This window comes from Lacerta agilis, chromosome 15 (assembly GCF_009819535.1).
Source record: "Lacerta agilis isolate rLacAgi1 chromosome 15, rLacAgi1.pri, whole genome shotgun sequence".
Lineage (NCBI taxonomy): Eukaryota > Metazoa > Chordata > Lepidosauria > Squamata > Lacertidae > Lacerta > Lacerta agilis.
In genome coordinates, this window is record NC_046326.1 from 26,306,869 (window position 1) to 26,427,503 (window position 120,635).

Genomic DNA, 120,635 nt, shown 5'->3' on the forward strand with positions numbered 1-120,635 from the left:
GCGAGAGGGGAATTGGCATCTCCTAGCCATTCTCAGCATGCTTAACAAACTACAATGCCCAAGATTTTTGGGGGGGGCGGGGGGATCATAGCTGTTGATAATGGTATGGTACCGCTTTAAACGGGATGCGGGTGGTGCTGTGGGTTAAACCACAGAGCCTAGGGCTTGCCGATCAGAAGGTTGGCGGTTTGAATCCCCATGACAGGGTGAGCTCCCGTTGCCCGGTCCCTGCTCCTGCCAACCTAGCAGTTTGAAAGCATGTCAAAGTGCAACTAGATAAATAGGTACTGCTCTAGTGGGAAGGTAAACTGCATTTCCATGCGCTGCTCTGGTTCGCCAGAAGTGGCTTAGTCATGCTGGCCACATGACCCAGAAGCTGTATGGCAGCTCCCTCGGCCAGTAAAGCGAGATGAGCGCCACAACCCCAGAGTCGGACACGACTGGACCTGATGGTCAGGGGTCCCTTTACCTTTACCTTTAGTGCTTTAAACATATGGTGGATCAGGCTCCCAGTGGCTCCCAACCACAATGGCTATGTTCTAAAGTGGTATAATAGATTTGTTTTGTTTTTAATATTTTTTTATTTGCTTCTCAAAAAGAAATAAAGAAAAAAGATGATATATAGATACATCCAAAACCATATCAAATCCCCCCAAAATGAGATTCTATGAATCTCACAACTTCCCCCCGTCTCGTCTCTGGGTCCTTCAAGTTTTCTTTTCAAGTGCATATCAACACTATTCCAGTTTTTCACAACCCATATTATCTATAAATCCTCCTTAAATTGCTAGTGTTCCTAAAATCCTACTAATGTTTTAACCTGTTTACAATAATTTTGTAAATGCATAATAAAAAAAAATATGTGAGGGATCCTATTCCCTCCCCTGTAGATACTTCCCCAACCGTGACTCTCCCTAAGTTTCACTGACAACTAGGATGAATCCTTCAGTGTTTATATGGGAGTGGTCTCTGGGGTACCTCAGTGCTTTACGTTTGAAAACCTCTTGCCACCTATGGGATCTCCCTCCCAGGGTTCCCACCTACTGCAGTTTGCCTTCACTTTAGGCAACTACGTGGCACACTTGGCTTCACTGTCCAGCCCTCTGTATGACAGGAGAATAAGCAAACGGTTTCCTCTTCCACAGGAAAGCTCTGTTTTCTCCTCTTAGTCAAACCTCTTAAGGTACTTGCCTTCAATAGAGACAATTTATGCTACCCGAGTTAGGAAGAGAGCAGACAGAATTGTAGCAGATCCTTTACATCCCGGTCATCATCTGCTTGATTTACTTCCATCTGGACGTCGCTACAGGACTTCATATACAAAATCGGCCAGGCACAAGAATAGTTTTTTCCCTTGTGCCATTAAATTGTTAAATTCATAGTTGCATAGCTTAAGGGGAGGTAAAATATGGGTGGGGTTTCTTTGCTTCTTTGTATTGTGAGAGGAACAGTGTCTGTATGTTTACATTGCAATGTAGCCGAAACAAATTCCAAGTATGTTGGAAAATGTACTTGGCCAATAATAAATTATTCCTATTCCTATAATTTTGTAAATGCATAATAAAAATTTCCCATTCTTTTTTGTATTTGTTGTCATCTTGATTTCTGAGCTTCCCAGTTAATTTTGCCTTTTCTGCATAGTCCATTAACTTGGTTTGCCATTCTTTTTTCGTCGGGACTGCTTCTTCTTCCATTTCTGGGCTAACACCAACCAGGCGGCTGTTATAGTATACATAAACAGCTTCCTTTGATCTTTTGGGGTCTCTGTACCTATAATTCCTAACAGAAAAGCTTCTGGTTTTTTAAATACATGTTACTTTAAGCATTTTTCTTTTCATTTCATTATAAATCATTTCCCAGAATGTTCTGACTATCTTACATTTCCACCACATGTGGTAAAAGGTACCTTTTGTCTCTTTACATTTCCAACATATATTCTATATATTTTTGCTAACTTAATGGGGGTCAAGTACCACCAGTACATCATTTTCATATAATTTTCTGTCAGTAGAGTACATGCTGTAAATTTCAGATCTGTCTTCCATAGCCTTTCCCAGTCTATCATTTGTATATCTAAAGTGGTATAATAGTGATGATTTACATCTATGGTGCGGATGTGGCCAGATCTGAGCTTTCTGGACGCATCCCATATCATAAACTCCCATTGATTTCCTGGTTGTTCTGGCCTTTTGCCCTTCTGGTATCTGTCACAGGAGTCTGAAAGATTTCTGTTCGCCTCGTTGATCATGCCTGGATTTTTGCTTTATTCTCTTTATCACTGGTTCCTTTGTGTGTTGCACAGGCCATGTGGGAAACCATGGCTTTGAGTCTTATCTGCTCTCTGCATTCACTTGTGTTTGCTGAGATAGTTGCCAGATGGATATGGGATGCCAGTGCCGAGATTCCTGCAGGCCACTTCCGGGAGGTGTTGGGCGCTCCCATACCATAACAGGCGAGCAGAGCCCCTCACGTGTGCACTGCAAACATGCAGTGAAAAGTTTCTCCATAGAGAAATCCATCTCTGTTAAGTGTCTGGAGCTGTATGTAAGCCAGCCTTCATAGCAAGGTGATATGAGGTCAATGCACTTTTACACGAATCAGATAGCATTGTATGACCTCCCTATTTCCTTCAGAGGCAGGTAGTTCCAGCTTTTCTACAATCCTTTCCCTCGCAATTCTTTTCGTATCAGACAGGCAACAGGCAAGCATCCAGAACAGGTTCAGAAAAGGGCAACCCAAATGATGAAAGGGATGGGGCAGCTCCCCAGGAGGAAAGGTTGCTGTTTCTGGGACTTGGGGGGTGGGGAGGCAAGTAAGAGGTCAACCAGGCCATCTGGTTGGCCACTGTGAGACTAGGATGCTGGACTGGATGGGCCACTGCCCTGATCCAGAAGGCTCTTCATATGTTCAGTCCATGCAGACAGTACTCGTCAAGGAAGACTCAGTAAAAGGTGGCTTCCTGTGGCTTTTTAAGGTTTGTGTCTAGGTTGCAATTAGGCCATCCCAACTGCAGAGCAGAGGGCTATTGTGTCAACTCGGTGGTGCAAAAGCAAGACTTTATCCTCTTCCTGTCTTTTTCTTTTCTAAACAAATGACAACGTGGGGGGGCTATTCCAGTGGCATTGGGGGGGGGCGCCCAGGTGCAAATTTATGAGGTGGAGCAACCAGGGGCTCCCATAACAAGCTCCCTCACTGTTATGTATTGGGTTTAACACATGTTATGATTCTAACCAATCGTAGAAGCATAGGTGGACGAAAGTTCTAATGGCAACCACTGTCAACTGTCAACCACAAGCGGCGGACATGCAGGTTTCGGGACGCCACATGTCACCGCTGTGGGAAGACTGGGCACATTGGTCGAGTCTGCCGCTCCAAGACCTCCGGAGCACAACCTAAGCAACGTGTCCATGAGGCCTACATAGAGGAGGAGTTACAGTCAGGGTACTGCAACTTCCGTCCCCGGGGCCCAATAAGCTTAGGGTGCAACTCAAGATAGAGGGATCCCCGTGTACTATGGAGTTGGATACTGGCTCATCCTACTCCATAATATCTGCTAAGACTCTGAAAGAGCTTTGTCCTGATGGCGGTCCTCCTCTCCGCCCAGCCCCCATAGTGCTGCAGGACTTCCAGAGGAAAAGAATACAGCTAAAGGGTATGGCCACCTTCAAGGTCCAGTTTAAGTACACCAAGAATTTGAACCTCATCATAACTGAAGGCCCATTCACTAGCCTTCTAGGCCTAGCATGGTCCGTACTGCCAAAGATGCACTTAGGCGCATAGTGCATGGTGACTGGACTCTCCAGTTAGCGGAGTTCTTATTGGCCCAACACACCACCCCAAGCACAGTGACCGGCCGGAGCCCAGCAGAGTTGCTTATGGGAAGGAGGCTCACTACCCTCCTTGATTGTATGCACCCCAACCGGGCTCTTGAGCAACGGCCATCGACTGTGGTGCGGGGGGCTCCTAGAGGGTTCTTTCCAGGGGACACTGTGTACGTCTGGAACTATGGGCCTGGACAGGGTTGGGTCCCAGGTACCATTGCCCGCTGTACAGGTCTGGTCTCCTACGAGGTAGGTTTGGAGGGAGGACTAGTTTGGAAGAGACACCTCGACCAGATCAGAACCAGGATACCTCCAAACAGGGAACTTCAAGCGGAACCAAAGGACAGAAAAATGGGTACTTTGGGAGACTCTGTGCCCAGGCCAGGATGGGAACCAGATGGGTTGCCGGTGACCGAGTTACCCCAGCAGGGTGACTTCAGGCCGGAGTCCTCAGTGGTGCCATCGGCCATGACCCCTTCGGAGCTGGCCTCACCACTTAGACCGCGAGTACCGGAGGAACCTCCTGGGTCACCCACTCGGGCACAGGAACCACGACGGTCCCAGCGGGAGCGGAAAGGCCAGCACACCTTGACGACTATGTTTGTTCCTTTGGTTAGGAAGTTGGGGGGAGGAGTGTTATGTATTGGGTTTAACACATGTTATGATTCTAACCAATCGTAGAAGTGTAGGTGGATGAAAGTTCTAATGGTAAGCACTGTCAACTGTCAACTGCCAACTGGCACTGCTTGCTGGGGCTTTCAGAGTGTGTTCTTGTTTAATATGGGAGTGAGCTGTTGAATAAACGAAGTTGCATTGGGCTTCTGACTTTTCCTGAATATTTAATACTCACTGAACCCAGGGAGGCAAGCTGCATCTGGGCCAGGCCTTTAGGGCTGGGGAGCTACCAGGGATGCCCACGTGTGCCCCTCCCCTGGGCAGGCCGAGAGGGAGGGAGGCTGAGGCCATTACCATTGCCCCCCCCCCGGACAGACGGTGGAAGAAGAAGGCAGGAAAGCACTGCTGGAGCCACATGCATTGCCAGAGCACCTTACTGCAAGGACAGGAAGCTGAGGCAACACCATGGTGCTCCTGGCTTCGTGTTCCCCTGTATTATTTCTGCTCCCAGGTTTGAGCTGTTTTGAAAGGAGAGACTCCCTTGATTAGATGCGGGTCCCAGTGAAAGGACTGACTACTCCCCAGTCTGCTTGCCCCGCCCTGGGCACAGGCAACCCACGCTACGCCACTGAGCTATTCAGAGCTGGCTGCTTGCTGGTGCAGATGCCCATCTACCATCAAAGACTCCAGGTCTCATTTATGCTCCAGGCCTTCCTGATTCTTTGTAGCCTTCTGTCTGGAACCTCTTGAGAGTGCTGAATTCATTTACACTCCCTCTCTTTCTCTCTTCCCCCTCCCAATATCAAACATTTCAAAAATAAATGGCTGAACCAAAATTAAATTACTCTCATGCCGCCTTTACATGCATTTAACAGCCTCGAGGGTTCGGCATCTCTCTGCTGAGGTCAGTGTTAATTAACACTAAATGGAAACCCCCAGCAACCACATAGCAATGGGGGCGTCCATCAAAAAGCCTACCACAGTCAGCCTTTACCACAACAGCAGGAAATTTACCTAGCTAAAAGAGTTATAATCTTTAACAGCTGCTTGCTTTTCTCCAGTCCTTTGATTCCCCCGATGTGTAGAGATTCAGACATAAACTTCGGAAGCATGTAATAATCTCTTAACATGTCAACAGTCACTTGTTGATTAAGTCCTGGTCATCAAACCAGGTAGTTTAGTAGTAGAGCACAGGTTTTGCATGTAGAGGGTAACCTTTCAACAGTTTGTCTTCAGCCCCAAAGGCACACTCCTCCATTGTCTCCCGAGACAGACAGATGGCAACAGTAGACCAACAGGATCACAGGATCATAGAACTGTAGAGTTGGAAGGTACCATGAGGATCATCTAGTCTAACTCCCTGCAATGCAGGAATCTTTTCACCCAACATGAGACTTGAACCCACAACCCTGAGATTAAGAGCCTCATGCTTTATCAGCTGAGCTATCCATAGACCACTTGATTGTAATAAAAACTTCAAAGAGGTTTACATAAAAAATAAAACAATAAAATTATTGTTAAAAACAGTTAAAACAACTACAGTGGACCCTCTAGTTACGTACCTCTCTGGATATGTAACGTTCGGGTTACAAACACGGCAAACCCGTTAGTGTATACTTCTGGGTTTCACCGCACACATGCAGAAGCGCTCAGTTGTGTCGTACATGTGTGCAGAAGCAGCACTTCTTCCTACGGATGTTTCGGGTTGTGGACGACATCATCAGGCTTAGGATAAATACATCAGCACAATATCATTTAAAACACACACATAAATATTCATATTACAAGACAAGGATGGAGCAAAGTCCCCAAGAGTGAGAAAGAAGATGTTAAACACCGGTCCTCAGCTTTTGCCGCTTCTAGCATTGTACAAAAGACCACGATCAAATTACTTAAACATTCCAGAGTGACCAGCCAAGGGGGGTGGTAATGAATGAGAATAGGAAATGAGAGTTGAGAGGGAGCTGGGGGCACTCAGCATCTTGGTGACTCCTATGAATTGGGCCCAGTTTGCTCCCCATTTCAACCTGAAGTGTTTTCTCCCCTTTACAGCTCAGCGGGGGTTACATTGGACGGATGGGTGGGATTCAGGCCAGATCCTGTTGTGACATTCCCCCTTCAAACACCACCACAACCGCCAACCATTAATAGCTTTCTTGGCTGCATCAAGGCCAAGTCTTGTACAGGCCAAGAAGAGGTCATCTTTCTTGCCCAACGTCAGGTTTTTCCAGGTCATGAACTAAGCTGCCTTGTACGTAGGGACATCCAACTCACTATTGTCTACTACATTGACCAACAGCATCTCTCCAGGGTTTCAGGAAGGGCAACTCTCACAGCCCTACCAGGAGATGCAGGAACCTGGGGCCTTCTGCATGCGGAACAGATGCTCCCCCACTGAGGAAATGCAAAACTCCCCCTGAGGATAGTAATGGGGTTGATTTTGGAACCCTTTTGGCTTCAGTTATTCCATATTTGTGTCAGTGAGTCACTTGATGGAAAAACCATTGACAACCTGAGACTTTATGGACTACCCACCCAAGAAATTTCACCAGGCAAGTGGAAACTCTTTCAACTGCCCTAAATAAATAAATAAATAAATCCAGTACATATACAATTGCAGTCTAAATTTTCACATTTGCTTTGAAATTTGCGTTAAGCGAACTTTCAGTGACAACTCTTTGATCTTTACAGGGAGGTTTCCTGTCATGGATGAGAACACAACTGGAAGGTATGAGGCAGTGCAAAGGGATAGATCTGAATATATTCTGTAGCATGGGGTTATTTGGGCCAGTGTTTTATTTTTGTGTGTGTGAAATTTAGAATAAGTGCGCAGAGATTCTCTGCATCTGGCTGTGCCATGTGGAAATCATGGCAAGGGGGAGACCAGCCTGGCTTCATCCATTGGCCAGAGCTGCTCCTCTGCTTGCTTTCCTCTTCCCTCCCCAGTCCCCTTTTCCTTTTGTGTCATGTCTAATCGATTGCAAGCCTGAATGTCAACAAGAAACTACTAAATTTGCACTTCCTGAAGCAATTGAGAACTAAAACACAGCTGCCCTTTGAAATTCTTATTTTTTTAAAAAATGCAATGCAGTTCTGCAACCAGTATGCACCAAAATAAATATATTAGGGGAAAGTGTACATAGAAATGCATGTATCAGTGAAAATAATGTACAGAGCTACATCATATTTGGGGAAAACCCTTGCAAAAATGTGTTTATTATTCAAAATTGCATTAAAAATGTGCTGGTTTGAGGAAATCAGCTCTAAAATGCTGGTGAGTTTTCATGGGGATTTTAAAACAAATGGCAAATTCCTGCAGAACTGTGGAGAAATGAATTTAAGATTTTTTTTAAAAAGGAAGAGAAAAGTGAAATTGATGGATCATTGCTCCCTAGTCTATCGACAGCCCATTTGACTTTCATGGCATCCATTCCCATTTTTTGAGACACCTGAAAGCAAAGTAATCGAATTATGGTGCTGTATATAGATTAATAATAATAATAATAATAATAATTTCTTTATGTCCCACCCATCTGGTTGGGTTTCCCCAGTCACTCCGGGCAGCTCCCAACTGAATATTAAAAACACAGTACAGCATTAAACTTTAAAAACTTCCCTAAACAGGGACATCATATTTTTTATTTAATAAATTGTTTAAATAGAAGGGTTTATGGCCTCTCCTTGCTGTGTTTTGCCTCCAGTTTGCTGGACTATTCAAGTGAAATAAATCAGCAGAATAAGAAAGCTGGCCAGACAAATATGGCCACTCGCGCTTGGCCTGGGTAACAGCAGCACAAAACTTTGGGGTTACTCTGACCTTGGAATGGAAGAGCAGTAGAGGAGGTCCTGCTTTTTATGATAAACAGATTGCATTTGCAAAATTTGCTCCACCCAGAGGAATTGCAGCAACAAGCTTGACTCTGGGAGAGAGAATGGGGCGGGATAAGGCTTTCCGAAGATATGCACGCACATAGAGAATTTTTGGAAGGGGCAGGGAAGTGAGAACCATGGCTGGCCCAAGGCCTTTTGATGCCTGAGGCAGAAGATCCCCCTGGCATCCCTTTCTAGTGGGCGCTGGACCTCCCCCAGACCAAATGGTGCGCACAAATAATGTGACAAAGCACACTATGAGAAGTAACTTGTTGTGCGGCTTTTCTGTTTGTTAACCCACCCCCAAGCTTGTTTAAACATCTTGATTCATTATATTTAGCAAGAATGGTCACACCAGCATCTATGGAAGATCTTAAAAGGAGTTGAAACAAAATAAAAAAATTCCTTCCAGTAGAACCTTAGAGACCAGCTAAGTTTGTTATTGGTATGAGCTTTCGTGTGCATGCACACTTCTTCATGCACACAAAAACTCATACCAATAACAAACTTAGTTGGTCCCTAAGGTGCTGCTGGAAGGAATTTTTAAATTTTGTTTTGACTACGGCAAACCAACATGGCTACCTACCTGTAACTTAAAAGGAGTGCTATTAATACAATAAACTAAAAGCCAGTTGAAGATCAGCCTCTATGCATGTTCCGAGACAAAGTGATCAGACAGGGGGTGGGAGGAAGCTGCACTCCTGACCCCATCACCAACACCATCTTTGTCACTTGTCATTCCCTCTGTTCATTCCTTATCCCAAGGCCCTTTTCCCCATCCTTCCTAACTAAGGCTGTGAGACCACCCCCATGGCTCACCTGAAGTCTCCAGGTTTCCTTGCCCCTCCCCTAGGTGGCAGGGGGAGTGTTTGAATCTGCAGGTGGGTGAGATTGGTGGTGAGGGTGATGATGTTGCCTGCAGCTTGCAAATTATTGCAAAGCCACTCTGGGGTCCCTGACTGTGGTTAATGCTTAATGTGTCGTGATTAATGACATCAATGGGACCTTCCCCTGTGACATCACCAAAGGCCACTTCTGGGTCTCAGGTTTAGGCACTGAAATCTTTGGGATGCTCCTGACCTGGGAACCCTATACCTAACCTCAGACCCCATCATCCTACGCCGTCTCCCATCCTGCAAACAGCCCCCCCCCCCAAATCTTCCATTAAAATAATCTTTCTCTTGCACCTCTCTCATTGCTCTCTCAGATACTTATACTGTTTCAGCCTCAATAAATAGAATAAAATACAAAACTCCAGCCTGTAATAACAGCCAAACTCTGCTGCTAAAGGCCCTTGCCTTATACTGCCTCTTGTTAGAGCCGGCCCCTGTACAAGAAAGCTCAAAAGGCACAATGCAAAAGCGGTGACGCAGTCTCCTGCTGATACATGATCACGGCCAAGTTGGCAATCAGCGAAACAGGGAAAATTCACAGTCGGAGGAAATGGCAGTTTGGGGACCACATCACCTGCTTCATCCATTGACAACAATGCCTACCGAAAATAGCCACTCTCACTTGAGCCATTCATAATCCCCATTGTTTCACAGGAACACTGAGCACACTGGCTTCCCATTACCATGGGCAGCTGAGTCACATGTGCCACACACAGGCAATCCGTTCTCCTTGCTCTTGCTGGTAAATTTCCTCATTGGCACCATCCTTTTCCTTGACCCACAACCTCTGTGGAGAGTCGGGCTTCCTGTACATGATTGTTTATTATCCTTGCAGCCCACCCTGCCTCTAAGGAGTTCTGCCTGGCACAAAACAATTTCTCCCTTTCCATTTCTGGATTGTTCCCCAGCTTGCTTTGCCCATTGTCTTCCAACACCACCCCTCTGGTTTAACTAGCAGAATTTTTCCAAATTCCAAATTCACTTTGAAAGTGTGGAGCATTTCACTCCTGCCAGTTCATTTGCAACTTTGCTTTTCCCTGCAATGAAGCACTGCAAAAGGAGGCATTCTTTGGTGACTTTACAGAAGAGTGCGCCAAGATTCTTTCATTGCAATGTTTTCTCAAATTGCAAATGCTCACCGCTCGCCTCCCTGTGTGTTGGTAAAACACCACACAAAAGGCATCTTATTTAGGATGCCCTTGCAAGGAAGCCGTGTTCAAACTATCTTCAAGGGCACCCCTTACAAAGCGCATTACAGTAATGAAACCTGTAATCAAGGCATATATCACTTGCAATCATAAGTACAATCACACCAGATGTTGCCTAGCAACCACTCAGATTGGCATGATCCTTGCAAGTAACTCAAGCGCTGATTGGCTGTGTGGTTCTGAGGGAGTTTCCCCTGTATGTTTAGTTGTTTAATATCTTCCTGCAATGAAGGAGGCATGAATCCTGTAAGGATGACAAAACCTCTTAATTTTTTTCTCCTCGTATTATGTTCTGTTTTTGTTCAGCCTATCCAGTATTATCATTTCCGCTCTGGACTCCACCTGCATTGTTGAAGTGAATACAAATGATCCCATAGGCTTGTGAAAGAGTAAGCTCATTGTTATTTGGAGGGAACCTCACAGAAAAAAGGTGGGAAACTATCCACTGATATTCTCGTGACACGAAGAAGTACAGAAACCACCGGAGATTGGGTGAGCCTCCCTGATGCCATGGAACAGAAGGCAGCAGTGTCTCTTGTGTTATTGGCTGAGCTACATAGGTCCCTTTGTGGGCTACCAAGCCTAGGAAAGATGGGGCAAACTAAGTCCAAGCACAAGAAGGTAGGGGGGGGAGAAACAAATTAGGAGACTTGGGATATTAGTATTGGGGATTCGAAAAGCGAAAACTCCAGGGGGAAAAGCTGGAAAGAAAGGTCTGGGAAAAGAAGGAATACAGAGAGGAGAGTTGTGCATGGCCAGGACAGCTGCTGAAGAACTGAGGAATGTTCAGGTTCCATACTGACATGGGGTGGGGTGGGAATCACACAGGGCCCCTGGTCATTCCACGGACTATTGACCCTGTGCCACCACTATACCGCTGCCACCAACCAGGTTCTCCCTGGTAAACACTGAGTCTCAGTCAGGATTTAAGTTAAACAAAGAATATAAAGAGTTTATTTTCATACACCAACAAGCTTTCAATATTAAATACACTGTTACACTTTATCCTCTCAGTCCTCTCAGTCCCGTTTCTGCCTTTAGCTCACTCTAACTCCTCTAACTCCTCCATAAAGAAGGCTGATCGCCGAAGAATTGATGCTTTTGAATTATGGTACTGGAGGAGACTCTTGAGAGTCCCATGGACTGCAAGAAGATCAAACCTATCCATTCTCAAAGAAATCAGCCCTGAGTGCTCACTAGAAGGACAGATCCTGAAGCTGAGGCTCCAGTACTTTGGCCACCTCATGAGAAGGGAAGACTCCCTGGAAAAGACCCTGATGTTGGGAAAGATGGAGGGCACAAGGAGAAGGGGACGACAGAGGACGAGGTGGTTGGACAGTGTTCTCGAAGCTACTAACATGAGTTTGGCCAAACTGCGAGAGGCAGTGAAGGATAGGCGTGCCTGGCGTGCTCTGCTCCATGGGGTCACAAAGAGTCGGACACGACTGAACGACTGAACAACAACAACAACTCCTCTACCTCCCGACCACAAAGTTCCACACACCAATCCTCACAACCACCAACTCCAACTGCTACTCTTAACTGAACCCCCAACTCAACTAACTGGCAAAACCCCTGTGCTGAGCCTTAAACACAGTTAGGCTCCGCCCCTGGGCCTTCCTATTGGTCAGCTTATTAACCCTTTTATCTCCGTCTGTACAAACATATTACCAAAGAGTGGGCAAACACCACAGGTGGTAGCCAACTATCACACCCCATCAGCACAAGGATTTCTGATCGTGCGACAGGACCGCCCCCCTGCACACTCCCCACACACTCCCCATATCTGCCCCAGAGGATTGGGGGAACCCCAGAACAGATAAAGGGGAGGAAAGGGGGAGGCAGTCCCACTGTGCAAGCAGAAAGGCATGCACTGGTGGAAGTCTAGTGTTCCTTTGGAGACAGACAACCCTCAAGAACCCAGCTAAATCTTTGACTGCAGGCCTCTGCTGATGAATTCCAGTGTCACATTTTTCCCACCACAGAGGAACACCCATGGAGGAATGCATGGGAAGAAACAATGTTGACAAATGCAGAGATCCATGTGTGCAACCACACACTCAACAGGGTGCAGACATCTAATCTCCTGCCCACAGATCTTTCCTGTCCCTGTCTTGATGTTGCATCTAAATGTAAGATTTCTCCATGAAGGGACAGGAAAATATCTCATTAGATCCAGCTTTGGAATAGTTAGAACCAAGCTTGCATTTTTCTTGCTAAACTTTACTCAGCAGAAAAATGAGGGCTGATTTTGAGATTCTCCTCATCCAAATTTCTCATCTCGCTGTCCTTTTTTGAATTACCTGGTCTTCTTTCCAAAATGGAACAGATGCATCAGCAGTCTCCATTGTTGTTTTTCCTGAACTCTGCTGACGTGCAATTTGCTTTCAGATTTTTTTCATCTTATAGAATCAGAGAATTGTAGAGTTGGAAGGATCCCAAGGGTCATCTAGTCCAACCCCTTGCAGTACAGCAACCACAGCTAAAGGATCCTGACAGATGGCCATCCAACCTCTGTTTAAAAGCCTCCAACAAAGTCCACCACCATCCGAGTTAGTCCATTCCACTGTTCAACAGTTCTTACCATCAACAAGTTGTTCCTAATGTTTCACCAGAATCTCCTTCCTTGTAACTTGAACACTTTGGCTCAGTTCCTATCCTCTGAAGCAGCAGAAAATACATTTGCTCCATTTCCCAATTGACAGCACTTCATATATTTCAAGATGGCTGACTATCATATCGCCTCTCAGTCTCCTCTTCTTCAGGCTAAATATTCCCAACTCCCTCAAATGTTCCTCATAAGGCTTGGTTTCCAGACCCTTGCTCATCTTGGTCTCTCTCCTCTGCACACGTTCCAGCTTGTCAATATCCTTCTTAAATTGTGGTGCCTAGAACTGGGCACAATATTCCAGGTGTGGGCTGACCAAGGCAAAACATAGTGGTACTGTTACGTCCCTTGACCTGGAACCTATTCTGTTGATATGGGCAACACCAGGGCCTTCTACATGCAAGGCACATGTCCTGTCACCATGCAGGGGCCTTCTGTCTAATGGTTTGCTAGAAGAGAAGGCCATATGTTCTTAATAAAGCTTGTTTGTCACAGCAAAATGGAACATATGCAAGACCTTTTTTGGCTGAAGACAAAATTATCAATCATTTTCCGTGAATGGTTTAAAGGGGATTTTGGTAGAGGGTGTTGCTATTGGAAAAGGATAGTGGTTTTCCCACCCCCATCTTTACGCAAATAAACCTTTCTGTCTCTGCCACAAAATCGAGAGGCCCTCTAAATTTGCCAAATTTTGCAATAAAAACAGAGAGAGTCACATTTATTTTGGAGCAGAGTACTTTTTTTTCTAAGAGACAGCAGGATGATGTGCCCTAGAACATACTCCCCCTCCCCTTGTTCTGTTTCGGATAAACCTCTCATCACAAACACGTTCTGAGGAGAAAGGTGGTGGGGCTGAAGCCCTTATCACAAGGCTGGAGCCAATTTTGTTTCCCAAGAATAGACTGTTTCATCCAGGATGTGCTGTGGGGAAAGGTGGCAAGAAGCTGGTTGAGTCATCTTCCATACCTTCCAAGTGTCATTATTTTCCAGAGACTATCCCAGAATTACAGAAGACATCCCGGTTTCTGATTTGATCTCGGAATGTCCTGGTTTTCCTTTTTCCTCCACTCCATGTTTTGGAGAACAATTAAAAGTGGTGTGTGTGTGTGTGTGTGAGAGAGAGAGCATGAGAGAGAGAGCGCAGGTGCAAAAATGGAGTCCTGTTTATACTGACAACAAAATACCTGCAGCAAACAAAGCCCTTCCTATAATTTTGAAGGCAAATGTCACCAATCCGCTTTAAATTCTTTAATTGCAAGGATTTTGCCTGCCTAGAATGTATCCTTGAAGCATGATGATGTCGCCTTGATTATCTGACAGGAAAAACGGGTGGGGCTGGCACCTTCAGTCTGCAGTTTCTGTCATTTTCTGAAGGTACATCAGTTTACATTGGCCTTTGACACTTGAGAGAGATTTTTAGGTAGGACCTACCTGTGGCAGTTCGCTCAACCTGCACAGGTCCCCCAGACGTTGAACGGTCCGTTGATACCTGCGTTTACCACTTTGTTAATTAACCGCTGCCACCAACCAGTCTGTCTGGTATTTACTTCACTCAGTTCAGTCAAGGAGAATATTGGAACAAAACTGTTTTATTTGAAGTGTAGTACATAAGCATGTGGTTTCTGAATAAACAGTTCTTTCTTGGTTGTGTTCTTGTTAACAACAGTGCCCCACGTTTTCTCCCACCCCTGTTCCTACTCCTTCCCTTGCCACCCTCCTTCCAACCTCTCAATACCCACAACAAGCCCACAAGACAAAGACAAAGACCAAGACCCTGACAAAAGACAAGCCCAAAAGACTCCCTTCCTTCCCTGGGAGGGGTTTATATAGCCCACATAACTCCGCCCCCCAAAGGTTCTTACCGGTTATTCCTTTTAACTCCTTCTATGCCATTCCTAAGTTTGGGTGATCGTCATACTACCTTATTCTTGTGACTAACTGGTTTGCTGCAACTGCTTTTAATATTGTATTTTAATCTGTTGTGGGCTGCCATGGGACCTTATGGCAGCAGAAGAATTTACGATGGCCTCCAATGACATTTCAAATGTTGGATCTCGGAGATGACATTCAAACCTCTGAATCTTGCATGGCTAGCAAGTCATCTGCAAAGTTAAGAGCAGCATCCATTGATCCAGCCAGTTTCCAGTGGCCCCCAGAATGTTATGCAGCAGGGAGTGAGGGAATCTTGCTCTTGCATGGAAAGAGGTTCCTTACCCCCCAGCATGTAAAAACCACAGGGCTAATGTTTATGGGGACAGAATTATGCCAGCATGTAACTCCAGTGCTTCAAAGACTGTACACACTGGGACAGATTCAAGGGTTTTGTATTGATTTGCAAGACTCTTAACAATTTGGGCTCAGTACACCTCAAGGGCCACCTAATCCCTTATAGTCCTTCCTGGTCACTGCAAGTGGTCCCACAGTAGGGACCCAGGTGGCACTGTGGTCTAAACCACGGAGACTCTTGGGCTTGCCAATCAGAAGGTCGGCGGTTCGAATCTGCGTGTTGGTGGTGAGCTCCAATTGCTCTGTCCCAGCTCCTAGTAGTTCGAAAGCATACCGGTGCAATTAGATAAAGAGGTACCACTGCGGCGGGAAGGTAAATGGTGTTTCCTTGCGCTCTGGTTTCCATCACAGTGTCCCATTGCGCCAGAAGCGGTTTAGTCCTGCTGGCCACATGACCCAGAAAAGCCTGTCTGTGGACAAACGCTTGTTCCCTCGGCCTTTGACTGGAATTAACCATCCAGGGGTTCTTTACCCATTTTTTTGGGTGGTCTCCCATGGCTCAGACACACAATCCATATGCACCGGAAGCCATGCACATTCAGTCTTGTGGGTCCAATTTATTGCAACTCCCAGCCAGCTCAAGCTGTTGAACTTCCAGTGCCCACTGAAGACATATTTTATTCCACCAAACATTTTAAATTGAAGTTACAGTGTTGGACTAGGATCTAGGTGAGACCAGCATTCAAATCCCTACCCTATAATTTTGTATTGAGAAATGTTTTTCTTCTTTCTGACTACCGGTCGAATAAAGGATTTGTATTGTAAATTCCCTACCCCCTTGGCCATGAAGGTCACTGGTTGACCCGGGGCCAATCCTTGCCTCCCAGTCTTAGCCTACCTCATAGGGTTGTTGTGGGGATTTAAAAAGGGGAGAGAGAACCATGTACTGCACCTTGAACTCCTTGAAAGAAAAGGTGGGATAGAAATGCAATGAATGAATGAATGAATGAATGAATAATTGGGTCTGGCTTTAGAGTTTTGACCGATTTTTACCTTTTCTGTAGTGCATTTCATGCAAACCGCTTGTAGGGAATCAGAATATAAACAATATAGATAAACAGAATACAAACTTTTTGAAATCTGAAAGTTCGTAATATAGATTATAGAAGATGCAATGTGCCCATCAGTGATTACATGTGCACCAGGACCCAAAAAACTGAGCAACAGCCAGATTGTTTAAATACTTAACAGTTTTATTTTAGGTTTGCTATCCACACACAAACAGCAGAGACCAACACATAGTATACATGGTATACACAAAGCAGCCAGTACAATAGGCATTTCCATCCTTTTGCTGTATATCTTGCAAAAGAACCATATTTTTAACAAAAATTAAAAGCCCCTCCCTTCCCAAACACACTGCAATGGGCAAGGATGTCAGTGCTGCATAGTTGATGGAAACCAACCGTTTTGATAAAGGGAAGCCTCTGAAGCCATCAAAGGCTGGTGAATGCATTACCGGGCATGGCAGAAGACAACAGTAAAAAAAAAACCAAAAAAAACCCCAACCCAACACAAATTAAAATGCATTTTCAGAGAAGTCAGAAAGTCAGTTTGAAGTCTGTACAAGTCACAGGTGTGATATCTGCATTACAGAATTAAGAGCAGATCCTTCTGTCTCCCCCAGAGAGCTGTAGTTTTGCAAAAGGATGGGATTTCTAACCGAGACTCCTCCACGCCAAACTACAATTCCCAGGATTCTTTGGAGTGTTCCCACCATACACCATTGCAAGTAAATTTGCAAGGTGCACTAACCCATCATACCACATGTAACTCTGTTAGCCCTTTGTGGTTCTTTTCCTTACTCTTCACTGGCAGACAGGCAAGCAGCTGCTTGCAAGCCTGGTAAAACTGGTATAAATGCAATGTACACCTGTGGTGAACAAAGACCTAAAGCCTAAGTTAAGGTACATGTGGCCTCTAGATATTATTGGCCCCTATCTATGATTATCCTTGGCCACTGGCTAAGTTGGCTGGGACTGATAGAGTCCATCAACATCTGGAGAACTACAGGTTCCCCATCTCTGTCATCTAGAGCTGCACTAATATGTTTTGACAGGTGTAACTGGTTGCCCAGAGGGACCGCCAGGTCTAGAATTTTGAGAGCATAGATCTATACCTTTGGCCATATGGTGCTTTTAGAGAAGAATGCCAACTGGGACCATTTTGCCCCACTCAGTGACTTTCCCAATGTCCTGTGTGTGTGTGTGTGTGTGTGTGTGTGTGTATCAACCTGATACCTTCACAATTTTTCTTCTTCTCACCATCTCTAGAAGAAAATAAATAAACCCAGATGTTCTGATCCCATTCTCAAGTTCTTTGAATATCGCTGCAGATCTCTTAGTTTCAATGGAACGCACCAAGGGTGTGTGGACAAGCAGAATATCAGGCCCAGCAACCTGAATTCACAACCTCTCTTAATATATAATTCCATTTTACAACCTTGTAAACAATCGGTTAAGGAAGAAGTGGGAATGCCACTGTTTTTAGTCAACAGAAACTCCCATCCCCAAATACCATAGAATCAGCACCATTTTGAAATCAAGAGTGCCTCTATTTGCTACATGTGGCAGAGAAACAAACAAACTAGAAGGGACTCTATCAAGATTATGAAGGACATGGAAACTAAGCCTTATGAGGAACACTCCCATGAAGGAGTTGGGCATGTTGAACCTGGAAGTGACTGAGAGGTGATATGATAGTCAGCCATCTTCAAATATCTAAATGGTTATCACAAAGGAGAGGGAGCCAGCTAATTTTCTGCTTCTCCAGAGAGGAGGACCTGAACCAATTGATTCAAATGATAAGAAAGGAAATTCCAACTAAACCTCTGGTGCGAAGAGCTGTTCAGCAGTGGAATGGGCCACCTGGGAACATGGTGGATTCTCCTTCATTGAAGGTTCTTAAACAGAGGGGGAGGTGGGGCTATCTGTCAGGGATCCTTTCACTGTGGTTGCTGCATTTCAGCAGGCTGGACTAGATGAACCTTGGGGGTCCCTTCCAACTCTACAATGCTATGAAAGCCATTGACCACCTTACATCCAATGAAAATAACTTGGGAGAGAAAGGCGGTGGTGGTGTTGATTCACCCATTTGCAGACACAGGAAAAGGCACTAGCAGAGTTGAACTGAAGGACATAGGGGCACTAAGACATGGGTGGGCAAAAGGCAGGTTGACTGGCAGATCTCTGGCTGATTTGCTGTTTAAAAGCAGCAACAAAATTTTAATTGGAAAAAAAACTGCTGTTCCCTAGAATTTCAAACAAGGGCTTCTCCCAGCCCAATTTGGAGTTGCCAGGGATTGAACATGGGACCTTCTGCGTGCCAAGCAGATGTTCTACCACTAAGCTATGGCCTCTCCTCTCATGGTGGGAACAAGCACGCTATTCTCACTATAAGGGAACAACCATAGCATTCCAGCCTGGAGAGTTAAAGACAAAAACCTTAAGTTGCAATATCACTCTAATAAGCTCCAGATATTAGAAGTGGAGTAGTGGGGACCACCTCTTCAGTATATCCTTAATATAATGGTTGACTTAGAACAAGGCATCAGAGCAGCTGTAAATATGCACCTGACCGTATGATTTCCCCCTTCCCTGCAAATTGTTCAAGTAGCACACAAGGATGGCTGCGGGAAACTCAATTTGGCCCTTAAAGATTTTTCATGCACAGTACGAAGTCAGCTTGGCAAATATCCAGAGCACTTCAGAGAAAGAGGCATTCAGATCCACAGGTATTTTGCAGAGGCTTAATTCAATCTCTGGAAATACTCATAATACAGCAATGAATTTGGAAGAGGGGTGTGGCTTATGAATAACTCAAGAGAAGAGAAGAATCTGGGTTTTCTAACTCCCGTGTGCATGTGTTGGGGAGATAAAATGCCCCCCTCAAACTGCTAAAGGGGTTGTTCCAAGGGAAATAGGTAACAAACAAATAGTTTACTTCAACCAAGAAAGACAAAAGAAGAAAAAAGAGGTCAAGCACCATTTAAACCTACACATGTTTGGCCAGTAAACATGAACAGAAGTAAAGCAACACCCATCATCAGCCCTGCACAGAAGCCTGAAAGCAACAAGGGGGTGGGAATTTCTAGATACCCACAATGCATCAGGGCTGGTTGGCCTTGGAGGTACCTTACTGTACCAGTTGGAAAGCCTTGCATTTTGCTGTGGGTGCAATGGTAATCCCTTATGGTCCTTTACAACAGGAGGTGTTGGGGTGATGGCTCCCCAATAGGAGATGACCCCTTTGTATTTCGGAATAGGTTGGGGCCATGACTCTAAGGAACGGCCGCCATTGTCTCTGGTCCATCTTGGACGGCAATTTCTCTCAATCTCTGATCTTGCCTTTCTACTTCATGACTGCAGGTTGCGCCATGCGAGGCAGAGATTGGGTGGTTTGGCAGCTTCGAGGTAGTTGTTTATTCCTGCTTCACCACTGAGCGCCCAGATCGTCAAACCCCCCTACTCAGCCCCTTCGCATTGGCACTCTCCCTTGCTTGCTCTCATTCTCCTTCTCTTTTGGCCCATTCAGAATCCTTTTGTTCGTCCAAATGCAATAGGTAACAGATCCCACTCCACTCAGTCGACTCCCTTTTCCCTCCCCCCGGAGGCTATTTTTGTTTCGTTTTTTTTTTTTTACACTTTCAGCCACTTGGTCGTCAAGAGCCAGAATTATGCACATTAGGCCTTGGTCAATACAAGGGTCCAGCCCGGTCAGCACGGCCTCAGGGTGCAAAAATCCAGCTCCTGTGGCTTCTTCCTGATGTTGCAGCGGTCACGGGGCAGCAGGACGGCCCCCCTGCCCATACACTTCAGCATGCGTCGCTTGAAACCCCGGCCACATGTTTTCGAGCACGGCGACCAGGAGGAGGCCTCCCACACCGGGCAGGGGTCCCCACATATCCTGATGTCAGTGGGCCGCTGAGTGGTATCGCACGCAGAGGCCGCCTGTCCAAGAGCATCGCGACACTGCACCATGCGCTTCTGCAGCCCATTGCCGCAGGTGACTGAACAGTCTTCCCAGCTGGTGGTGGCCCACTTGTAAGAGGGGCGTTTGTAATCCGGTCTGCCGGGATCAAGGCGGTTGGAGAGGGTGAGGATGCTGTTGGTGAGGACCGGCGGGCGCTTCCCATCTTTGCGGTATGAGGACTTGTCCTCCCTGCTGCTTTCTTTGGGCAAGTAGAAAGAGTAACGGACCCGAGGCGGGGTCATCTTCCCCACAGACAACACTTCCACCGTCAATGGTTCCTGGATGGGCATAAAGGCTTGGAGGCTCTCCACAGCTGTCCCGGTACCGCTGTAGCGCAACACGCTCCCTTTGACCATCAGGTCCCTCTCTACTGCCGAGACGATGAAATGCCCGTTCAGGAGGTATTTGCCGTGCCCGTTTTTCACAGCCAGGTAGTTGTCATCACTGACCAAGCCCTTGTAGCCCCGCTGCCGGATGTCAATGCTGGAAGCTCCAGCTGGGATGAGCACCACAAAGTTGTAGCCATGCCTGGATGAGAAAAGGGAGGTGGGGAGATTAGATGTGATGCAAGTTAGCAAGTTCACACAGCACAGGGCTTGCATTGCGTGCAGAATTCAGTCTCACAATATCTCAGGATGGAAGCTTTAATGGTGCTGAGAGTTCTTCGGAGACCCCATCACAGACCTGCCATTCCCAGAGTGGTTTAACAATCAATCCTTCTTTGCATGGAACTCTGGGAATTGCAATTCTGGGAGGGAAATAGGGGCTTCATAACAATGCCTAGCAAACTACATCGTCCAGAATTCCTTGGGGGAATTCCATGACTGTTTAAAGTAGTACCATAGCACTTTAAATGTATGGTACGAATGTCATTCTAGGGCATTGTGGGACATTTAAATGGAGGCTCACCTTCCAGGGCTAATCAGAGGGCCACTGCCTGCCCTCCAAGAGCTCCATAAGAGGGCATCAGCTTAAACTGACCTTGAAACCAGCATTTCCATTCTAAACTACTGTATTTTTCGCTCCATAGGGCGCACCGGACCATAGGGCGCACCTCATTTTTAGAGGAGGAAACTAGGAAAAAAATATTTTTCTGGTTTTCCTCCTCTAAAAGCCCTGTTTTTATGAGGATCAGCTCAAAGTTTTGCAGCTTTTTTTGCAAAGGGAAAATCCCGTTTTTTTAGGATCAGCTAAAAGTTTTGCAGCTTTTTTGCAAAGGGGGGAAAGCAAAGAAGAAAAGCCCCGTTTTTATGGAGTTCAACTCACATTTCTGCAGCTTCTAAAGGAAAGGGAGCCTTTTCTACAGTTTCCAGACAGATAATCTAATCAGCCAGTCACATGTTGCTGGGGAAACAAACAACCTCCCTCTGCAGCACATTCAACAATGGAGGCCTGGGCAAGGGGGCCGGGCTGAAAGGGAGCCGGGGACTCTTATCTCTCTCCCGATCTCTTGCTGATCAGCTGCTGAGCGGGGTCCTTTCAACACCCCCTTTCCTCTTTGTAAAATAAAAAGCATGATCCTCTTTTGGCCCCTGGGCAATTCAGCTCCAGGGACCACCATTCGCTCCATAAGACGCACAGATATTTTCCCTTACTTTTTAGGAGGAAAAAAATTGCATCTTATGGAGCGAAAAATACGGTAGATGTTGATAGTCATTTTTGCAACATAAATTGTGCCCTCTCTAAGAAAGCTTAAAATAAACATACAGAAGATGTCTTGAGCTGGGCAGCAATAGTAGCCAATGTGGCTTTGCAACTCCCACCATTCCTGACTGGATGCAGCCGGTCTCAGATTCAATCCCTGGCATCTCCGTGTAGGGCTTGGAGAGCTGCTGCCAGTCAGTGTTGACATCCCTGAGCTAGATGGACCTATGATGAGACGTCACATAAGGTGGTTTTCTACATTGCATGCTAGAGATCTGACCTCAGGCTTTCTACACACCAACTGGGTGCTGCTCCACTGAGCTGTGTCTGCATTCCTCTCGATGGAAGCAGGCAGAGGTTTTTTTTAAAAAAGAAGCTCACTCACATGGGTTTGGTGAACAAGCCGGAGACCTTCTTGCAGGTCTTGTTGTCTCCGCCACACACACCGCATTTGTCATACTTCTTTTTGGAGCCCAGTCTCCCATCGCATCCAGCCTTGATACATTTGCCCTGGACGCACAGCGAGGTGGAATCTGGAGAACATGGCGTGCCGTCCACCACCTGGGCAGATAAAAGTACGTACTTATTAATGCAATGCATCGTTGAACTATGGAACTCACTGCCACAGGAGGCAGTGGTGGCCACCAACCTAGGTGGCGGTTAAAAAAAAAAGGATTAGACAGATGCATGGAGGAGAGGACTAGGAATGCCTACCAGCCATGCTCTATCTCCTGATTGGGGGCAGCAATGCTTCTGAAGACCAGTTGCTGGAAATCACAGGAGGGGAGAGAGCTCTTGTGCTCTGGTCCTATATATGGGTTTCCCACAGACATCTGATTGGAAGGCAGGTATGCCATTATACTCCCCTTGAAAGAATGGGCACCATGACCAGGACTGGTCCTGAACAGCAGAAGAGCCCAATGCACACTTGCACTGGAATGCAGAATGCCAATCTTCCACCCATGGAGATGGAATGGTTTGGGACACGCACTTTATATTGTGTTTGCATTCCAGTACAGCTGTACCAAATGTGTGGGGTTAAGGGCAAGTGAAGCACCGCTAGGTTGTGGGTACGCACTGCTAATTTGTGTATGATTCACGCAAATCCAGATTACAATCCACATCATTCAGGTGATTCCAAAACATCTCCATTTAGCTCAATGGGGGGGAACTTATTTATATTTCAAGTAACATTTAATCAAAACAACCTCACATGTTCTTTCTCTGATGACGGTTCTTTCCAGTTATTAATTCTCATTGGTTCTTAGTTGAAAGTTTGCAGAAACACATTGTCGCTGATTAAATTTTGCACTGCATATCATTCCCCTTCCCTCCCCGTTCAAGCCAACTCTGCAAATAGCCTTTGCCCCCCCCCATCGGCCTTCCTCTCCCAATTTACCAAAGAGACCACGGTTTGGGATCCCAGCTCACCTTAGGAGCCAAGACGTAGAAGTACCCAGTTCCATTCGCTCTGCAGATCAGCTTACACTTGTCGCGAGGAGACACTCCGGAATACTTGGGGACCCAAGAGACTGTGGCCGTGAGACGGTTTGTGCTGTGGTTGTAGCCATTGAAAGCCTCACACTGTTCTTCCCGAAAGCTCTTCCCAGGGACTGTGTGAAAACAATTTCATGCAGTTAAAAAAAACAACAACAAACCTTTCACACATGCTAGCAAGTTATCAGGTTATGCCATCATGCAGCAACTCTCCGCTGAGTGTTGGAGCCATCCCCAGTGTTTGACGTGTTATTTCACCTGCCATGTCTATTTCACACATGCTCCCGATTGCAGGCAGTGGTTGAGAAAACTCTGAGGCCTGTGGTCCTCCAGATGTGATTGGACTACAGTATGCATCATCCCTGGCTATTGCTATTGCTTGCTTGGGCTGATGGGAGTTGTCCAAAGGAAGCTTGCCTTATATTAACTCAGACTGTTGGTCTATTAGGTTTAGTATTGCCTACACAGCTCTCCAGGGTTTCAGGCAGAAGTGTTTCCAGCCCAGCCTGGAGTCTCCAGGGGTTGAACCTGGGTCCTTCTGCATGCAAAGCAGATGCTCCGTCACCTTCCCTGCCCCTGATTTAGGGACATGGGTGGTGCTGTGGTCTAAACCACTGAGACTAGGGCTTGCTGATCGGAAGGTTGGCGGTTCGAATCCGCACAACGGGGTGAGCTCTGGTTGCTCGGTCCCAGCTCCTGCCCACCTAGCTGTTCGAAAGCACATCAAAGTGCAAGTAAATAAACAGGTACTGCTCTGACGGGAAGGTAAATGGTGTTTCCGTGCGCTGCTCTGGTTTCGCCAGAAGCGGCTTAGTCATGCTGGCCACATGACCCGGAAAAACTGTCTGCGGACAAACATTGGCTCCCTTGGCCAGTAAAGCAAGATGAGCGCCGCAACCCCTGAGTTGTTCGTGACTGGACTTAACTGTCAGGGGTCCTTTACCTTTACCTTTTTTACCAAGTGACCATTGTTTTGAAGAAGGCAGGTCACTTTGCTGCATGCATTATATGATGCAGGTTACACTTGAAGGAGGGCCAAAGTCTCATAAAAGAAGCATGTCGTATACATTAGTTTACATAGGGAGAGCAGGGATACAAGAACTTGTTGCCCTCCAGGTGAAGTTGGACTCCAGCTCCCATCAGCCCCAGACAGCGTGGCCCAATGGTCAGAGTCTGGTATTTAAGGTACAGTTTGGAATGACTGCAGGAGACCAACAAAGTACAGAGTTTTGATATTGTTATAATTTGGCTACTATTGGGGGAATATTGGAAAACTAATAAAAAATTATTTGGAAAAAAATAGTACTGAGTTTCATTTTCCATATATTTCTAATATGAAAAATCATATACTATATGTTTGCTTTTACTATATCCTGCTCTTGTGATATATTCACCCCCCAGAAGCCTCTCATCCAGGATTTGCCTGTCTCATCATCTGCTTAGATTCATCAGTGCTTCAGCCTCAGATATTTATTTATTTATTTATTTATTTATTTATTTATTTATTTATTTATTATTACTAAATCACTCTTCTTCAAACATAGTGCAGGGCAATGTACAACAAAATTAAATAAGTAATTAAAACAACTACAAAATGAAAATATGCATAAGGCAACAGTCACAAAAAGTTCAATCCACACATTGCTGTCCAGTGACAGGCGTTGTCAATCATCTGATGGTGGTGGCAGCAGAAGCTGGTGCTGGCGGCAAGAAGATGCTCCGAAACCATTCAATGGCTACACCCAAGCTGCAGCCTCAGATGGTCTCAGACCATTTGCTGGCTCTCAGTCAGGCCCACCCCCTTTGCAAAGCTCACCTGAATCAGAGCAGGGGTCCAGACTGCAGGAGCGGTATTTCACTCTCACTCCTTCGCAGTACTTCCCTTCGTTGGCAGGGGGTGGGTTGTTGCATTCCCGCTTTGCCAGCTGGACTCCCCCGCCACAGGTCCGAGAGCACTGGCCGTAGGGCGCCCATTTCCCCCAGTTGCCATCCACCTGCCAAAGCACACCACAGAGAGCAGACGTGAAACCCACAGCCAATGCCGCAGCTTAATTATATTCATCACATTTCTACTTAGGATTTATCACTAGCCTTGATAAAAACAACAAAAACGACATCATGAACTTCGTATGCCATGGTTTGCTCAAGCCATGTTAGGCAAGAAAAGGCTATCTTTTCAGCATGTGCAAAATGCCCTTTTCTGTAGTCAGTAGCTTCAATAATATTATCCCCTGCAAGCAAAGGACAAGAGAGAAAGCCAGCAAGCAATTAATCAAGTCAGTTGCTCATGCAGTGCACAACAATTCAGTCTTGCATTGTATTGATGGGTAACCTGTGGCACCCTTCAGATGTCAGACTCCAACTCCCAACAGACGCAGCCAGCGCAACCAGTGACCAGGGGATAATGGGAGTTGTAGTCTAGCAACACCTGGAGAGCCACAAGTTCCCCATCCCTGGTCCAGATATGGCCACACTTGTGGATGGCATGACACGCAGTGCTATTTTTCCTTGAAAAAGAGGTGCCAGAACTCATCATGAACACCTGACAGGTGCCGGAACTGAGTGAAAAAGCCCTGATGACACGTACTTATGAAAATTCATTATGTAATTAAATAGAAGAAGAAGAGTTTGGATTTGACATCCCGCTTTTCACTACCCGAAGGAGTCTCAAAGCGGCTAACATTCTCCTTTCCCTTCCTCCCCCACAACAAACACTCTGTGAGGTGAGTGGGGCTGAGAGACTTCAGAGAAGTGTGACTAGCCCAAGGTCACCCAGCAGCTGCATGTGGAGGAGTGGAGACCCGAATCCGGTTCCCCAGATTACGAGTCTACCACTCTTAACCAAATCAATACGTAATTAATTTAAACCCTTGCAACGAGCTAAAATGGTACTCTGGGTGATGGTGCTGGTGCAATCATTGTACGGTGGTACCTTGGTTTATGAACTTAATCCGTTCCGGAAGTCTGTTCTTAAACCAAAGCGTTCTTAAACCAAGGTGTGCTTTCCCAAATGGAACACACTCAACAGGAAGCGGAACATGTTCTGCTTCCAAGGCAAAGTTCACAAACCAAAATACCTACTTCCGGGTTTGCAGTGTTCTTAATCCATGTTGTTCTTAAACCAAGGTACCACTGTAAAAGTCTGCAGATGGCAAGCATCCTCTCCAGTAGCACACCCCCCTTCTTCCTCACACAAGAGGCAATGCCTCTTTTGATGCCTGCCTGCTAAGGCACAAGCATGCAACACTGCTTTCCGCTCAGAAGCTGTTTTTATTCCAATGCAAATGTGACCAATTGATCTATCGACCCATCTACTTGAACCTTAATTGTGTGCTCCTCCAACAAAAATAAGGCACATGCAACATGGAGCAAGGATAGAGACCAGCACTGCACAAATTGCAATCTGCTCTTGCTGCTAAGCACCCCAGACATACAATGGCAAAAAATAAAAAATCAGTGGAAAGAAAAGGGATAGGTTTCTAGCATCACTACCTCTGGGGAACCCCTTCATGCAGAACTTGTGAACTCCTTGATTCTGTGCAAGCATGCAGTTAACACTGGGTGGAGAATTCAGCGTTCTGAGAAGCTCAGCTTTTAGGGTTTGTTTTGTTTTGGTTTGTTTGTTTGTTTAAAGCAAGTTTCTAGCTGTTACGCCTGTAAAAGAGGAAGCGTGTCAGTGATGGCCGGTGAAATCTCAGAAGCCTGTCAAAGATTCAAATTCTCTAAAGCCCTCGGTTTAGTCAATGGAAGAGGTTAAGATGTTTTTCATACATCTGTTTCATTTACATGATTTACAGCAGTGTTTCTCACCCCCGGGTCCCCAGATGTTGCTGGACCGCAACTCCCATCATCCCTAGCTCACAGGACCAGTGGTCAGGGATGATGGGAGTTGTAGTCCAGCAACATCTGGTGACCCAAGGTTGAGAAAGGCTGATTTAGAGCTTTGTAACGCATAAGTCTAGACCTCCACAGATATCAGCCCTCCCCAAGCCACATCCTCAGTACGGAGCCAACAGGTACTCACCCGGTACTTACTGATGTTATGCCTCTCGACACAGACACCCTTCAGGCAGAACCTCCCTTCTCCACAGCTGGTGCCATCCGCCCAAGGGAAATGGCGCGTCTGGCACATGATGTGTCCCCGTGCCTTCCCTGTGCACCACAGCTTGGTGCAATACTGCATGTATGGGCAGGGCTTGGAGCCTGTGCCAAAGGCCAGCTCACACTGCTGGTTGAGGTTGTAGTTGGAACCAGGGAGGTCTTCGGGCAGTGGGATGGGCTTGGTGGGTTCATCCAAGAGGCAGTCGCCTGGAAGAGGGAGGGAGAGGAGGGGAGTGGAGAGGGAGTCAGCAAAAGAGAGACTTCATAGATTTTGATAGCTTCCCCAAGAAAGTAAGTTGTATATCAGATGCACTTTCAACATGATCATGAGACCTGCAGGTATATGGTGGTATATAAATTCAAGCAGCATTCAGGTTTTGCATTTTTTTAAAGACTTGCAGCCCTCCCAGTATAAACTGTTTAACAAAACCAGAGGAGCAGGCCAAGTCATCTGGGTCAGTGCTTGATGACTCCAACCATGGAGGCAGCTGGACTGAAGCCTCTCTGACATCCCTTGTTCTCTAGGCCCATCATTTGCTGAGGCCTCATGCCTCACACTCATTAAAAGCAGAGCCACACCACCATTTTGACCGTACAATAACATGGTATAGGGATGTACAGAACTCACTGGAGAAGTTTCCCTAGCCTTGATAAAAGATTTTGATTGACTGGCAATGTCTCAGATATCTTTTTCTCAATCAAGAACCGTCAGATTCACTTTAGGCAAAATCCTTTGGCAATTCTAATCCCAGGCCCCAGCAACTTTGTGCAATAAATAAAAGGCTTCCTTCACCTGCTCTAGATTCCCAGCAGTGCTGACAAGGAAAAAAGGATGGCACGCAAAGTGTACAGTTTGATCAACAATATGCATTCATATTTTCTGTGGGCCAAAGTCTGTGGAGATCTGCAGAACCCCTCTGGGAAATTTTGTTTGTCTTGCTGAAATGGTTGGGTGCTCCACCTGAGCAGGAGACTCCAAAATCCACTGGGGGCTTTACCTGAGGAGGAACCTCCAATATCCACCTTAAAATTACACTTTTAAGGTGGACAAAATTCAGCGGCAGCTCTATAGAAAGGTAGTGCCTTATATGTCAATCTTCCCGGCAGCTTCTGGCCAAATGGTGGTCTGGAACCAGGAGGCGGGGAGAGACTTGCGCTCATATCAAATGCCATGACTGGATGACAACCAAGAGGCTGGGAGGGCTCAGCTTTGTCCTAACCAATCTCCTTGGTCTTCCAGCCATGCCATTCCACTGCTATCCATCAGGCCTGGAAGAACGCTCCTATAAGCTCCCCTTTGCCTCCTTGTTTGTGACTGAAACCATTCAGCATTCGCTGCTATGTATGCCCAGCAAATTTCAAAGTAAGGTACTTCCTAATTCTGGCTAGCTTTGACAACAAAGCAATACACAGGGTGGCACCCAGTCCTGGCACCCAAATGCCTCCTTCGCTCGCCCCTTTTCACCTACCTACTCCCTATCCCCTGCTCACCATGTCCGCTGTCCAGGAAGTCGGTGATGATGGCTGCGCTGCAAGCCGACCAAGGGCTGATGCGGTCAATCTGGATAAGAGTGGGCGACATCATGTGGTTGGTCCTCAGCCTTCCAAAGACCTCCTCACAGACCTTCACGTTGTCATGGGGCATGTTGAACACGTGCCCTAGAAGGAGAAACAATTGTCATTTGAAAACCACGGAAATTATCTCCAGCAGCCTTTGGCCAACAAAGTTCACAGTGAACCAAGGTGTCCAACCAGTCACCTCTCCAGTGATTTCATGGGGGGGGGGGTTGTGTGTGGAATCTAAATTATTTGGTCAGCCATAGGGACGGAAGGATCTGCCAGTTTCACTTCTGTCCGTTTCTCATGTTTCCAATCTTAAATTCCCACGCTTCCATGGCAAGTTGCATTTTTTTAAACATTAAAAATATTCTTAAATTTTAGTGCAAATGTCTCCTAATGAATAAATATTTATTTATTTTACTTATTTATTTATTTCTACGCTGCTTTATATTTTTAATAAAAATCTCATAGCAGTGTACAGCATGTTAAAATCAACCAGTCAATAAAACATTAGCTGGGCGATGTTCCTCCGGCCCCATGAGGAGCCTCTTCAGAAGTGCTGGTGAGTGTGGGCCCCGCCCCCTAGGCCAGGTGGAAAGGAGGAGCGGCCTTCACACCTCACAGCTGGGCCATGTTCCTCCGGCCTCAAACATATTTTTGTATGCAATTTTGACAAATGAACACATTTTGCCTGCATTTTTGCATGCTATTTTCAATAATATATTCCTGTTTAGGCACACTTCCTTGTAAGATATGCATTTCTGTAAACACTGTTTGGTTGGAGAACTGCATCATAAGATCCAGATGACTGCATATTTTGAAGGATGTCTGTGTTTCGGTTTTCGTATTGTTTCAGAGTGTGTGAATTGGATAGATTTGGCTTTAAATGCAAACTGTATCTATTTACTCCCCCATCATGTCCATCCTTCGCTTGGAACTGAATCCCATTTCTCTCCAGCCAGACCAAAGGTAGGTCACAACAGCAGCCATATAACCATACAGATAGACGATAAAGAGTTAAGAAGTGGGTCCCCAAACACATGCATGGGCAAAAGGTGGGTCCTGGGTCTGCAAAGGTTGAGCACAATTAGACTACACTGTGGGATATTTACACTGCAGTCAAACCAACAATGCATGTTTGCTAGATAGGCACATGATAGGAGCTGAACCTCAGAGTTTTCCTGTAAGTCTGCTAGAGAGGACTCTGAGAGCCACTCTCACTGTGCCCTGACAGCGGGAGGGTGTAGCCTTGTAGCCACATATTACACATCCTTAAAATTTCATGCAGGGGTCTCTGCCAGCCCTACTGGAAATTGCACCTGGTACCTTCTGCATGCAAGGCTGATGCTGTACCATTGAGCTATGATCCTTAGACACGAGAGATGCCGGAAAGCCGCTGCCCATCATAGTGAACAATACTAGGCTAATATAACATTCAGAACAAGGCAGCTTCAGGTGTTCATTGACATTCCTTGAAGCTTCCCATCACACACCCCAGATCAGATTTCCCCAAGCCTGTTCGGGATGCTCATTGCACATCCCCTTTTGACTTGCATCTTGCGGTGGATGCCTGCACAATGTCTGGTCAAACACAGCTCATCAACAGCGTACTGCGGCCCACGAGGGGCTTGATAAACCTCTCCTCTTTGTCCTGGATGCGTGGGCTAGCAGAAAACAGTCTGAAGAGCAGCGCCAATGGCTTGGCAGGCCCCCGAACACACAGCTGGTAGACTGTGGCTTGGCCTGGTGGGTCACAAGTGGTGTCTCTGCTTCTTCCGTCACCCTCCCTGCATAATCCATAAAAGAGGCATCTCGGTCGCTCCTGGGACTCCCGGCTCTCTGCAAAAGCCTGCAAGTAAAGCCTTTGCTCCGTTGGATCTGCTTCCTGGCTCTGCGTTGTTTCTCGCTTCTCGCATTCTAATCAGATTGCCCCCCAAAGGCAGGGGGAAAGCTACACCAGATGCGTGTAACCCTGCCAGGGTCGAGCCTGCAAGCCAGCCACATCCTGGCCAAGGTTCACACCATCTGCTTTGTGTGTGGACACTTGCCCTTGCAGAAGGCAGGAGGAGGAAACCCGAGAATCCGAGGGAGGAGAGGGGGAGACAGTAAATGATTTCCTCCTTCCAACTCCCCAGCTACCAGGAGAGGAAGGTCCTGCCACAACTGCCCATTTCCCCTGGACATCTGAAAGCAAATGCCTCCTATGATTGGGAAAGCTGTTAAAATTAGGGCTACGTTTTTTGTTTTGTTTTGTTTTGTTTTGTTTTTTAAAAAACAAACCTCTCTTAAATATGACACTTGCCAAAACCTTAACATTAAAACCAGGCAGCAAACTTGCAATGTGAATATTTGATTCATCCTGCAGGCACCTGCATCCCTGGGCATCTGTGTTAAACGTTTGTGGGGAAGGGCAATAACTCAGTGGCAGAGCATCGGCTGGGCATGCTGAAGGTTCCAGGATTGGTCCTCAATGGCATCTCCAGGTAAAGGTGGGAGAGACTCCCCTGCCTGAAGAGCTGCTTGCAATACTAAGCTAGATGGATCAATAGTTTGACTTGGTATAAGGCAGATTCCTGTGCCTTACTGGACCAGCATCCTGTTTTCTGCAGTAGGTGAACTGATGGCTTTGGGAACACCATGAGCAGGGCCTAAAGGCAATAGCCCCCTCCTGCTGTCAGTGGCATAACATGGGTTGCCAGTGCCAGGGGCATGGCAGGGGTGGGTGGCAAGGAACAAAACAGAGCACGCATGTGCATTCAACTGTGCATCACCCAGGAGATTGCAGCCACAGATATAAGAAAAGAAGAGTAATTCTGTTGTCTGGGGAGGTCACTTGCTGGTTCGCTGGCTTTCAATGGAGCTCTTGAAGTGCACAGCTGTATTGAGGCAGCACCAGCTGTTGAAATTGTGCACCCCTAAGAATTTTGTGCCTGGGGCAACCGCTCTTGTGCCCCCCCTCACTATGCCACTGCCTGCTGTTGCTCCCCAGCGACTGGTACTCTGTGGCCTCTGATCTGGGAGGATTGCACACTGCCATCATGGCTAGCAACCATTGGCAGGCTTTCCCTCCAGGATTCCCCCCCCCCAATCCCTCTTTCAAGCCACCCAGACAACTGGGCATCACCACCCACAACCTTGTGGGCAGCAGATTCCACAAATGAGTTATGCACTGTAGTGGGAAGGTGAACTTCCTTTTGCCCGCTTCTGCATCTCCCACTGTTCAGCTTTATTAGGTGACTCCCAGTTCTAGCATTCTGAGAGAGGGAGGGAAGCTGCCTCTCAGTCCTCCACCCTGGAGACAGGGAACTCTTTTTCAGCCTGAGGGTCAAATCCCCTCATGGGGAACCTTCCAAGGACCACATGCCCTTGGATGACCACCAACCTGGATAGATTTAAGAGAGAACTGGACAAATTAATGGAGGAGGAGGAGAGGGCTATTGATGATTACTAGCCACTATGGCTCTGCCCGTTGTCTTTGTCCATGGAGTTTTCTTGGCAGGGATACTGGAGTGGCTTGCCAGTTCCTCCTCCAGGTGGATCACGTTTGATCCAAACTCTCCACTATGGCCTGTCCATCTTGACCTGTCCATAGCTTCCCTGAGTAATTCAAGCCCCTTCGCCACGACAAGGCAGTGATCCATGAAGGGTTTCCCTTTATGTATGGAAGTGAGAGCTGGACCATAAAGAAGGCTGATCGCCGAAGAATTGATGCTTTTGAATTATGGTGCTGGAGGAGACTCTTGAGAGTCCCATGGACTTCAAGAAGATCTAACCTATCCATTCTCAAAGAAATCAGCCCTGAGTGCTCACCAGAAGGACAGATCCTGAAGCTGAGGCTCCAATACTTTGGCCACCTCATGAGAAGAGAAGACTCCCTGGAAAAGACCCTGATGTTGGGAAAGATGGAGGGCACAAGGAGAAGGGGACGACAGAGGATGAGATGGTTGGACAGTGTTCTCGAAGCTACTAACATGAGTTTGGCCAAACTGCGAGAGGCAGTGAAGGATAGGCGTGCCTGGTGTGCTCTGGTCCATGGGGTCACAGAGAGTCGGACACGACTGAACAACTGAACGACGACGATGGCTCTGCCCTGCCTCTAAGTTGGAGACAGCAATGCTTCTGAGTACCGGCAGCTGGAAACCACAGGAGAGGAGAGTTCTCTTGTGCTCAGGTCCTGCTTGCGTGTTTCCCTTTATGGCATCTGGCTGGCCACTGTGAGAAACAGGATGCTATTATACGTAAATGGGTCATTGGCCTGATCCAGCCCAGGCTCTTCTTATGCCCATGGTGTCCAGAGACAAAAGTGAGCAGGGCAATAGATGTGGCTTTTCCCCTTTGTACAATATGCTCCAGTATGCACAAGAGACCGAGGTTTCTATAGAGCAAACAGGCAGTGTGCCTTCCTGCATCCAGGCTTCCAGCAGGAGCATCACTTCCACTTACCAGAACAGGGCAGGGTGGGCGAGATCCAGGCAACGAAGTGTGCCACTCCATCCTGACTGCCACCCTGACCCACCCCATCCTGGTGAGTAGTAGCGCTGCTGCTTCAGAGAGGCTGGCTCCATCACGACATCATGCCAGCCGCTCCTGATCCTCAGACATGTCTCTCCATCCTCGATCCAGGCAACAAAGAGGTATTATCACCAGCCAGGTGCTGTTAAGAACACGAGAAGAGCCTGCTGGATCAGGCCAATGGCCCTTCTCTAGGTGTGGCTCAGAGACAGTCCCAAGACCAGGTGGAGAAGCCTGAAGGGCCCACATCCAAATTCCTGCTCTAACCATATATAATTCTATAAACTTTGATACCACCCACGGCCAGGAGGCAACCTGAACCGGGGGCTGCTCATTTGCACAGCTGAACGTGTGTGAACCAGCCCATTCCCACCAGGGAAATCTGATTCCTGGCAGTTCCATTTCCGGCTGTGCAGCGGAGTCCAAATCGAAACTGCGGATGCAGAATTTGCTGTGGCACTAATTAAAAAAAGCAAAGAAAAAAAGCAGAGCCTTTTCCTGTTATCCAAATGAGAGCCTAGCAATTTGGCTACGAATCCTGTTGACAATCTGGCATTCCACTTCTCCGGATCTAGGTGTGTGTCAAATGCGTCCTGGCCATGACATGTTATTTCAGGATTTCTAAAGCCTGGGAAACGAGGTAGTGACCAAGCCAGAGCAGACGAATTTGTGGCTTGGGCTCCCTTGTCTTCCCAACAGCTGCTTTCCCAACAGTTTAACTCAACCCTCCCTGCCCCTTTGGGAATAAACTTGGCGTTTCTCCTCTCTCTCTCTCTCTCTCTCTCTCTCTCTCTCTCTCTCTCTCTCTGACACACACAGACAGGGAACAAGGCTGCACTCTCACTTGCTTTCTTTTTCTCTCTCACACACACATGTGGAGTTTCCCAAGAAAGCTATTCTGGAAGCTTTGCTATTGTCTAAACTTCCTGAGCAAAGTAGTCATAGTTTTTTGTTTTGTTTTTTTAAATCAGGCTCATCTCCAAATTATGGATTAAGACCTACTCTCTCTCTCTCTCTCTCTCTCTCTTTCTCTGCATGCATATGCAGGGGCATGCATGCACACACACACACACACACACACACACACACACACACACACATGTATACATAAATGGGTCCAATCCTGTGTCTCCACTTCCCCCTGGTCTAAATCTGCTTCCCAGGTGGAAACCACAGACAGGGGCTCTGCCTCTTTGCTGTGGCTTTGGTTTAAGTGGCCACTTCCTAAGCCACAGGATGATGGATGGAGGCTTCGAGCCAAGAACGGTCTGGCGAACATTTGAAGGAGAGCCGGCAAAACCAGACAGATGCAGTAGCGCAGGCAGCAAAAGACTCTACGCTTTTCTGTGGTGCTGGATTGAAAGCAATATTCTGGGGCAGAGAGAGATAAAAAAAGAAAGCAATATAAAAAAAGAAAGCAATATTCTGGGGGATCCCAGCTCTGAGCACGTTTATGCCTCCCTTCCTGGCACCTGAGTTTGCTTTCTTCTTCCTCCGCCCTCCTCCCTTTTTCCATGTGTGTTGTGTCTTTTAGATAGAAAGCCTAAGGTGATGAGTTATCTTGTTTGCTTGTTTCTATTGAACTGCAAGCTGCTCTAGGAACCCTTTTGGCAGAAGAGTGTGGGGTCAATAGTATAATTATATCATATAAGAAATGGCAATGAGTAAATGATGTTGGATGCATTTTCAGATCAAATCTCGTACTTTGCCAAAGCTGCTACTTACCTAGCTCGTGAGCTGTAGTAAAAGCAGAGGGGAGGCCGTCGTCCTCAATGACAGAGCAGCTACGTTTGGGGTCACACATGGTGCCGACATCTGCCATGCCCAAGGTGTCGCAGGTGGTAGCACCACACAAATCCTGCCAAGAACAAAAGGGCGCTCTTGAATCTCATGGCAAGAAAGGTACCTGGGGTTGTTGGCTGCTGCAGCCAAGGTGGCTACAAAAGAGCAACTTTGCTTGAATTGAGTTTGGCCCGGAACCTGAACTTTCAAGGCAACCAAAATTTATCTCTTTTATTCATGTATACTGCCATCTTTCGAGATACAATCTTTCCAAGGCGGTTTACAACAGGAGAAATAGTTGTGATTTCTGCATCGCTGGGGGTTGGGCTAGACGACCCTTTGAGTCGCTTCCAGCTCTACAGTTCCATGAAATAAAAACAACAGCAAAGAACAAAAAGGTATGTCAGCAAACATTTCGGCAGAAGAACCTAGAAACTGAATCAACATACAGTCAGGAAGCCTTGCACACAGAAAGCTTTGTGGGACACAGAAACTTTCATTGCATGTCTAGAGAAGGTGAAAAGAGGGAGTCCATTGGGAAGGGAGTTCCACAGATGTGGAGACACCACTGAACAGGCCTTGCAGCTGCAAAGTTTATACTAACTAATAATAGCAACAAGTGAGACAGCAGGGTCTCTGAAGCTGATCGCAGGCAAGGGGATCAATGCTAGGTTCAACTGTCCATACCAAAGCTCTGCATCCATAGAAGGGAAATTTTTTGCCAATAAGAGTCATAACTAGGGATGGGAGGATCAGTCTATTTTGGGTCTGTGTCGTTCTCACACACATTGACTCAAATGGCCATTCTCTCATGTTTTCTGCCATTGCTTTTAAAACACATAAAGTCTGCATTTAAGTGGTATGCCTTTCCCCCAAGTATATACATTTTTGCATGTGTTCCCCCCCCCCATAATGCACGATCATTTACGCATTTTTGCAAAATTCTGAGAAATGCTCAGTCTGCAGGATAACTGCATTCCAATCCACATATTAGTCTGGGAAGTAAAAATTAGACCATTTCACTTTAAAATGCAATCCAGATGAAATTCTACAGCACCTCCCATCTTAACTTCCTCTATCAGCTAATTATTGTGAGTAGAAAAATAATATCCCTGAGCCAACCGACTCTCAAACTTTGGGATTGTTGAAATAGATATAGGGGGAAATTAATCAATTTGAGTTGTGCGATTCCAATTAGGTCTACTAGATGCAAAAAAAAATTTAAAGCAATGTGGACTAAAATCTGGGGATTAGGGCCCCCAAATCTTAAGCTTATTAGTTTCATAATAGATCCGACCCCAACTATAGCCATTAGGCTATCACTGTCCAGGAACGACCATAGTTGGTGAACCCGACAAGCTGGGAAAAGGCACGCCAAGCCACAAAGGACCCCTGCGATTGCTAACCCCTGCATGTCACATTCACACTTTAAAATCCAAAGCCTTGTGGAGCAGCTCAGGTTAGTAAACCTGCCATTCTGAGAAGAGCTGGGAAATGGGGCTCTCAGTGGCTGGACATGACTACCTTCTGTAGCATAGGAGCCAAGTCCTAGGAGCCAAGGTCCCCTCGGGGCCCCAAATAAAATATTTGAAGTTGCTGGGGCCTCCCAAAAAATTGATGGGCATTGCCCATTCAAAGGGTGTGTGCATGCTGTATCTTGCGATTGATTATGCAAGGTGGGGTATTTTATTCAAGTTGGCAACCCTGTTCTGTAGCATAAGAGCAGGGCAGGAAGGATTATTGGCATCAAGGTGTGGAGGCAGGAGATAGGCCTCAAAAAGCATTGAAAGAACTGCACAGGGGATGGAAACCCCCAGTGCCAAAAAGGGAAGCGAGGCGGTTTCGCTTTCAAAGCTTGGAAGAGCTCCTTCCGCAATGGAGGAGGCCGTCCCTCCTGCTCTTGACAAGGTGCTGCTGATAGACTTTCCAGCTTTCTTTGCAGCCAAGGAGGCAGGCAGAAAAAAGGCCTCCGTGGTGCGCACACATGTGCGAGAGATGCTCTCTCGGTCGGCAAAGGGCAAGCAAAGAGGAAAGGGTTTCGGCTCCCCGGCTGGAAGCCTGGAGGTTAGCTACTTCCTCGCAGCTCTCGTCCTCTCATCTCGCAAACATGAAAGCCCCCGGGCCGTGACCAGCCCAGCTGGAAAAGACAAGAGCATCGGCCTCCAGCGTCAGAGGCACCGTGGGGGATTTCTGCCACATCCTCATCTTAAGCGATAAGCCCCGTTGCTGCTGTCAGGAGCCAGGGCTGACATCATGGCTTGCAGATGTTGCCTGCCGAGGCCAGCGCATGAGCTTCAGTTAGGGCAGTGCCGGCATTAGCATTCTTACAAATTGCTTCCATATCCTCCAGTCGCAAGAGCAGAGCGGACAGATTCAAGGCATGCCCTCAGGAACGACGTTAAACTAAAACAACAATGGGAATGCGTGCTGTCATGTTCCGTGATCACAATGTGGAGCCCGAAGGAGAGGGTGCAGAGCGCAGCAGGTTATGGCAGGGTGGAGAACACTTTAATAACATCTTACCCAAATGCAGCATAGCATTTGTGTGTTTAGACCTTTAATCCTCCCCAAATAAATTCACACACGAGACAGATATTTGATTTGGTTTTTGGCAGAATTTAGGCCACAACTTTATTGATTACAACCAAGTGAGTGGTTGCATAGGTTCTGGTTCGACTATCTCCCTGCACCCTTCCAAGCGGAACTGTCCCAGAGCCACGTTCGTAGGACAGACAAGGATGAACACCAGGGACAGCTGCTGGTAGGGGTACCTATCAGCTGTCCTGATGTCCCCGGGACTCGGGCACCGGCCAGACCCCTTTCAGGGACCGACAAACCAATGAGTCCCTGGATTCCTGTACCAGAATATCCTGCATTTGCATAGGCATGGCCACATCACGTGCCACACCTATCACCTGAAGCAGAGCCTATCCGCAACTTACAAGTTGTGACTAATTGCTACGCGGCAGGCGAAACCCAAATGGCACCAGCCAATCAGCCAAGTGGGGAAAATTCCTGCCATGCCCCAGTCCCAACGACAGATGACACATGACGGCATAGCAAAGTCAAGCAGAAGCCCTAAATATAGGGTGAGGTGGGTGGGTGTTCCGATGTGAAAGGCCCCAAAGAGGAAGCTCAGCAGCCTCGCATGGGCTTAAATAGGTCCCGCGTTGCGGTATTTTATGATGCCCCATTGGTCAGATTTCACCCCGGCAACACAGGACTGACCTATCAGGGGTTGTGGCCATGATTTCCAATTACCCCCACAACACTGGGTCGGGTTGCCAGTCGCACCGCAACACGTCCCCTCTTTTAATGGAGGACCCGATATCCTCTTGGGGTTACACCAAGGGCATGGGTCCCAACCTCTACTTTTCATCATTTTGGATTTTTGGGGGTGCTCCCTGGTGACAGCAGGGAGCTCCGGGGGTGGGGGGAAATGAAAGAAAAACCTTGCTGGATCAGGCCAATGGCCCATCCAGTCCAGCATCCTAGTCTCACAGTGGCCGACCAGTTGCCCACAAGCAAGACCTGAGGCCCAAAAGGCCTCTCCCCTCCTGTGGTTTCCAGCAACTGGCATTCAGAAGCCTTGCTGCCTCCATCTGTGGCCGTCATGCCAAGTAGCACTGATAATCCTTCTCCTCCACAAATTTGCCTAATCCTCTTTTAAAGCCATCTAGGTCAGGCATAGGCAAACTCGGTCCTCGAGGTGTTTTGGGACTACAAATCCCATCATCCCTGACCACTGGTCCTGTTAGCTAGGGATGATGGGAGTTGTAGTCCCAAAACATCTGGAGGGCCAAGTTTGCCTATCTAGGTTGTTGCCATCCCTGTCTCCCAAGAGAGCAAGCTCCGCAGTTTAACTCTGTGCTGCCTGAAGAAGGCCTTCCTTTTATCTGTCCCGAATCTTCCAACATTCACTGGATGTCCACGAGTCCCTGTGTTACGAGAGGAGGAAAAAACTTTCCTCTAATCATCGTTTTGGTTGCCCCTTTTCAACTCTATCGCATCCTTTTGGAGGTGAGGCAACCAGAACTGTACACTGAATTCCAAATGCGGTCGCAGCACAGATTTGTCATAATGATGGTGGCAGTTTTGTTTTTGTTTTCTGAAAACAGGTGGCCTAACTCTACATCGCCGCGTCTTTTGGCGATTTTGCTTATCTGTGAAGAGGGCCTTTCTTCTGTCGAGTCCTGAACGGCCTGAGAATCAGCGCCATGCCTCTGCACCAGCAGCGCACAGTCAGCTGACGGGATGATCCTGCCAGGAGAGCATTCCTTTCCAAACATCATAGAGGTGGCTGACCTCCAGGACTGGGCTTGCATCCTGAGTCATGCAATCCCACTCAGGTCCCTGCGTGAGCTTCTCCTTCTCAGAGGCAAATGCAGCCTCCTCCTTTCCTGTGTGGATCATTTCCTTTGAAGTGCGCCCACACAAGAGATTGAGGTGGGGGGAGAGAGGAGGAAGATAAATGGCTGCATGGAATTCACACATGGGCATTCTTCAACCTTTAGGGAAGATGCATCGTATTTCAACGCTATCGTCTTCTGCAATCTCGCCGACAGCTGAAGGAGTCCAGAATGAAGATGCTCGGGATGTGAGCCACCGGGAGCCAGCCGTGATAAGTCATAAATATTACACAAAAGAATCAGGACTGGAGGAGTTGGGATACCAGTGGGCTAACTAATGCTCGTGGGGAATGGTTGGGTGGGAAAGCAGGGAGCTCAACAGTAGGTGGCGCCAGAGCCAATTACAGGCAGGGCCAACTAATTAGAGCAGGCATAGGCAAACTCAGCCCTCCAGATGTTTTGGGACTACAACTCCCATCATCCCTAGCTAACAGGACCAGCGGTCAGGGATTATGGGAGTTGTAGTCCCCAAACACCTGGAGGGCCGAGTTTGCCTATGCCTGAATTAGAGCTTCATTCCTATCCTCTGACTTGCTGAGATCTACAAGGGCAACACCAGGACCAGGCATTCCCAACCTTCGGCCCTCCAGATGTTTTGGACTACAATTCCCATCATCCCTGACCACTGGTCCTGTTAGCTAGGGATCATGGGAGTTGTATGCCAAAACATCTGGAGGGCCGCAGGTTGGGGTAATGCTACCAGATTTTTTTCAATGAATCCAGGGACACTTTTCAACTTCAATAGATTTTGTATGGGGACTGATTTGTAAATCCGGGGACTGTCCCCGAGAAACGGGGAGGTCTGGTAACCTTAGGTTGGGGGTGCCTGACCAAGACTAGGGTGGAAGAAGATGGAACCAGGCAGAGGTCCTTCTCGGTAGTGGTGCCCGCCCTGTGGAACGCCCTCCCATCAGAAGTCAAGGAAATAAACAACTACCTGACTTTTAGAAGACATCTGAAGGCAGCCCTGCTCAGGGAAGTTTTTAATGTTTGATCTTTTATCATGTTTTGGGAGCCGCCGAAGGTGGCTGGGGAAACCCAGCCAGATGGGTGGGGTATTATTTATTATTTATCATTAATTACTACTACTACTGCTACTACTACTACTACTACTACAGCCCATGCTAGCCCCCTGGACTGAGGTTGGTGGGATGGTGCCCCCATTCGCCCGAATGTTTAGCATCCACTGGGATACTAGTGCACAAACAATACAGCTGTTTATCTTCAGGGTGCCATAAGACTCTCTCTCTCTCTCTCTCTCTCTCTCTCTCTCTCCACCTCTGGAATTTGCTTCTGCCAGCGTAGCCAAAATTCCTCTCCATTCACTTTCCTCTCCTCTGCTGGATGCTAACCAGAGAAACCCTTCGTCATTGTGACCCAGAGAGAGCTTTCCATTGTCTCCGCAAAAACTGCCTCTCCCTAGCCAGCTCACGCTCCTCTCTGTGGCAGATGATGGTCAACGGAGCAGATAATCTGGCACTAGCTTTGACGAAAAATAATGAAAGAAAGAGAAAGAGGAAAGTGAACGGAGAGCAATGAGCCAAAAACTCCATCCTGTTAGGTAATCACTGGTCCTTAACAGCAATCTGGTAATGCAGCTCACTGGTGGGTCTACTCTAGAGCCACTACATGTAACTTTTGGCCCTTATGCAAGAGAAGGACATGAGATTTCTTGCCCCAGTAAGAGCCTCAAGATGAATGAAGGGCTACTGGTGTTGTACAGGGCTGGCTCTAAAGGCCACATCTACACCATGCAGCCAAAGCATGATGAGCCTACTCTGAACAATCAGAGTGGCTTCCCCCAAGGAATCCTGGGAGCTCTAGTTCAAGGGTACTGAGAGTTGTTAGGAGACCCCTATTCCTCTTGGAGAGCTCTAATTCAGTGTTTTTCAACCTTTTTTGGGCAAAGGCACACTTGTTTCATGAAAAAAATCACGAGGCACACCACCATTAGAAAATGTTAAAAAATTTAACTCTGTGCCTATATTGACTATATATAAAGTAATTTTCCCACGGCACACCAGGCAACATCTCGCGGCACACTAGTGTGCCACGGAACAGTGGTTGAAAAACACTGCTCTAATTCCCAAAGTGGTTTCACAGTCAAGCCCTTTTCCCAGGGTACTGTGGGAATTGCAGCTCAGGGAAGGGAAATGGGGAATCTCCCTAACAACTCTTGGCACCCTTAACAAACTACAGCTCCCAGAATTCTTTGTGGTGGAGCCATAACTGCTTAAAGTGAAATTGCAGTGGTTTCAATGTATGGTGTGAATGTGGCACTAGTATGCCTCAAGGCACAATGAAGCCCCAGGGCTATATCTGCTGAGTCCCAGGACTCAGCTACATTAGTCAAGAAACAGCATTTTGAATGCATTATAAACATGCAACACCAGATGGTACCAGAGAGCAAAAAGAAATTTCTAAGCAATTTTCCATAGCGTTTCTTTTTTTTTTTTCTTTTGTTACCTTGATTTAATTTCTGGCTTATTTATAGCCTTTTTTCCTGTGTGTAGATCCACCCCCAGGGGCTAAAAGGGATTACATGAGGTCAAGATGAGGCAGGATCCCTGCTGGCACATCTTTGCACAGAGTATGAAGATTATCAAGTGTAAAACTGGGTACAGTATAATGATGCAAAACTGATGACAGGCCAATTACAGGCTTTCACTAAGGAGCTTTGACAGACATTTTGAAGCAAGAGATTGGAGGGGGGGTGTTCCCCAGGGGGCTGTTTTCCTGCAGCCACAGGGGACGGGAATCACATTCACCTCATTGTGATAGATGGGCTTCAGGAGGAAGCTAATCTCATCCATCAGCAAGATTGTCATGTCCTGCTTTTCAGGAGATCAAGATGAGTATCTACCAAATTCCTTGGCCTGCGCCCATTTTCTGGAACGATTCAGGCAGGGTGGCAGCTAGCAGAAGAGGAACATGGGTGGGTGGGAAGAGGCTCTCAGCTCACAAGACAGCTCTGTTGATCACTTATCACACTTTGCAATGACCCATGTTAATATAATTTCCAAGTCAACCTGCCAACTCCACAGAAGGTTCACAGCCAAGGCCATCATGCTGAATACATCCCCTTGCACAGTGAGGAGTGTTGTTGGACTCCAGCTCCCATCAGCCAATTGTCAGAGATGGTGGGAGTTGTAGTTCAGCAACATCTGGAGGACCACAGATGTCCCCCACCCCTGACATACTACTTAAAAGCATGGTTGTTTGTGGTTTGGAATCTCACACTGAAGAATCTAAGCATTTGAGATTGTGTTAGTTTAAGGACAATGTTCAAGCCCTTGCGCTTGCAAAGATAACATCTGAGAACACACAGTAACTTCCTGTGAGAGGCTCCAAGTTCAGGGCCACTGGAGCTGTGCCCTGCGTGGCTAGCAGGCTAGCCATTCCTCCCCCATGGGATCCAGCTACGTTGCGCGCTCTGTTCATCCTCTAGTCGCTTTCACCATTTACACCCACTCTGAAATACAACATGCCTTGCCAGAGAAACTCCAAACCCTGCAAAATAACTTGGCCACCAGATTCAGATTGAAAGTCAATCTTTACGTTTCAGGAAAAAAATGTACGCGGCAACATTTTTTAGGGACTATTGGTGTAGGATTGCTTGCTTGAGGTTATAAGGCACACTTACCTGGGAGTAAGCCCCACTGAACGCAGTGGGAGTCACTGCTGAGTAAACATGCATAAGATTGCAATACAAATATCACCCCATTAAAAAAAAAGGTGTCTTTGCATGCAGAAATCTAGCACACGAGAGAAAGGGTAGAAGCTTCCTTCTGTAAGTGTTAGCTTTCTAAGTGCAGGGAGTTTGGGCTTGTTTGCTTGTCACTTTTCTATGAAGGGGGGATTTTAAACATGTCATTCACCCCTTCTCTCAGGCTGATGTGGCCACCTCATTATGCTGAATGTATAAATAGGTTTGTAAGCAGGACCCAGAAAGGTTGGGGTTGGCCGTCTCAAGCATCATGTCCTGCTTGTGGCCTTCTCAAAGGCATCAGGATAGCTTCAGCTGAGAACATAAGGAAGCGCTAGCTGGACCCCCTTGCTCTGATCCAGGAAGGCGGATTTTAATGCTCACAGGTCTTCCCTGCAAAGTCTATGTGAATTCTCACCAATCTCCAGAAACGTTTTCTGCATATACTCTTCCACATCTCTTCTTCTGTTGGAGAAATGCAGTCCACAACAATGAACCCAGGGCTGGTGGAGCTGTGGACCCACAGGTGGGATGATAACTCCCATCAACCCTGGCCATTGGCTATGTTGCTTGGGGCTGGTTGGGGCTGGAGTCCAGTGGCATCTGCAGGGCAGCCCAACTTAGTGTTGAGGCAAAGAAGCCAACTGTGGACACAATCCTAGCTTGCCCCTGCTCCTTGTCCAAACGTGCAGCCCAGAGGAAGCAGAGCATGATGGGTATTTAGTTCCTGAAAACCTTCTAGGTTCAGAAAGTGCAGCCTATAAGTCATACCTTAGTTAAATGGAGAGGGAGAAATGTTGCTTTATGGGAACAGCAAAAGAGCTCATCTAGAGAGGCATCCTGATCTCAGATGCCCCAATGGAGAAGCCCTCATTCGGGACCCAAGAGCAACCCTCCTCCTGTGGTTCCATCAACTGCTATTCAGAAGCATTACTGCCTCTGACCAAAAAATGGAAATTGGTTGTTTCTTTTGCCTTACTCATTCCTTTTTTCTTTATTTTAGTTCTCCTTGCCTTGCTAGCTGAAAGGTTCTCTTGGCTTTTTGCCTAAGACTTGCACTGACATACTGACCCACTTTCTCTACAAAATTTAAAAAATATATCCTTCCTGTAGCACCTTAGAGACCAACTAAATTTGTTCTCGGTATGAACTTTTGTGTGCATGCACACTTCTTCAGATACACTGAAACAGAAGTCACCAGACCCTTATATATAGTGAGAGGGTGGGGAGGGGTATTACTCAGAAGGGTGGTGGCAATGGGTGATTGGCTGATAGGTGTGGAAAACCTGTTAACGACTGTTAACGACTGCAATTGGTGTTACAGGAAAAGTTAAGGTGTGAGATGGCTAAAGATAGCTTTGTCCAGTGAGCCTTGCCTCCTGGCTGCAGGCAGAGATTAACAAGGAGCTTTTAACAGGCCCTCCTTTAATGCCCCCTTGCCCCGCCCCAGGTCACCCTAAGTCATTTTTCCTTGGAGATCATTCTACCTTCATTGACCTAGCATGCAGCTTATGAGGACAGGCCCTGGATCCTGTCTAGTATCATTGCTTGAGATCACTGGTGGATAGTAAGAGGTTAAAGGAAAGTCTTTATTTTTACAGGAAAGGTGCCTTTCTGTAAACAAATTGTAAGCGAATCGTGTAGTGCTATGACAGAAGGTGTGTATAGTAGCTATAAGTCAGCTGCTGTTTTCAGCCAGACCACTCCCTGCCCTGCCCACATTTGCAGTATGGAAAGAGTAAGACTGGCCTGCCCTACAGGACTGTTGTAAGCAGAGAGATAGGCAGATCACTCTATTTCCTGACCACGTCTGTTTTGCACATGTTCATTCATAAGTTTTCCCCATCCCATTTCCGCATCGACCTGCCCATTTGAAGATGTAAATCAGGTCAATGGGCATCAGAATTTATGAATGCCAAGTTCCTCAGGCATCCCAAGCTAGGAGGAGTCCTGGGATAATGTATATGAAGTGCCTTTACCTTTACCCCCAAAAAAAGCTCAACAACTTTGATCAAGACAAATCAATACAGTGCAAGTAGATCACAGTCTCTTTGAAGCTGGATTTAGCATATAGGGTAAATGCTAAATATTGTTGATTGCATTTACACCATGTTTTCCTCTGTTCTCCAGAACAAACCACAGAACTGGACCTCACCAATACGACATTCTCATGTGCCTTCATGACCCTGCACATGGGGATCTTTCCAATATCACTTTAAAAGTCACTGTTGGTGCATCTCCCAAGTTTCATCATGCAACCAAGCACCTTCTAATTAGAGCAGTGCATCTGAGTGTTTTGCAAACATTATCTTGCTGCAATCCTAGCAACCATCCTGTAAAGTAGGCTCTCAGTATTATCATCCCCAAACTGCAGGTATGGAAGGGTGGCTTAAGATCACCCAGAGAGAGCCAGAGAGTTCCAGGAGATTTCTGCAGGAGAGGACTGTTGGTACTCACATCTTACTTGTGAGCTTCCCATGGGAACATGGTTGGGCAGTGTGTGAAACAGGATGCTGGACTCTGTTCTGATCTGGCAGGGCTCATCCTATGGGACAGAGTTGCAGCTGCTAGGCTACACCATTACCACCAAAGAATGAGACTTCCAATTCATACCTGCGTGGAAGATCAGGATGAAACAGCTGGAGAATAAAGTCAATTGCAGCTGCCTCCACAGGAATGCTACCGCAAAGCGGGGCTCCGGTGGGGTGCGGGAAGAGCGTCCTGCACCCCGGGCTCCCCGGCGGGCCCATTATGGCTCTGAACCCTTCCCTCGTTCCCCCTGTAAAGGGGGAGTGGGGGTGAAGGGACAACGGAGCCGGGCTATAGGGGACATGCCCCAACCGGGACGTGGAGCGGCGGCAGCCGCCCGTGGTCCGCGTTATCGTTCTCCCTGAAGAAGAAGGAAAAAGGGAAGCCCGGTGGTTGTGAGTACTGGATTGAATTTATTTTTTGGACTTTTTAACGATCCGGGAGGCATCATGGAAAGGAAGCCTGCCCCCCTCCCTTCGGTGGCAAGAAAATAACTGTTTTGATAGACTGCTGTTACAATGATGGTTACAATGTTCTGATCTTTTGACAAGTGAGACTATTTAGATCTCCCTATGGGGAGTAAGATGATGGAGAATATCTCTTTTTAAAGTTATGGTCTTTGCGCCCTGGTTTCAGGGGAAATGGCTGCGAAAGTCCGAGTTGGAGTGGAAAACTACTGGTACTAAGATGGAAAAACACTGAAATAGAAACTGAAATTTGACACCTATGCCCGCTTCTACCATGTTGGGCTTTGTCTTTGAGCTTGTTATGAACTCTGGATTAACTGATGAACAAAGGATTACTTTTTTGAGACTGGAACTGCTTAACCAGAAACTGACGGTTTTGAACTGGGACATGAAGAAAAATGTGCTTCCCACAGAGGAGACCTTTCAGGTTATTGATACAATGGAAGAGAGCCTTGGCAAAGAGCTGAAGGGGATGATTGAAGAACAGAGTGAAACGGCTTGGCGACTCCGGGGAAAAGAAACGTCCTTTGGGGGTGGCAGACCCGGGACGGAGAAGATTGTTATATCCAACCCTCGAGGTGAGAGCTCGGGAGTGATGGGCAAAGAACTAAGATGTCTACAAACAAAAGAAGAATGCAACATTGAACCGGAGAAGCTGGAAGAAGAGGAACTGTGTACCCTGATGCCCGATGCAAGGACAGTTGTGGACTGTGTTTGGATCTGTGGACTTATAAGAAAAGAGGACAATTTGAGGAGTGGTTCCGGAGTAAGGTGGAGAAGGACAATGGCTAGAAGGGGGATAGGGTGAATTGTATTAAGGGTTAAACATAAATGATTGATTATGGTATCCTGAAGCCGGTGTGTCAAGATTTTAAGTCTTTTTTGAATTAGAAAAGGGATATTTTGATTTTTATGTTATTAGCAGCAGTTTAAGAGAAAGAAGATATTTGTTATGATTTGTTTTAAGAATAATATGTTATGATATGGAATTTTGTTATTAACTACTATGAAGTTACAATATGAAGTGATTTTATTCAAGATAAGAAGTGAGATATTATTGTAAACTAAAAAATAAGAACTTAAGAAGAATGTTTAGTTTAGAATTTTTAAATGAATTTAATTTGTTGAGAGATGAAGTTATTAAAGTAGAATTTGGAATTGAAACCGAAGGAGAGAAGGCAGGGGAAGTCACTGTTAAAGATTCGGAATAAGAATTTTTTTTTTAGTATTTGAATAAGAAAAAGAATCTTTGGTATGTTTGTATTTGTTTTGATATAATTGTGGGTGGGTGTGTGTCTGGGTTAATGTTGGTGTTGGTGTTGGATTATTCTTTGTTATGAAGAAAACCAATAAACTCTTTATAAAAAAAAAAAACACTATTGGTCCATCTAGCTCTGCACTGTCTACACTGACTGGCAGCAGCTGCCTCCAGGATTTTAGACAAGCGGTCTCTCCCAGTCCTAGTTGGAGATTCCAGGGATTGAACCAGAGATCTGCCTGCAAAACTGATGTTCTACTATTGAGCTGCAGCCATTCTCAAGTTTGGTGCCACTCCTGCCTGAGTAACCTTGGCCTTTTCCAAAACTTCCTGATACCAGAAAGAGAAGGCAAACACCCCAACCTGCCCGCCAGCTGCTCTGCATGGGACTTGTTGACTGCCACTGCAAACTGCCTATCAATTAGCTTGTTGCCCTCCCTCCTTTTTTAATGAAACAAGAGCTCGGGGTTTACGTAACAGCCTTTTTGGCAGGCAGATACATTTTGCGGTATCAAGAGACCACAGATGGAGGAGTTCAAGAAAGGCAGATGTCTCCATTGATCCAGTGCCCTCACATTGGGGTTTGAGGAATGAGCAGCTCAGTAATGCGCAAAAAATGCAAGCTGGCTATTATTTGGAAGATGGGACAAGGCCCCAGGAATGCTGCAGCACAAACTCTCCCCAAACATAACTCCGTAGGCTGCCTTTTTCATACTTGTAAGCTGTGGTACACCTTTAAGGGACATTCAAGGGACATTCTTTCCCTCAAAGAATCCTGGGCACTGTAGTTTGCCCTTCGCAGTGGTACAGTTCCCAACAGCACTTAAACTACAGTGCCCATAATTCTTTGAGGGAGAAAATGTGCTCCAGATGTGCTTTAAATGGACAGTGTGCAGAGAGTCTACATCTTCTTAAATCAGACAGGTTCTGATCCAAAAAAGTCACCCCATCCCTGGGAAGCTTCCCCAATAGATTCAAGGTATTTGGTTGCCTCCAATGCTAGTCCTTCTCAGAGGAGACCTGCTGAAGTTAGCAGACATGACTCATTCATTTCAAAGGGCCTGCTCTTGAGTAGAACTAGCATTGGACACAAGCTACGGATGCAAAGAGAAGCTGCCCACTCTTTTGTTGTCATTGCTCACAACCGGCCCAGAGGGAGGGCATCGGATTCAAGGGCACACAACTCAAACCCAACAGTCCTTACAAGACTTTAGAGTAGAAATGGTTCTGAATTCTACCATTGTAGTCTGCGGTGTGGGGAGGAGAGAATCAGAGCCGAAAGCTCCTGCTTCTGCAAAAAAACAAAAAACCCGGCAACAGATATCAAGGGAGGAAGAGTTCTAGTCACACCTTTTCCCTGACATGTTAGTTTTCTAGATGCAATGATTTTTGTTTTATTTAAGTCTGGCCTAAATAAATCTTGCATTGCATGGGGTGGACTAGATGACCACTGGTATACCCCATTCAACTCTACAAATTCTATTCTATGATTCTATGTTTCCTTCCAGCCTCCCTGCCCCATCAGCCTGAAGTCGCATGACTCTGCACCCACGTTTATCTCTCCATCTGATGTTTTTTAAGGATCAGGACACGCAGCTCAGGTTGAACTGAAGGTCAACACTAAATCTGAGCCTTGTAGTCATCACATTGCCTAAATAGCTATAAACTCGTGGAGCCCAATTTCCTGCGATTCCAGAAAGTGTTTTATTTTGGAACCTACTCAGTGGAAACCCTCATCCTGAAAAGAAAAGGGGAAAGGGAGTTACTCATCTGCTCCAGGATAGAATTCCACAGAATCGGGAGGAAAATGAAAATCTAAGACACCTTGCTTTATCTATTAAAAATATGTATTCTTCCTCCCTCACCCTTTCTTTTTCTTTTTACTGTTCCCTTGGCAGTTGAGAGGCTGAAGCACTGTTTCGGATTCCTAACATGCAGAAACAATTCTTTTCTCTCCCCCTTTTCCATAAAGGCGGCTTTTTGACAATCCAGCAAATAATATCGCATTTGTCACATTCACTTCCGTTGCCACACTGCTGGGACACAGCAGCTGGGGGAAGCCTCTGGCTCCCTCCTTCCAAAGTCGGTGGAAAAGCTCCAGGTCTCGTTTTCAACAAGGCAAGGGTCTCATTGTCCCGAGCCACATCCTGCACTAATGCATTCCATCTGAGCCTCCTGCAGTCCCAACTCAATAGACCGGCAGAGAAGGAACAGTCAAACCTGGCTTGTTCCAGTCTGATATCGTGGGAGGAATTGAGGGGACAAGGGAAGGAGGGTTCGTCACAGGGCGGAGTCCCATGTTCACTCACCACCTCAAAGTCTGCATCCCTTTCTAGGAGTTTTGCAATCCAATCCCACACATGTTTACTCCCGGTGGTGCAGCAGAGGGAGGATGTGAGGAAGCACAGTTTGGGGACCTTTTTCAAAGCATGAGCGATGACATCATCTATTGCAGAACCAGAGTAATTGATGGACCCTCTTTTCTCCAGCAACTGAATGAGGTTTCAAGGTTGTCGTTTCCCCCACCCCCAGGATTTGTGGGATGTTAGCACCGAGGAAGTCAGAGAACAAGAAAAATAATCAAGGCTAGGTACTTCCTTCCATTTCTTTGATGAGGTACCTGCTTCACACTAGTCAGATAGGAGCCTTGTTGTTGTTGTTGTTGTTGTCCTCCACATGTCTTTGCAAGATGGTAGCATTTCTAACTGAAAAGGCTGCCATTGCAGCTGGCAGAAAAACCTGTTCCTGAAGCTCAATGTATTTTGCAAGTTGAACCTCTTACAGTCAGAAGTACCACGGAACTCAGCTTACTCCCAGAAAGTGATGCGCAGGATTGCAGTCAATGCAATGGACGGTGGTCTAACTTGTGAGTATGTCTTTGGTCTGGCTAACAACTAAAGGAACACACAGTCCCTATAGCTGTACTGCAGGGGTGGCACATGCAGGAGCCAGATACAAAATTGGGCGGACCGATGGGTGTCACTCTTACTTTTTTACAATAAGCTGCTTACTAGCCAGTCAGAAATCAGAGGTTTGACACACCTGCACCTGTCCTGTCCTCCATCCAGGCAAGGAAGGAGCAGGATCACAGTTCAAATCCAACCAGGCAAAAGCACTCAAAGATGCCATAGAACAGAAGGTGTGCTTCAGAAGGGGAGATCCTTGGGGGCCACACAGAAAGACCCGGGTGGGGGCACATTTAGCACCCAGGCCTGAGGTTCCCCATCCCTGCCATAGTAGTTGCCATCACAATGCATTCCCGCACTTCAGAATTTGCCATCGCCCCAATGTCTCCTCTCAAACAAGTTCCACTGAGTTGCATGGGACCCTTCTCCAGGTGAGAGAGCATATGATTGCAGCCTCTGCCATGTGATTGCAGCCTCTGCCCCCCCCCAAAAAAAACCCAAGTCTAGGTGTGAGTCATACAGGTAGCTGTGGTCATTTGGCTGTAGTCATGGAAGGAATGAAGGATGGAATAGTCTTGGAGATATTTCACACACGTTCGTGGTCAAGTGTGTTGTGCTGGTTTCTTGCACACACAAATACACAATCACGATGCCTTTCATTCCTACCAACAGTTTTGTTCTATTCTTTCTCCATCAGCAAATAGAGATGTGGCCCTCCCTATATTCATTGCATCACTTGGGACCCAAAGGGTCATTGAGTCATCTGGTCCAATGCCTTGCAATGGAGGAATCACAGCTATTGTTGGAAATGATGGGAGCTGTTGTCCAACAGCAATTAAAGGGCCACTGGTTTCTGACGCCCAGACTATGGCCATGTATCTGAGGTTAAGAAGGTGAGGCATTTTTTTGCCTGAGACCCAAGGCAAGAAGCGCCTCCTTCATCTTGCCTATCACAGCAGCCGTCCGCACAAACACAGAGGAGGAAGCCTTCACTTAGGCAACAGGACCCTGGAGGAGGAGAAGGAAGGCAACGAGCAAATGGTAGAGATGGAAACAGAACGGTCAGAACGTTTCCCGATACAAGTTTGGCCAAAGCTCCTGCCGTGTCAAATGAGAAATCCCAATTGGAGGCGTACAAATGTTTCCTGCGAGCGAAACTGGGAAGGCTGCCATGGATCAGAACAGTGTGTGTAGCCAAGGTTCAGCCCGAAGATGACAAGGGATTCCTTGAGGAGATTTCCAAGTCAATCACCTGCCTGAAGCCCGTCCAGGTGTAGGGAAGCAAAAACCACTCGTTCTTAGGCGATGATGGCTGCTTAGCGGCCGGGTCTGGAGGGAGCAGTTGCATTCCTGCCGGGCACGAAGCCCACAGCCTCAAGGAGCAATCGCAGAGGATGCTCAGGCTGTCAGCATCAACATGGAGATGCAGGAGCCCAGGGGCTACAGAGGGGAGGAGTTAGGAACAGGCCCAGCCAGCTCGTGCCTTATTGAAAAAGATGCTGGTTTCAGGATGAGAGCCAGTGTGATGCAGCGGATAAGAGGGCCCGACTAGGACCTGGGACACCAGGGATATAATCCCCACTTGGTCACAAAGCTCACTGGGCGACCTTGAGGGCCAGGCATTGCCACTCAGCCTGACCTACCTCACAGGGTTGTTGTGAAGATGAAATGGGAACCAGAACATTGGAAGTTTAGAGCAGGGGTCCCCAAACTAAGGCCCGGGGGCCGGATGCAGCCCAATCACCTTCTAAATGCGGCCCGCAGACGGTCCGGGAATCAGCGTGTTTTTACATGAGTAGAATGTGTGCTTTTATTTAAAATGCATCTCTGGGTTATTTGTGGGGCATAGGAATTTGTTCATATATTTTTTTCAAAATATAGTCCGGCCCCCCTACAAGGTCTGAGGGACAGTGGACACTGACCTCTGCTGAAAAAGTTTGCTGGCCCCTGGTTTAGTGTGTGTGTGTGTGTGTGTGTGTGTGTGTGTGTGTGTGTGCGCGCACACACACACACACAGAGAGAGATAAAATATTGGGAGACCAGGGTTCCAGTGTAGTGGTTAGAGTTTTGGACTAGCACTGGGGAGAACCGGGTTCAAATCCCCATGAAGCTTACTGGGGGCCAGTCCCTGCCTCTCACCCTAACCTACCCCGCAGGGTTGTTTTGAGGATCAAATGAGGATGGCGAGAACCTTGAGCCCCTGGCAATAAGTAATAGATTCCAGAAGGAAATGCATGATGGATGTCAGCAGAGATTGGTCCTTTAGGGCAAAGTGGGCATTGTCCACCAACCTTAGGCTGCCCCCCACCTGCCTGCCTTCCCACTTACACCCAGCCAAGGGGTGGCACTGCCTGTCATCTTCCTCCTCCGCTGTCTCAGAGTTGCCCTTGTATAACTCAACAGAGAGGAGGAGGACAGGGACCAAGCTAGAATGAATCGGCTCTGCCTATCATTGGCTCTGGCGCCACCTACTGTTGGGCTCCCGGACTTCTACCCCACCAGTCCCCACGGACAGCAGCCACTACTGATCTGACATCCCTGACTGCCATGAAATTTCCACTGACAAACTAAGGACTTAACTTTGCTCTCTCCACTGGATTTCACAAACACCACCCCAAACACAAAAGGAACAGCAGGAAAGGAAGTAGCAAATCCTTCTAATTAAGCGGGGAAATCGCAGGAATGTTTATTTAAGGGCAAAGTCGTGCAGCCAGACAAACTTAACTTGTTTACATCCACTGTAAACGGATGTTGACATGAAAAATTACTCTGGGGGAATAAATCCCACTTCACACATGAGGCACGTGAGAGTTAACAATTTCTAAAGAAAGACAGTACATTAGTGGTGGGGGAGACATCCCAATGGGTCTCACGTTTCCAAAACCTCATGCAATAAGAGGGTTCTGCAAGAGATTTCAGAAAGAGATTGGTGCTATGCCCAGCTGTTGGGAGGGGGCGGTTTCAGAAAACAAAGTAAATCCCTGGCTCTGTGTGACCAACAAGAACATGAGAAGAGCTGGATGAAACCAAAAGTCCATTGATCCTAACTTCCTTTTCATAGGACTTCCCTGCCTCTCTTACAGCTCCTATCATCCCTGACTATTGGTCACGCCGGCTTGGGTGGAGAGAAGCTGGAATCCAACAGCATCAAAGGTTCCCACTGCAACCACATCCCACAACAACAACTATGTTCTAGGTAGACTGCCTCTGAATATGGAGGGTCTCCATTTAAGTATCAGGACTTATGTCAACAGCCATAACCATTTCATGGTGCAAGGAAAACCTATGAATTCACTATGCAGGGAAGGAGGAAAGAGATATTTTTCTTCTGTCTGCTGAATCTGCTGCCGGTTAATTTCAGAGAGTGATCCCAAGTCAGGAGGGGGACCTCCGATGCTCCAGGGGCAATTGGACTTCCAGGTTCCCCACCCCTGCTCTACATTTTAGCATCCTAGGGGACGGGGCGCAGGGGAATGGATGCATCTCTTTCCACTTTCTCCACATGGTTCCTACAATTTATGTATCTCCTATTATGTGAAATATAATGAAAAATATTTGAAGTTGAACGTTCAAATATTTAGGACAGATTTTTAAAAGTACTTCTTTATGGAGTTCAGACTTAAACTGTGGAACTCCCTCCCACAGCAGGCAGTGATGGCCACCAACTTGGATGGCTTGAAAAGAGGATTGGATAAATTAATGGAGGAGGAGGAGGAGGAGGAGGAGGAGGAGGAGGAGGAGGAGAGGGCTATCAGTGGCTATGAGAGCCAGTGTGGTGTAGTGGTTAAGAGCGGTAGTCTTGTAATCTGGGGAACCGGATTCACGTCTCCACTCCTCCACATGCAGCTGCTGGGTGACCTTGGGCTAGTCACACTTCTCTGAAGTCTCTCAGCCCCACTCACCTCACAGAGGGTTTGTTGTGGGGGAGGAAGGGAAAGGAGAATGTTAGCCGCTTTGAGACTCCTTCAGGTAGTGAAATGTGGGATATCAAATCCAAACTCTTCTTCTTCTTCTATGAGCCAGGATGGTTACGCTCTGCCTCCACAATTGGAGGCAGCAGTGATTCCGAGTACCAGCTGCTGAAAACCACAGGGCTCTTGTGCTCAATTCTTACTTTCAGGTGTTCCATAAGGGGCATCTGGTTGGCCTCTGTGAGAACAGGATACTGGACTAGATGGGCCATTGGCCTGACCCAGCAGCCTCTTCTTATATTCTTAATCACCTCTATTAATTGCCTTTTTCCTATTTTAAGTTCTTTGTGTTGTTGTTTTTTTTAATTACTCCCAAGGTGCAACTACAAACGCATCCTGCAATGGTTTTCTCAGCCACATCATGGCAGGCAAACCGAGATGCTGCATTGGGTAATTGGCAGCTCTGGCCCAGTTGGCAGAGGCAGGAAGGAGAGAAGGAGGGAGGGAGGGAGAGACAGGAAGAGCAGAGAGAAGCATCGTGGCTCCGCCCCGCCCAGCGAGATGCTCCACTGGCAAAGGGCAGCTTCTTGTCACAAATGACTCTTCCTGAAGAATGTCTCTCTCTTGACCCATTTACTGGCCTCGCAAAAAAAACTGTGCCAACGGGTGTTTTTTCTCTACCCACTTTTTTTTATTTCTTTCTGGGCTGCTGTTCAAAAGGAATTCCACGTATGCCAAGCTCACAACCCACGTGCTCCCCTCTGAGCTGCAACCAAGCAATTGGGGTGGTGGTGGTGGCGGCAGAGAGCAAGGCTGGTTCGCATGCATCCCACACAGAAGGTCCCAAACCCACGTCCCCCTGGCAGCTTCAGCAAAAAGATCAGAACATAAAAAAGTGAGCCCCGCTGGCTCAGGGAATATGCCAATCTAGTCCAGCATCTGGTTCAGCGGCCAGCGGGATTCTCATCTGGGGAAACCTGAACGCTGGAGGCAGAGTGCCGCCATCATAACTAGGAGCTTCCTTAAGACACTGGGACCTGCCTGGGACCCACAAAGGGCACTGCCAATCCAGGCAGGCAGCAGTGTAGTGGGCTAAACAAAGGAGAACGGCATCAGAGCAGCTTCCCAGGTTCCCTGCACTTCTCTGGAAAAATCAGCAAAGCCGAAAGTGACCGGCCAAGTAAGCGCTATCGCTTTTCATTTGGCCAGGCATCTTCTCGTGGCTCATTGGGGGCAGGTGCAACCTAATCCTGAATTAATTTGGGGAAAAGTCTCCACCCGTTGAGAACAAATGGGGCTTATTCCTAAGTAAATGTGCACTGGACATGGTAGCCTGAAGGTCACTGAGGCCACAGTGCCCTTCCTCAACATGATGCCCTAGAAACACTAGACGAAAACTCCTATCAGCCCCTGCCCTGCATGGCCAATGGTGAGGAGGTGATGAAAGCTGTAATCTGACAACATCTGAAGGGAACCAAACTGGACTAAGGGAAAGGGGACAGGGACTAATGCGGCTTCAGGAGGAGTCAAGAGTGGTGCAGTGGTCAGAGTGTCAAACCAGCACCTTGGGAGATCAGGGTTCAAATTCTCGCTCAGCACATGAAGCTCACTGGGAGACCTTAGGCAAGTCACTGCCTCTCAGCCTAACCTACCTCATGGCATTATGAAGATTACAGTGTCAGAGTAGGACCTGGGAGAGGTCAGGGTTCAACCACACATTTACATGTGCGTGTGTGCGTGCGCACACAGGTCATGAAGCTCAGTGCCCGACCTGGGGCCAGTCGCTTCACAGCAACCCTACCTCGCAGGGCTGTTGTGGGGATTAAATGATGGAGGGGAGAACCACACTCGTCACCTTGAGCTCCTTGGAGGAAAAGGCTGGATACAGATGCAATAAACCAGAACCCCGAACCATACACACAGAGAATGTTGGATTAGTAAAAACCATCATTGTTACAGCGCCTCCTGCTGGCCAAGGAGGGGAACTAGCCTCACCCGCGCTACCTCCAACCTCAAGGCTCTTCCCTCGAAGGACCCATTCGACGCCCCTGCAGAGACCACTAGGGTGGAGGCGAGATGCACCCACCCCGCTTGGCAGCACCTTGTGGTCCTCCAGCCCTGGGGGACGAGCCGGAGGAGCCATGAGGCAACCCGTCAACCCACCCCGTCAGATCGCCACCACCCACCTGCTTCGTGAAGAGGATGGCGGTGTCCCAGTACTCGGGGTGCTTGTCGCTGCCCTTGTTCAACTTCTTCTGCCACGCGCAGAAGTTGCGCAGGCTGAGGGCGGCGTTGCTCGTCACCTTGGGCCCCTTGTCGTCCTGCCCGATGACCAGGAACTTGACCACGGCCAGCTGGATTGGGTTCTGGATGCTGGGGTGCCGGTAGAGGCGCGCCGCCGTGGCCATGAGGGTCAGCAGGTAGTGCTGCAGGTCGCCGCCATGGAACTTGGCCATGGACTCGTCCGCCACCACCAGCGTCTCCACGTAGCGCGGGATAGAGACGAAGCGCTTGGCCCTGGGCGGCGGAGGCGGCGGCGCGTGGCCCGTCCCGTTGCGGGGGCCCCGTCGGGCCCCGGGGGCCCCCTTGTACTTCTCCAGGGCTTGCAGGATGGCCGGGTTCCAGTCCGAGCCTACGCCGCAGCGGGAAGTGGGGACGGCGGGACCCGGCACGCTCCGGCGCTGCAGCAGGTGCTCCCCGGGGCCGCTCCACAGCGCCCGGTTCCCGCCGCCGTTCTCGACGGGGCGGATGAGGTACTCGGCGCCGCGGTAGCCGAAAGCCCCCGTCAGCCCTCCGCAGAGGCTCAGAGCCGCGAAAGAGTCCGCGTCCGCATTGACGTCCCCGGAGTAGAAGCAACGGCGCAGGTCTCCCTCCTGCTCAGCCGCCCCCGCCGTCGGGGCGCTGCCCAGGTACTGCGTGGCGAAGGCGGGCGCCAGGAACTGGGCGTCGGGGCGCAGGTGCAGGTAGAAATCCTGGTGGAAAGCCGTGATCTGGAAGGTGGCTCCTTGCCCGACGGGGGCGCCCTCGGGGGGCCCATGGAAATACGGCCGCCCGCCCTCCGGGGACGGGTCCAGGCGGATGGGGGTGACCAGCTCCGTCTCCGCCGGGGCGCACAGCCCTCGCAGGACGGTCAGGCAGAGCAAGAGGGCACCCCGACGGAGGAGGAGCAGGAGGAGCGGCATGGCGCGGCGGGGAGGGCGCGGGCCGGGGCAACTGCAGGTCCTCCGCGTCAGGGATCAGCCCGCCGCCCGCTCACTCACTCACTCAGCGAGGCATCGCGGCCGGCGCGCTCCTGCTACCACCCCCCTCGACGGTGCCTGGCTTTGCAAACAGGCAGCGCGCTTGCTAGGAGAGCTTTATATACATCGCCGCCGTGTGCCAATTTCTGTCCCTTTTCTTTTCTTTTTTTTTTAATCAAGGCTTCGGAGCCAGAGTTGCTTTTCCTTCGCCTGCTGCTTTTTTCTCCGAGGGGAGGTGCTGAAGGCGCTTATTGGGCCTGCCCTCAGCCACTTGCAGCTCGCCCGGTGCCTCCTAGTAGCGCGCTGCGGCGCGCTCGCCTCGCGTTTTAAAGAGCCAGAGCGAGTTTAGCTGACTTTTGCAATTATGGGTCTCTCTCTCTCTCTCTCTCTCGGAGAGTGAGACCATCTGCAGCGTTTGCTGTTCTTTTTCCTGCCTCCTCTGCAGCCCCTTCGCCCCACTTCAGCGCAGCCCCTCTCTCATTGAAGTTCCTCAGTTCCACTGACTCTGCTTTTTTTCACAGGGCTGTTGCGTTGTGTTTGTGGCCAGATCTTCTGCGTTTTTCCTGAACCCCAGGAAAGCCTTGACAAGCCAAAAGAGCCAGCCAAAAGGATGTTTGTGTGTGCATGTATGTGTTTTTCTAAAGAAAGATGCACTCTGAGTGTGCCAAAAAGTGCCTTAGGCTGCTGCGTTCAGTCTCCCTTCTCTTCATTAGCCTTCGCCTTATCATTTCCGACTTGGAAAGCACTCTGTGTGCACTTCTGAGCACAGCCTGTTACCGGCCCCTTGCAATTAAACAAATAACCTTTTCCATTGTCCTCCTTCCTTCGTCCGCAGATACTCCTTCTTTATTTCATGCTCCTGTTCGCACACACCTTGCAGCCTGGAGACCAAAGACCTTGCAGGTGCAGCTCAAAACAGTGTGACCACCATGGACCTGTCAGAGGGCAGGGTTCAAATCCCCCCATGTGACCAAGAAGCTCACTGGGTGACCTTGGGCCAGTCACTGCCTCTCGGCCTAACCTACTTCACAGGGTTGTTGTGGGGATTAAATGGGGGGGATCACTTTATACCCCACCTTGAGCTCCTTAGAGAGGAAGGTGGGTTAACAACAGCCAGTGTGGAGTCACGAAGAAAAAGGCAAACTCTTGAGTCGCAAAGGCCTGGGTTTTGACTGTCGCCTCGCCTACAAAGTCCAGAGACGGACTTAGAAAAACCTCTCTTGCTCACACAGCCTCAACCCCTCATCAGAAAAATGGGCGTAATTTTTGTGCTGATCAGACTTTCATGGACTGTTGTGAAGATTGTGACAATATTCCTGTCTGTCAGGGTTTGGAGGGTGCTTCCTGATGGGTATTTGTGATGGAATTCCCTCGGCAAAGAGGTGTGTCCAGCACCTTCATGAGGCAGTTGTTTGCCTTTATCCTGGCCCTTGATTCTGTTTACCTGCCTACCTATTCATCTGTTTCCATGAGCAAGCCAATGCAGAGCTTGTCTAAGGACCAGGGAAGAAAGTTATAAACTCACAGTGCATTCCTGGTATGGCGGTGTAAGTCTGGCTAGGCCCTTGGCCAGAGCTGTCAACCTCCCTTTTTTTTGCATTGGGAAACAGCCATAGCTGTCAACTTTCCCTTTTTCTGCAATGGGAAACGGCGCTGGAATAAGGGAATTTCCTGCCAAAAAAGGGAAAGTTGACAGCTATGCCCTTGGCAGGGGCCTCCAGTCACCCGGCCTACAACATTGCCATAACCCACTCAACCACTTCCATCAGTGGGAAGGACACTGTCTGTTGCAGCTGCCACCCAATACCTATTCTGCATTTGTAAGAACTCAATCATTTAGTGTGGCAGCACCAGCTCTTTGGAATTCCTTGCCTATTGAAATCTAGCAGGTGTCTTCCATCTATACTTTTCAGCACCTGATAAAAACATTCCTGTTTAGACAAGCCTGCCCAGATGCTTAGAAAGTTGCGGTAATTTTAATCTGTTTTGGTGTTTCAATTTTTGTATGTTTCAAAGTACCGCTGAAATTTTTTCTTGTTTAATCTCATTGTAAATCGCTTTGGTTTAAAAAAACAACAACAAGCAGTGTATAAATTTTATGAAACAAATATATATGGTACACACTATGTGATAATGTGCATTCGGTGCTACAGGCAAGCGCCTTTTGGGGGTGCTGCGTGCATGATGTCATCCCTTATGTTGTTCCTGTCCCACACTGTTTTTTCAACCTAAATCGTGTTCCATTGAGAAGTTATAATCCGTTTTGTGCCAATGAGAATGCCTTTCTCAAGTTCTTGCTGCCTATGTGTTGACACAGAAAGCGCTTTCTCAGGTCCCCTCCGATTGGGGCAGACCCACCGACATTGCAGGACTGTGCTGCTCTCCCCCTTACCATGTTAAACTTGTGCATGAATGAAACAGCTTGTATTTCTCCTCCATTTCACCCAATGTTCTCTTCCTGGGGGAAATCCAATTGGAAAAACCTGCTGTCAGTGCCACATCTGCAATATCTCAAGGACCCATTTGCAGTAAGAAATCTTCTCCCCACTTGAAAGCACCCCCCAGAACACTGGGAAAGTGCTATATGAATGCTCAGTATTATTTTCACGTTGTCTGCATCGAATTGTAAGGGAAGCGTCCATGTGGATATGAAAAAGTCTCCATGGGATTCACAACCCTCCAGTAACCTCTTCTTATCACTAGCAACATCATATGAGCTTTGCATGCTGACATCAGCAGAGGAATGAGAGGATGCTGTCTGTTGCTGTTCCTTGCAAAACAGAGCAGAGAGAGCTCGCCAAAACATAAACAGAAAGAAATGCAAGACTGAAAATGGTTAACTCCCATCCATAGTTGAAACAGACACAAAGGTCAGACTTTTGAAAACTGCAAAGGAGGCGTTTATTAAGCAATCTGAAATAATTAAGAATGTCCCTTCAAAAAATACAAGACGTCTGCAGCTTGGGATTATAACATGTGATGCAATCCTATATATATAAACCATATTGAGTTCAGTGGCACAAACCCCCATGTTGTTTGTAGGACCGCAGCCTTTTCAGAAGATGTAAAGTATTTCCTAAACACTGACAACAGCCGATTATAAATCAGGCTTATTTAGTGTTTTTAAATTGTTTGTTTCTGCACTCAAGACAGTTAAAGACATGATAAAAAGAGGGGCGGGTTAAAAGGTATTGTTTTATTGGTGGTTGATGTCTTATTGCGTATATCGCTGTACGTTCCCTTGATAGTTTATCTGAGCTGGTGTGCAGGGTCAATTAAATAAAGTTTATGGGATATGCAGCAGAGAGCAGGGGGGAGGAAAAGGCAGGTTTTGACAGTCCGCTGGACAGGAACGCAAGACGGAAGAGGAGACTATAAGGTTCCATCATCAAAGGGATGTAAACATGACCTCTTTGGGCATTGCATCCTGCCCAGGGCTCCCCTGTGACTTGCTGTTCCATCCCTGTGCCCTGATCAAAGTAGGATTATTCCTTCATGAAGATGAATCATTCATTCATCTTAAATATTATTCTAGTCACATGGTTGAAAGGCTTTCTGCCAAGAGGGGTGATTTATTTTTATTGATTTATTTTCAAAAGTTCCATCCCACCTACTTGACCAAAGAGACTTGAAGCGGCTAATGAAAAGTAATAAAAACAGAATAAAACATACACAATCCCCTTATATGATTATTATTATTATTATTATTATCATCAAATATTTATTTACACCCCACCTTTTTCCTGGACAAGGACTCAAAGTGGCTTACGGATAAAATAAGAACAGCTAAAAACACAAGAAAATAACAAAAGGTCCTTTACCTTTACCTTTAATAGATTTTAATGTATTTATGTAGCTTTAATTCTATCAGTGTTTTATTGTTTTTTTTTAAAGCTACATAACTACATTAAAATCTATTAAAGGTAAAGGTAAAGGATCCCTGGACGGTTAAGTCCAGTCAAGTGTGACTATGGGGTTGCGGTGCTCATCTCGCTTTCAGGCCGAGGGAGCTGGCGTTTGTCCACAGACAGCTTTCTGGGTCATGTCTAAACTGCTATTGGCGCACGGAGAACCATGACGAGTGCCAGAGAGCACAGAAATGCCGTTTACTTTCCCACCACAGTGGTACCTATTTATCTGTTTGTGCTGGTATGCCATTGAACTGCTAGGTTAGCAGAAGCTGGGACAGAGCAATGGGAGCTCACCCCGTCATGCAGATTCGAACTGCCGACCTTAAAATCTATTAAAACCATACCAGTATTTACAATAAAAACAGCACGGCACCAACCATTTCATTAAAAGTAGTTAATTTTCCAAAATCCTGTTGGAACAAGAACATATTCACCTGCCGGCAGGAGGACAAGGAGGAGGCCCGTCTAGTTTCTCTAGGGAAGGAGTTCCATTATATTGCCCTCTGATGAATAACTTATCAATATGCAGTGCATTTTAGCAAATCTCAATAGCACAGAAAGAACATAAATAACAAAAGATTTTTTTATAAAAAGAAAAAAATGCCAGGCCTTCTCCGATCACCTGAAGCAGCATAACGATGGAGCCTGACAAACCCCGCTTGGCAAGGTAGGTGCCGCAACACAAATGGCCCTGCCACTGGTTGCTAATGTGGGAATGATTAGGAACGTGGATGAGGATATATTGTCATATATATCCTATCCCAGCTTGTGTTAGCAAGCTCCAAACTTAGCAGAGTTTCATTCCCTTTTAAAACACACACAGCATGTTGGAAATGTAAGTCTATGAAAGGTACCTTTTTTCATATGTGGTGGTCATGTCCAGGGGTAAATGCTTTCTGGGATAAGATTTATAATGAGCTTAAAAAGGTAACGAAAATTACCTTTAGTAAGAAACCAGAGGCATTCCTTCTGAGCATGACCAATGAAGAGATACCCAGTCAGGATAGAGTATTTTTTATGTATGCCACAACAGCGGCTAGAATTTTATTGGCAAGAACCTGGAAGGGTGAAGAGATCCCAACAGTGGAAGAATGGCAGATGAAGTTAATGGACTACATGGAACTCGCTGAACTGACCGCTAGAATCCGAGACCAGAGGGAGGAGAAGGTGTCGCAGGATTGGAAGAAATTCAAGGATTATTTACTTAAATGTGTAAAACTGAATATTTGAATATTTAAGCAGAATTAATCAGAAGAATCGGCTTTAGCAGGTTAAGGTTAGTTAAAATTGTTTAGAAGGAATTTTTGTGATAAATGATTTAATTGTAAAAGAGTATTTTAAGATAGTGAGCATAAGATATGATTTATATTGGATTAAGCAAATTTAAAGAGTATTAGTAAATGTTAATGGAAAAAGATATAAAGCTACCTAAAACGTTTATATGATACTGAAGGCAGTGGAGGGAACAGGGGAAGTCCCCCTAGTAGAGAAGTTAGAAATAAGAAAAGTACAAAGATAGATGTTGGTCAAGGTTTGTATTTGATTTTGTTTGTTTGTTGTTATTGTTATTGTTTATATATCGTTTATTGTTTATTATGTATTGTGTTTTTATTGTGTTTATGTTTATGTAGTGTTTTTCTCTTTGTTCTATTGGAAAATAATAAAAATCTTATAAAAATAAAATAAAACACACACAGCAGAAGCGCTTGCACAGGCTTGCTAAAGCCTAAAATAATATATATATTCCTGGTATAATTCCCCTATATCCCTCTTAAAAGACTGCACACGACACAATGTATCTTAAATGAATAAAAAGAATTTACTCACATTCTTCCTGAGTTACACAGCATTCTCAGAAGGCAGGCTTGCTTAGTAAAAAGTATTTACATGTGGTTGCTACTTCCATAGGGATAAGTAGCTCCCTTTGTTCTCTTGGCTGAGAGCCAGGAGAACATGCTTATTGCTCCTTGAAGAGACGAGGAGAAAATGGTGACTGGTCTTGGGATCTTGTTCCCAGGTGAGACCACACCTACTTCTGGTCACAGAGGAAGTTAACTCAGTCCAGGTAGCAGGAAGTTATGCCTGGAGGACTGAGTTACCTTCATGTCCACTCTAGCAATGTTGAGTTTGACTGCTCTCTGTTTACACCCCACAGCTAACAGTAGCCTTGCACCCTGAGGCCAAGAGATTTGAAGCAGGGGCTCAGATGGCAATCAGAACATGCAAAGAAAAACATATGGGGAAAGCAGAACTGATCCATAAGCTGTCTGGACAGGTGGTTCAATGTGCCTTCAGCACTTGAGGTGGCACAGTGTCCTCTGTTGCATCGGAAGGGCCTGAGTTGGGCTGTGTGGCAAACCCCGCTCTGTCCATAGCTGTCAAGTTTCGGATTTGAAAATAAGGGATCAGCAGTCTCACCTATCCCGGGGACAGTCACATGTCAGTGGTGGGCGGAGCCAGAAGCAAAAGTGGGCAGAGCAGCAATGTAAACTCCAAGCGGCCTCGGGCTCGGAGCAGAGCAAAGAAGAGAGCAGCCAGCAAAGATGAGGGCAGCCATGTGCTCTGCGCAATGGAGCCCCATCATCTTCTTGTCTGATCCCATCAAAACAGGACAGGAAGCAGCAGCTGCTCAAAGGCAGCCAGGCTCTGCCCGCCAGCTAAACCTATTGGCCAGCTGAGGGGCTCGGCGGCAATGGATAGGGGCAGATGCAGGGGGAGAAATACACCCCCCTGTAAGCATGGGAAACGGCTCCCTGCTTTGAGGGCTGAGGCTTTTCTCTCCAAGTAGGCGAGGTCTTCCCACCCAGTCCCTGGCCAGCAGGGGAGGAGCTGCTTCCATTAAAAACGGGAAATTTAAGGGAAATAAAAAATAAGGGAGAGCAGTGGGAAACTGCTTAAAATAAGGGAGAATCCCGGGAAAAACGGGATACTTGACAGCACTGGCTCTGTCCCCCAATAGAAACTACAGCCAGGGAGCTGTCCCTCAGCATCTACCACCTTGCCTCACTCTGCCTAATGGTGGCAAAAGCACTGGGGAAAAGATGCCCCAGGTCCCAAGCCATTAAGGGTTTTCAAGGTTAACCGCAGCACCGTGAATTGAGCCCAGAAATTAGCTGGCAGCCAGTGCAAATCACATGGAAATAGTTTGATAAAATCAAGTTGGCCAGTTTCTGCCAGCAATCTGTGCCCCTTGACACCTGCCCCACTCTAACACACACACAGACACACCCTGTGATGCCCGCCTTCCCCACCCCTGTGCAATACGTTTGCACATATGTCACGTAGTCAAAATCAATTGCTTGTTTTTATTGCCCTGAAATGGTTTAATGGTAAATGAAGCCGTCCTTGCAGACAAGCTGGTTTCTGCTTTGATTTAAAGATTTGGCAGGGAGACAGCTGCAGCTGAAGAATTTTATGCATTTCTGAAATCTAAACCAACGGGGCTGTCTACCAGGAGGTTGAGAGAGAGCTTTCCCTCCACCCCACAAGCCTGTCTTGCTAGCGCATAAAATTAGAGATCTGTTGCTAGTGCTCACATCAGCCATCATCAAGGCCTCCTTTTGGGCCAAACCTGTGACCCACAAAAGCTTTCTGAGCAACTCAGAGCGAGTGAATGGGTGAATTTAGCTAATGAGCTCAGTTACTTGAATGAACAGTACTTTGCTTGCGGGTGAAAAGAGGGGATTTTATTCAGCTGCACTTACAGGGCTCAAGGACTTCAGAGACTCAACAGAACTTCCCCACCCCGAAGCACCTCACTCACTTGGAGAAAGGGAGAGAAAGTCAGATGTTCCTTGTTTGAAAAGATTCTCCCTTATTCTGGGACGTGACAGTTTATTGCTGGAAAAGGAAAAGGGGGGGGGGGAGAGAGAGAATGAGTATAGCTGAATGGGCTGATTCAGTAATTGCATATTTGACGTGTGGTTTTTTTAATTGGAGCTGTCTCCTCCGAAAGAGTGCTGGGCCCTAATTGTGTGTACCTCTTGAGATGCATGTCAGATGATCCTTCGGAGACTAAAATGACGTTCCCATCATTGGTGGAAGGGAGGGAGGACGCAGGCAAGTGGGGCTCCCCCGGGACCTTTCTCAGAGCAAGAGTGGTGATGTCATCTGCCAGAGCACCGGGGTCGTTGAGGGATCCCTAGCAAGTGAATGAGGGGATAACATGGCTTTCAAGTTTTATCATTTTGGGGTGGGAGGTTGGCACAGGGGAAAGCAGAGGATGAGGAGATGAAGCAGGCAGAGGCTGGGCCCTTCTTTCTTTTGATGTCGAAAGGGATACTCAGTTTTGAATGAAGAGTTTCAGTGGGAGCACTTCTTTGCAAAGTTGTGAATATTTCTAAATAAAGGCCAAAGGCTCGGGGCGTTTAATGTATGAGGTCAGAAGGAAGCTCAACCGAGTTCAATGGAATTTGCACCCAGAAAATTGTGCACAGGATTGCAGTTATGCTGATCCCAGACCCTCCAAGTGTCCCTATTTTTCAGGGACATCCCTGATTTAGAGAAGCCATCCTGGTTTTTGATTTGATCCCGTTTTCCCTTAGGATGTCCCTATTTTCATAGGAGAAATGTTGGAGGGTCTGGAGTTATCCGACCCCCCAAGGCAATCCTGTATAGGGAAGTTTTTTTTAAATGTTTAATGTTTTATTATGTTGTTATATATGTCGGAAGCTGCCCAGAGTGGTTGGGGCAACCGAGTAAGATATGTGGGGTATAAATAGTAAAGTTATCATTATGGAACGGGACGTCTTGATTTTCATTGGAGAAATGCTGGAGGGTATGTGATCCTATTAATGGGTATTATGCACTGATGTGCATGTGTGTGTTTTGCAGGGAAAGTCAACATGACACATTCCAGATTTTTAGACTATAATTCCCATCCTCCCTGACCATTGGCCACACTGGTTGGGACTAATAGGAGTTGTAGTCCTAAAATCTTCTTACCCATCCCTGATGCCATTGGATCAACTTACCTACAGCAAGCTGGACCTTTCCCACTCTGGCCTAGTGGGTCATTTTCAGATGATGAGCTGCAGGTTCCCCACCTCTACCCTAAGCCCCCGCTCCTTTTAAAAACATTTCTGCCTGGGTACTTCAAGCAGTGCAAGGAATTTGGGTCTTGCCACCATTTAAATGTCCCCAAATAGCTGCAAGTAACCCTGCACCAAGTGCATTGTGGGTAACTGCTTGGAGCACCACTGCTGCCACAGTTGCCTATTACTGGGAAGCCCACCGGGGCCCAGTGACAGAAGAGCGGGGAGGTATCTGCTAAAATACACTTTCATACTGTCCAACATGTGCTCTCATGGTGCCCCAAAATGCACATTTTTGGGTGCTGCAAATGATTGCGGCCGTGAAAAGTGGTTGTTGTTGTTTTTTCAAGACAAGATCTTTGCTCCAAATCACGTTATTTCAAGGCGCCCAAAACGGCCTGAATCTTCCAACCTTACGCTCCACTGGATGTTCACTAGTTAGTGGGTTGCCATATGTCTGGATTTTCCATAAAAAATAGCTCAAAGGCGGCAACCCTAAGTTATAGTGTTATGAGAGAGGGAGGGAAAACTTCCAAAAGAGCCTCCGGAAGAAATCCTGCCCCCCCCCCCACCTTGTGTGCAGTCAACTTACCCCAACTGTAGCATTTGCACAGATCTCTTTTCGCCACCCCTTAGATTTTTGTATTTGTGTTTCAAGTACGGAACAGTAAAGAGGAAGGATAGGGGAGCAGTCGAGGAAAAGGTCATTAATTGCTAAGTCAACAGGAAACGCCTCCCCTTAATGGGCACTTGGGAGACTTTTTGGCAGAGGTTGAATGAGGACTTTGCCGAAGGAGGGGCACAGAAACACAATGGGCAGGTCAATTCCATCCGGCAGGGCACCGACTTTCGAAAGGCACCTGATAACGGGCAGACCCATGAAAGCAAAGCGCTTTTTAATTGTATCATTAATACACACTTCAGCTGAAGAGCACATAAAGAACATTTCCTCCTCCACCCCAAAAAAGGGAAATCATGGGAACTGTAGTTTGTGAGGGGTAAACTAAAGTTCCCATGATTCTTTATGGGGGTGAGAAATGTGCTTTCAAGTTACGGTGTGTGCACAGCCACAGTACATCAAGAAGACTAATGGTTTATGATGCAGAAGGTGAGGTCTTATGGTCAGAAGATTTCATGTGGACTGTCTTACACGTTGGTGGTTGTGGTACATTATGACGATGTGTGAACATGTTCCTCATCTGTGCCAATTCATTGAAAAATATCAAGAGCTAGTTATGTTAGTTATGAAGGGTAAAGCAATAATTTATGGAATAAATATAAAAACAAAGAAAGTGTATTGACGAAACCAAAAGGAAGGATTGATGGAAGTCCAGGCCTAGAAAGGCCAAAACAGCGAATGATCAATATGTATGAATTGTAAATATATTGTATATGTGTGAAAATGAATAAAAAGAATTTAAAACCGAAAAATATCAAGAGCCAGGTGGAAGGAGAGAGGACTGAAACTACAGTTCCTGCTTTGGTTACATTTTTTTTTTTTTTAGCCAACATTTATGATGAGGGGTGTGGACTTCAGCTTCTGATGGAGAGGAACATCTGGAGAAGGATTCAAGGGCCTATGGCAAAATGCCGCTTTTGCCACCTAAATCTGATTTCGGCTTGTGGGGTGGAGCAAACTATGATAGATTGAAATTACACTCCAGCATTACTTCTCCATTTTCTTCATTCTGAATCATCAAACCACCTCCAGTTCACAAGGGACTGTAACAGCCATTTAAATCAGTTGACTCATCATCAGTCAAAACCATAAAAGTTACTTGTAAACCAATTTTTGACCAATCATCTTAGTTGAGTGCCTTGTGACGTAGTATGTACCCTTTAACATCACATCTCCACACAATGTTTTTCATAACGAAGCAAACTTCCATAATTTTGGGGCATCGTCCCTTTGCCAGGGACCATCAGATCAAGAGTTCAGGCACAAGGCCATTGGATAAACTAAAATTAAATGTATTGACATAAATACATCAAGATCTGCGACTCAGAGTCTGTGTGGGCTTAACTAAACTGAAGAGTAGGGAAGAGGGGGGAATTCGATTCAGTTCCCATTTAAAAGTGAACTGAAGCAAATTTGCATTTTCCAAACACAGCTATCCTTTGAAATTCACATTTCTCCAGAAAATTACAATGGAGTCTTCTGGCTAAGTAAATCCAAATTACCTGCCCTAATCATGGAAATCAGAGCACTTATTCTGGATGCACATTCACCCTCTTCTTTCTCTGCATCCATTTCCCTCTACTACAAAAGCACATTTTTGTCTCTTCTGGAAGCCTTGTGCGAAATGTCAGAAATTTAAAGCCAGAAGAAAGATGAGGAAAACCCAGAGATCTCACCCTATATTCTGCTTCGAAAACAACAACCACTCTGGTTTAATATAGCCCTTTCAAGAGTTCCAAGCCAAAGATAGACTGGAAAGGGCTTGAGGAGCTGAGGAAATGTTGTCTTTGTCTCTCCACTTGCCTTCACTTGAAAGGCTGGCAGCAGCAAGAAGCTGGATCCCGGCCCAAGAGTGTGCAAAGGACATTCTTCCTGTTGCCTGGGCCAACAGCTCTCAGGCTGACCAAGAAGGATGGCCTCTTGCGATGGACCAAGATCAAGCCCAAGCTAAATGTAATAATGGCCATTTCATTCAACCCAAAGTGGTAAACTTTGTCTTGCTAGCCAGCCAGCAAGGTAAAAAAAGTAGAAAGGTAAAGGACCCCTGGATGGTTAAGTCCAGTCAAAGGTGACTATGGGGTTGCGCCGCTCATCTCACTTTCAGGCCGAGGGAGTCAGCGTTTGTCCACAGACAACTTTCCGGATCATGTGGCCAGCAGGACTGAAGCATTTCAGGTGCAATGGGACACTGTGACGGAAACCAGAGCGCACAGGAACACCGTTTACCTTCCCGTCACAATGGTACCTATTTATCTACTTGCACTGGAGTGCTTTTGAACTGCTAGGTTGACAGGAGCTGGGACAGAGCAACGGGAGCTCACCCCGTCACAGGGATTCAAACAGCCAACCTTCCAATCGGCAAGCCCAAGAGGCTCAGTGGTTTAGAGCACAGCGCCACCCACTGTGCCAGCAGACACACCCAAGTCAGGCTCCCTAGTGAGCATTTTTTGTATGAAGCTGAATCCTGAAAGGGCAGAGGTATTATCTGTTGCGCTGAGTTTTCGAGTCTGGGACATAGAGAGATGGTTTGCCATAGAGGGTTGCATTCCCCTGGAAAAAGGAGTTCTGTATATCCTGGATTAAACCTTGTCCTTGGAGGCTTAGGTGGCCTTGATGGTTACGAGAGGTTTTTCCCCAGCTCTAGGTGCTGCTCCACCAGTTTTGGACCTTTGGACAGAGATGATTTTGTCACAAGGGCTGCCCTTGAGGACAACTTGGAAACTTCAACTGGTCCATTGGTCCAATATGCAGAGGCCAGTTTACCAGCTGGAGTTCCCTTTAGAACTCATATCACCAGTTTTTTTTAATGTCATGTTGACTGCCATTTTGTTTCTGGATCCAGTTCAAGGTGCTCACACTAGTGTTTAAATCCCCTAATGCCCTAGGTCCCAAATAAATAAGAGATGGCATCCTTCCTTACAGACCCTCTTGGGTGTTGTGATCAGTGGTGGGTGGGTGGGTGGGTGGGCTCTTGTTGGTTCCACTATCTTCAGAGATTCACAGGGGTGATCCTTAACCTTTCGAATTCCCTCTCCACAGAGGTGCATCCACCACCTTCATTGGACATCTATTGTTGTATGCTGAAGACACACCTCTTTGTCATGACTTTTGGCTACACACACACACAGAGAGAGAGCCACTCTAAATACATTTGTAATTTGTATAAAACTGTGTTTAATGCTGCATTTTTTGTTGCTGTAACCCACCCTGGGAACTTCTGGTGAAGGACAGGTGATAAATATTATTCTTATTCTTATTCTTTGATAGCCAGCCCCTCCCCCCATAGCTGCAACCCAGACAGAACTAGGTTCCCTACTCCTCTCTTGCTACCCACCCTTGCTCCTTCCTGGTAACAGACCCTGGGTTTGCCACCTAGTATGCTTTCAGTCCGGGGTCACTGACTGGTACTCTAGTACGGCCCAAGGTTTTTCAAACACCTGTTTGCCATGATGATTTTGCATTTTTAAAAGCTACACTTAACACATCCTCAGTACATCTAAAACCACATGGTTACTGCTGCCTCTCCCCACGATACGGCTGCCTGTGGCATTCCCCAGCTTCGCCTTTGCAATCTAGCCAGCCACTCTGCCAGGGCCAACTAACAGGGAGAGCATGTCATGGTTACTAAGCAACCATACGAGATGCTCCTCAGTCACCTATGCGGCTGGAAAGCACATCCTGGTGTTGCCTAGCAACCGCAACACATAGTCCTCCATTTTCTGGAGTCATCAAAATGGTCGCCAAATAAGGCAGTGGCGACGGTGTCAGCCCTGTCAATGCCAACAGAGCCCCAAAAGGGCTTATATGAGAAGAGCAACAGGACGCCCGTCATATTGGCTTTTTTTATCGCTTTCCAAATCTGTACCCTAGAACATCTAGGGGGACACCCTATTAGACTGAATTGTAGTGGGTCATCTCTAGCAATTGCAAAGGGATTGTTTGCATTTGGGGAATTTAAACAACTCCAGGTGTTGGATTTAGAGCCTTGAAGGTTCTTCCCCTGTAGCCAAATAACACTGGTGTTGGGTTTTTAACATACCTTGAAAACCACAGGCTTGTGCTGCATTCGGGACTTACAGTTTAGCATGTTTTGCCAACAAATAAATCAATAAGCAACACTTGGGATGAAGAATCCAAGGAGGGTGCAGGTTTTTTCTTACATCAGCGTCTAGCCGGTCTGTCGATTTTTTATTTCATTGGCCCCAAACTGAGACAGTGGCATTTCATCAATAGTACTGTGCAGTTTCCTTCAACAGCCTTTGAGAACACATTTGAACAATGAAACGGCGAATGTCAAAAGTAATTCATATTGGCTCTTACACCATGGACATTAATTGCATGCAAAGGTTCCTGGTGGGTAACTGAGATGTTCTTACAGAATGAGCTATCCAACTGATGTTGGTGTAACCCATCCCGTCAAGCCCCACCCACCAATGTGGACGAGAAGCATCGTGTTGCAAGATGCATAAAGCGGAACGAGGTCATGTGCGGATGATGGCACACAAGCACACACCAATTGATCCAGGTGTGCGCTTAAATGCTCTGGTGTGGACACGACCTTTGTATGAAATCACCAAGTGCATCAAAGCCGTGTGAACCACAGAAATCCATCCATTCAGGGTTATTACTAGTGTCAGCTTCTGATTCATCCCCTGAACATGTTAAAAAGTGCTGAGTGTGAGCCACCGCACTGGGAGCAACCCACCAACCACAAATAGTTGACTCATCCACCAGCGACTCAAGAGGCTGCTTTATTTTGCTGCCTGCTTGGGATTGCAGAAGCAGGATTTCTGAAGCAGTACCTGGCAGGGCACAACAGAATAACAAAATTGCAGAAGGTACCCCCAAGAGTCATCTAGCCCAGCCCCCCCCTGCAGTGCAGCAATCACAGCTAAAGAATCCCCTGACAGATGACCCCCTAACCTCCATTCAAAAACCTTCAATGAAGGAGAGTCCACTGCCTTCCAAGGGAGTCCATTCCACTGTCATATAGCCCTTAGCAGCAGTAAGTTCTTCCAAATGTTTAGTCAGAATCTCTTCTTGTATATTCATTCATTCATTCATTTATAATTTGTTTACAACATAGTCCACAACAACTCATACATACAAACAAACCCACCACCATTGACAATTATCAAAATTAAACTCCTATCCCCTTACATGAAGAAAACGTAACATAAAAATCAAATACTTCCTTTATCCTGTAAATGGCCTCCTTATTTACTTCTTGTATACAGTCATACCTCATGTTACGGCCGCTGCGGGTTATGTTTTTTCGGGTTGCGCTCAGCGCCGAACCCAGAAGTACTGGAATGGGTTATTTTCAGGTTTCGGTGCTCGCGCATGCGCAAAAGCGCTAAATCGCGCTTGGCGCATAAGTACCAAATTGCGTCACACGCGTGCGCAGACGCAGCGCTGCGGGATATGAACGCCGCGGGTTGCGGATGTGCCTCTGTCACGGATTACGTCCATAACCTGAGCATCCACTGTACTGGTTCTTTTATATGCGATTATTACAATTTTTCCTAGTTATGACTTTAAAAAACCGCAAAGTCTCCTGCAGAAATTAATCAAAACAAGTCCAAGTACTGGTATATATTTTGGGGCACTGTTTGGTAAAGTATCCTCTGCATTTTCCCCATTCTTTTTGAAATTCTTGTCTGGGTTTTCCCTAATTGTCTGTTAATCTTGTATTTTAAATCCATTGGTTCAGATCCCACCCTGTGGATCAACAGAAAACAAGCTTGTTCCCTCTTTTGTGTTACAGCCCTTCAGATATTTGAAGATGTCTATCATGTCATCTCTGTGTCTTCTCTTCTGGTAGTCTGCACTCAGTTCAACAGATCACAAGATGTTCAGACCTGATGCCGAAAAAAACCACAGAAGTTAAAGTGAACTTTGAGAGTAGAGCTGTTATTCTAGGTTAACTGACTGCATCCAAATATGTGCTGTACTGATGAGAGCACACAGCTTCCAGACAATCGAATGCAGGGCCACTTCTTCCCATTTAACAGTGCATGCATCTAAAAGTGCAATTGATTAATGAAACAAAAACGTGTTGAAAGGACAATGCATTAATGCCACAAATATGTGTTTGCAGACACATCGTAGCACATGACAAAGTGAGTGGTAGCCTCCTGCTTTGTGCAAACTCAGCAGCACACCTGGGTTAGTGGCCTAGAGTTTAGCCTGGGGAGGGGAAGCATGCAGCATTCGGTGGGAGGGGAGCAGATCTCCTACCCCTGGGATGGAAGAAAGTGCTTAGAGCTGGGTGTGAACCTCTGAGAGGTGAGCTGGGCCAAAAGACAGATTGGAAATGTTTGGCAAGGCTGTTCTGTTTTTGCAGCAAAACAGTCTCCCACACATTGGGCCTGGGACTGAGGTTTAATAGACAACCCCGGAGCGTCCAGCCAATATTGATATAGCATTATATTGCACACACTTGTTCGGCACAGGGTTCATTCCAGATTAATAAGCCTCGTGCTGAGTGTCCCTGTTGGAAGTGCGTAGGCAGAGCCCTAGCATGGGTTGGAGGAAAGCTTCCCTCTCCAGTATTGCAAAGCAACAGACCACAAGAGGTTGCTCAGAGTTTACACATCTGGAATAAACCTGGCTCTCAGCGTGTTTGCAACCCAAATACCAAGGATGTGCACTTACAGGCCAGGCCAATGGTTTTACAGTTCATTCCTTGTTCTGAACAGCCTGTAAACACAGCAACCACACAACCCTCCAACTTTTGGAGCGGGCTGAGGATCATTAGGGCTATCCCGGCTGCTCACGCCCATAGAACATCTCGGATGCCTGAAAATGAGAGCAGGCCTTTGCACAGACAGAAGGCTCCAGTGGTCTCTGGACGACTCTGCTCTGAACATAAGGTTGGTCCAATGTCACCTGGTGCCTGTTGGACTGGTGGGGTGGAAGGCTGGAGGCCCAACAGGTGGCGCCAGAGCCAATGACAGGCAAATTCTAATTTTGTCCCCATCCTCCTCCTTGCTGTTCCCTACAATGAAAACCATGAAGCTAAGGAGGAGGAAGAAGCTAGCAGGCAGGGCCACCTCCTGGGCTGGTTCTAAAAAAGACGGCAGACAGGTGGCAGCAGACTGGGATGTGGGGGCACCACCCCACCATACCGCCCAACATTTGGAGACCCAAAACTGGGACAAACATCTTGCAAGATGAGCTGCCATGCGAGTCATGTGACCCAGGCGTTGCTCTCACCACCACCCCCAAAAAAGCACTTTCCCAGGGCGAGAGCGCAGAGCAAGAGTCTGTGAGATCACAACACCCAAAATGGCCACGAAAAAATTGGATGCGCCCCACATGCCCTAATGGACCAGCCTTAACTTACCCGGTAGTTTGTCAGAGTTGATCCAAGGAATGTGCTGCAGTACTACAACCAGAACACACATCTCCTATATTTTAAGATAAGGATTGGCAGCTGACAGCCCCGGGGCTTAATCTGTTCCATGCCCCAGCATAGACACCTCTGATCTCAAGGAGAATCCCTTATTTTGGACATCAGCTGCCTGCTAAGAGTAACAAGAATGTGGAGAAAGGTGGTCCAGTAACCATTGTATAACTGGTCCTTTAAACCAGATTTTGACAAGATCCTTCATCAAAGGCTGCTGAGTAACTTAGCAGACAGGGATAAGAGGATGAGTCCTCTTGAAGATCCCTGTCTAGTTAAACAACAAGAAACAGAGAATAGGAGTAAACAAGTCTTGAAATAGAAGGAAGTAAGGAGTGGGGTCTCCCAAGGATCTGTGTTGATTATTGGTGCTTTTAAACTTGTTCGTTTGGAATAAAGTGTGAGCCATGAGACAGCCAGATTTGTGGATGACACCCAATTATTCAAGATGGTGAAAGCCTAAACAGACTGTGAACTTTCCAGATTGGATGAATAGGCAAAAAAAAAAAAATACAAGTGGTAAGAGATGCACATTGGGACAATAATAATAACAATCCTGATTTCGCAACACTGGTGGGGTCTGAACTGGCAGCAGTCCTTGCTAGGGAATATGCAAGGCAACTGGTGACATTTTGACTCAGCAGGACTGCAATTTTTAACCTTGTTGTTTTGATCGCAATAGGGCTTGCGCAGCATTTATTTAGGGAAGTGTGCTGTTTACACATGTGCAGAATGTCTTTGTCTCCTGACTGAACAAAACATATTTTTCTTTGCACATCTATGGACAGGCGAAGAACTTCCATGTAAGAGAATCCAATAAAGCTTTTCACGAAAAGATTGACTCCATACCTCTTATTTTGAAATGAAGCCATACCATGTGACATAAGTTTTTGAATACATGTTGATTCCACCTACACATCCATTGCATTAAAACTAAGCCTACAAAAACGCACAATGTCAGGGACACTTGCTCCTAGTTGGGTGCAGTTTTCTTCCCCTCCCCCCCAACACAATCAATTTAATACTTCCTTATCCAAAACGTTCTTTTCTCTAAACTGACAAAAAAGTATTCCAACCAACAGACCCCAAAAAAGTAGAAGTTTATAAAACAGTGCACAGTGTGGAGAAAGACGGAGATAACTTTTTCCTCTTGCTTTCGTAATGCAAAGGTTCTGGGCTCATCTGATACACTCACGCAGTGGCAGGAGATAGCAGGCAGGGGAAAAAGCACTTCTGTGCACATTCCATAATTCAGTTATAGCAGGAGTGGGGAATTGCATCCAGCCAGATCCATAACTGGTCCACCTTCTGTAGGTCATTTTTGACAGGTGGGCACCTGCAGGTAGGTCTGGGAGGGACCCCTGTTGAAGAGCCACTGGTGGTCAGTATATGCTGTGCTAGATGGACCTATGGTCTGGCTTGGGATAAGGCAGCTTCCTATGTTGACCATGGAACAGACTGCCTAAGAAGGAGGTGCATTGCAGAGGGGTTGGACTTTGGGTCCCTTCTAACTGTACAATTATCCGAGGTGGGCTCTCCTTTGCTGGAGGAATTTTTCGCCAATGTTGGGTGGTCATTCTGCAGGGATGCTGTCATTCCAAGGTTCCTGGGACGATCTCTGAGGACGCTTCCCAACTCTGATAATCTGTGTTCTTTACACTTGCACACATTAGCCTAGGCAGGGCAAAGGGAGAAGCATCCACTTTGCTGCGTTAATAGTGCAAACCTTTGACAGTTTTCTTCCCTTTTGCATTTCGACGTTTGGCTTTGTTGCGGAAGCTGAACCAGTGATGAATGAGGGGGCAGAAGCCGAGGGCCATAACTGGAGGACTCTGCCAAAGCACGTGGCTGTGCCCACCAGGAAGGAGGAGGTTAAACAGCCCTTTTTGCTTGTCTCTCCTGAGTGTGAGTCACTGGGCTAAGCTGATGTTGCTGTGGTCCTCTTCATTTCAAAGACCCTCTTAAAAATTAGTTGCAGTTGTAAGTAGAGGGATCCAACCAGGATTTCCTTTTTTTAAAGGAACATCAAACCACATTCTACTAAACTATAATAAAACAAGAGTGCCCCCTGGTGTTTACTTAAATGCAAGTTTATCGGTTAATTTATTTTTCTCATTATTATTATTATGACCCACCTTTCCTCCAAGGAGCTCAAGGTGGCTTACCCAGTTCTCTCCCTGCAACAAGGCTGCAAGATGGGTTAGGCTGAGAAAGTCTGACCGAGCCCATGAGCTTCAGGGCCGGGTGGGGATTTGAGCCCTGGTCTCTCCCAAGTCTTAGTCCAACACTGTAACCACTGCACTACACTGGCTCTCTTAAGTATGCAATTAAGGCTGAACTTCTATTAAGGAGTCAGCACCATCAAACACAGCGGGACGTACTTCAACAGAGACTTGCATAGGTTGCTTTACAAGTTGCTTTAAGGTCATGTTGTTGTTGTTCAGTCGTTCAGTCATGTCCGACTCTTCGTGACCCCATGGACCAGAGCATGCCAGGCACGCCTATCCTTCACTGCCTCCCGCAGTTTGGCCAAACTCATGTTAGTAGCTTCAAGAATACTGTCCAACCATCTCATCCTTTGTCGTCCCCTTCTCCTTGTGCCCTCCATCTTTCCCAACATCAGGGTCTTTTCCAGGGAGTCTTCTCTTCTCATGAGGTGGCCAAAGTACTGGAGCCTCAACTTCAGGATCTGTCCTTCCAGTGAGCACTCAGGGCTGATTTCCTTAAGAATGGATAGGTTTGATCTTCTTGCAGTCCATGGGACTCTCAAGAGTCTCCACCAGCACCATAATTCAAAAGCATCAATTCTTTGGCGATCAGCCTTCTTGATGGTCCAGCTCTCACTTCCGTACATTACTACTGGGAAAACCATAGCTTTAACTATACGGACCTTTGTCGGCAAGGTGATGTCTTTGCTTTTTTTTTCTTTATGGTCCAGCTTCTTTAAGGTCATACACCTCTGTATCTGCAGCAAAGCAACAGAGAGCAAGGAGTAACATCCCCAATTGTTATAACTGGGGACAGTGCTGCGTTGCATATCTGCGATTTAGCACACCATTAGAAATTAAAATTCTGGGTGTTTGCATGCAATTCTCCTGCCCCCTGCCCCATTCCTAGCAAAATGTCCATCTTTGTGGCAGGTTGGGTTCCTGGAGAGAGCAGGACTCCTACTCCCTGTTAGTTAGAGTAAGGTCACACTACCTGTTGCAGTGGGGTGGGGTGGGGGCATGTTCTGCTCTTCCATTATTTATTTCATTTGTTTATTTAACAAAACTTAGATGCTGCTTGATTGTAGTAAAACCTCCAAGCGGTTTACAATAAATACTACAATTTTCAATAAAGCAGTTAAAAACGATAAAGATAGACAATAAGATGATTCAGATTAACACTTAAAAAAAGAATCAGATCAACATCTGTGTGTTTGGATACACTCACCAAAGCAAAAAATGTTTTAAGCGGGCACTGAAAAGGCAACGGGGAAGGCGCCTGCCTCATGTCAATACGCAGGGAGTTCCAAAGTGTAGGTGCTGCCACACTAAAAGGCTGATTTCTTACAACTATGAAGCAAACCTTACGTGGCCCCCATAACACCTTCAGTTGTGCAGATCTGCTGTGGGCACATGTGCTGTACCTACAAACAGCAACAAAAATTTCACTACAAAACAGAGACGTCGAGACAACACTGACATCTGGTGGTAGCTTTATGGAAGGGAAACATCACATGGGCTCTGTTATTGACGGGTGAAGTTGTTTAAACGTAAAAAAAAAACTGTAACAGTCACTGGACAGGGAACGGATTAAGTTAAGGTCTTAAAATCTGGGTGTCTTAGAAACTGTCTTCCCAGAACATCTGGCAGGCTTCTGTGACAGGGGAGAGCTGTTCTGTTCCTACTGACATATGCATTCCAGGCTGAGAGTGCCACCAACACAGGAACAGCCAACTTCCTGCGATTGGGGATTTCAGACATCTGTGTGCATGTTCAATGTATCTCGGCCGTTTTGCGAGTGCAGGTCCTGGATGACTTTGCGCACCTGGAAGGAAAACAGCTCACGTCGTAATAAGCTAAATGAGACTCTAAGCCAGCTAGTTTGGACTCATTTGAGAAAGAGGTGAATGTAAGGTGAGACCCACACTGGAGCAGGCCAAAGACACATCTAGCCCACTGTTTTTCCAGTGGCTGCTCAGATGCCTCCAGGAAGTGCACAAAGAGGACCTCGGTGCAATAGCATTATCCCATCAGTAACCTCCAGCAACGTATACAGAGGCATATTGCTTCTGGTATGGATGTTAATATAGCCATCATGTATCCTCCCTGAATTTGGCTAATCCCCATTTATTGCTGTCCAAGATGGCAGCTGTCATTAAACTTTGTGCCAGCAAAATCCATAGTTTAGTTGTGCGGTACATGAAGAAGTATTTCTTTTTGTCTGTCCTGAATCTCCCACCGTTCAGTGTCCTTGGTTCCTTGGTGAATAAATAGTTGTCCCATAGTTCCTTGGTCTATGGGGAGAAAGCCAATCTGGCCTGAAGGTTTCTCGTTCTCAATTCCACTCATGGGGATACGGCACATCTTCTCATCTACTGCTACAGACTGGGGTTGTTTTTATTTCCCAGTGCTACAAAACTTCCTTTTTTAATAATAATAATAATAATAATAATAATAATAATAATAATAATAATAATAATAATAAGCTATTTGAAATTGATTTTTAATGGTCTTATATTTTATGTACTGCATTAACAGAAATAACTAGTGACAATTACTAACAGTAATTTGGAGTACATGGAAGACCTTTACAAAAAATAAAAAAAATAAAAGCATGAGTTCCAACACCAAAAGGGTACATATTGGGCAAAATGCAGATATTGTCATTCTCAAGTGTATTACTTTTCTATTTTGTTTTTGTAAAAAGGTTTGTAGAATGTACTTTGAACACAGGGCTCAGTAGAAAGCAACCAGATTGTTATCACAAAGGCCCTGCAAGTTGATGTCTTAATGAGAGCTTCTTGTGCAACTACTAATGGTATCCCTGTTTTCATATTGAAATGCAATGGCCTAGTGTCTGGTTCCCAAGTTACATTAGGGTATGATTTTTGTGTGAGGGAGGCAGCTGGTGTGCTGGCAGATAGCAGCTGTCAGAAGCATCAACTTCTAGCATGGGTTGTTTGTTTGCTCAGAGACTCCTATCATTCAATATGTCAACGCTGACATTTGCGAGAACCTGGCCCACTTGCTTCTTGCTTCCATGGGTGCGGGTGCAGGAAAACGGCACCGATGTGTGCAAAATCCCATTGCAGAATAAATTGGGAACTAGCCTCAATGTTCAGTGTAGCATAGATCAACCCAAGGATGGTTGTGTTGCATTCTACAAAAATGCAAAGCAGTGCATCAATGTGCACGGGGCACTTTGTGTGAATCACTCCCTGTGATTTCAGGAGCATAACAGGGATAGGATATTTGAAAGAGCAGGAAGGACAGAGGGGAGCCATGCAGCCTGGCCTTTCCAGTCAATTCGCCCTTCCAGTTCAGCTTATCTCAACAAGGATCTGCAGGGGCAAGACGAAACGAGTGGTTCTCTGAACACAGTGGGGAGACCATGAGTTCTTCAGGGTTAGACTTAAATTAACTTTCATTAGCTAGGGCCCTTTTTAAATATGATCTCTAACGATGACAGGTGAAGGTAGACTACACCCAAGACTAGACCCAACCCTTACACCCTTGGAGCTTTTCCCATTCACGTCTTCTGCTCTTCTGATTAAATGAGATCCTGGAAAGGTGGAAATCTTGATTGCCTGGGATATCTTAACACAGTTCTTCCAAGGTTGCTTTAATAAGCCCTTGGAAGGTTGGCTGAAGCTACCAGAAATTCCGGGTTTCCTTTTATTCAACCAGGAACACTGAATGAAAACCAGGACGACCTAGAATCAACAACTACCAAACGTGTCTTTCTTCTAAGGTCAAAGGTAAAGGGAAGGCATGGGAATGAAGTGCGTCCCATTCCAAAGCATTGTCTGTGGACTATTACAGGCAGCATTCTGTACTTGGTGATGCTTTCAAGAGCCAACTAATTTATTTACTTACTTGCAAATAGTCCAGTGGCTGCAGAATCTGTACAGGCAAATCTCAGCCTTGGCAAGTCACAGCAATAGCATTGCTGCTGTTACAGCAGGGAAAGGGGCTCAATCCCACAGGCAGAGGCTTCTCATCTGGTGCTTTAGGGTGGTCCTCAGTCCCAAGGACCTCTCCCTTATGTATGTACCTCTACCACATCTTGCTGCAAAAGGTGGTGCAGGCAAAGGATTCTGAAAGATAAGTGAATATTGTTGACCCTTCAGCACTTGCAAAGTTCATGATACAGCTCCACTGAAAATGAGTAGCCATCTAGAATCTGATGGTGCTGTCCCAAAGGAAAGCTGTTTCTATTCTACATAAGAGTTTTGCAGAGAGGCTAGTGTTCCTCAAGAGAAAGTTTCCCCTTTTCTGCAATAAGAAGAGCCCAGTTCACTGTAGTAGAAAGAAAGGCTATTTTTTTAAAAAAGGAAATAAAAGAACAAAATATTCAAGTAGCTGACGTGAGCTTTGATTCTGCTAGAGCCTGCCTCATCAGAGCTATGTATGGAATGGGTTCCTCTGCCACCTTGCTAGATCTATGATCCTTATATTTAAGGTGCCTGGGTTACAATTCCAGACTGCCACTATTCCCAGGGCGGGATTCAGTCACATGCAGGGGAAATTTAGTTGATTGGGAGGTCTTGTGCAACAAACCTGCTTCCCGCAAAGGTCTGGCTTTTTTGCCATACGGAAAGTGATGAGCGTGAATACACTGGAAAACACATAATAACACTTGTTTCGTTGCAACATCAGCTAACCCCCCTGCAATGGCTACCCTTTAAATAGCCCATGCTCCCTGCAAACGAATCAGGGTGAATGCACAATAAACAGGTCATCTTGCTTTTCCTCTTTACCCCCTCACACATACATGCTAGCATCCAGAGCTAGCCACACACACACTTTGGCATACATATATAAAGCACATTAACCTCTCCAAAGATTCCTATGATTGGGGGGGTGTGGAGTGGGGAGGGGATATGCTTTAATAGTATGGGGAGTATGCATCCACAATCTGGAGTCTATGTGGGCTTGTGCTTCTTTTCCTCTATCTGCGGGCAGGAAGAAACTGACCCCCCCAAACTTAGCTGAAGAACTTTGAAGGGTTGGGGAGGCCCTTTTTCAGCAAGGAGGCTGTCTCCTTAAGTTTGAGGGGTGGATCTGGAGACATTTGGTGGGAAGGTTCCTTTCTTATGTTGCATGCATGATGCTTGTGGCATGGAGCATGGCAGAGAGTAGCTCAAGTGAGTAGTCAACTGGAAGCTTGCTCAGAGGGCCTGAAACCACAACGGCTATGCTCAGTTGCACCTCCACTGCTGGAGGCAGGATGCTTTTGAATATCAGTTGCTGGAAATTGCAAGCAAGATTCCAAAAGGCACCTGGCACCCTGGTCTCCTTCAAGAGGAATGGTGGGATATAAAGCAAACAAGTCCTCAGTGGCAACATCGCCATTAGGTTGGTCACTGTGAGAATGCTGGACTAGATGGGCCATTGGCTTGATCCACCAGGCTATTCCCATGTCCATATGTGCTTAAGAAGAGGTTACAAGGAGCACAGCATTCCCTGCTGTGGAATTCCACACCTAAGACCTCTGCAGAGTAGCTGCTTTGGGTTTTAGGAAGACAGGAAAGGACTTCCATGGTGACAAATCCCATAGCTGTGCTAGGTTGCTTTGACACTCGCCCATTTATCTGGAACTGCCATGCTTGCTTCATTCTTATTTTACAGACAATGCCCAATTGTTATGTTTCCTCATTGCAGGTTCCACCCATTTTATTTCCTGTTCAGAATGTCTGGGGTAGTGTGGGGTGTACTGAACTGGTGCCTGGACTAGTAAGCTTATGTTTCTGGTGGAGGGGCTAGGGTGGGCTCTAATTGCTGGCTTCCTTCCATAAGTTAAAACTGTCTCCTCCCAGAGCAGATGCTGACTTAACTAAGGGGAAATTCATCACAATGCTGAACAGGGAGTGATAGCGCAGCCAGAACCTGCAAAAAGGAAACTTGCAATTAACATTGCAGGGGGCTTAGAGGTAAGTATGATTACTGCCTTCAAAGGAGACCAGGGCAGTCTTATGTTTTCGGCTGAGACTGAATTCTATGTAAAAACTGTAGGAGGATCTTGGCTGTAGGGAAGGGCACTGCTGGACTATATAGAACTATATTAAATGCTATGTGGAACTTCTGTTTTAAATCAATCCCCAGGCATCTGCAGGTAGGATTGGGAGACACCTCTGCCTGAAATCCTGGGCGGCCACTTCCAGTCAGTGTAGACAATACTAAACTGGATGGACCAATGGTCTGACTCAGTGTAAGACAGCTTCCTATGCTCCTTTGTTAAGTACAAGTCCCTTCACTTTGCGAACTGAACATCTGATAGGACTGAGCAAGGACCTTTGCTGCCCTATGAACAGCAGTCAGAATTTCCACAAGTCCTCTTGTTAAAAACACCAGCAGAGGGCCTCTTTCCCTGGCATCATCAGACCACAAACCAGCTTCAGGACTGGTTATCTCTAACCTCTGCTGGTTCAGCTCCCAGGTCAATCCTCCTGGCCCCCATCCCCACATAAATGGCTCTTCACTAAGTGATCTGCTCCTGATTCAGCCCAGAACTCCTGCTCTGTCCATTCAGATCTTCTGCCCTTCTCCAATCTTATTCTCTTTCCCTGTACCAAAAGACCATCTCTGGCCATGGACCGGTTTTTCTCTGCAACAGTTTATGCTGGGCTGCTGACTGTCACACCCCATGGATCTTATCCTGCCATCACTTATTGCATCACTGGAGCCTCCGCTAGCAGCATATTTGATATGGGACTGTTTAGAACACGCATCAGCGAATGCTCATCATGCTTCATTTCTTTACAGTCAAAAGAATCACACTTTATAAAAAGAAATTCAGTAATCAGAAACTCTGCCCACCCCGCAACCCCCGGAAAAGATGCAGTTATTTAGAGACACAGCTGGTGTGTGTCTGGGTAGAAGGAGGTGGCTTTTCAACAGAGCCAAGCAGATGTAAATATTCCCCCTCAAACGGACGCACAGATATTTGTCCAGAGTAAACAGCTTTTAAACACTGACCCTCGTCCTCAAGCATTTACCATAAAGCCTGATTTCACAGGTTCCCAGGAGGAAGGTATCTGGAACCTCAAAACACTGCTTATATTATCCTTTCAAATAGTTTGAGGATTAAAGCTTTCGAACAGCACGTTTTAAGGGGGAGGAAAGGGGATTCCTCTGTGGCGCTTTGAGAAAAAGGAAATTACTCTGATCCCTGATAACCTACAACTCCCCTAAGAACTAATGGGGGGACTGTGGGTCCCTTTCCACCACGCAAAATGCATCCCTTTGGGTGTGTGGGACTTGGACGAGGCTTAGCAGAATTCCACTTTGGAAGTTACCGGTACTTCCAGGGTGCATGGCATATGGACCTTTTAAAAAGATATCTCCTTTCTCCGCAATTAGCTGTTCCTTATTCAAAGATTTTTCTCCATTATCACTCAGTTCCTTTTGGTCAAGCACAATGGGATTTCCAGAATCTAGACCAATCATGGTGAGTGTAATGCATCATATGTCATCTACAGTTAAGAATAAATACCAGCTCAAATATTTCCAAATTGTCTGCATCCGTACGTATAAGCCTGCCCAGAGTTTAAGCTGGGCTTCAGAGGCCCCTGTTCTCTGTTTGTGCTGCTGTCATGATCTATTATATTGACTGTTATCACAGACAGGGACTTTTTAGTGATGGCCCCACATCATTGGACTTCTCTCCCCTAGTGAATAATAGACACGGTCCCATCAATATTGGCTTTTAAAAGGACCCTGTAATTGGCTAAGGTGTCAATTCTTGAACTTTCTTTGTTGTTGCTGCTCATTAATTAGAAGATAGTATAGAAAGTTTGTTTTGTGATTTTTATAAACAAGTTCATTGTAAACTGCCTTGAGGCGCCTGCACATGGGGAAGTTCAGAAAGCTTTTTGTTTTGTTTTTAAGAATAATTATTTACTAAAATGAAATGAAGAGATGGAAGATTATACACATGAGTATTTCAATCTGCCCAGAGCTGTAGTTTTTGGAATGTGGAGAGCTATGTAGAGAAGCAAAAGTCCACTGAATGAAATGAAAGGCCACTCTTGGTGTTCTGCAGTGTCATGATGTATACAGGAAGCGAGGATGCTTAAAATAAAGCATATCTAACAGCTACATCAGCAATACACCGGAATAAAAAACTGAGACTTTTGTGCAGTGGGCGGTTTGTGAGTAATAAAAGACATGTTGTAAATAAAGACAGTCATAAGAAAAAAAAATGGTTTATGTTTGGGGTGCTTGTTTTTTTCTTTTTAAAAAACCAAATAAGCACAAAATCCATTCTCTGTTTCCTTTTATTTTTGTTTTTCCTTTCCAAGTTTATCACGTACTTGGAGAAGGGGGAACGGAGAGTTGAATTCTGATTAAAACATTCCTTTAAAAAAAAAAAGGAAAGAAAACATGACCAGCTATACTTGTGTGGAAGAACTGAATGCATCGCTTTTCTAATTTTCCAAATGGCCCAGTTAATGCTTTTATTAGGAAACCTCCCTATGCTTCCTTCTGTATCCTCTGAAGTACATTCTCAGATGAAACTCCCTGGCACAATGATTAGATAGCAGCAGCTCCTTTAGGAATGATGAAGATCTCATTTGGGAGGACCCGGATGTATGCTAGCATCTGATAAAATGGAGTTTTGTCTATTTAGGATTTGGAACTTTTCCCATGGCAGATTTATTTCCCCTCCCCAAGAGCCCCCGAAAAAGGAAGGAACAAGTGGAAGCCCTCTTCTTCTTCTTCTTCTTCTTTTACCCCATACAGTGCAGAATTAATGCAAATGATGACAAATCTCTTGGAATGCAGCCTTTTAAAAGTAAATTTTAAAAAGAATGTCTGATTGCCAAAGGGTGATCAAAGTCCTGGAAAGAGTTAACACAAAGAGAATAAGAAAGCGGGGGGGGGGGAATGTTTGAGTTGACACTTAAACAAGAGAGGCGTGTCCTCCTAGCTCCTGATTGGCTTCAAGTTCTATCCAAAAACCTCCCCTCCCCCCCCCTTTTCATTCCTCCTCCTCCTGCTCTCTAGGTCCCAGGGGAGAATGTGGAATAGTGAGAGAGATCAAAAATAAACCTCTTATGTCAAAGCAAGGGGGGAAGAAAAGTATAAATACCGAGGACTCTGCAGCCAGCTTTGGTGCTTCAAAGGCTTGAGAAGAAGCAGCCCAGGGAGAGAGCGGAGCAGCCTAGGGAGAGAGCTAGAGAGCTTCTTAGGAAGGGAGGGGGGGGACACGACTCAGAGAGGCAGAGAGAGAGAGAGAGAGAGAGAGAGAGAGAGAGAGAGAGAGAGAGATCAGGATTCCAACACCCACCCAGCCCCAGCCTCTTTCAGCTCGACACACTTTTTTTCCAAGTGGACAGCCCGCTTCGCTGCTGCATCTTTTGCCTGGAAAGGTGCAAGAGCTACTTTGGAAGCTGGTAACAGAAGGAACCCCACAAACCAGCCTTTGGGGAGAAAGAGGACCCCCCCCCCAATTCTCCCTCTACGCTGGGCAAGCTGTTGCTAACTAACTAAACCTGGCATTAAAATCCCAAATTTGTTCACTCTCTCCTATCAATTTCAAGCCACAGTTTTCCCCCTGGGGACCGCGGCTTGCAAATTTGCAGCATACACAGCTGGGGACTTTGCTGTTTCTTCGACTGAGCCTGCTCTTCCCATCCCATCATTGGCTCCCTGATAGCATCAATGCTGCCCCTTTCTCTGCAACCACCGCAGCCCTCGGCATGCAGGCTGGTCCCTGCCCGCATGCTCTTCTTCCCTCTGCTGCTGATCTTGCGACTGCTTGGCAATGCCTGGGCACTACCCACCCAGGACAGCGACTCCCAGGGGGTGGTGCCAGTCTGGATGGTCCCTCCAGGAAGCGAAGGGCAGATTTCCTTCTCCATCCGTGCCTTCAGGAAGGAGTTTGTCCTGCAGTTGGAGCCAGATGCCAGTTTCTTGGCACCTGGGCTGAAGATCCAGCACGTGGGTAGGAAGGAGCTCCTTGCTAAGGAGGACGTGGGGCTCCGGAGCTGCTTCTACTCTGGGACTGTGAACTCCCAGCCAGACTCCCTGGTGGCTGTCAGCCTGTGCCAGGGCATCCGTGGCTCCTTCTTGGTGGATGGAGACAAATATGTCATCCACCCACAAGGTCATGAGAATGGAGATCCTCTGCTGCAGGCCCACCAACTCCAGAAGAGGGGGTGGGCAAAAGAAGCTGGAGAGGACATCCCAGAAGAGGAATCCTGGGTAGCAGAGCCCAACGGAACCAGCAGAACCAAGAGGTTCATCTCAGAAGCCCGCTATGTGGAGACCCTGCTGGTGGCTGATGCCTCCATGCTCCAGTTCTATGGGGAAGACCTGACGGTAAGCAGCACTTCAACTCTCCTTCTCTTCCTTTTAGATGCTCAGAGCAGGTGCAGGTTGGGTGATGCATGCCAGTCTTAAGTGGGAATCTTCTAGCTGTGGGTGGGGTGGCAGATCTGGGGTGATGCAGTCTGGGCCAGGTCATGGTAAAAGCATGAACCCTGAGCAGTAATTCTCCAAATCTCACTTGCCTTCAACTTCTGGCTGCGTACACACCATACATTTAATGCACATTAACTCCTGGTTGCGTTCACATTTAAAGCACACTTAAAGCACACACATACCCTAAGAATCCTGAGAACTGTAGTTCACCCCACACAGCTACAATCCCCAGCAAACTACCGTTCCCAGAATTCTTGCGGGGTGTGTGTGATGTACTTTAAATGTGTGGTTTGTTCATTGCTGTCTTCCAGTCTCCTGTCTGTAATTTTATGGGGTAAGGGCCATAATAATTCTGATCCACTTTGCTTACTGGGAATAACACTTGTGAAGCACTGTGAACACTTCAAGGCACATGATAGCAAAAATGATCATAGGAGAAAAATCAGGGGGAATGATGCTCCATGCAGGGGTGGGCATGGGGTCGTTGTGGGACAACTCACTTCTTGGAGACTGCTCACTATTGAAGGGCAGACTTGTTAACAAGGAACTTCCGCTAAACAGCATCTCTGGGTAGAGTTATCCCCTGCTCCCCGCCCCACCCCCTTAACACACAATCAACACATCCCTCACAATGTGATGTCATCACATTCTGCATTTCCCTGCCCCAGCTTCACATCATCTAATGTTGCACAGTCTGATGAAATCATGCACCCGATGGATGTTCCTAGATGTTATGGGGTGGGGGTGGGGAGCTTGACACCCAGATGACATTTCTGGCAGCTGCCTGAGTCTGCAGTAACATGTAGTTGCACCTTGTCTGGTGGAGATGAAACGTCTGTATTTTAACTCATCAGTTTTGTTTGGACCTGGTAAAGTGCACGCTGGTATTTTTTCAAAGCATAATTTTGTCCAGAGAGAGGCAAAACTGAACTACGTATTTTGTGGTTTTTTAAAAAAATTATTGTGGGAAACGAGCACAGCATATTTTGCCTATGCTCAGCTGATGACATGAGAACTGTAAAGCAATTTGATATTACAGTCATTAAGCTAATCTGTGTTCCTCATTATTGCCTCTTTGGTATACTGTACTAATTTGGTACCTGATGCTACTTTTGGAGACTAATGGGGGGAAAGTTGGGCTTTGTTTAGTAGAAGAAGGGGAAGGGGCAGTCTCTATTTGTAGCCACATAAGATTAGTAGAACTTCTAGAAGTCATGTTTAGATGGGAGCCTCCCTCTCTTGGGCTGCATTCCTCACCCCGCCCAGCCCCCGCCGCCCCATGGTTGAAGAGAACCACTTGAACCAGGAGACCCACAGATTTCATAAGTACCATTTACATGAGTAAATTTATGTTCGCTGTGTGAAAGTCTTACTCAGCTTTGTTAGCTCCAAAAGGGAAGTTTCTATCCTGGAATTTGTGTGCAAGGAAAATCCTAACTTCTGCTAGGACAGCGGCTTTCACCGTGGTGAAATTAAGCAGGAATTATATTGAGGACATTCTATTAAAAGGAGAGGGGAACAGAGGTTCATGGGTCATTACAAGGGGTTCTGCTAACTGAGTATTTGTGGGGGGGCTTTGTTCATCTTCAGTCACAGCATTTCTAGTGGGGGAAGTTATTTTGTTTGAGGTGCTAATAGCAGAAATGGGCTCTGTACAAGTCAGGTTTATTCGGGAGACCTCTTTCTCTCAGCACATAGCAGGTGGAACTTCAGAAATGTTAAATGTGAATATCTACTACCCAATAAGATGTATGAAACATTTCCATGATAGTAGGCAGGATGCATGTGGAATCGTACTTTGGGCTCTTCCAGACGTTTGCTCTTTTGGGGTGGGATTCAACCACATGCCAGCAAACTCAGATTGCACAAATAAAGCTAGTTATTGCTCTGTGCAACAAACCACCCTCCCCCCCTCAAAATCAGCTGTTTTGTGGTAAGGAAAATGATTGGGAAATGCACCCTTGGAAAGCGAGGGATAATAGTTGCTTGGCACAGGTTCGTATACCCTCCCAACAAACAAATCTGAATGTGTGCTCAATGAGCAGCTGGCAGAAATGACATGGAACTGCTGAACTAAGGAAACCTTGACTCTTAGGGCAGGGAGAGAGAAAAGTTTGTAACAGTTAGAGACTTTGCTTCCTATGGTGTACACACACACACACACACACACACACACACACATACAAAACATACATACATGTGTAACTTTCCTTTATCCCACTTTTGCTCTTGATCAAACAGATTTTGCAGATTTTTTTAAACAATGCAAAAACTTTCCAGCTCTATTTACCTGAGGTGAAAATCGGGTGGCTGTACATATGCCACAAGCAGCTATCACTTTTTCCAAAACGATTTCAATTCTGTGGGGATAAAAATAACACTCTAAGTCCTTTGTCTGGAGAAAGACTAGAGCTGAGTCAATTACATCCATCATCTCCCTATAGAAAGGATTTATTTCAAGCATTTGGCTTAACCCTTTAATCCTTATCCCCAATTGCAAAGGAGGCTATGTACACAGAACTGCATTTTCTTCAGTCATCCTGCTGCTCTTGCTTCTTCCCCTTCTCCATCCTTTCCCCTATGCTGTGTCCTCCATTACCGGAATTAAAATTGCAGGATCCTTAAAGGTAGGGACCTATATTATTATTATTATTATTATTATTATTTACTCATGTAATCACTTTACCCCCTATGCGCCCACTTGACAGTTTCAATCTGTGGAACTGGCAGTCTTACGCACAATACCCATTCCAAAGTGCAGGTTATGGCAAGAAATTCTTCCTTTACCTTGCCATAACCTGCACTTTGGAACTCCCTGCCTATTGATATCAGACAGGCACTTCTACTATTTTTTGTTTGTTTGTGTGTCTGCTTAACACATTTTATATTAGGCCTATCGAGGTGTGTAGATGTTGCTGTGCTTTTAATCAGTTTTTACCGGTAGTTAACTGCTGGTTTAATTTTCTTATGTTTTACTTATTTTATCTGTTTTCATTGTTTATTTCAATATTTTTTGTCAACCGCTTAGACAAACAAAAGTGGTATATTACCGTAATTCTGTAAAGTAAATAAATAAAATTGCTATGTCGCTTTGAAAAATGATAGACATTGGATGGTGCTATATGAATACATAATGCTTCAGTAGACATCTCACTAAGCTGAACTCTGGCTCAGACGATAGACAGTGCCAAACCTCTGTAATACTAATAACCCCCTTATAGCCAGACGTCATGCGGATCTGGGAATCTCGCCAACAGCAGTAGAATGTCTAAACTGGGTAAAATATGAATCGTAAGTCTGTACAGTAGTCAAGAAATACAACGGATTTCCCAAAATAGGAAGATATTGAACGACAATTGTTGTTTTTCCCTAGAAGTGATTTATTTTGGAAAGTTGTTTTGTCCGTTTGCTATGCCTTTAGACACCTCTTAAGATATTGCAGCCGTATTTGGATCATGACTGCTGAGAACAAGCAGCAGGTTTTTGTTTCTGTTTGGGTACAATTGTTTGCCATTTTGAATCAAGATGGCGGGCTGAAGCTTTCAAAGCTGCACTGATTTAAACTTCTGATTTCGAAACTGCACTGGTGTTTGGGTTTGTTTGGTGTGTGTGTGTGTGTGTGTGTGTGTGTGTGTGTGTGTGTTCTTTCTTAGAATCCCTGAGCAGTGCTGGGCACAAGTGTGCTGATTTCTTAAATTTCTAAACAGTATTGCATTTCAGAGCAGCATACATCATGTCCCCGCACATCCAAACAGTGGCCAAGCCCATGTGCTCACAGTATTCCTAGCCTGGGATTCTGATCTCAAAGCAACAAATGGGAACAGTATGTCCACCTGAAAGCTCTCCCCACCCTTACAGTCCTTCACAGTCCGTACATGGACATAGGAATCCTCTGCACACTGGGAATTTTGGATCTTGCTCAGGTGTGTTTCCCCCTGTTGGACCTTAAAGACTTGGGATGAAGTTAGAGACAGCCTTGGGGCAGATCCACATCATACACTTAAAGACACAAATTTATAACACACGACTTCCCCCAATGAACCCTGGGAACGATAGTTTGTTAAGAAGGCTGGGAATTGTAGCCCTGTAAGGTTGGAATAGCAGTTCCCAGGATTCTTTGTAGGAAGCCATGTGTTTTAAATGTGCACTGGATCAGTGGCAGAGGAAGCCTCTCAGGCACCTGAGGCAGGGGACAGCACAGCCTGTGCCTTCCCTATGGGCGCCACGTGCCTGCCCCAATGGGTGCCACACGCCCCATGCCACACCGGGCGCACAGTGCCCTTATGGATGGGACATGTGGCATCCATAGGGATGGCACAGAGCACGGGGTGCCCTTAAGGAGGGACAGGGCATGCTGTGGGGCCTCAACCACCCTACAGCTGGGGGGAAACAGCCAGTGCGGAGCCTGTGGGTGCCAAGACGTGTGGCTCGGGTGCACTGCAGGCCCCGCGGTGAGTGCCGACGGCCATTTTGTCACCCCCCCCCCCATCAGGGTGGCACCTGGGGCGGGCCACACACCCCTTCCTACACCCCTGCACTGGATGTGCTTTAACTTTATAGTGTGGATTGGTTAGGCATTTGCAACAGGTGCTGGGTACCTACCCCCAATCTTGCTCCCTCTGCCACCCAACTGACACTCCAATACTGTGCTAAGCAGCTGACCTATGGAGTGCAGGTCTGCGGGGCCTGATGCTCTCCAGATGCCCAGGACTATTGCTCTCATCAGCCACTGCTGGGTGGCATCTGGAAAGCATCAGGTCAGGGAAGGCTGTTCCTGGCTACAGATGTCAAATGGAGAATGCTTATCTCTCTCTCTCAAACTACAATTTCCAAGATTGCTTTGTGGAGAAGTCATGACAGTTGAGAAAGCAATGCTTTGGAGATGCCCATCAGGCTGTGGAGGGCTAGCCCACAATAGCTACAGAGCTATATTTCCCAGACTTCCATGAAGGGAATCCATGATAGCTAAGCACATTTAAAGCTAAGCAGGGTTAGCCAAGGCTGTGCCCTTCAGATGTTGGGCTCTATCTCTCATCAGCCCTAGCCGACATGGCCGGTGGCCAGGGATGATGGGAGCTGAAATGCAGCAAACATCTGAAGGGCTCCACGTTGGCTTCCCCTAGTCCGGGGGTCTGCAACCTGCGGCTCCGGAGCCGCATGCGGCTCTTTTACACCTTTTCCGGGGCTCCGGGGCGAATACGCCTGTCCACTTCTCCAGCTGGCCAGCGGCAGTGGCCGCCCTCCAGCTGGCCGGCGGCCCGCCCTCCGGAGGCTGAGGGTGCTGCTGCCGTGCTGCTCTGCTCATGCGTCGTGCCTCGTTTCTGCCAGCGCAGACGCAGCAGCAGTTTCCCTCCAGAGGTGTGGCTGCTGCTGCTGGTGTGGAGCTGCTGCTGGCTGCTGCATCGAGGCGACGGCGAGGTAGGCATCTGTGGGCTGGGCCAGGGGTGGCAGGTGGTGGGCGAGGGCGAGGGGGGAAGCCCTCCTTTTAAAAATGGTCGAGGAAGCTGCGCCTGTTTCCCTGCCGCTGCCTCCTTCACTCCTGGTTCCGCTCGCAGCCTCAGACCGCGCTCTCGCGGGCGCGCGTCTCTCTCCGCCCCGGAGCAAGGCCGGGACTCGCCCTTGCCCGGGACCCACGTCTCAGGAGCCAATGGGTGCATGTGTCGCGAGGGGGCTTGGAGGCTCCTAGGAGCCCGAGCACGCACAGATGTGGCTGCTTAAAAAGGCTGCATGGAGGAAAAGGCAGTTGTGCGTTCTTCCGCAGCAGCGTCGAGCAGAGCCACCGCCAGACCTCACCAGGCAAGGTTAGTCACGTCGCCCCCGCCTTCCAGGGCGCAAAGCTGGGCTGGCTGGGCAGAAACCACCGTCGAGCTCTCTGCCTGCCGTAGGCGGGGGGCTTTGCAACCCCCCAACGAGTCCCTTGGGGTGGGGGACTGGGACTGGGGAGGGGGAGTCCTCTGCCGCTGCTTCCTCAGGTGTTGCTTAGGCTGCCGGGCGGAGCGTGGGAGCGCAAGTTGGCCGCCTGCTCGCGCCCTCCGGCTGTGGCCTCTCCAAAGTGGCCTCTCCAAACGCGCGGCGCAAAGAGCGGCGTCTTGGCTTTGCCCCGGTTTGGTTGGGCAGCCTGTGGCTGGAGATCCGGGGGATTCCTCCTCGGCGGCTGAAAGAGAGGCTTGTTCTCCCGCGCTTTCTTTTCTCCCAGTTCTAGGTCACTCGACCCACAATAGCACTTCTTTAGTCTCCTTACCGCACGCGCTCTGGCAACTTTTCAGGCTCCGGCTTGCGTAAAAACTGGGAAAGCTTTCTCTCGCTTCCTTCCCCCCTCCCCCTCTCATTTCCTTCCCCCCTCCCCCTCCGATGCTGCTCTCCAACCACCTACCTGCTTGTCACAAGTTTTGACCCCCCCCCCACTCCTTGGAAGGGTTTCATTATTGGAGCTGAGCTTGTCCCCTGCTGAGGTAAATGACTTATTGCTCTGCTTCGACCGGGGTGGGTGGGTGGGTGGGCTGGTAAAGAAAACCAAACCTGAGTAACTTATGGAGAGGCAGAATTTACTAGGTGGGGGAGAAGCCCCTGTCGTGACTTCCAGGTGTTTGGAAGCACGGACAGCCCACCAAAAAGAAAACTTGTGAAAATGCTTCCTTCGTGAGGGCAAGGAGTAATAGGGGTGGAGATGGGCCGAAAGTCCAAAGGAAATGATTTCTTGAAGGGGGAGGATGTACTACGGGAGGCAGAATAAAGGGCTGGTTCTCACAGAGACATGGGTAGGAGAATGACGCCCCAAAAGGTTGCAGTTTTTCCTCTGTCCTGAGTGTGTGTTAGGGGAGCCTTGACAAAGTACTTGTTGGCGTGGAATCTGTGTTCACTTGGATCTGTGTTCATGTGCAAAATCTATCGCCATTGTCATTAAGGGGGCAGGGAACTCCCCTAAAAAGGTTTGAACACTATGAACTACTATAGCCACCTGTATGCAAGTCAGCACAAACATCACAGGCTTCTCTGGTGCAATTCTGTGCTTTATTTAGCAAGAGAGGAGGTTGGAAGAGGTGAGCATAGCCTCTGGTCTGGAATATTAAGGGTAAAAGACACTAAGATTATTGTAAAAGCCAGCAGTCTTCAATTAGACATGGGACAAACATTTAACACAAGTGTGCAGTTGAGGACTCATTTTTTTAAAAAACAACAACAAATCAAATATTTGTATGCTGTTGCAACCCACCTTGGATCAGGCTGTGACCTGGTAGTGGTCCCCAGGTTGGATAAAAATGAATGATTTTAAAAATAAAAATAAAAAATTGATTTTTTTTATTTAAATCAGATTTTTTTTATTTAAATCGGATTTTTTAAATTTAAATCGGATTTTTAAAAATAAAATGCAGTGTTATATTTGTTTTAAATGTCGCAGTGGTTTTGCGGCTCCCAGTTTCTTTTTTTTCTTCAGAAACGGGTCCAAGTGGCTCTTTTTGTCTTAAAGGTTGCAGACCCCTGCCCTAGTCTATAGTGTTCAATGAATGCCCTTTGCCATCTTCCTCACATTTCAGGAGGCCTACATTAGCAGCAGTACATCGTTCAAATCTCCTGTGGAAGACTAACCAAACAAAAGCATCCATGTATATTACTTGCCCACAGCTGTTTTTGATGGCACTGGTGGTGGGGTTAGATGGAGGGGAAATACGTGTGTGTCAGTCTGGTCTGCCTGAAAAGGTACACACATGTTGCAGAAACATTGAGTCAGAAGGATCCATGTTTACTTGGCTTCCATGCAATCCTTTCAGCCGCATTTGCATCACTAAACATTAAAAGGTCAGGCGCATCCTTTGCGAGTTGTTTTCCGACATTAATTGTGGCAGAGGAGGCCCCCGAAATAGCTCAGTTTCACATAGATGGACAAAGAGGGAGTGGCTTCTGTTCTACCTCCCAAACAACCACCACAAGATGCCTTCCTGCTCTGTATTGTTGCCTAGGCTGCTCTGTCCCCTGCTCTGGATAGGGTGAGTCATACGCTAGCTATACTCAGAGAAGACCCAATAATCCATTGCACAAAGGGGAAATGTATGTTTGTCATTGCCCCCACTTTGGCTTCTGGCCCTGCCCACCACTGACATGTGGCTCCCAGGGGGGTCAAGCTGCTTAGACAGATAATGGGGAGGGGCACAATTTGCAAGGCTCAGCTCAGGCCGCATCTGGAGTCCATCCTTGGAAGAGACCCAAAGGATAAGCAAAATGAGGGTCTAGTTCCATTTGGTCAGGGGTGGGGAACCTTTTTCGAACCACTCCCTCCTGGGCAACCTTCTGCCATCATCGAGATGCCAGGAGTGGGCAGAACAATGAATATACATTTTACCTTTGTACATTAGGCTGCTTTCTACACACACCCCTCTCTGTCCCCAGCCTGGCAAGAAAGAGGCACCATCAGAGTTCAAGGAAAGCGGCAGAAACACTCCAGGAAGGAAACAGAAGGAAGAAATGGGGGGAGAGAGTGGGACCTGAAGGCCAAACAGAGAAGTCGGGGGGGCACATTTTGCCCCTAAGCCTCAAGTTCTGCAACTCTGATTTAGGTATTTGCCCTTCTCTCTTCCAAAGCACCTGACTAGATGCTTGCTCTCATGCAAAGGAGGATAAAAGCATCTTGAACTGTGTTTGGTATCTGCTTGGAGCCATAAGCTTGAGGAGTTAATATGCAGATTCTGAAACGTATCTCCACTCAAAAGCTGTTACAGTCGGGCTCTTTCCAAGTCTGCACACACACACACCCCACACACACACACACAGTTTGACTGCAGGATTCTTCTCCACTTCCTCCTCTACCTTCTATGTAATGCTAAACAGCTGCCACAGTCCTCCTCTAGAGCAAACATTGGCAAAACAACTGCTGATTATGAAGCACTCTGGTATGAAAAACGCGCCACACAAGTGAACATTGTTATTCTGGAGGCGATGGCTGAGGACCCAGCGTGAGTAGCTTCCAAGGGGCTGGGAGGAAAGCAGGCCAGCCCTGGAATAGTATTATGGTTATCAGGTTGTCAAACAATTGCTTGTGTCCCACGCTGAAAAGAAACAGGTGACGTTGCTTCAGAATTCATTGTGAAATGTCCCCTGTGTGTCAGTGTTTCCTAAGACTTTGATGGATGACACAAACTCCTCCCCCCCCAACTCCCATAAGAATTGGACCTCTCAAAAAGGATACTGTAGAGCTGTGAAAGCGGGTAGGAAAGGGGGAACTGAGATTATCAAGGGGGCTGCAGTGTCTGGCCTATGAGGAGAGGCTACAGTAATTGGGACATTTTAGTTCAGAAAAAGAAAGGTAAGCAGCAGATGATGTAATCATTCTAATAGAATCGTGCATGTGCACTAGAGAGCTTTTTCTCATTCTGCCATAATACCAGAACTCAGGATCACACAGTGAGATTGATAGGCGGAAGAGGTACGTTCAATGAGGAGGTACGTCCAACTAAACACAATTATGGAACTCCCTGCCACCCATTAGTTTGAAAAAGTGATCAGACAAATTCGTAGAAGGTGAGCCTAGCCATTGCAGCTCTAGTCAGCCCCCAGGAGTACACCAGTTGTTGGAAGTGAGGACACTGCTTTCCGTTTTTACTTGTGGGTTTCCCAGCGACATCTGGTCGGCCATTGTGGGGGAAAGACGCTGGATGTAGACAGATCTTTGGTTTGATGAATCAAGGTGCTTCCTAAGGTCTAATGGCGCATGCATCATTCTCACCCCAAAACGGCATACAAGTAAGGGCTCACCCAGACTTCCTTTTGCACTGTGCTTTCCAGACACAGTTTGGTGCCTTAAACTCTGAGTGCTGTTGTTTTATTTTTGTCCCCGGCACTTTCCCCAGGAAAACCTGCGTTTTGCTGCTGAATCAAAGCAAACGGCAATCTGCGGAGCTCAGACACAGAGCTTTAAAGCACACACCTGTGCCTAGAAATGAGGCAGAAATGAGGCAGAAAAGGAAGTCTAGATGAGCCCTAAATCATCACCTACCTTCGCCCATTTCTCTCAGCATGAGTCACTGTTCTGAGCATGCCTGACTCATGCATATACACACAGCACACAGTCCCATCTGGGGCTACCTAATATTGTTTAATTGCGAGTGACTGAATACACCAGTCTCCTCCTAGTGGGACAGAATTGCCCACTCCCAACAAATGAATAAATGCTTAAGCCAAGAAAGAACTTAGCATATGAAGTTGAAAGTATGTAAATATACCAAAACCTTGAGGAAGAATATTCTGAAGAAGATAAGATGTTCTAGTTAAGATGAGATGTAACATGTAAATTTGAAAGAATTTACTGAAGAAGCCCAAAACTGCCCATGGGCGAAACAGCGGACAAACGCCGGCACCCTGTCTAACATTTGTGCGTAACATCTTCGATATTTCATCTGACTGGATTTACCTTCATCAATATCTACAGGAGCCTGGCTAAAGAAACTTTAAAGACTGAAATCTTCCTGTTGCATTAACTTGAATGAGTTTTCTGTTTGTGGCTTCTTTATTAGATTTCTCGCATTGTCCTCTCTATTTTTGGATTACTAATATAGGATTCAGAACGTGGAATGGTTTGGTAGATTTCTGTGCGCTGTTTTTGTGCCGCTTACTGTATACTGGTTTACTGGTCGCTCCCAACAAATGGCAGGAAGCAAATCCCAAGCAATGGATAGTGCACAGATAAACCAGGCAGCCGCCCTGTGGGGAAGAGGGTTGTACTTCTTTACGCCATACTAGCAACTGGATGGCATCCAGCTTACAAATAGCTGGTCTACATATTTTAAATGGACAGAGTCAGGGACTCCAGCATTCTGCTTGTGGCAGGAAACATGATCTAGAGGAAGGATGCCTAAGTGGAGGGTCAGAACAGAATCCCCAAATGAGTTATGGGGAGCAGCTTCTGTGTGTGGCTCACGGGATATGGCAGAGGTCCACTGGACCATGTTGCATACAATGCAGATAGGAAAATAAGGGTAGAGCCCAGATTTAGATCCAGGAGAATGGTGTACAGGTATGTCCCAGTTTCTGAAGGCTCACTGGTGATTTCCAGTGAGATTTTTTAGGAACCAGGGAACCATTGTTACAGCAAAAGGTTTTGGAACTGGTCCTCCTCTCGCCTGCTCAGCGGGAGATTTTTTGCCAAGATATGCTTCCCATTTTGTGCCTCCCTTTATTCCTGCTGTAATAAGATAGCTTTGAATTCCCTTATAGGACTCTGGGCCAAGCTCAGGCACTGCAGAAGGAAAACACGTAACATTCTCCCAACACTTTTTTTTTAATAAAAAAATGAAATGCAATCGCAGGGGACAGACACCGGAAATGGAAAAGCAGCCGTAGGGAGGGATGCCGCTTTCCTCCCACTAGTGAGGAATTGGCTTATGGGGAGGTCTACATTTGAGCCGAAATACTACAAGATGGAATGAGGGCTCAATCCATACTGTTGTTTGACACCTGAGACGTGCTTTCAGGACCCACCCTATTGCTGTCACGTGTTTTAACTGTTTTTAATTCTAAATTTTAAATTGCTAAAAGCCATGGTGAAGGGCAGGTGTTAAATTTAATTATTTGACTGCTTTCCTCCCCCACAAACAAAGTCTCAAATTGACACACAGAAAAGAAGATTTATATGAGACTACTGAAGCAAATTAGAATCAATTAAGCTATTTGTTCAGCTATTAACTTAAAAATACTTACTCAGCGATTGCAGAAAAGCCACTCTCCCTCAGTCTTACACCCCTTGCCCTAATCTGCAACCTGAGAGATAACAATGCTGACATATTCTACAGGGTTGTTGTTCGGATTACAACCAGACATTGACCACATTCATGGCATACATTTAAAGCACTGTGATACCAAATCAAAACAAAATTACAAAAAAAGACCAGTTATCAAAACTAAATGCAGCAAATGCTCCTAGAAATCCATTACTTCCCTGCAATTGAACTTTGAATGTATCAAAGAGTGTGACTTTGGACCTTGCTAAATCTTACCTTTTCTCCCTCCACTTCTTTCTTCCTACTAACTTGTCATGGAAAGCTGATTCAGTGCTTCCAGGCACTTGCCCAGGGTTCAATTTCCTTGGAATGAGGGACAGTGGGGACTTAGGATAAATGGCTTATTTACACATATATACAACCCGAGCCGAAGATGGAGGGGCTCACAGAATTAACACCCTAGAAGGTACAGTATTGCTTCTGCCATAGCTACAGCCTTGGCTTCAAGCAGAAATCAAGCATTACTCTCATTCTCAGGCTTCTGCCTGCAGCCTGCTTAGAGCCCAGCTCTCTATCACACACTGGCTATTGACCTTCTCACTACCAGCCAAGAGAGGGAAAGGGCCCACCCATAAGCTTTCTGGCTTTCTTATGCTAGCAACTCACGTGCAGGGGTCACCATGGCCTTTGCCTGGCTCCCTCAACAATGATGTAAACCCTTTTGCTTTTAACCTTTGCAGGATCCAGGAATTAGAAGGGACTTGAGTATCGTACAGCCTAATCTACAGCCCAAACTCACAACAATGAAAATCTGTCTTATACCATCCATGTAAGACCAGTGGTCCATCTAGCTCAGCACTGTCTACACCACGGGTTGTCAACCTGGTCCCTACTGCCCAATAGTGGGCATTTCAGGATTATAGGTTGGCAGTAGGGGGTTCTATGGCACAAGCTGAATCCTCCTTCCATTGAGTACTGGTGGGCGGTAAGGAAATTTTACCATCCAGAAAGATGCATTAGTGGGTGGTAGGTATAAAAAGGTTGACTATCCCTGGTCTACACTGACTGGCAGTGGCTCTCCAGGACTTAAGACGAGGAGTTTCTCTCCCAGTCCCACCTGGGGAAGCCAAGGACTGAACCTGGGACCCTTTGCATGCAAAGCTACAGCCCCTCAGTGCAGGTCTGAAATGATCAAAGTTGTAAAGGTGAAATGAGAAGGTGAAAGAATGCAGGAGAGAGAGGGAGAAGGGATTTGTTTTAAGAGGCAAGACAAAGAGGTGGAGAAAGATCTTAGGGAAATGAAATGTGGGTGCAATCCCAGTGGGGTAGAAGGGAGTGGGGTGTTTCAGCCCCTCTCCAGCTATCCGATGCCCAGACACTGCCTGCCGCAAGCATCCTTTGACTGCCACTTGGCTTTGTGCAAGGAAATTCCTGGCTCGCACTTTAAACCGCCAACGGAGGTGCTATATTTGAGATGGGAGCCAAGGCCCTTGCAGAAACTACCAGGAATTCTGCTGATAGTCTGGTAAACAGCACAGGCTGCCGGCTTCACTCCCCTTTACCCAAGGCAAATGATTCCCAACAAACTGACTCTTATTAGCTTTGCACCACTAGCTCCAGGACTGCCTCTTGAGTCTGTTCTGTGTGGCCAGCTATTGTGGTCAGGCCTTCCCTCAGACGCAATCTGACCGGATAGTGTCTCCACCGCAAGGCACCGGCGGAGCATTGATTCTTGCTCCTTGGAGCTGATTCTTCTCACTTTGCTTTTCTTATTTGTGTGCTTACAATTCATTTGTTGTACACTTCAAAAATGCAATGTGTAGCACATTGGGGAACCAGGATCGGCTGCAGTTCCCAATGGAGCATGCACCTGATGGCAAACCTGGATTTGATACTCTGTAAGTTGTGAAATGGTTCTGAGTGTACACACAATGGAGCTGCAGCCAGTTCTGATTCCCGAATGAGCTTAGATAGGTTTGAAAATATGCTGACGCAGTCACACTTTGGAAGTGTACACTGAACATGCTTGACGTGTACCGACACAAGCCTGTGTTTTCAATCAAGAGTATACTCAACTGGGTTTCTCCTACTAGGTTTTGTTCAATTTCTTCTTTCCCCTTTCTCTTCTTCCTTGAGAAACTACTCTAGAGAATCGGGCATGGGGAGAGATGGCTCCATGACATCAGAAAAACTAATCAGTCAGGATATGCTGGCTCCATGATGTCACAAAAGCTAGCCAATGTGTGTTGTGTCATAAAGTCTAGCCAATCAGTTCTGCTGGCTGGAAATTAATAGAACCAATTTCCTCCTCAGCTTTATCCAGGATTGACACCTCTGATTATGTATTTCTGTACACACCAACAAAAATGTTTCCCAGCTCTGCTTCTTCCCTAGCTACTTTAGACTCTTTAATTGGAGTTATCAGAAGCTGAACCTGGCACCTTATTCATGCTAAATATTTGCCCTCTGACTGGACTATAACAATAGACATATTTACACTGAATATTTCAACCAAGAGTCATCAGCAATCTCTAAGCTACACAGTAGTGCCAAGTGGATTATTTCCACTCTGTTTTACGGAGGGGTCCAAGTGAATGCCAAGGGTATGAATACAGTTCAGTGAGTCATGTTTAGTGGCGAATCTCTGCACTGTAGATTGTTAATCAGGTGCAACTGAGTCACTATAATAGTTCCGTTATTATTGTTACAAGTGGAATTCTGTTAAAAGAATCAAATGGTGATATTTTAAATTACAGTCTGACCCAAAGTTCAAGGTCAAACACAGGTCAAACACTCTTTGGGTGGTCCCAAGGAAGCTGCAACCCCTTTACCTCCATCATCTTTTAAGTGGTTCCAGTGAAGAGCTTGACCCATGCTTTCTAGGCACGGGTCCAAGCTGTTTTCCCCTCACCCTGCTCCTTTCCCAAGGGAAAACCCACTCTTTAGCTCTAAATCGGAACAAATGGCAATCCACAGAAAACCCTATTGCTGTCTGCTCCAATTGAGTGGTAAAGAGTGGTTTTCCCCTGCGGAAAGCAGTGGGACAAGAGGAATTCTGTCTGCTTTTGGAGAAGCTCAAAGCCTGTGCAACAGATCTGTCTTCAGTTGAGAAAACAGGGCCAACCAATCTCTCTCAAATCCGATTCCTCAAGAGTCCAGCCTAGTGAAATGTCCCTTCCATCACCAGCCCAAGGAGCTTCTTTACCCAGGTGGCTGTTGTTTACCCCAGAGCAGCCAGGTTCTCTCATTCTGGGGCCAGCCGAACTTCTTTGTTCCCCTCCTGAAAGAGAAAAGAGCTGAGGAAAGGGGTGTAAATAGACACCAGATGGTGGAACAAGTGAACCTGACCTCATAATCTTCGTCAAATAGCTGTTTGCTCAGTTTAGTTTACATCTTTGCTTTCCAGCTTTTTTATTTGTTTGTGGATTCAAAGCAGGGATAAGGAGCCAGAGCATTTGTATGCAGGGCTGCTGGGTGGGTGGAGGACAGGGGATAAGAAGAGGAGAAAAAAAATTAAAGGATCTGTGCTGAGAAAAGGGGCCTCGGCTTATGTGATGAGGCATCAGTGATGTGATTGCTATCCACTGTCAGCCTGGAAAGAGCAGGAAGGACATAACCAGCAACCACACCAGTGGCCTGTGTGGACACTTGCCCTTCCTCTACTGCTGTGCACACAGCATACATTTAAAGCACATTTAAAGCACATGACTTTCCCCAAATAATCCTGTCAGCCATAGTTTCTCTCTTACATAGCTACAATTCCCAGCATCCCTAACAAATTAAGAGTTCCCAGGATTATTTGGGAGAAGACATGTGATTTAAATGTGATTTAAATGTACGGTGTGTACACAGCCTGAGTAAATGTTGTATTGTCTTCTGCTCCATACATTAGGGGCCTTGGGCCAGCTTCAATATTGAGGGTGGGTTCTGGTTGCTTATGGGAAATAAAACCATTCAGCTGCTAAACTGGCTCTTCGTGTGTAGCAAGAGCCATATAGTTCAGGTCCATTTCAACAATGCAATGCACACACACAAAGTTTCATAGGCATAGTCAGCACTGCACAAGCAGCCCATCACATGGAAAGGCCCCACATGGTTTGGGTTCCTCCAGATGGTATCCATATTCAGACTGCCATAACCTCTGAAACAGGCCTAATGAAATACATGGTAGGACCTTTTCAGACCAGGAGCCTCCAGATCAGACACTGGCTTTCCTCCTGTTTCACCAGGGCAGCTGGTTGCGTGTCGAGACCCCAAAGCCGCCCTCCCAGGAATGAAATAAAAACACCAGGACACAGAATATAAGGTTAATGTGATTGGGTAAAAATTTGGCCACAACTTTATTGGTTACAGCATGTGAGCGGTATTGGCTTAGGCATTGAGTGGACCTGACTATATCTGACTCCTGCCCGCAGAGCAGGAAGTCCAGTAAGGGTAAACCACTGATAAGGGGAGCCCCGTCGATTCAGACCAACTCGAGTTCCCCTTGGGTTCCAATGGGGTCGTGGCATGGCCCTAGCCCCGCCCCGGGCTTCGGACAAGATCCCACACCCCCGGATTCCTTTAACGGACTACCCTTAAGCTTGGAGGGGCAGGCGATGGCCAGGCCTCCCCTCCCCCAACATTAGGTCACTCAATGCCTAACCGCCACCTTACAAAGTTGTGACGATTGCTAAGTGGTAGGCGAAAACCAAATGGCCCAGCCAATCTGCCAAGTGGAAAAATTCCTACCAGGCCCCCGACAAGGGCAGGCGACCAACCGAAGTCCAAAGCAAGGCCATAGGGTGAAACCTGCCTACAGGGAAGGGAGGGAGGGTGGGAGATCTGAGGAAGCGAGCCGAAAGGAGGTCTCTCGGCTCGCGCCTCTCCTTTTGAAAGGGAGCCCCAGGCCACGCCCCCAGCCGGCTGATTGGCCGGTTGCCTGCTGACGCGGCCGGGGACTCCTCCGAGCAGCGAGGGACAAAGTCCCCCGCCCACAGGAAGTGTGGAGAGCGGCTCTGCGGTCCACCGCAACTCCTCCCCACGAGGAGGTGGAGCGGATTTAGTGAAAGGAGTAGCAGACATTCGGGCCACAGACCATAATCCTCTTGGCCTGGCAAACCATGTCTAATCTGTTGCCATGTATTGATATCAAGTTCTCAGACTTCCTGCCTTCCCTTGATCTGGGCATGATGTCACTGAGGGAGGCTGTCAGGGTCTTCCTCTGAACACCTTCAGCTTGCCTGCTTGCCACCTGACCAAAAGACCCAGCTGCACTTGAACTTCAGAGAAGAAAAAAAAATCATCTGCAGTCCACATCAGGGCTGGCTAACCTTTGGCTCTCCAAATATGCTGGCCTTCAACTCCTATCATCTCTGACTGTTGGATGTGCTAATGAGGGTTGGAGTCCAACAACAGCTGGATGGCCACGGGTTCCCCATCCCTGGCCTACACAATCATAATCCACTGGCTGGTAGCAGATACCATTCATTCAAAAGCAAGGCTTGCTATTTTTAGAACTGGACCCAATGTTCTAATCTCTTCTGTTTTGGTGTTAACTTCCTTGGCTTCAGTTGGCAGAGAAGGTGCATGGAGTAGGGAATAGAACACAGTCTGCACAGTTGCTTCTAAGTATTATTGGTGTGCCTTAATTGAACAATTATGGTGAAATCACAAAGGCAAGAAGATGACACAGGGAAGCACGTCTGGGAATGGAGGGGCCATTTGCTGTTTCTCAATAGCCGCGTTGTTGTGTAACGCTTGCATTTTTCTGTCAAGAAGACGGTTCCGTGAGCCAGTGCCAAAAGAAGCCGGAATTCTGATAAGATGTTAACATCTGACTTAAACATAGCTGGAGTGTCTGATATATGAGGTCATCTCCCCACTGTCTCGTTTACCCGAGCAGGAGGTACTGCAGGGTGAAGGCTCAAGAGCATACGCATACGCAAATGGTCTGTGTAGGAAGACATCCGATTCACAAATGTGTCATTGGTGTTGCCTACATCTCACAAAGGCAAGGCTTGCCATAGTACTCATTGGAGTCAGCCTTGCTGGGTTGCAGAACAAAAGATCTGACCAACAAGGTTGCAGAACAAAAGATCTGACCAAAGGTCCATCTGATCCATTGCCAACCAGATAGGAGCATAGGAAGCTGCCTTATAGATGGTCCCTCTAGATAAGTATTGTCAGTCTATACAAAGATGTGCTCTCCCACGCCTACATTCCCAGCATGTTTGCACTCCTGTCACAGTGACATCTACACTGGCTTGGTCGTGTCCTCAGAATGGAATATGGCAGGATCCCCAAGAACATGCCCTAAGGAGAACTGGCTTCAGGCACCATGCCCATTGGCAGACCAACTCTGTATTACAAAGATGTCTGCAAACATAACATGAAGGCTGGCAACATCAACCCCGCCATGTGTGAATCCCTTGCACACGACTGCTGTGCCTGGAGACAGGCAGTCAGGTTGTGCATCCATAGCAATGACCAGAGGAGGAATAACTACAAGGAGAAGTGCAGAGAGAAGAAATGCTGTGGTGCAGCTGCAGCTGCACAACCGAACAGCTGGAATTTGCTGCCAAGGAGTGTGGTGGAGTCTCCTTCTTTGGAGGTCTTTAAGCAGAGGCTTGACAGCCATCTGTCAGGAATGCTTTGATGGTGTTTCCTGCTTGGCAGGGTGTTGGACTGGATGGCCCTTGTGGTCTCTTCCAACTCTATGATTCTATGATCTGTCCCAGCTGCAACAAAACGTATCTCTCCCACATCAGTCTCTACAGCAGATGCTGTGACCTTCCAACAATTAGATTTCACCCCCAAAGGCACACACCTGCATTTGTCTCCTGAGACAAATGGATGCCAACCAACACCATGGGTAGCCAACATGGTGTCCTCCAGATGTGTTGGACTACAATGCCCATCAGCCACAGCCACCATGGCCAGTGGGCAGGAATGATGGGAACTGTAGACTGTGATGTCTTCAGAACACATGGGCAATCCCTGATCTACACTGCCTGACAAAAAGTCTCCAGAGTTTCAGGAAGGGTTCTCTCCCAACCCTACCTTGAGATGCCAAGGACTGAACCAAGGAGCTTCATGGCCCTTCCTTACAGATGCAGATGTCTCTGGAAAACTCACAAGCAGGGTATGAAGGCAAAAGCCCTCTTCTGCTGTGCTGTGATTGTTCTTTGGCAAGTGAGGCTTGTGTTTGTCACTGTTTAAGTTTGGCACCAAGGGCAATCCTGCTGAGATTGATTCTACTTGGGAGCTCTTGAGTGGAGCCTGTCCCTGCTGAACGTGGGGCTTCAAGTCAGCACCAATCAAGCCCCATTTTTGGCAGAGATCAGCTACGCTCCAGAGTTCCTGACTGGAAACTCTGGAGTGTAGCTAATCCCATGCTGGCTTGAAGTCAACACCAGTCAGTAAGAGTCCCTCCCACACAATGAAATTAGATTCAAATGAAGCATTCTATTGCAGCCAATAGAACAGGTGGCAGTGTGTGTGTGTGTGTGTGTGTGTGTGTGGTGTGTGGTGCCCTCAACAGTTTCCCAGCTTTGCAAATGTGTCCACAGCCCCCCAATATTGGCAACCCTTATAACCATCTCTCTCTTTTTTACTGCTTCTGATCTCTTACTTGTGGTACATTGCCGTTCAGACAGTAGAATTATCAATATCAGGGGGGATTGGGGGTGTCAAGTCAATTATCTTTTGATGCCTTCCATTTCTCTTGCTGTGTTCAACTGTATTTGCCAAGGTAGGGAAAACCATGTCACTAGTAGCTAGAGATGAGGGAGGAATTCAATTCAGTTCACATGCAAGACTCACCTGAAATGGCACACAGACCCGACACACAGACATCCTTCAGAGTTTGCACTTCTGAACTTTGCAATGCAGATCTCCAGCCAAGCAGCATATATCTGAGTAAAATGTGCATGAAATGCACAAATTAGTGAAGATGTTGTACCAAAATGTATTATTAGGGAGAATGGCTTGGCAAAAATACAGTTAGGCAAATTGCATTGAAAATGTGTATATTCAGAGAAATTTGCACCTAAATAGGTTAATTTTCAGGAGGTTGTTGTTGTTGTTGTTGTTGTTGTTGTTGTTGTTATGGCAAACCGACATATAAATGTGGAGAAGTAAGCTTAAGATTGGAAAAAGGAGAAAGGGAGAGAACTGAAATTGCAAGATTCTCCCACCGCTACTAGTATCAGACACAAAGTTTCAGGGACGCGGGTGGCGCTGTGGTCTAAACCACTGAGCCTCTTGGGCTTGCCAACTGGAAGGTTGGTGGTTTGAATCCGAGTGAGCTCCCGTTGCTCTGTCCCAGCTTCTGCCAACCTAGCACTTCAAAAGCACACCAGTGCAAGTAGATAAATAGGTACCGCTATGGCAGGAAGGTAAATGGTGTTTCCGTGTGCTCTGGTACTCATCACAGCCCTCCGTGCGCCAGTAGCTGTTTAGTCATGCTGGCCATGACCCGGAAAGCTGTCTGTGGACAAACACCAGCTCCCTCGGCCAGAAAAGTGAGATGAGTACCGCACCCCATAGTCGCCTTTGACTGGACTTAACTGTTCAGGGGTCCTTTACCTTTACCTTATGAAGTTTCAACAGGTTATCTTAGGCTAGACAATGCATCCTTCTGAGTCATTAAAGAAGAGAGCATCTTGCTGGGGGGGGGCGCTTCTGGAACATCTTCCAAGACAATAATCCCCACTTACAACACAAAGAACTCATAATCCATCTACCCTCAGCAGCCAGAAACATCATAACCAGACACTGGAAAGACCTGTCAGGAGTAAACATGGACCAATGGTACCAAGTAGTATGGGAAACAGCCCTACTAGAAAAACTAACCAGTAACCTGAAACTGACACGGGGACAAACAGAAGAAGACACCTTCACCCCGGTATGGTTCCCCTCCATCACACACACAGCCCAACAAGACAATGACAAAAATCTACCGACAGCATACAAATCAATATGGCTAGCCTGATCAAAAACACCCACCCACCCCACTCACACAGGAAACTAAAGATCACCACAGTCAACCACAAATGAACAATCACACGCTACGCCAACCCCGACCTCTCTCACCGCCAAAGATGCACAAGCAAATAACAGAGAACCTACACAAACAACGCTGACACCAAACCCTACATATATTAAGTAAAATAGAAACATTGTCACCCCACCCCACCCATCCCCCCCACCTCTTTCCCCCTTTTCTCCCTAATGTCTCAACAACCAAAACTGATTTGTAAAAATGTTACATGGGGGGAAAAACAAGACAGACACTGCACACACTTTTGTAAATCAAGAAAATCTTTAATAAAAAAAAAACAAAGGCTTCTGGAACGTGAATAGTCCTCTTTACTGAAGGCAAATTGATCCTGTAAGGCAAACATTTGCTGTAGGTGCCTCTGCAAAGCAAACAATCCTATCCGGATTGTTTTGGAGGGGTGGGAAGGAAGTCACAAAAAGAAGGGTGGCTTAAATTATTTGCACCCAGGATTAAGCTGCCTGTTACATGTCTCTGGACTTTCTTATATTTTTTTTACAGCTCAGTATGCATATTCTTTGAAACTTTAAATTGCCTTTCAGTTAGAATGGAGGCAAAAATGGCTTGGAATCAATATTTTAAATACAATCTGTGTGATATCTCCTTCACACCCCTATTCATTGTATAAAGCACAATTCGTACTCCAGATTTGGCTGACTCCAACTCCCATCAGCAGCTGTCATGACTGTCCATGGTCAGGGATGATAGGAGTTGCTGTCCAGCAACATTTGGAGGGCACAGGTTCCCCATCCCTGCCCTAAGGAATATTTAAAGGTAAGGGTAAAGGTACCCCTGACTGTTAGGTCCAGTCGCGGACGACTCTGGGGTTGCGCGCTCATCTCGCTCTATAGGCCGAGGGAGCCGGCGTTTGACCACAGACAGCTTCCGGGTCATGTGGCCAGCATGACTAAGCCGCTTCTGGCGAACCAGAGCAGCGCACAGAAATGCTGTTTACCTTCCCGCCGGAGTGGTACCTATTTATCTACTTGCACTTTTGAAGTGCTTTCGAACTGCTAGGTGGGCAGGAGCTGGGACCGAGCAAAGGGAGCTCACCCCGTCGTGGGGATTCAAACCGCCGACCATCTGATCGGCAAGCCCTAGGCTTTGTGGTTTAGACCACAGAGCCACCACCCAAGGAATATTTAAGAGCAACCAAAAACACAACTTGCCCTTCTCTTTTTGTAATGCATTGTGGATACTTCTGTACCAGCTCACGGCTTCCAAACCAAACCTTCAAAATAGATCCCTCTGTAGAATGCAGAGTATCACCCCCTGAATGAAGAATGAAATATCATCCCCTGCCTTGACCCCCTTGGCTGCTTCTGTGTTTCAGAATCACATCCTCACCTTGATGTCGGTGGCTGCTCAGATCTACAAGCACCCCAGCCTGAAGAACTCCATCAGTTTGGTGGTGGTGAAGGTGGTGGTGGTGGAAGATGAGAAGGTTGGGCCAGAAGTGTCTGACAACGGAGGGCTCATGCTACGGAACTTCTGCGAGTGGCAGCAGCAGTTCAACCCTGCAAGTGACCGTCTCCCGGAGCACTATGACACGGCAGTCTTGCTAACGAGACAGGTGTGTAAACGCTTGCAGTCAGGTGTGTAGACGGAAGTGCTCAGAGGCCAACGTTGTCTAATCTCCCTGCAAACAAACCAGGGTGAAGGTTCAATAAAGAGGTCATCTGGAAGGAAGCACCCTTTGTTACGTTGCCATTTTTCCTCTTTGCAATAGGCCACCAGAAAAATGACCGTTAGAAGTCTGAACTGTATGCAGAGCAGGAAAGAGCATCTGTATTCATATCAAAATGTCCGAAATAAGAGTACACTTGCAGTAAATATCTATTAGGGGTGACACACACACACACACCCGAAGACGTAAGGCAGGCATCCCCAAACTCAGAGTTGTTTTGGGACTACAACTCCCATCATCCCTAGCTAACAGGACCAGTGGTCAGGGATGATGGGAATTGTAGTCCCAAAACAGCTAGAGGGCCAAGTTTGGGGATGCCTGACATAAGGGTTTGTTTAGAAGGCTGGACTAACAGGAAGACTGAAAACAATACCGTTGGATAAAATAATATAGCAAAGCCAGCAACTGAAACATACAACAAATCACTAAGAGAGGAAGGCAGAGAGTGGTGGACTCCTTCACTGGAGGCTGTCTACTAGGAACTCTTGAGCTGTGATTCCTGCATTGCAGGCAGTTGGACTCGATGACCCTTGGGGGGGTACCGTCCAAATCTAAAATTCTACAATTCTATGAAAAAACCCTCACAGTGGCTTAAAAGAATTAACAAATTCTAAGATCAAAAAGCCCTTGGAGAATGACAAGGTCTTTCCCTGGCACTAAAAAGATAACAGAATAGCTATTAGGTGAGCTTCCTCACTATTGCTTTTAAAAAACAGGATTTATATACCGCTTAATTGGTGTGGGGTTTTTTTTAAACTCCCAGTGGTTTACATAAAATATACATTAAAATTATTGGTAAAAATCAGAAGTTAAAAAACAAGTAGACCTAAGAAAAACCTCAGGGCTATAAATTTAAAAAAATCCCAAGTTGGGATTCAAGGCAACTTACAATTTTAAAAACAATTTTAAAACACAAAGTAATAAAAACAAATTCTTTTTTACAAATACTTTATTATTTTAGCATAATTTTTTACAAAATCAAGACGAAGCATTGCAATTACACACATATACACAAAGTTTTCAATATTGCTACAGTATTAATAAAAAAGAAAAGGAGAAAGAGGAAAGGAAAAGAGAAAGGATAAGTGTGAGAAAAGAAAAGGAAAGTTAGAAAAAGAAGAACAGAAGAAACAATAGTTATAATACATACAAAACAATAGTTTTAATACAATAAAACACATTTAGAACCAGCATGAAAATACTGATTGCCTTGATGTCAAGGGGAAGGGAGTTCCAGAAGGTAGGTGCTGCCCCACTGAAACATCAGTTCCTTTCAAGTGTGGAACGATCTGTTCATTTACATTGTTGTGTCAGAGGTCCATTATGGTGCTGGAGGAGACTATTGAGAGTCCCATGGACTGCAAAAAGATCAAACTTATCCATCCTAAAAGAAATCAGCCCTGAGTGCTCACTGGAAGGACAGATCCTGAAGTTGAGGCTCCAGTACTTTGGCCACCTCATGAAAAGAGAAGACTCCCTAGAAAAGACCCTGATGTTGGGAAAGATGGAGGGCACAAGGAGAAGGGGACGACAGAGAATGAGATGGTTGGACAGTGTTCTCGAAGCGACTAGCATGAGTTTGGCCAAACTGTGGGAGGCAGTGAAAGATAGGCGTGCCTGGCATGCTCTGGTCCATGGGGTCACGAAGAGTCGGACACGACTGAACGAATGAACAACAACGTGAGAGGTCCATTGGGGGTGATGGTGGCTCCGTTTCCTTTGTGTACTAGTTTCTGTTTCATTTTCTCACTCACAGGATTTCTGTGGACACCAGGGCTGCAGGACCCTCGGAGTGGCTGAGACAGGCACCATGTGCAACCCAAACAAGAGCTGTTCTGTGATAGAAGATGAGGGTCTCCAGGCAGCCTACACCTTGGCCCATGAACTAGGTAGTTACCATGCCCATATTGATGTGCACAGCAGACGGGAGGAAGCCCATCATAGTGCCATTCTTTTTAAAAAACCACCACCCTTTTCTAGCCCTCATAGTTGGAAATATAAGCTTGCATATATTTAAACAATGACTGCTGAAATTTAGGAAGCCAATAGAATCTCAGAAGCTATCTTTTACGGAGTCTGAACACTGGTCATCTGCTTCAGTATTGTCTGCACTGACTGTCAGTGGCTGCCAAAAAACTTTCCCAGTCCTGTGATGAGAATTGAACCTGAAACTCTCTGCCTGCATGGCATGTTCCCAATCACTGAGCTGCAGTCGTTTCCCAAGTAGTTGCTGAACAAGTTTTTCATTGCCATGCGCACTGTTCTATAATTAACTATGCAGTACGCCAATGTTGCAGAAGAGGGCTGCAAAAAATAGAAAACCTGCAGCTTTGCAAATTGCAGGTTTCAAAATCCAGCTTTTCTTATTGCATAATGGTGATCATGGCGCTGAAAATCGAAGCTTTGTTTTAGGGTAACTTTTTATTTTCAGTGGCTTTTTTTGTACAGGGTGAGCACAGCTTTCAAATGGCAGACTTGGAAAGAAGTTTACTAGGGCATTACAGCACTTTGTTTGGGGATGGGAGAGACGTTGCAAAGGACTTAGGGCAATGAAGCCACCTCCAAGGACAATTGTCCGTTCAGAAAGGCAGGAATAGCTCATTCACCTCCTGTTTCTATGCTCTTTCATTCCAGGGCATGTACTCAGCATGCCTCATGATGATTCCAAGGCCTGTGAGAAGAACTTTGGGACCTTAGGGAAGCATCACATGATGGCCCCCCTGTTCATCCACTTAAACAAGACTCTGCCATGGTCCCCTTGCAGTGCCATGCACATCACAGAATTTCTGGATGGAGGGCACGGTAGGTATCAAACTTGCTATCCTTTTCAGATGTCTGCTGGGACAGTCCCATTGATGCCCATCCATCTTTTGAGAATGGCTATTAGAAACTCCTTGGTAATGTCAAGATTACATCTCGGGGTACACCATCCTCTGACAATATTGTGGTTTCTCCCTCTTCAGTTGCACGAGTCATTTAGTCAATGCCAGACTCAAGATAGGCCATGCATCAGAATCTAAACACTTTTGCAACTTTTCATGTGCTACAGTTTTGTGATTTTTAGGACAGGTAAAGCAAAGTACTTCTTCATGCAGCACATAGTTAAACTGTGAAGGTTGCTCCCACAGGAGGTAGCCTCCAGATTGGGCAAATTTATGGAGGAGAGTGGGTGGCTATTAGCCATTATGGTAGGGGGCACCAATGCTTCTGAACACCAGTTACTGGAAACCACAGGAGGGGAAAGTGCCCCTGTGCTCAAGTCCTGCTTGTGAGTTCCCCACAAGCATCTATCTGCTTGGCCACTGTGAGAACAGAATGCTGGACTCATTGGGTCATTGGCGTGATCCAGCAGGTTGTTCTTATGCAAGGAAATCCTTAGCTTCTCTGGATTTGGTGATGTTTCCAATTGGAATACAGACTTCTTTTGTTATGTATGCAATTTGACTTTGGCTGTGCAGTAGCTGGGAAGCTGGTTCAGTACACATTTAAAGGCATGCCTACCTGATTCACACTTTCCTAAACAACATGCAAGCTAAAATACAACCATCCTTTGAAATCCTTATTATTCATTATTGAAATGAATAAAAAGTAGCCTTTGGTGTGACCTTCTTTACCTCTCTCCCTCGCCAGGTGACTGCCTGCTTGACAAACCTGCCGAACCCATTGCCCTCCCCACAGACCTTCCGGGTCAAGTCCCCCTATACAACCTTGATCATCAGTGCCAGCAGATCTTTGGCAAGGAGTTTCGACACTGCCCAAACACCACGCAGGAGGACATCTGTTCCCAGCTCTGGTGTAAGCTGGAGGCAGGGGAGCGCCTGTGCCACACCAGGAATGGCAGCTTGCCCTGGGCAGATGGGACACCCTGTGGGGCAGAGAAGATGTGTTTGGATGGACACTGTGTGGCCCAAGACACAGTGATGCCCAAGGTAATCATCTAGTGAGAAGCAGGCAGCTCACCTCTTACTAAAGGCCAAATAACACTTGAATAGCACAGCTTCTATGATCTCTCCTCCAAACAGGAAGCGGTGTGTACCCCTTTCTCTTCCTGCCATTTCAAAATTATAAACACAGGAACACCTTCCCACTTACATGGAAAAATATACAGGGATCGTGTATCTTCCCTTCACGCCTGATATCATCATCATCATCATCATCTTATATTTAACGAAAGCATGCAAAAATTTCTGATTGCTGTACAAATCCAGTAGACATGATACAAAAGGAAAGAAGACCAGGGAGGGAAGAGGGAAAGCCAGCATTGGAGCAACTTCCCCATTGCTGGCCAATGGATGGGGGCAAGCTGGTCTTCTCTCTGCCATGATGAAGGGGGATGGGGCAGCCTCCCAATGGCAAATCAGCTGGAATCAGGGCCTTAACTCAGGGATTTGTATTTTGCAGCCGGCAGTGGATGGAAACTGGGGGCCCTGGAGCCCTTGGAGGCCATGTTCCAGGACATGTGGCGGAGGAGTACATTTCTCCGAAAGAGGGTGTGACAACCCCACACCTAAGAATGGAGGCAAATACTGCGAGGGCCAAAGAGTCAAGTATGAATCATGCCACACTGAGGAATGCCCACCGAATGGTAATCAGCTGTTTCCCGGCAAACCTTAATTCCCACTGACTCCAGAAGGAAGAAGCAGAGCTGACCCCACCCCAACCAAAGGGAAATAGCTTGTGACAAGAATGCAACCATTGTAAGGATGGGCAGGAAGCAGTTAAGATATCAGCTAATATATTGTAAGGGTTAACTACACTGCAGACATTTGTCAGTTTTATTTTGCTTTATCTGTCATGAATCCTGGGGTTTTTAGTCTAGTCAGGATGCAGAGAACGACCTGTTAGAGATCATTAATATTGCCTCTCCAGAAAACTACAATACCTGGGGTCCCTGGAATGACAGAATGACTATTAACTTAGTTTAAGGCCAAATTCACACTATACAATTAAAGCAGTATGGTATCACTTTAAACAATCATGGTTTCCCCCAAAGAATTCTGGGAGTTGTAGTCCGCTATTGACTGGTAAGAGTTGCTAGGAGATCCCTATTGCCCTCCCAGAACTACAGTTCCCAAAGTTCCCTGGGAGGAGGGATTGCTTTTTAAGCCACTCTGAGGACTGTAGCTCTGGGAGAATAGGACTCTCCAAATAACACTCAACACACTTAACAAACTGCAGCTCCCAGAATTCCTTGGGGGAAGCTGCAACTGTCCAACACAGAGCTTTCCAAAGTGTGTGTAGCGATGCATTAGTGTGTTGGCTGCAGTGTGAAGCTGTGTCGGGCAAGCACTCCCCATCCTCCTCCCGGGGCTGGAAAGGGGTTGGTTTAACCTCCGGTTTGCTAGTAAAACTGAATTACTGTGTCGTGAAATGATGCATGTCTAGAAAGTGTGTCACCAACATGAAAAGTCTGGAAAGCTCTGGTCTAACGTGATAGCATAGCGCTTCCAATGTATGATGTGAATGCAACCGATGGCTGCAGTCTAGCGATGCCCTTTAACATGAACAAGATCAGGGCTTGCTACAGAAGCATGTCACAGAGATCCCTAGATGGCTTTAAAAGAGGATGAGGCAAATTCATGGAGGAGAAGGTTATCAGTGGCTACTAGCCAGGATGGCTATGGCTGTTTTTCTGGGCTTCCATGTCTTCATGTGCAATCAGATGCCTTTCCTTTCCTTTCCTTTGCAGGCAAGAGTTTTCGAGAGCAACAGTGTGCAAAGTATGACAGTTACAACTATACAGACACAAACGGGAATCTGCTGGAGTGGGTCCCCATGTACACAGGCGTGTCACCTCGAGACCGCTGCAAGCTGTTCTGCCGGGCTAAAGGGGGAACCCGTCAATTCAAAGTGTTTGAGTCCAAAGTAAGACTTGCTCTTGCTCTGAGAGTAACCTCAAAATCCCTTCAAGCAGTTACAGCACACTTGAGCTTCTTTTTGCAACTAAGCAAAAAAATGAATTATGTGCAAACTGTATGTACATTTTAGCAGATTGGGGTTATCCTAAATCAGGCATCCAGATGTTTTGGAACTACAAATCCCATCATCCCTAGCTAACAGGACCAGTGGTCAGGGATGATGGGAGTTGCAGTCCCAAAACATTTGGAGGGCCGAGTTTGGGGATGCCTGTCCTAAATCATGGTATCAAAGAGAAGGGCAATGGAACCTAACTTTGTTCTTGCTTTTTTTTTTGTTTCAGGTAGCTGATGGGACCCTCTGTGCACCTGACACCCTCTCTGTTTGTGTGAGTGGGCAGTGCATCAAGGCTGGCTGTGACCACATCATTGGTTCGCCCAAGAAGTTAGACAAGTGTGGGATTTGCGGTGGCAACGGCTCAACTTGCAAGAAAATATCTGGCTCACTCAACAAATCTAAGTATGAGGCAGACCAGGGCAGCTTGAGCCAATCCTAATATTGCAAAGGAGGGAGATGGTGGGGCGAGGGCGGGGTAGCAGATATAATACATATTAGCGATTTATTTTATTATTTATTTGGAAATATTTATTTCATGCCACTTAATTTTTAAAAGCATTTGCATAAAATGGTATGAAATAATTATTTAAAATTTGAAATAAAAACAAGTTTTAAAAACCATGGATGTAACAAAATTATCTAACTGTGGATGAATGAATAAATGAAACTTTTCTTGTTTAAAGACTGAGGCCACCACAATATTAATACAACAAACAAACAAGTCTCTTTGGTCTCCACAGATTTGGATATAATGACATTGTCACAATCCCCGCGGGAGCAACCAATATTGACATCAAGCAACAGGGTCGCCGAGGGGTGTGGCCCGACCAGAACTATTTAGCCCTGAAAACCCTGGATGGCAAATACCTCTTGAATGGAAACCTTGCCATTTCAGCTATGGAAGAAGACATTTTCATCAAGGGGACTGTACTGAGATACAGTGGCTCTCTTACCACCCTGGAACGCATCCAAAGTTACCAGAAGCTCCCGGAGCCACTTACTGTCCAAGTGTTGACCGTCTCCACTGAGCTGTACCCCCCAAGGGTGAGATACACCTTCTTTATCCCCAAGGACGTCCACTTCAGCAAACAGAAGAGCAAGGAGAAGAACTTGGCCAACGTAATCAAGCCCATGCTAACATCTCAGTGGGTTCTGGGAGACTGGTCCGAGTGCTCGAAATCATGCGGCTCTGGCTGGCAGAGACGAGCGGTGGAGTGCCTGGATGTGGAAGGGCAGGCCTCCTCGGCCTGCAACAAATCCCTCAAGCCTGAGGACATCAAGCCCTGCAGTGACTTCCCGTGCCCCATCTGGCAGATGGGGCCTTGGTCCCCCTGTTCTCAAACGTGTGGAGAGGGAATGCGGACACGAAGCGCCTTGTGCGTTGACTACACAGGGAAACCTATCGCCTCAGAGAAATGTGGTTCACCGCGGCCGCCAGCAGCTACCACCGCCTGCATGCTTCAAGAGTGCTGAGGGCAAAGGGATGGCCGACACATGATCAGAGGCATGTGTAACATAGGCTACTAACCTGACCCGAACCAGGCTTGGCATGCCCAAGCAAGGATGTAGGTTTAAAGGCAAATGTGCACTAATTGACCTAAACAGGCCCTGCTGGGTAGACCTGTTTGAAAGAATAGCAGGCATTGAATACCAACCACTTTCTTTTTCTCTCTCTCTTGCATTGTCTTTCTCCAAATTGGCATCTACCTCAGGGGCTCGAGCGCGGAATAGCATGGGATTTTGGATGAATAATGGTAATTATTTTTTGGAAAATATTCTTTTTTTCCAGGCCACTATTTTACACCTAGGAGAATTTATAAACAGGTCCTAAGCTGTTCCCAAACTGGACCTGAATTTTGCTCACACTTTTCCCGTGCTTTTTTGTGGGTCTTATCACAGAGATCGATGGCATCACTCTTCAAATACAGGGATACCCTCAATCAGTTTTTCAGTAGCATGCAGCTCCCATAATCAGTATAGCAACTATCTACTGTGGGCCCCTAACCCAGCCCCCGTGTTGAATATCTGTATATGGCTGAGCAGGCCACTTAATCCCACGCTGGTCATGATACTCGTAGCTCCTAATCAGAAGGATTCTGCTGCTGTAACTGACTCTCCGACCGTTGTCTCAGCTGCAAAACAAGGTACACAATTCAAACCTGTTCTGTGGGCTTTCGTCAGGATTAGTCGAAGGCTTATTATATACAGTGTTTATTATATGGTGATGTTTTTCTTGCAGTGATTTGTTGGCCATGGTCTACAATAGACTGGTTCTCCATTAGATCAAAATTCTGCAGCTGACTGATCTGATACCTGCACTCTCCTCGTGACATTAGGAACAGCAGCATGAGGGACGTAGAAACCCTGGGAAGAGTTGTAGCTCGGTGGTAGAACATCTCGTTTGCATGCAAAGGCAAGCTTATCTGAAACCCTGGAGGGCCATTGCTGCCAGTCAGTGTGGATAAGACTCAGCTAGATGGCTCAAGGATCTAGCTCAGTAGAAGGCAGCTTCTTTCGCCTCTCTTTTCACCTGCTCTCTGGCTAGAGCATCATGTCATGGTTAAAAGCAGCATGAGCAGAATGACACTGACATGCAGCATTCAATCCTCACCCCTGGCTTTTAGGGATTGAAAATGGCAGGTGTGGCTCATCCTCCTTTTCGTTGCCATGCAACAACATCTGCCAGTTTGGAAGCTTTGTTAAGCTTAATAATAATGCTGTGAGCAGAAGAAAGATGATATAGGTTTAACTCTAAAATCTATGAAAGGTATACCACCACCCCCTTTTTTGTTACGGAAGGGAGACACAATTGGGCTTCACTGAAGTGCTAGTCCTATTCAAAGCAGACCCATTGTAGTTAAAGGACATGACTAACTTGGGTTAATTAATTTCACCTGATCTACCCTTATTGTCCTTGAAAACGGTTCCTTGGTGATGATGTCACCAAGCAATGTCCCGCCATGGCCTGAAAATTAAACTCCCTTCCCAGTTGGATCCAGGCTTTGTAAATCAGGAAGTGAGTTCAGCAAACAAACTCTATAAACTGAGACACAACAAGACGCGTTGAAAATTGACACGAGCTCATTGATCCAAAACATTTGGATGCCTTTGCTCAGTTGCGTAATACAGCCTAAGAAAGGAATCTCAGCCGTCTCTTGGGTTGAGCACAGTTTAGCATTTCCTTTTCTATGGAAACCTTTGTTGCTTCCAGGCCATTATGTATTTGTCAGCTACATGTTTGGATAAGGCGATTATTCAGAAAAAGAAACCAGAATACCTACTGTGTATTTCATTACTTGTAAATAGTTGGCTCAGTTTCCGTGCATATAATAATAAGGATGTGGTTATATTTACGCATATTTCTCCAGTACCTCTCCCCACCCAACACCTTGCTTTACTTGTGGATTTGTTATATGTACCATGTCTTCATACTGGCTTTCATGCTAAGGTGACTCGAGGTTCATGCACATGAAACAGGGAAACGGTGATTAAATATCACATTACAGCTATTGGATCAAAGAACTGGGCATCAAAGCTAAAGCAATTTCTACTGTCTCTGCTTTAAGTGTATGGCATCATGCTCATAGACAGTGTTAACATTCCTAAAGCTGATAAGGTCAAATCCACACAACACATTTAAAGCATTATGATACCACTTTAACAATCATTACTTCCTCCAGAGGACCCTGGGAATCTTAGTTTGTTAAAGATGCTGAACTCAGAGCTACAATTCCCAACCCCCTTAACAAACTACACTTCCCAGGATTGTCCATGACAATTAAAAGTGGTATGTGAGTGCTTTCAACGTATGGTATGAATATATAATCTATATATTCTAGAAAGATGTTGGTGACTTTCACATGCTTTGGCTACTCAGTTTCTATAAGCCCTGTGGTGTTTTGTTTTGTTTTTTTTGGCATTACTTGTTAAAAAATAATGCAAGAATAGATGGGCCTTTAGTTTGATCCAGCAGGGCCACTTCTTATTTTCCATTTGCCTTTCCTCTTAGTTGCCATCAATACGATTGGATACGTGACATTCTAGTGCCATCCTCTTCACCGTAGCAACTCGGAGAGTGGGGAGGACAGGAATGGTGCTGAAGCTATAGCAGCCAGGGAAAATAATGGCAGTATGTAGAACTTCAGAAAATATTTCCACTGAATCAAAATTGCAACTTTCCATCCCAAAAAACTAAGAGAATATCCAGCAGCTGTTATTTTGCTAAATCTTTCATGTCACCCTTGTATTCCAATTCTACCCAAGACTTTGTGCTTAGGGTCGTAGCTCTAATTACTGTGCACCAATTAAAAGCCCTACGTTCTTCATAATGGCTTATCCGTCCTTAAAGTTCAAATTACTATATAGTCTATTAAAAAAAGCACTGGAGAGGCCTCAAGCTTGGGCCCCAGTGCTATTGTTGCCACTGGGACACATGGAAAATAGAGTTCCCTGTCCTTGCTTGTCTCGGTGAATTGAACTGGGATGCATCGTAAGCAGTATTTCCTATGCTCCCTGGCAGCAAAGGAGATGCTCAGGAACATACATTACTGCCGAAAGCAGGGGGGAATCTAGTTCCCCATGCTACTTGGTAGTAAAAGGTGAGCACCCAAGCATTAAGCTTGACACCTTCCCATCTCTCACTGGGGCAAGTTTGCACTGAGCCGTACCAGGATAGCAGAACATATGCTTTAATGGGGAGTCCAATCTCTGGCATCTCCGGGGACTGCGAGAAGAGAACTAGGATGGCCAGAAGCAAAAAAGGACAGGA

At 46.6% G+C, this 120,635-nt stretch overlaps 2 protein-coding genes across 2 annotated transcripts; one reads left to right on the forward strand and one right to left on the reverse strand.

Moving 5' to 3' along the window:
- Positions 1–19,932: 19,932 nt before the first annotated feature.
- Positions 19,933–57,757, reverse strand: ADAMTS15 (ADAM metallopeptidase with thrombospondin type 1 motif 15). The gene is made up of 8 exons (XM_033171619.1): positions 56,741–57,757; positions 35,312–35,444; positions 29,006–29,173; positions 27,438–27,721; positions 25,230–25,407; positions 23,348–23,529; positions 22,302–22,477; positions 19,933–20,800 (listed from the first exon to the last, which is right to left on the reverse strand). Exons 1-8 carry the CDS (start codon positions 57,734–57,736, stop codon positions 20,017–20,019), a joined length of 2,901 nt encoding a protein of 966 aa, XP_033027510.1. The 5' UTR covers positions 57,737–57,757; the 3' UTR covers positions 19,933–20,016.
- Positions 57,758–86,682: 28,925 nt separating this feature from the next.
- Positions 86,683–117,521, forward strand: ADAMTS8 (ADAM metallopeptidase with thrombospondin type 1 motif 8). The gene is made up of 9 exons (XM_033172084.1): positions 86,683–87,357; positions 109,541–109,780; positions 111,651–111,783; positions 112,529–112,696; positions 113,525–113,823; positions 114,296–114,479; positions 115,584–115,759; positions 116,094–116,269; positions 116,608–117,521. Exons 1-9 carry the CDS (start codon positions 86,698–86,700, stop codon positions 117,338–117,340), a joined length of 2,769 nt encoding a protein of 922 aa, XP_033027975.1. The 5' UTR covers positions 86,683–86,697; the 3' UTR covers positions 117,341–117,521.
- The last annotated feature ends 3,114 nt before the right edge of the window (positions 117,522–120,635 follow it).

Excerpts from the sequence above, each read along its gene's own strand:
- ADAMTS15 (XM_033171619.1), bottom strand. The coding sequence starts at position 57,736 with ATGCCGCTCCTCCTGCTCCTCCTCCGTCGGGGTGCCCTCTTGCTCTGC. Across the intron at positions 35,445-56,740 it reads CCATCCTCTTCACGAAGCAG|GATTTGTGTGGTGCTACCAC; the intron begins GTGGGTGGTGGC and ends TGTTCTTGGCAG. Across the intron at positions 22,478-23,347 it reads TCTACGTCTTGGCTCCTAAG|GTGGTGGACGGCACGCCATG; the intron begins GTGAGCTGGGAT and ends TTATCTGCCCAG.
- ADAMTS8 (XM_033172084.1), top strand. The coding sequence starts at position 86,698 with ATGCTGCCCCTTTCTCTGCAACCACCGCAGCCCTCGGCATGCAGGCTG. Across the intron at positions 111,784-112,528 it reads CACCTTGGCCCATGAACTAG|GGCATGTACTCAGCATGCCT; the intron begins GTAGTTACCATG and ends CTTTCATTCCAG. Across the intron at positions 113,824-114,295 it reads AAGACACAGTGATGCCCAAG|CCGGCAGTGGATGGAAACTG; the intron begins GTAATCATCTAG and ends TGTATTTTGCAG.